The sequence below is a fragment of the Arachis hypogaea genome, chromosome 9 (genome assembly GCF_003086295.3).
Source record: "Arachis hypogaea cultivar Tifrunner chromosome 9, arahy.Tifrunner.gnm2.J5K5, whole genome shotgun sequence".
NCBI classification, from domain to species: Eukaryota; Viridiplantae; Streptophyta; class Magnoliopsida; order Fabales; family Fabaceae; genus Arachis; species Arachis hypogaea.
This window is the reverse complement of record NC_092044.1, coordinates 114,596,876-114,724,397: the sequence shown is the minus strand read 5'-3', so window position 1 is coordinate 114,724,397 and position 127,522 is coordinate 114,596,876. Positions and strand designations below refer to the sequence as shown.

General features: G+C 31.7%; 14 protein-coding genes, 1 long non-coding RNA gene, 1 other non-coding gene and 1 pseudogene across 27 annotated transcripts; 13 read left to right on the top strand and 4 right to left on the bottom strand.

Moving 5' to 3' along the window:
- The first annotated feature begins 13,980 nt into the window (after nt 1-13,980).
- Nucleotides 13,981-21,089, top strand: LOC112712204 (uncharacterized). 3 transcript variants are annotated; one of them, XM_025765026.3, is made up of 15 exons: nt 13,981-14,134; nt 14,289-14,888; nt 16,450-16,528; nt 16,885-16,966; nt 17,056-17,112; nt 17,661-17,716; nt 18,294-18,528; nt 18,826-18,909; nt 19,156-19,230; nt 19,552-19,635; nt 19,904-19,968; nt 20,045-20,255; nt 20,347-20,435; nt 20,525-20,639; nt 20,755-21,089. In XM_025765026.3, exons 2-15 carry the CDS (start codon nt 14,378-14,380, stop codon nt 20,794-20,796), a joined length of 1,785 nt encoding a protein of 594 aa, XP_025620811.1. In that variant the 5' UTR covers nt 13,981-14,134; nt 14,289-14,377; the 3' UTR covers nt 20,797-21,089. The 3 variants fall into 3 exon arrangements, with proteins under 3 accessions (XP_025620811.1, XP_025620810.1, XP_025620812.1); XM_025765025.3 differs by lacking the exon at nt 16,450-16,528; XM_025765027.3 differs by lacking the exons at nt 13,981-14,134; nt 14,289-14,888; nt 16,450-16,528 and adding an exon at nt 15,807-16,021.
- Nucleotides 21,090-21,601: 512 nt separating this feature from the next.
- LOC112712205 (monooxygenase 2-like) lies at nt 21,602-23,887 on the top strand (annotated as a pseudogene).
- A 795-nt stretch (nt 23,888-24,682) lies between these two features.
- On the top strand, nt 24,683-25,399 carry LOC112709561 (uncharacterized). The gene is made up of 2 exons (XM_025761449.2): nt 24,683-24,975; nt 25,048-25,399. The coding sequence occupies exons 1-2, from the start codon at nt 24,784-24,786 to the stop codon at nt 25,318-25,320; spliced, it is 465 nt and encodes a 154-aa protein (XP_025617234.1). The 5' UTR covers nt 24,683-24,783; the 3' UTR covers nt 25,321-25,399.
- A 119-nt stretch (nt 25,400-25,518) lies between these two features.
- LOC140175438 (uncharacterized) lies at nt 25,519-26,689 on the bottom strand. The gene is made up of 2 exons (XM_072203922.1): nt 26,168-26,689; nt 25,519-26,083 (listed from the first exon to the last, which is right to left on the bottom strand). Exons 1-2 carry the CDS (start codon nt 26,615-26,617, stop codon nt 25,745-25,747), a joined length of 789 nt encoding a protein of 262 aa, XP_072060023.1. The 5' UTR covers nt 26,618-26,689; the 3' UTR covers nt 25,519-25,744.
- Nucleotides 26,690-36,174: 9,485 nt separating this feature from the next.
- LOC112712203 (monooxygenase 2) lies at nt 36,175-39,812 on the top strand. Its single transcript, XM_025765023.3, has 6 exons — nt 36,175-36,540; nt 37,705-37,851; nt 38,126-38,182; nt 38,280-38,436; nt 38,558-38,786; nt 39,051-39,812. Exons 1-6 carry the CDS (start codon nt 36,452-36,454, stop codon nt 39,590-39,592), a joined length of 1,221 nt encoding a protein of 406 aa, XP_025620808.1. The 5' UTR covers nt 36,175-36,451; the 3' UTR covers nt 39,593-39,812.
- A 2,967-nt stretch (nt 39,813-42,779) lies between these two features.
- On the top strand, nt 42,780-45,895 carry LOC112712202 (monooxygenase 2). Its single transcript, XM_025765022.3, has 6 exons — nt 42,780-43,011; nt 43,095-43,241; nt 44,233-44,295; nt 44,381-44,546; nt 44,653-44,881; nt 45,262-45,895. The coding sequence occupies exons 1-6, from the start codon at nt 42,929-42,931 to the stop codon at nt 45,813-45,815; spliced, it is 1,242 nt and encodes a 413-aa protein (XP_025620807.1). The 5' UTR covers nt 42,780-42,928; the 3' UTR covers nt 45,816-45,895.
- Nucleotides 45,896-51,842: 5,947 nt separating this feature from the next.
- On the top strand, nt 51,843-57,489 carry LOC112712201 (monooxygenase 2). Its single transcript, XM_025765021.2, has 6 exons — nt 51,843-52,040; nt 52,113-52,259; nt 53,348-53,416; nt 53,537-53,705; nt 56,128-56,356; nt 56,437-57,489. The coding sequence occupies exons 1-6, from the start codon at nt 51,964-51,966 to the stop codon at nt 57,009-57,011; spliced, it is 1,266 nt and encodes a 421-aa protein (XP_025620806.1). The 5' UTR covers nt 51,843-51,963; the 3' UTR covers nt 57,012-57,489.
- Nucleotides 57,490-60,136: 2,647 nt separating this feature from the next.
- Nucleotides 60,137-66,930, top strand: LOC112712198 (probable ubiquitin-conjugating enzyme E2 23). Its single transcript, XM_025765019.3, has 8 exons — nt 60,137-60,397; nt 61,182-63,266; nt 63,572-63,709; nt 64,067-64,510; nt 64,841-64,907; nt 64,995-65,134; nt 65,320-65,631; nt 66,183-66,930. The coding sequence occupies exons 2-8, from the start codon at nt 61,182-61,184 to the stop codon at nt 66,432-66,434; spliced, it is 3,438 nt and encodes a 1,145-aa protein (XP_025620804.1). The 5' UTR covers nt 60,137-60,397; the 3' UTR covers nt 66,435-66,930.
- Nucleotides 66,931-69,475: 2,545 nt separating this feature from the next.
- On the top strand, nt 69,476-69,564 carry LOC112713807 (small nucleolar RNA SNORD36). The gene has a single exon (XR_003158768.1). It is a non-coding gene; the product is annotated as a small nucleolar RNA SNORD36 (small nucleolar RNA).
- Nucleotides 69,565-69,697: 133 nt separating this feature from the next.
- LOC112713101 (transcription factor ABORTED MICROSPORES) lies at nt 69,698-72,103 on the bottom strand. Its single transcript, XM_025765850.3, has 4 exons — nt 72,026-72,103; nt 71,001-71,936; nt 70,565-70,741; nt 69,698-69,963 (listed from the first exon to the last, which is right to left on the bottom strand). Exons 1-4 carry the CDS (start codon nt 72,101-72,103, stop codon nt 69,751-69,753), a joined length of 1,404 nt encoding a protein of 467 aa, XP_025621635.2. The 3' UTR covers nt 69,698-69,750.
- Nucleotides 72,104-85,661: 13,558 nt separating this feature from the next.
- LOC112712197 (uncharacterized) lies at nt 85,662-88,716 on the top strand. 4 transcript variants are annotated; one of them, XM_025765016.3, is made up of 5 exons: nt 85,666-86,029; nt 86,222-86,419; nt 86,578-86,724; nt 87,325-87,539; nt 87,643-88,716. In XM_025765016.3, exons 2-5 carry the CDS (start codon nt 86,290-86,292, stop codon nt 88,435-88,437), a joined length of 1,287 nt encoding a protein of 428 aa, XP_025620801.1. In that variant the 5' UTR covers nt 85,666-86,029; nt 86,222-86,289; the 3' UTR covers nt 88,438-88,716. The 4 variants fall into 4 exon arrangements, with proteins under 4 accessions (XP_025620803.1, XP_025620801.1, XP_025620800.1 ...); XM_025765015.3 differs by lacking the exon at nt 85,666-86,029 and adding an exon at nt 86,034-86,124; XM_025765018.3 differs by lacking the exon at nt 86,578-86,724 and having other exon boundaries at nt 85,662-86,029.
- Nucleotides 88,717-90,048: 1,332 nt separating this feature from the next.
- On the top strand, nt 90,049-92,538 carry LOC112712195 (uncharacterized). 4 transcript variants are annotated; one of them, XM_025765013.3, is made up of 7 exons: nt 90,084-90,323; nt 90,408-90,535; nt 90,627-90,787; nt 91,179-91,384; nt 91,474-91,714; nt 91,955-92,091; nt 92,182-92,538. In XM_025765013.3, the coding sequence occupies exons 3-7, from the start codon at nt 90,664-90,666 to the stop codon at nt 92,407-92,409; spliced, it is 936 nt and encodes a 311-aa protein (XP_025620798.1). In that variant the 5' UTR covers nt 90,084-90,323; nt 90,408-90,535; nt 90,627-90,663; the 3' UTR covers nt 92,410-92,538. The 4 variants fall into 4 exon arrangements, with proteins under 4 accessions (XP_025620797.1, XP_025620798.1, XP_072060022.1 ...); XM_025765014.3 differs by having other exon boundaries at nt 90,121-90,323; nt 90,408-90,512; XM_025765012.3 differs by lacking the exon at nt 90,408-90,535 and having other exon boundaries at nt 90,049-90,323.
- Nucleotides 92,539-99,766: 7,228 nt separating this feature from the next.
- On the top strand, nt 99,767-100,774 carry LOC140175240 (uncharacterized). The gene has a single exon (XM_072202197.1). It carries the CDS (start codon nt 99,767-99,769, stop codon nt 100,772-100,774), a length of 1,008 nt encoding a protein of 335 aa, XP_072058298.1.
- A 943-nt stretch (nt 100,775-101,717) lies between these two features.
- LOC112712194 (glycerate dehydrogenase) lies at nt 101,718-105,031 on the bottom strand. Its single transcript, XM_025765011.3, has 13 exons — nt 104,473-105,031; nt 104,266-104,349; nt 104,000-104,140; nt 103,683-103,804; nt 103,496-103,577; nt 103,245-103,317; nt 103,077-103,168; nt 102,906-102,980; nt 102,703-102,810; nt 102,543-102,620; nt 102,414-102,458; nt 102,107-102,221; nt 101,718-102,004 (listed from the first exon to the last, which is right to left on the bottom strand). The coding sequence occupies exons 1-13, from the start codon at nt 104,593-104,595 to the stop codon at nt 101,982-101,984; spliced, it is 1,161 nt and encodes a 386-aa protein (XP_025620796.1). The 5' UTR covers nt 104,596-105,031; the 3' UTR covers nt 101,718-101,981.
- Nucleotides 105,032-105,037: 6 nt separating this feature from the next.
- Nucleotides 105,038-107,676, bottom strand: LOC112712192 (B3 domain-containing transcription factor VRN1). 4 transcript variants are annotated; one of them, XM_025765008.2, is made up of 6 exons: nt 107,542-107,676; nt 106,279-106,845; nt 105,898-106,177; nt 105,722-105,808; nt 105,505-105,590; nt 105,038-105,415 (listed from the first exon to the last, which is right to left on the bottom strand). In XM_025765008.2, the coding sequence occupies exons 1-6, from the start codon at nt 107,611-107,613 to the stop codon at nt 105,173-105,175; spliced, it is 1,335 nt and encodes a 444-aa protein (XP_025620793.1). In that variant the 5' UTR covers nt 107,614-107,676; the 3' UTR covers nt 105,038-105,172. The 4 variants fall into 4 exon arrangements, with proteins under 4 accessions (XP_025620793.1, XP_025620795.1, XP_025620794.1 ...); XM_025765010.2 differs by having other exon boundaries at nt 105,520-105,590; XM_025765009.2 differs by having other exon boundaries at nt 105,722-105,799.
- LOC112712193 (uncharacterized) lies at nt 105,409-109,765 on the top strand. Its single transcript, XR_011866219.1, has 3 exons — nt 105,409-105,847; nt 107,512-107,743; nt 109,408-109,765. It is a non-coding gene; the product is annotated as an uncharacterized lncRNA (long non-coding RNA).
- Nucleotides 109,766-114,440: 4,675 nt separating this feature from the next.
- Nucleotides 114,441-115,858, top strand: LOC112712191 (uncharacterized). Its single transcript, XM_025765007.3, has 2 exons — nt 114,441-115,274; nt 115,368-115,858. Exons 1-2 carry the CDS (start codon nt 114,581-114,583, stop codon nt 115,406-115,408), a joined length of 735 nt encoding a protein of 244 aa, XP_025620792.1. The 5' UTR covers nt 114,441-114,580; the 3' UTR covers nt 115,409-115,858.
- The last annotated feature ends 11,664 nt before the right edge of the window (nt 115,859-127,522 follow it).

Sequence of the window (127,522 nt, the reverse complement as noted above, 5' to 3'; positions counted from 1 at the left end):
ACCAACAATAATATTTTCCAGTGTTATTGGAATTTGTTAGTATATTTTATGTACCATGATGTAAAATCGAATATCAACAAATCGAATGGTCAAATTTTAGGTGTTACAAAAAAATGTTGAGTACCATTGAAAAAACGAATAAAATTTGATGATAAATTAAGTATCGATAAATTTAATGTTAGAAGAAATTCGACAGTATAAATTTTAGCGATAATTAGTTACTGTCAAATTTTTTCGTCCGATGATAATTATCGTTGGATTCTGCGATAGATTACCTGCTTGAAAAATTATTTATTGATTGGCGAATTTTTTCGACGGTAGTATTGGCGCTACAATATTCTATTTCTTGCACTATTACTGTCGAATTATGCCCTTAGTAAATCCAATAGTAATGTCAATTTTAAAAAAAATGTTGTGACACAATATTTTTTTAATTTTTTCCTTTTATTTTTATTTTTTTAAATTTATTTTTCATATAATTACTGATCAAATTATAGATAATAGAAACTAATTATGTAATATTAAATATTAAGTGTTCAAATAAACTAAAAGTCAAATAAATCAAATACAATGAAACAGTAAAAGAAGCCCTAAACACTAAAGATTTTAGTAGTCGTCGTCGTCATTCCTGTAGTCCTACTGAGACGGCGAAGAAGACAGTGAAGTTTGTGTTCCACCAATAGCACTACTGCCACCAGCAGCGCCGTTGCCACCGGCGCACATCTGAGCCTAGTACACGGCCAAGGTGTGACAGCTCGATTGGTGGCAGAAGTGAACGATGACCTTAATGTGGAGGTGCGGAGGTTGCTGGCGAAGAACGACCGCAGCCCCGTATACGCAGTTCTTGTACAGCACTGAGACAGTCTCGCGCCAAACCGCATTGGAATCGATGATTGAAGCAGCAGAGCTACTGGCGTCCTCCCCACTTTGCTGAAATTGCTGAGTTGCGGCCTCCAGTCTCTGTGCGTAAGATTCGATCCTGTGTAACACACGTTATTATGATTAGGACGACAATTGTATAGTTAATTGAAAATTTTATATCATAAGATCAAATGTTTATTCACATAATGATTCGTAGACCACAGATCAACAAATCTCTCTTTGTTCTCCTTCAAATTGTGGGTGTATTTGAAAGTCTCCGCCAATGTTGTATTGTGATCCAACGACTTCGACTACACATGTTGTATAAAAACAATATGTTAGGATGCCTATTAATGATATGTCAAAGAATTTAACTAAGTTAATAAGAAACTTAGAGAAGTTACATACCAGCCTAGCCTTAGTATTCATGAAGATTGCTGAGCCACCGATATACTTGGACTACATGGCCGATGTCCTGTTTACTCTGTTTGTGAGACGCTGATGCCTGAAACCCTTCATCGGTCTCCCAATAAACATACAGAGCCTTCTTGATTTGTGGGTGGAGCTAGAAAATGAGGTGGTTTCACCTTTCATGTACATCATCCAGCATCTGTTGTAGCCGCCTACCCATCTGTTAGTCGTATATCTTCCTGATGAGGGCATCGTGCTCTTTGTCCCATATAAAGTTCAGCTGCACAAAGAAACTTTAAAATTAGTTAATCAAAATATGCCGTATTAAACAAAATAGAAGCTATAAACTAGTTGACGAGATTTGACTATATTAAGTTTTTACCATCCACTTCTGAAACCATCGCTTTCTAGTCTCAGAGAAATTTTCTTGTAGTTCGGCCATGGATAGTCGTACATCAGTTTGATGACATTAGTTATCTCTTGAGTATGTGTGTTGTTATTTGGCGCAAACCTATCAACAATTCATAAACAAACTAATATGACAATATAAATTAAAATTTCAGAAGTAAATAACCACAATATATAGAGATTTTTTTAGAAATTTTGGCAGAGTTTCATCTAACTGGAATGCGTCACAAACTCTATCCATCAACAATTAACTTAAATAGCATCAATTGTCAGCAATCAATGAACAACAGTCAATAATCAAGAAGCAACATCCATAAATCCACTAAATCCACTAAACTATGATCAATAATGAAGAATAAATAATCAGAATATATCAAACATTTTCAGCAGTTCAAACCTACAACCCTACATCCACTGAAAATATAATCAATAATCAAGATATATCAAATATCCAGGATATAAAAGACTTAAAGTAGTACTTGCGCCGTTCCGCCATCAGGCTAAATCGTCAACTGTATGATAGGAGGTGATGATGGGGCATCAGCTGGATGGCTTATGTGAGAGGATTCCTGCGTCGCGATGTCCATTGTTGGAGGCAGCCTCGCCGAAACAGTGGGTTGCTAAGCGAATAGAGGCGGTGTCATCGCCGTAGGCGCAGGGACGTAGTTGAGATTAGGCATCATGATAAACGGTTGTTCCAATGCACCCACAATCTATGACGTCACCGGGGTAGTCGGATTATTAGAGGGAGAGGAATCCAACAGTTCCAAGGGTACTGCCAGAAACCCTCTCTTTACCACGACCACGACCACTAGGCTGATTCGCAATACCTCTACCTGTCGTCATGTTTGCAAAGAGTATACCATTTAAAAATGTGCTAAACATATTCACAACAACATTCAAAATACTTAATCAAAATAAATGATATTAAACTTAATTAAAGAAATATATTATCTGTTGAAATCAAATAAAACAAAAAAAGTAAGCGCACATTCCAACTTCATAAACATTTAGCAATATATATTACTACATGTATAATTTTGTCCGTATGCAAATAAAAAATAATCTATAAGTCATTTAAAATGATCTCATATTTGATTTTTTTTAATTTATTGCCATTTTTACTCTTAAAACATAATAAAAATTGTGACTTATTGTTGGAGTCTTTAATCAACTTGTTGACTGTTGACTCATGCAGGAAATAATAATAATAATAATAATAATAATAATAATAATAATAATATACATTATAATGAATAATATAATATAATTAATTACATTTATTATGCATAAAATAAAGAACTACTAGAATGACAGAGAATTAATTATTTAATTATATAGATAAAATTGATTTGACCAAACATTAACCGTATAAAAGTAAGTTTAACCAAGTTCACAAATATTTAGCAATATGTCTATTTAAACAGAATAATTTGAATTATGTGAAGTATATGCATTTAAGTTTGAGCATCACCAATTTACTAAATTCAATTCCAATTCAAAATCAACAACAAAACGACAACATCACATTATTATAGCATTAGAACTCACAAAAGTCTAATAACCTAACATAATCCTATCTTAACCACGTAAATTCACTAAACAAAAAATTATTTATAACTAAATTATTATACTAATTAACAACTAAAACCTAAATTTAACAAAAACAAAAACAAAAACATAAATTTATTCACCAAAGAATGCAGATACATAACTGTACGATAGAATATTGATGATAGTCGGCGCTGTTGGTGGCGGCTGCCAGAACTGGATGGCAACAAGAGGGAGAGAGGCTATTGGAGAGGATGCGGTGGCGGGATTGACATGCGGCGGAGCTGATGGAGTGACGGAGAGGAAGAAGGTTAGAGAAAGAGTAGAAGAAAAAAAAAAAGAGAGAAAGACGAATTGAGGAGGCCACAGCGGGGGCTGATGGAGCGGTAGGAAGGGAGAGGGTTAGAGAGAAAAAGGGAGAAGAAATAGTCGAGAGAGAGAGAGAGAGAAAAAATTCAAAATGAAGGGAGAGATCGTTCGCATTTCGAATTTAGGACAAAATTACCGTCGAATTTTGCGGGTCAGCAAAACATAACGTTTTCACTAAATGAGTTTATCGACAAATTTATCCTATGATAAATCTGATACTAACTTATGTGCCTATATTTGTTTGTTTTCCTCCAATTATTACTGATGAATTTACCGTCAGAAACGTAAATTTACCGAGAATAATTTAACCCATCGAATTTGACGCCTTTATTGTCGGTAAATTCGCTGCTATTTTACGATGTTAAATTTGACAGTACTCAACGTTTTTTTTTTATAATGAAGATATACAAATTGAATTACAAAATTTTTAAATTTTATTTTTATGAAATATGAGAATCAAATTTATTTAATAATTTTACTGCTTTTTAAATTTGAGAGTTAAATTTTTCATTAAAATTTTTAAAAATTAACATCTATATTAAAAAAAACAAACACACACATCACGTTATCATCCCAGTGTATTACACACAATTTTTTTTTTTTATTTCTACAACAATCAACCTCTTATTTCTAGATATATAGATAGTTCCGAAACCCAACCTTTCACATTCATAATAAGCTATCTCTAGCTAGCTAGGTTAGTTTTCAATGTTTTCATCACTTCAACGGTTCAACCTTTATTTATTTATTTATTTTTGAATATTATTTGGGTAGCTTAGCTTGCTAGCCGGCAATGTTTTCAGTTCACACTTGCTAGATACCACTAATTAAGTTGGAATTATATTATGATGTTGCATGTATTCAAGAACAAAGAAAGTGACAATTTATGATTAACTATTAATAGTATATGAAACTGGCCACAGAAGGATTTGCACGCATTAGATCACAGCTTCACTGAAAGCTAAGTTTTGGAGCCCATTCCATGTGAGTCTTAATACATCATACATGTATTAATTAATAAGCAAAGTATGTTTTTCTTCTCATAATATTTGTGATTTTTAAAAAAAATATTTTTATAATTTAATTTTATACTTAATATTTTTTATTTATATTAAAATTATTATATATATAAATATTAACTCCATCTAAAATGTTAACAACAAAATTAAAACCGTCTAGAGATCAGATCATTTTGACACAAGTTAAAAATATTATACAAAAACAAAATTAAATAAATAAAAATATTAAGAAAAAATTGAATATAATTAAACGTTAAAAATATTTAAAAAATTACAAATATTATGAAAAAAATATATTTTATCCATAATTATATAAACTATTAATTCATTCTAGTAATGTGAGTTATTTATTTAAATTATATCGAATTAATACATATATTTATTTATTACATGAAAACGTTCTTATAATCTAACATTTAATTTACTACTAGAGAAATATATATGTATTATGTGTTTATACTAAAAATATTGTGTATTTGTATATGAATATGTATATTATTTAATTATTTTTAATATACATTATATTTAAATATCTTATTTAGTGATTGATTTTTTTTATACATATAACAAGAAATTTCTTGATATTGTAAACATTGCAAGAGTAGAAGGGATCCAAAATGGTCTAAATAATGGTCAAATTACATACTAATGATGTTGGCAATGACGATATAAGAAAAAGACGAACAACGATATATATGCTATGCTGCTTCTCTCTCACTATTTAATTTGGTCCATTTTGAATAATGCAATGATCAATTATTCTTTTAGCTCCTCAAAAGGGTGCTTTTGATTGTTCAAATTAAAAGTTGAATCTATAATATTGAATGGATTCTATTCTATATATAGGAAAGGTTATTATTGCATTGGTCAGAGAGAGATATATAAACCTGAAAACAATCATTATCAATTAAAGATGATGGCATGCATTTAAATTTAATATACGTGTGTATTTGTGTAACAATATATATAATGCAAGTGTTAATTAGCACTGTTTAATTGGGTTTTACTAGGGACGTTTCATCTAATATTTCTTAGTTCCGAAGCTTATAAAATAGTCGTGATAACTACTTATACTTTAGTATTTTTTATGGATGGATATGTGTTGAAATCATTTGTCTAAAAAATAATTGGAAATAGCATAAAAATATATAATTATTAATAATTATATATTTTAATACGTTTAAATTTTCAGACAAGAATGACTCTTTTTTTTATTTATTTTTTATTAAAATTTTAAATTTTTTAAAAATAAATAAATTTTAAATTTTAAATTTTATGATTATAAAAATTATAATATATATCATAAATTTATTATAATAAGCTATTTATCTTTATAAAAGTTTCTTATAAGAAAATACTTATTGAAGAAATTATTCATCACCATTAATTGAATAATAGTGAATGTTAGACTCTTTTACAAAGATTATTATTCACTATTACTCGTAGTTATTAAGTGTTTTTTAAGGTTGCGTGTATTTGAAAGGGAGATTGAGATTGAGATTGAAATTGAGAGATAAAGATTAAAAGATAAAAACTAAAATAAATTTTTATATTGTGTTTGGTATAAAATATACTGAGTCATGTCTCAATATTATATTTAATTTAAGACAAATATAAATATTAAGAGGTAGATTTAAAATTTAAAAAATTAAATAAATATATTTTAAAAAAAATTATTATTAAAATTTTAATTTTTATCTAAAAAGATTTTGGTTTACTGTATCTATATTTTCTGAAGATATTAAAGAAATTAAAATTTTGTATTTTAAGATTGAAATTTAATTATAATATCTAACCGCTAAATATAATATTAAATTTTTGGGTAAAGTATATTTTTTATCCCTAAAGTTTACTAAAAGTTTCAAAAATACCCCTAAGTTTTAATTTGTTTCAATTTTATCTTTAATGTTTTCGATTTGCATCAATTTTATCCTTATCTTCAAATTTTTTTGTCAAACTATGGTCAACATTATTTTTTTCCAATAACACCCCCAAACCCTATTCTCTTTCATTATCATCAAGAACAACAACTACCCAACACTCCCGCCGCCATTTGTGCCCCAATTCCGGCCACCGCAAGTGATGTATATCAAATCCTCTTTCTCTCTTCCATGAATAAGACTCCATTACAAGACCCATCATTCCACCACCGATTCCTAACTATGGCTCCAACCAACAAGAACTATGAAGCACTTGAAATCAAATCCATCAACATTTAAGAAGAAGAAGCAAAATAAAAAATTGGCAACAACAACATCAACAACAACAAAACACAACAACAGCTCCATGCAACAATACATCAAAACTCCATAACAAACAAGAGGTACATGTCCTTTCTGATTCTCAATTATTTTCTCCTCTTTGTGGGTACCGTATCTTCAAACAGGCTCTCAAAGATTTCAACAAAAAGATTTTACCTTTATCTATCTTTGTTGGAATCATGTTGGGAATCAACAACCTTCTCTTCTTATGGGGGTTTTGTATCTTTCGGTTTACAAGTGTTGAAGATAAGGTCTCATGGAAACTGTTGGAGTCAAGCCATAAATGCTCGAGCTTCTTTAGAGCTCCGATGGTGACCGAAATCCCACTAAAAAAGTCATTATAGGACAAGTTGATGAGCTGGTGTTGAGATTTGGAGAAGTTCATTGAAATGTCGCCGGAAAATGTCACTGGAGAAGAGGAGGTTGTGAGCGAGGTTGAGTAGCTGCAGGTTGGCGAAGTTGAGTCCCTAGAGGTTGGTGAGGTTGAGGAGCGGCGGAGAAAGGTGGCTGGAGAGGGAATTGTTTTGGAGGTAGACTACACGACGACGGAGGAGACCGTCGGAGAGGGAGTGAGGGATGGAGCTATTCCTGAGTGAGTTTGGGGATAATGATGAAAGAGAAGAGGGTTTGGAGGGTGTTACCGGAAAAAAATAATGTTGACCATAGTTTGACCAAAAAATTTGAAGATAAGGATAAAATTGATGCAAATCGAAAACATTAAGGATAAAATTGAAACAAATTAAAACTTAGGAGTATTTTTAAAACTTTTAATAAATTTCAGGGACAAAAAATATACTTTACCCTAAATTTTAATTCCCTAGTGTCAATCCCAAAAACAAACTCTATCTAAAAAATTGTACTGGCTCACCAATAAATTGTTGTATATAATATAACCCATAGTTTAAAATTTAAACTTCTAAGTGACTCGGCTAAAGAAGACTAAGAATTTTCAATAAATTATATATCATATTGGAGCCTAATTGGTGTAACCCATAAAAATGACCAAAAAACTATGTTTAATGTTGTTATGGGAGTTTTTAACGGACGTCACAAACGTCACAGCTGTTTTTCTTTTTGCCAAGCAAAATGTTACTTTCGTTTTATATATAAACAAATTAAAAAAATTCTTTTAATACAAAACGTGGATACCATTTTATTTTTATTTACATAAAAAATATTATTTACCCACAAAACGTAAATATCAATGCATATATCACCAAATTGTTTATAACAGAGAAAAAAATGAGGCGATTCTAGAAGTGTTTTAATTTCTAGCTAGCTGAAAATACCTAACTCAGTACTGTATGTGCTGTATTATTACTCTAGCATTGGTGGCAATCTAGTAACCATGCATATTTCCTTTACGTTCAACCCATGACGAGAATGGGAACGAGACTACTTATACTGATACTATAATAAGTAATAATTATAGTAATAATGAAATTAAATAAATAATATTGGAATATGCATGCTATACGACTGTGACAAGAAATAATCAACTCGCCCGGTGGTTTACCTATCACTAGTAGTTCCACAACAAGAATCACTTTATATATATATATATATATATATATATACTATTGACTATTGAGTTTGATAGACTAATTAACATGAAAAATTGCTATATATAAATCTCCTATAAACTTATTATTATTGTAATCTAGCTTATAGATTCCTACTTTATGGGCAATAATAATCAATATGAAATATATAACAAACATTTCTGATTCTTTGTTATACATTATCCTAACAAAACACGTGTTTTTTTGTTTTTCTTTCACGGAAATTTAAAGGAGTCTATTTTTTATGGAATAATTTTTTGTGTTTTATCGAGTAATTATATCTATTTATTCAAAAGAATTTTAATAATGTAAAAAAAAAGGGAGAAAATGAAGGGAGAAGAGAGCGAGAGAGAGAGTTTGAGAGAGAAACACAGTGAGAAAGTCGATAACGCTGGCAGCAGATATAAGAGGAAGAATGTAAGAGAATTTGTATCTGAAGACAAAGAGGGAATTAATTTGGGAGAGACGGTCAGACCCTTAAAGGTGTTCTTTAGAAATAAAGTGGTGGGTGCTAAGACGGCTAAAACTTTTACATGGGCAGAATCTCTTTCTAGATATAGCATGGCTGGGGTGATTGAAAAGCAAGGAGACTCTACACCACCACATGTAACTTTTTTGGAAAAAGCTAGGTCTTCTTTGACTGAACCATATATGGATGCAGTGGTTATTAAGGAGTTAGGAAAGCATTTCAGTTATATAGCGCTTTCCCACAAGCTGAAAGCTGTATGGCACCTCAAAGGTAGTTTTGAATTGTTAGATGTTGGGTTTGAATATTTCATGGTTAAAATTGATCTCTTCGAAGATAGGGAGAGAATGCTCTTAAGCGATCCTTGACTAATTGCGGGGTTTTATGTGGCTATAAAACCTTGATCCTAAGATTTCAGATCATGTGAGGCCTCTTTTGGATCCACCATGATCTGGATCCGCATCTCTGGACTTCCTATATGGTACTATCAAAAGGAGGCAATGATGTGCATAGCAGCGGCAGTAGGAAAGTCAATTAAAGTTGACTTAGCTACAAAATCGGTAAAGAAAGACAAGTTTGCGCATGTTTGCGTCCAAATCGATCTCGGTATGACGGTGATAAAGAGATGAAGCTTACCTTTTTTAAGTGATGAAGCTTGTCAGAATCTCACTGCACCAGTAACGCTAGCTGAGCTAAAAGAAGCTGTTTTTGGTATGAATTCCTTTAAGGCTCCAGGCTCGGATGATTTTCAAGTTTTTTTCTTTAAAGAGTATTGGGAGATTCTTAGTTTGGATATTTGGAGGCTTGTTCAGAATGCCTTCACATGTGGTTACATTGACCCTTCATTTATAGAAATTCTCATAGTGCTTATTCCCAAAGTGGAGATGCCTAATTACATGAAAGATTTCAAGCCGATTAGCCCGTGTAATGTAGTGTATAAGATTATCACCAAGGTTTTGGTAAACCGACTCCGACCTTTTTTGACAAATATCATTGGACCTCTTCAAGGCGGTTTCATCCAAGGCAGGGGCGCACCAGAAGACATCATCATTGCTCAGGAGATTCTCCATTTTATGAAGAAAATAAAATTGCACAAAGGAATGTTGTCCTTTAAAATCGATTTAGAGAAGGCTTATGATAGGATTGACTGGAGGTTCCTTGAGCATTTTCTTAGGGGTTTTGGTTTCTCCACTGCTACTATCAAACTAATCATGTCCTGTGTCCAAGCTTCTTCTCTCTCAATTCTTTGGAATGGCAGCATGTTAGATAAGTTTGTCCCTAAGAGGGATCTCCGGCAAAGAGATCATAGATCCCCTTATTTGTTTGTTATTTGTATGGAACGTTTAGCTTGTTATGTTGCTAATCAGGTTGATATGAGTATATGGGATCCTGTGACTATTTCTAAAGGGGGACCTAGAGTCTTCCATCTTATGTTTGCTGATAATTTGCTACTTTTCTGCAAAGCCAGAAAATTTCAAGTCCAAGTTGTCATTAATTCCCTCAACTTATTTTGCAAAGCTTTTGGGATGAGAATTAATTTGGATATATCCAAAGCTCTTTGTTCCAAAAATGCTTCTAATCAAAGGAAAGAGATTTTTACCAGAGTTTCTGCTATTAGATTCACCCAGGATCTTGAAAAGTATCTCGGCGTCAATCTTAATCGCACCAGGGTATCCAGAGCTTCCTTTAATAATGTCGTGGATAAAATAAGGAGTCGGCTTGCTAATTGAAAAGGGCGTCTTTTGAATAGGACCGGACGGCTCTGTTTGATTAATTTAGTAGTGGCCTCTTTACCAGTTTACCAAATGCAGGTTCCGTTCTTTCCTATCAATGTCACTAATAAGATATCTTTGTTAATGCACCGATTTCTTTGGAAGAGCCAAGTTGAAGGAAAGGTATATAAGTCTTGTCAATTGGAGGACATCAGTTACCCCGAAGAAGTTTGGTGGACTTGGAATTAGAGATCCTACTTGCGCCAATATACCAATATAGCACTGTTAGGCAAACTTGTCTGGCAGTTTTTTCAGTGTCTAGAGAAACTTTGGGTTCAAATGCTTGCTACGAAATATAAGAGCAGACGCTTGTCCTCCTATAAGAATGCTTCCTATGTTTGGACAAGTATGGTGAAGGCTTATCAAGTCCTGAAAGAGAGTTTTTCTTGGTGTATTGGTACTCTAAATGGTTCTTTTTAGTTTGATTCTTGGAGAAGAGAAGGTGTTGTTGCAAATGAGTTGCCATATGTCCAATCGCAGACACTGACTTTGCTATTGGTGACCTTTGGAGAGATGGTTGTTGGAATTTCAATGGAATTTACACTACTATACCTGATGTTTTGTCTCTAAATATAAAGTCTTACAATCCTGATGTGGAATATGGGGACATAACAGGTTGGAGATGAGATGCATCAAATTCAAAAATTTACTCTTCTAGTAGTGGTTATTTATGGCTTTGCAAGCACAAATATGGATGGGAGGAGACTGAAAAATGGCTCTGGCTTTGGAGAACTCAGGTACCGGAGAAATTTAAAATTTTTGTTTGACTTTGCCTCCATAATGTTCTTCCAACTACTGTTTTTAGACATCATCGTAGGCTTTCTTCTTCTGATTTATGCGCACGTTGCTCTCTAGCTCCAGAAATTGTTTTTTATTGTTTGCGTGATTGTCCAAAAGTTAGTGCAATTTGGCAAACTTTATAGCTTAATATTGTTCACTGTTCATCCTTTAAACAATGAATATCTGAATGAAAAAATGTCAATGCTACTCTTTTTTTCTATGGTCTTTGGTGATTTTGGAGAGATATGAATAATGATGTTTTCAATCCTATGAATTCTTGACCTTTCAATAAAGTGCTATCATTAATCTCAGCATCTAATAAGGAATTAAAGTCTTTGTTCACTAAGCTTAGCGGTGTCCATTTATCTTGCCGAGCTCATCTTGGTTTCCTCCTCCTGGGGAGACGTTTAAGGATAACAATTATGCTAATATCCATGGCGATTGTGCTGGCTTTGGCTGTATTATCTGAAACTTGGATGGTGCGTGACAAGGTGGTTGTATTGGGGTTCTTCCACTATAAATGGTTCTTAGTTGTGAGCTTTTTGCTATTTGGAGGGGATTATTTTAGCGTGGGAGGCAGGGTACAGGCAGGTTTCTTGTCAGACAGACTTTTTGGAAGCTTTTCTCCTAGTTCAAGACCATTTTACTAGCATTCAAAGTGCTGATCATGATTTGGTTTCTAAAATTAATGATATTTTGACTTGAAATTAGAGAGCTGATGTCAAGGTAATTCAGAGATAGTCAACCATGTTGCGGATGCTGTGACAAAGTTTGCAGCAGTGAATAATATCCCCCAAACTGAGTTGTTGGAGCCTTGGGATGAGCTTCGCATATTACTTACAAGAGACTTAGCTGCTGGTTTTTAGGAAGCCTTCCTCTCTCTTTTGTTTTTTTTGTTTTCTTTTCTTTCTTGTCTAGTCACAAAAAAAAAAAGAAAATCGAAAAAAATCGGTAGATGATATAGTAACAAAATAAGTTAATTTACACTATAAATAAGAATTTTCCAATTTCAAGAAGCTTTGGATATGTGCTTCTAGGTAATTTTTTTTCGTATTCTCCAACTCGACAGGTAAAAGATTAATTCACTGTAAACCTGATATTTAAGGCTGCGTTTATTTTTAGAGACATGACAAAACATGACACTGAGATGGAGACAATAGAACGGAGACACTAAAAATTATCCTTTGTGTATTGTATTTGGATACGATGGACAAGACACTAATGTAATGCCTAGTATTATATTTGGATACACATGGACAAGACTAAAATACTATATAAAATGACTAAAATAGTCCTGTGATTCCAAATTTTTTACATCAAATACAAATTAATTTAATAAAAAAATGAGAGTACATAGGAGTACAGACAGAATTTGAAAAAAAATATTTGAAGAGGCAAAAAATTTTAATAAAAAATATATTAGTATTTATATTAAAATAAAATTTATAAATATAATTATTTTATTTTTAAATTTATTATTAATATGTAGGAATACATATGGTTAAGATTAATAAAAAAATAAATCTGAGTTTGATTAATAAAAAGTTTTGTTTATGTTAATAAACCAAATTAATTTTAAATAAAAAATTAGTTTAAAAAAATCTATTTTTATTTAGAAAATTAATTTTTTTATAAAAAAACTGATTTTTTTTAAATTATATAAAATCAATTACAATTTATAAATTATTTTTTAGCATTTTAAAAGATCAATTTTACTTTTGATAATATGTATCTTTCAAAAGTTTTAAAATTAATTATTTTTGTTATTATTTTTATTACAAATCAAATAATATAATACAAGGTAAAAATGGTATTGAAGTAAAAACGATAAAAAAAAGAATTATCTACCTCAATAAAAGTTTCTACAAAAAAGAGGGAGTACCTTCAAAAGAAAAAGATAGAAAAAGAGCAGGAAGAAGAAAGTACCTCTATGAGAACAACGCAATAGGAAAAATAAGAAGGGGTAATAGTGGAATAATAAAAAATATCCATAGAAAAAAAGGAAAACAAAATTTATAAAAAAGTCCGTGTCCACTCTTCTAAATTCCGTGTCCATCATTGTCCTTCGTAAAAGAGTGGACACAAAAGTATAAAAAATTGTCTCGGAGATAATATATCTAGTGTCCATATCTTTGCTTCCAAACACTTTTTAAACAAGTGTTGTCTATGTCTCTGTGTCCTGCCTCCGAAAACATACGCTACCTAAGAGTTTGTCATTGATCATTATATTCATACATAAAGTAAAATTTGAATTTTTGATATTTAGGTAAGTGGCAAATGAGATCAACCCAAATTTGTTCTCCCTGTAAGGATATGTACTTAACTCTTTTTGTTTTTTGGACCGAAATGTAAATACGTATTTTTGAAGGGTCTGTGATCACTGATCACAATATGCTAGTAAGATGGGCTGCTCCCAAAGCCTCAATAATTTTGGGCTTTGGATTAATTTTATCCAATAGGCCCATCTCGTACACCAAAAAAAAAGAGGAAAAAAAATCGTCTAAACTATGGTTTTGGTTTGAAGGACGAGGCAGCATTTTGAGTGAGAGTGAGTGTGAGCAAAAGCATTGAGCCATTGATTTGATAGTGGTAACTGGTAAATTCTTGAAGCTGATTTTCATTTTCTAGATTCAACCGCAAACCCTAACGCCTCCTAAGTCAAAGAAAGAGCAAGGTGATTCCGATTCTGATTCTGATTCTGATTCTCTTCTTACAATCATTCACTTTTCATATTAATTTCAACGTTCAATTTTCGATTTCCGTCGCTGCATCGTTCCCGTACAATTAACGCTTCAAAACTCAAAACTAAGAGCATTTTGTAATCGCAGTGTTGGAGTTATGATGGACTTCGATGAATATGAGTACTTAGAGAAAGCAGTTGAGAATCCCGAGCTTAGGAAGGAGAAGGAAGCCACTAATGGCAGGAGTGGAGGTTTCAAATCAGAAGAGAAAGGGTATAGTAGGAGTTCCAGGCATAAGGATGATCGTGATGGTGATGATGATAATGATAATGATGTGGATCACCGCTCTAAGCATTCAAAATCTGGCGATGGTTCTCGTGGTGATTACGATAAGCACAAGGAAAGAGGCTCGTCGCATCGTCACTCCCGGTCCAGAGATGGAAACAAGGAGAAGGATGAGCATAGAAGCTCTAGGAGCAGCAGGGATGGGAAGAGAGATAAGGACAGAGATGATGAGGACAAGTATGGAAGGGAGCGAGACAGAGAACGTGACCGTGAAAGGGACAGGGAGAAAGAGAGCTCACGGCGAAGCAGAAGTCAATCCGAAAGGCGTAAGAGTGATCCTGATGACAGAGAAAGAGAGAGGAGTCGTGACAGGGAGCATAGAGACAGTGAAAGGAGCCGGGATAAGGATTACAGAGACAGGGAAAGGGCAAGGGAATCCAGGGAACGGGATAGAGAAAGCAGGTATCCTTCTGTTGTTTCAATTTTATACTTTTTGGGAGTGTTTAATTGTTTAGCTGCCTACCTAGATGGTTGGTTTGTTGGTTCTTTTAAACTTGCTACATCTATTGAGAACAGTGGATGATTATTCATATAAGACTATAGGCTGGTGCTATAGCAAAGCATTGGATATGGAAAGGATTAGATATGCTTTCCACTTGAAAGTTACTTGTTATATGACTAAACTGCCTCTGTTTTTATATATAAAAATCCTTTGGGGATGTTGATGTCTGTCATAATTGCTTTCAAAATGTGACTCCTGGATTTCTAGTCTCTATAATTGTGTCATTTTAAAATTAAATCGTTGTCAAAATTCAGCTAGTAATAGGAGTTGCAAACTTACTACAAAACCAGATATATTTGCATTCATAAATTCTGTTAAGCTTAGATGACAGGAAAGACATTATCCTCTTAGGTAGAATGGACAAATATGGCTTGACCTTACTTTGTGCTGAAATTTAATATATAGTTGAAAGAGCGGAAGGGAGCTAGGATGATTGGATTGTTTGGTTTAATGCTTTGACATCATGTTATGAATTATTTGTCCTAGAATTTTAAGTTGTTGGACAAATATACACGAAGGACTTTATATCTAACCAAGTTACCCTTGTCTTTGACTATGGCATGCTTGCCTTCCTTTGTACTGTGAAACTCATTGTAAATTTGCTTAAAAGGTTGTATTAAATTATTTTCTACGCTAGATGGAAATAGTGATTCTGTGTTCTATATAGTTAGTTTTGTTGTTATCCAGTTTTTAAGCTTCTGAATATTGAATATTAGATTCTGGGAACTCGCAGATATGGTAGAGCAGTTACAGATGGTCTTTCTGGCAATTGGGCCAGACACTGGAACCTCAGCTCTGGGTTTCAAAAGTTTCTCTCTTCTGGAGTGTATATGGAAAGAGTGCATTGCAAGCTTTTGGGGGTTTGAATGTTTGTTATAGCTGCAGTGATGCATGTTATTTATCTTCCCTTTTGAGCTTAGTTGCTTAATTGCATTTATTATGTTGCAGAAATGCTGGTGAGGGAGTAATGGGCTATGCTTAAGAGAAGCTATCTCATCTTCTGATGCCTTTGGGCAAAAACAATGTTCTGCATGTTAGTCACAGTTTTTGTAATGGGTGTAGTTGTTATTAATTCAAGAAATATCATACTTCTAGGCTATTCTATAATTAATGTCCAGGTCTTGTATATCAATTGGTTCATGGGTTCTGAGTGAATGACTTGTGCGACTCTCAGATGATAACATCTTTGACACCTACGCTTTGTTTAACGTGATAAATATGAAACCAAATTCAGTACACTTTGATTCTTGTCATTTCTATACGGCATGGATATGATGGATTTTTTGTGCTCTGTTCCATCGTGTTATTGGTGATTAGTACCTTTAATTTAGTCTCGTCACTAGGGACATCTTTTATAAAACTATAAACTATATATGAAAGTAATTTCATTCTTTATGCTTGTGTGGTTTCTCTTACCAAGTATATATAAGCTTTTAACAGGTTTCAACTTAATGCAATTAGGTCCCTCAAACCTTCGTACTGCTATCAATCCAAATTGGCGATGCTGTTTCAATATAAGATTTTGTTTTATTTGTAGAAGGTACAAATCTTGTGTCAGTAGCATTAATTACCATTTCCATTAATCTCCAGGTCTGGTTCTTTTTGAGTTAAACAAGCAAAGTGATGAATTCAAACCTGTTACCTAAGGATTTCATGTTAACTTAATCTAGTTCCCTGCAGGCCTTTGTCACGTGGAATTGGACTTTATACATTTAAGGCCAATTATCTGCTCCTTTTCAAATTTAAGGATTATGAAATTTTTGTGTTGGGAAAATATGGTTGATCCAATAGTTTGTTATCCATATGTTATTGTTTTTTTCATATCTGAATTGCTATGAAGAGATGCACATATTCGAATAACATGGGCCATAATTTTGCACTTTTCTTGTGCTGCAGAAGACATAAAGAGAAAAAGGAAGAGGCAGCAGAACCCGAGGTTGATCCTGAAAGAGATCAAAGAACTGTGTTCGCTTATCAGGTAATCCAGATATATCTGGAATGCAACCAGATGTTCTGTTTGCTGACATCATTTATTGCAAGCACTAATATGTCAAAGCATTTCCCCAGATTTCTCTGAAAGCAGATGAAAGAGATGTGTATGAGTTCTTCTCAAGGGCGGGCAAGGTCATGATACTCCATATACTTTCTTATGTAACGTTAGAGTTGCTTTCTTCTGTTAGTTTGAATGGAACCATGTAGTATAATATATAAACGTGAAGAAATACCTTCTAAATGGATTAGATTCTGTTTCCTTCTGACCTTCGAATTTAGTATATCTCTGTTTCCCTTAAAAAACAACGTTACCTGATGAAATATAGATTGTAAACGTATAGATTGTTTGTCTGTCAGTGTGACTACATCCATTCTTATTAATAACTAAATATAATTTAAAGATCATTATGAAGAGATGAATAGATTTACACTGTAGTAAATCGTGAGCTGCCAAGTAATTTAAGAAATTTCACTAAAAGTGTAACGTTCATGATTGATGTTGCACCTTCTTGCCTAACGCCAATAGTATATAGAATTCTGCAGTGATGCTTGGACAAAATTCTAACTTATAATATCTCAATTGCTATGCATTTCTACTTTCTTATTTTGGTCTTTTTGGTTTCAAGGTTCCATTTATTTTAATCTAGGTCTTCCTGACATCTCTCATTTATCAAATTCAGGTGCGAGATGTTCGGTTAATTATGGACCGCAATTCAAGACGCTCTAAGGGTGTTGGGTATGCATTACATCCCTGTGCACAGAACTAAATCATTGTTTCTCTTCTCAGTTATGCCATGTAGTTGCCATTGATGACTATCATACTTTTCCCATTTAAGAATCTTGAATGCTAACTTCTGTTTATAGTTATGGAAACTGGGGAGTAGCATGAAACAGGTGCTGTTGGCTGTTAAATAAATGAATGAAGGATGCACTATATCTTGAGAATTTGTATATCATGTTTGATTCAAGTGAATTTGTACTACTTAAAAATTGTGTGCTAGTTTTATGAACACCGAACACCACCATAGGGGTTGACAAATATACATACTGATATATTTATGATGCGAGGGAACTGTGGAATTAACAAGCATAGTTTTTGCCAAGTTTTCATTGTAATAATGGTCTTTTATCTTTTCCCCCTTTCTATATGTATCGAAATCTGTTTCTCTATGTACAGTGATTTTACAAAACTTTCACCATCTCAATTAATGGGCCATCAGTGCATTTGTAATTAAAAGTTACATTTTATAACCCTGCTTTTTCAATGGCTTTGTATGTTTATATAATTAATATTTTTTTGTTTATGTTTACAGGTATATTGAGTTCTATGATGTCATGTCTGTCCCCATGGCAATAGCACTTTCTGGCCAATTTCTTCTTGGTCAACCAGTGATGGTGAAGCCATCAGAAGCAGAAAAAAATTTGGTTCAGTCCACAACATCTGTTGCTACTGGACCTGCTGGAGTTATAGGCCCATATTCAGGGGGAGCAAGAAGGCTATATGTAGGCAATCTGCATTTCAATATGACCGAAACTGATCTTCGGACGGTGAGCACTTATTTTTCTTTTGGCCTATGTACAATTCGTCACTTCTAAATGAGTCTCTAGATTTAATAGACCGCAAGGGGTCGTCATGATATGATGCAATTCTGATTGTAGAATGAGCTAGACTCATGTACTTAGAATGTATCTAGTGTTTTTGTTTCTCTTCCCTTTCTTTGTCAATTAGTTGAACTCAGGATCTTGTTTTTCCTTCACAGTTTATTGATTTATTATTTTTGAGTCCAATCTTTCCCTTCTAATTGCCTGTGTTATTCTCTTGACTTCCTTGGTCTCATTTTTTAGGTGTTTGAAGCATTTGGTCAGGTTGAGCTTGTCCAGCTGCCTCTTGATGAAAGTGGGAACTGCAAAGGTTTTGGCTTTGTGCAGGTGATTTATCATGACTTTTTTGTCTGGTTAAATGCATTCAATTTTGGTTGCCTCTTCCTTTATGTTTTTATAACTTTTCCTTTTCTAAAATTATATGTTATAGTAATATTTGAAGAGGTTGCCCATATTCTATGCGGAAGCTTTGATTGTATTGAACTGCGGTCTGCAGGACTTGAGAGACTAGTCTTCTATAAAATTGCAATTTTTTCTAGCAGTGTCAGTTGATTGAACCATTGTTTATTGTAGTTTGCACGCCTTGAAGATGCGAGAAATGCACAGAGCTTGAATGGTCAATTGGAAATTGGTGGCAGGACAATCAAGGTACGTACTATTGTTTTGTCCTTAGATCTGAGTTTAGTGGTCCTTGTTTGACTCAAGTCAGGTTTTATATTTTGGTGAAGTTTGAGCTCATGCTTGTTTTGGAGAATGTGCATTACTAAAAATATCAAAATGAGCACTCAGCTTGTGGAATATAACTTAATTTTCAGGAAAATAGACAACTAAATATGATCTTCAGTGTCCATAAATTAATAAAAGTTGGATGCTAATGACTGGCTACAAAATGGATATTCTGTTTATGATCTTTGTGTGTAGAGGATCTAAATACAATGACCTGATTGCATTTATTTATTTATGGATTAGGTGTCCGCTATTACTGATCAATCTGGAATGCAAGAAGTTGGAGGAAATATTGGTGATCTTGATGATGATGAAGGTGGTGGCTTGGTAAGCGATATATTTTGTCTGAAGATTTGCATATAATATCTTTAAATGTTACTATGTTTCTCAGCTTTCCCATAAAAGCTGCTTCTCCATGATTGCATCGGAGCCACCACATTTAGTATAAATATAATCATATTTCGCTAGTATTTTATTGTGGATTTGTGGTTATTATTTAATTGAATGCAGTTAACAATAACCCCCACTCTTCTCGTGTCCCAAGTGCAAGTGGCACTTGTACTGGTTCTTAGCTGACCTTTATTATATTTTTCAGTCCCTGAATGCCAGTTCTCGAGCATTACTCATGCAGAAGTTGAACCGCAGTGGCACTGCACCTAGGTTTGTTTTACATTCCAATTTGGCTCGTCATATTTTGATATCACTTTAGTCTCACTTCTTTTGCTTTTGTTTGTAGCATGACTGGTTCAGCTGGTAATGCTGCTGTCAACGTCACTGGCCTTAATATGCCCGCAACAGTCGGTTCTCCCCTTTCTTCTATTCCTACGGTACCTGGATTGCCAGGTGGAGGCCTTCAAGTTCCCACACCTACCATTTCCTCTATTGATACAATTGGTGTTCCAAGTGAATGCTTACTGTTAAAGAATATGTTTGATCCCAAAGACGAGGTGGTTAAATGACCTATATTATGAAGATTTTCACCTTGCATTCTTTTTCAAAATAGTGACCTGATGATATTATTGACCTTATGTACTGCAGAAGGAACCGGATTTTGATTTGGATATTAAAGAAGATGTTGAGGCAGAATGCTCTAAGTTTGGGAAGTTAAAGCACATCTTTGTCGATAAGTGAGTATAGTAAGCTTTACGTTCCTCTATGCCTTCCATAAGACGATAAGCTGCAGCTTTTTTATCTTTTCATTTTTTATGATAAGCAGAAATAGTGCTGGTTCCGTCTACTTACGGTTCGAAAATACTCAATCCGCAATAAGTGCACAGCGTGCCCTACATGGAAGATGGTTTGCTGGGAAGATGATCACTGCAAGCTTTATGGTGCATATGACTGATTATTTTTGTTTTCTTTGTTTTGATTTTTCCAGATTTTCACAGCTTATCAGCTTTCTACCCTCTAACCAGAAATCTATTAAATCATGTGAATTGTTGGCAGGTTCCCCAGACATTTGAGGATAAATTCCCAGATAGCAGATGAATTCTCATTGGTCCATCGTTTGGTAGTTATTGCATGATGAATCATGTAACTAAGTCATGTACTTCCAACATGGCAAGTTGGAAAGCTGCTGTTTGCAAAAGCTATATATATAATGGGGTTGCTTTGATTTTAAGATCCTATTGCTGTTTTTGATAGCGGCAATGGTTTTGCAATGTTAGCTAGACACACTACTGCTGTAATTCAACTTTGGTTGATGGTGATAAATTGATAATCTCCCAGACCAAGTTTTGGGAGACAGTAATGTTCTAATTTGTTTATATTTCTTATTTAAAGTTTGCGTCCGCAATAATATTCTGTAGAGAGTGACTGTTTTAGGTTAGGTATGTCCTTAAATTATCTTTTTAACTAATACAAGTAAAAAAAAAAAAAAACAATTTTTTTTAATTATTATCTTTGTTTAGTAGTGGAGAGTAGTTAAAAAGATGTATTAAGATTTAAGAGATGTCAAACCTGGGGTGTCAGCAGTGACTCATTTTTTGGGCACGCCAATCGAAATATATTGCATGTGATAAAACAGTTTGCAAGTATCAAGTATCAAGGATGAAGAATGATTAGAGAACTGCAACGTTTCTCTTCCTTGGATCATCCCGAGTACTATGATGCTTCTCTCTATTTATGAACCTATTTATGGGAAATTTGTCGTTCTACTGATAGTACTGTATAAAATAGAAAATTCTTTTCTATAAAATTTTTTAATGGGTAACTTTAAGCGAAACCCATAAATAAATATTACGGACGAACTTAGTAGGCATTCAAATAAGAAGGGGTGCTTATGAATGGCCAATCATAAGCAACAAATGAATTATGGGACCTTGGTCCTTCAATAATATATCAGTCATCATATATTTCAAACTTCAATATGTAAGGTCCTTGCATGTGGCGTGCTCAATCCTAACATTCAGATTAGTATTCCCCACAGAAAAGCAAAAGCATGGAAACAACAAAAGTGTTAGTTGAAGAAGATATTGTGATTGTTGGTGCTGGAATTGCTGGCCTCACTACTGCATTGGGACTTCACAGGTATCTTCCATGAAAATTATTATTGTACTATATATAATCCATATGTTGATTATGTGATTTAGAGATCATAATATAAATTGTTTGGTGCAGGTTGGGTATCCCAAGTTTGGTGTTAGAAAGTTCAGATAAATTGAGAGCCACTGGTTTTGCTCTATCAATATGGAAGAATGGATGCTGTTGATGCTGCAAACACCCTCCGCTCCAAACATCCTCAACTTGAAGGGTAACTACCAACTAACTATTTATCATATCAATACTTATTCACATTGTCAATCTTGACTTATCACTTATGGTGATTTTTCGGGTTTCAATTAGTTAAATTGAATTAGAACTCGAATTTGTTTGCAGGAGTGGGACTACTTCATTGATCACAGGACCGCAGACATCAACTATTTCTTTCAAGGAGCAAGGAAAGAAGTGAGTGCGCTCTATATGCATGAATTTCACTCTATTTATGCTTTTTTTGTGTGATTATTATTCAGTCCTCTAATTTGATTTGAAAATTTTGCTATATGGGTGAAGTGAAATTCGTTGTGTTAGAAGGCACATAATGTTGGAAGCACTTGCTAGTGAGCTTTCTAGTGACACAATCAAGTATTTGTCAAAGGTTGTTGCTATTGAGGAAACTGGATTCTTTAAGATTCTCCATCTTTCTGATGGAACAACCATCAAAACTAAGGTAATTAGCATAATGTGTTACATTACATGACATGCATAACGAACAAGTTTTATCCAATGAATGCAAGTTATTAGTAAATTTTAACTTATACATACATGGATTTTTTATGTTTGCTACTGAAAAGGTTTTGATTGGTTGTGATGGAGTGAACTCTGTGGTTGCAAAGTGGTTAGGCTTCAAGGAGGCCGCTTTCACTAGAAGATGTGAAATCAGAGGATGTGCAGAGTACAAGAACAATCATGGATTCGAGCCTAAGTTCATGCAGTTCTTCGGTGATGGTTTTCGAGCTGGTGTTATTCCTACCGATGAAAAGGGTATTTATTGGTTTTTCACTTGGAATCCAACCAGTGAAGGTAATTTCTTTGTTTCAGCCCATAATTGTTCAAGTTCCCTTACTTAAAACTATGAAAACAAGCTATATTCTGTTATAAAAAGGCACTTTTGTTGATAATAGATCTTACAAATGGCTAAGCACACTAACACTTCTCCCTTTGAGGGGTGTACTGTGGAAATTGTTACCTGTTTGGACATTCATTTACAACAGTTATTAGCTGATGAGATTTAACATTATGCTTACCATTCTTGCAGATAAAGATCTAGAACATAACCCAGCTAAATTGAAGCATTTTGCATTGGACAAGCTTGAGAAAATACCAAGTGATGTAAGATCAATCATAGAAAACACCGAGGTAGATAACTTCTTTTTGTCGCGACCGAGATATAGACATCCATGGGAGCTCTTGTTCGGAAACATCAGCAAAGGGAATGTGTGTGTTGCCGGAGATGCATTCCATCCCATGATGCCAGACATTGGCCAAGGTGGTTGTTCTGCTTTGGAAGATGGTGTTGTTCTAGCAAGGTGCCTAGGTAGGTGAGGTATTTTCCAAGAAACAAGGAACTCATTTGAAAGATGATGATGAAGAGAAAAAACAATACAAGAGGATTGAGGAAGCTATGAAGAAATATTCAAATGAGAGAAGATGGAGAGGCATTGATCTCATTAGCACATCTTATATGGTTGGTTTTATTCAGCAGGGTGGTTCTAAATTGGTTGGCTTTATGAGGGACAAATTATTGGCTACATTCCTTGGTGGCTTGTTACTCAAGAAATCTGATTTTGACTGTGGGAAATTACACAACCACCAATGAACCAAGAAAAATCCTTCTATAAATCGTGATCACTTTATCCACTGAAGGTACTGACAGGTTCCATGATGATTTCTAAAAACGTATGTTAAAAAAAAGTTATTTTATCCCAACTTATGAAACCCTTCTCTTTTTTGTAAAATGATATGTACATTATAGTTGTTATGTTATTTTTACTATGACCCAAATAAATTTATAAATTGAGTATTTGAGTTGTTGTTTGCTTGTTTTACTCTTCAATAATTGAGTTAAAAAAAGTTGTTAATGCTGGAAAAAAGAAACTATGGAAACGGAAATACAACACCACTTCCTACCGATAATCAGCCATAAATGGCCAATGCTTCAATCTTGATTCTTAGTATCTCGTTACTCTCTATCTTACCGCATTTCACGAGAAAATTACACTGCAAAGTTCCTTCCCTTTGGCCCTTAAATTGTATGTATAAACTTTGAAATCTCCAAGGCCACTTTATATATAAGACAATTTTTATTCTAAACTTGTAATTTTTCTTATTATATTTATACACTGACAATCAATTATTTATTCGCATATAATATATGTTGGTATAAAATACACATTAAGAATGTACAAAATAACATATATTTATAAACAAATATATGATAACTAATTTGAGTTGGTCTAGTAATTCGATCATTAGTCCCCTTAAATAAGTGTCGAAGATTCGAATTTTGCTTTGTACATACAGTAACTCATTGACCAGTTGGTAAACCCTTAAATGGAGTTTTGATCCGCAACGAATTAGTTTTTGGCCTGAGATAAGCCTCAATGTAGTCCCTGAAGTTGCACTCGAGCCTCAAAGTAGTCCCTGAACTTAAAAGTTCCTCAGAGTCATCCCCGAACTTGCACTCCGGGACTCAAAGTTGTCCTTCCGGCAATTTCAGTACACGTGGCGCAACCGGAAAGCTTAGCTGGCAGCGTTGGTGACACGTGGGACTCACAACGGCTAGCTGATGTGGCAGAGTAAACTCTTCCGACTCAATTTGGTCCCTCAGGGTTAGTTAAAACCCTAATCCCCAAATTTGAAGGCCACATTGTTCACTCTGCTCTCTTCTCGTTGGTGCTGTGTTCTTCTCTTCTCCCTCTCTGAAACCCGCCGATTATGGCTACCACGAGCAATGCAGCTGGGAGTTCAAACAACCCACGATCATTTGGAAGCATCATGAGGAGAATGAACAGAAACAGAGAAGCTCGTTTGCCAGAATGGTGTGCCTGCGGGTCGAGACCGGTGCTCCGGTGGTCAGGGACGGATTCTAATCCAGGGAGACCGTTCCTGGGTTGCCCAAACTACAATGTAAGTGTTGTTGTTGTTGATGCTGTATTGGAGGATATAAATTTTTCTGATTGAATTTTCTTTGATGTGCAGACCGTTGGGAAGAAATGGTGTGGATTGTTTTTGTGGGTTGATAAAGTTTTGGAAGATGCCATGCCATGTGATGATAGAACAAGACATTCAGTTGATGATGAAGAATGGAAGATGAAGATGGCTTGGAAATTTGGTAAATTAGAAGCTGAATTTAGGGTTCTAAAAATGGGGGGAATTTTGATGTTTGTGTTCATGCTGCTGATTGTAATTGGTGTTCTTGTATTAAAGCTGGATAGAGAGCAGGGTCAACTGTGTCTAGCAAAAACCAAATGACATGCATGTTATATGCATTCCTTGTTCATGTAGTTGTTCCTATCCTTTTGTTTGAAAGAAATGAAAATTAAGGTGTTTGATTATATGCATACTTCTGTTCCTGGACTTCTTTTCAATAAAATAGAAATGGACAGCACTTGAACTAGTCTTAGATTTGTAACAGATGATAATATATAAAGAAAAGGCTGAGAAACTCAATTGAATAAAATCATAATTAATAATTCATATTCATATTGGTAATGTTTGATTCAAAAAAGGCATTATAAAGCCAAAACACCAGCAAAATAGATACAAAAAAATAGCCTGCTTTCCCTAAAATCCCCAACACTGGGACAATGTTTTAGGCATTGTAAACAACATCAGCAAAATAGATACAAAAAAATAGCCTGCTTTCCCTAAAATCCCCAACACTGGGACAATGTTTTTAGGCATTGTAAACAACATCAGCAAAATAGATACAAAAAAACAGCCTGCTTTCCGTAAACATAATCATTCTAATCTTCATTTTTTGTGTCTGGGGTGCCTTGAATTCAGGATTGGGCACAAATTTCATGAAATTTGTAAGCCTTGTAGCAGTTCCCTGTGTTGCACCTTGCATAGGGTTAGGTGGGGGATTCCTTGATGTATGACTACTTCCTGGTGGGGTAGCAGCAGGTGGGGTGGTTACTGGTGGATTGCTACTTCCTGAAGCTGGTTTTTCACAACCCTTGGCTAACTTTCTTTTTAAAGGGAGCTTTGGCGGCCTAACAGGTGAGGGTAGAACCTATCAGCCAAGAAATGTAACATAGTTAGTAAACTAGGTAAGGATGTGAGTATGATAAATTTAAAATCATATAAGCTCATGAACCTGTTGAGAGTCATCAGTTGCTTCCGAGGGTGGTTGACTTTGGTCAAGATTGATTTCGGTTGGGGCTTCTGGGACAGGGGCAGCAGAGTTGGCCTGACCTTCACCACCATTAGCAGCAGTGGGTTGTGCAGCGGCAGCCTCTGCAGCAGCAGCTTCTGCAGCTGCAACAGCCTCTTCGGCAGCAGCCCTCTTTGGACAGTTCCTTCTCGTGTGTTCTGCTTCACCACAACAACGACATCGACCTTTTTTATATATTCTTTTCATCTTTGTCTTTAACTTCTTACTCCCACTTGGCTCCTCATCAGCATCTTTTCTTCTTTTTTTCTTGAGTGGTCCGGGCTTGTTTCTAAATTTTGGTGCTTGTGGTCTGTTATATGGTGACTTTTTCCATAGTGCTTGACCTGGAATTGGATTGATATGAAAGGCATATGTGTTGTTATATGCTTCCATGGTCAACCACTGGTGACAGTAGTCCTCCGGTCTCTTACCAGCCCTTGCCAGTGCAGCACACGCATGCACACATGGCATCCCTAAACAACATTCACACAACAACGAAGACAACAACAGTAAGCCTACAACAAAGGTTGATAATGATAATAAGACTAAGACAATGAATTTAAAAAACAGTACCACTCAATTGCCAGAAACCACATGTGCAGAGCCTCTTTCCCAAGTCCACAACCATGTTGGTCGGCCAGCCATGTACTTCGAACTTCTCATAATCTGCGTCACCAGATCACATCGGGACCCAATTTTTTGATTCCTTCCGTATCTTTTCTAACCTGCTGCGTTGTATAGGAGGTAGAACTCCAGTGTTCGAATTCAGCTTCACCTTGTTCCTAGCTATCGATCTCATTGCATACATTCTGACTTCTTCCAAGAGTGTGATAATAGGCTTAGCAGCCAATATTTACAAAATTAATTTTTTTTAGATAGTCTGTACAAACTTAACCCAAAACCAAAAAACAAAAAACAAAAAACCTTTAATTCATTATCCATTCTTTGGATAATGTCTACGAATCACATGATTTTATCAAATCACAATAATTACACTTTAAACTACAACAACTATGACACACAAAAGAGCACACACACAAGATAAACCAACCACTCCTAACACTACTCATAGAATAGAATAATGTATATTATTATAAAATGGCATACACTAATTTTATGATTACTTTTGCATATATTGGTGTATAAAGCGGCATGCTTCCAGAAATGGAAATCAAAAAGAAAAATTCATACACTAATTTTATGATTACTTTTGCATATTTTTAGTGGTTTCTATGTTGAAACTATATACTTAAACTCACCATTTTTAGCTAAAAAACCACAATAAGAGGGATGACTTAGGAATGATACAATGCCCAACTTGATATGGAGGTTGCAAAATTCTAAACCAGATAGGTACAAGTGTAGAATTGATATAAATTGACAAGGTAATTCAAACCCTGCTATATCAAAGTTCAAAAAGTTAACCTTGGTCATTAAAGACAATCAACTATTATTATTGACCTAATTTCTAATTATTGTGGAATAAATTTGTTGGTTTAAAAAATTCGACTGAAAATTGTAAGGTGAAAATTATGAGTATTGAAAGTGCCAATCGCCACGTATTCTAGTGTTAGTGATAAATGTTTACTTAGTTTTACATAGTTAAAATGGACTCTCATGCTTTCACCAGGTTCTTTCCTAATGGAGGTGCTAGGTTTAAGTCATGCGATCATATGAGGCTAACTCATAGCTTATTATCAATTTATCAGAGTATTTTTGACATTTTTAATAGAACTCTAGAGATATTTGATAATGGAGCTGATATTATATAAGTGCTGACTATATTTGTATCACAGGAACCATTTTCAAACACTAACTAGGTGTGCTTAACTATGAGTGAAGCTATTTATTTTTGGATAAGCATGGACATTCGAAACCAAAATAATTGATGAGGAAAATAGAATCAGAAAAAAGACAAAAGGATACAATTGTGCCTATATGCCATAAATAAAATGTTTGAAAAGAAGATCATTAACAAAAACCAATGTACCTGAACCTGCAATTCTTGAGCAGAAAACTCCAACAAGACACCTAAGAGTCTCCTTTTGAATATAGACAATGCTTCCTCATGCCTTCAAGACATTCAAAAATAGTAATAACATTAGGACCTTTTTTTTCTATTAGAAAAAGTGTAGTCATTGGAAACTTTTTGGCAAAAAAAAAAGTTTCCAAAAGTCTTCTATGAAAAGCTAACCAGTATCATAATTGTGTATTCCAAGAGAAAAATAGTTAAATGAAGCACATAAAGAACAGAAGCACATTTCAGCTAAACTTCAGATAATGGCTTATCATCATTTAAAACCATTCATGAATTTTCTCTTCTACAATTTTCATCATCACTCTCACTAATCAGTCAAGTTCATAATCCATTATCAGAGTTACAAAAAATTTCAACTCCCTAAAAATCTTTACTTCTACTGTGGTCATGCAAACTCTGTTAAACAAATACATTGATCAGAATCATTCTCCTCAAACACATTAACAGTTTGGAAACTCCTCCACTGAGAGCAGTAAACCCTAACACATAGAGAACACGTTTTCATATCATCAAAACACAAGAAACACTCCTACTCTACAATTTTGCTTGGCCAAACCACTACGAAAGCCAGTAGTGATCAAACCCTAACACAGAGAAAAGAAGAGAGGCGTTCATACCCACCAATTACAATCGAAAAAAAGGCCTGAACTTTGTGAATATTAGATGAACAACAACATTAAAAAACAGAGGAACCACATTTTTTTTCCATTTTTGGCTTACCTTTTTCAGAGAAACAATGCTGCCCAACTTTGTGTATGAAGGAGAGGAAAGCAGCGATGCTCCAGAGCCAACGTCTTCCGCTGAAATCGGTCCGGTTAATGGAGGAGCACATGCGCCATTGGAGATTGACGGAGGGAGAAGAAGAAACCACACTCTGTGTTGTGTTTGTTTTGTGTGTAGAGAGGAGGGAGACAAAACGTTATGGAAACGTTGAGGGAGGGACGTAGTGAGCGTGAAACGACGTCGTTTCATGTCATTTTGGCGCCACAGCCAAAACGACGTCGTTTCTGTGAGTCCCAGGTGTCAACGACGCTGCCAGCTAAGCTTTCCGGTTGCGCCACGTGTGCTGAAATGGTCGGAAGGACCACTTTGAGTCCCGGAGTGCAAGTTCGGGGATGACTCTGAGGAACTTTTAAGTTCAGGGACTACTTTGAGGCTCGAGTACAACTTCAGGGACTACATTGAGGCTTATCTCGTTTTTGGCCTATTAGATCAGGAAATACCATAAAAAAATAAAAAGACATATATAATGATAATTTTTTGTATATACATAATATTTGAGTAAAATACTATTTTGGTCCTTAATGTTTGGGCCAAATACTAATTTAGCTCATATCGTTCCAAACGTTATATTTCAGTTTCAAAAAGTTTCAAACGATTCGAATTTAATTTTGTCCCGCGGTTAAATTTGACATGAACAATTAATGGAGTGAGTGATGCAGATATTAACAATGTTTTTAACTTTTTATTAGTTAAGTCATATTTTCTTATTTCTATGTGTTAAATAAACATAACCAAAATACTTTTGTCTTTCTTTTTGTATAAAATTAAAATTCTAATAATCAACCATTAATGCTTTAGAATTAAAGAAAAAGGGTTTACATTGATGGTCGTTGGTGTCTTAATTTTACTGATATTAAATGTTATTGACTCTTTAATAAGCTAATTATTCATATCAAATTTAACAGTATAACATTAAACTTATTTAAAATTTTTTGAAATTAAAACAGAATGTTTAAAATGTTAAAAACTAAATTAATATTTAATCCAAATATTAGAGACTAAAATAATACTTTACACTATAATATTTTTTAAAAACTTTGGTAATGTGAGATGGGTAAAGATAACAAGTTATTTAGTTTCTTAACTAACAGTTTTGATTAGAGTTGAGGGAAAAAAAATTGTTTAGAAGACCTATTCTCTTTTATAATACCTAAAGTTAAATTAGAATAGTCGAATATCTATCAATAATATCCTAGATGATTAAGACAAAACTTTAGTACCTTAATTAGAAAATCTAATAACCAAAAATAGGGAGTATTTTCTAGGTTTTACCATCTATCTCACCAGTAGAGACGCAATATGATTTGTTTACGGTATCTTCTTTGACCTAATGGATTTTTTTTTTCCTTTCGTTTTTCATCTGGCCAGGCTAATCTATTGATGAATATTATGTTCAGGATGCTTAGTTTAATTGTAGATATAGTGCTAGTTTATATTGGTTTTTTTAAGTGAAAAACTACTTGTTAAAAATTCTTAGAATCTTTAATTTTAAGATTATCTATATTAAATTATTAAAAAAGTTAAGAGAGTTGAAAGTATAGAAAAAAAGTAAAAAATATACCTAAATTTATAAACATAATTAAAAGAGTTTGATTTTTTTTATCTTTTATTATCCATAAATAAATTAAAAAATAATAATTTCTTAACATCAGTAATTTATCTTTTATTTACATGAAACATAACTATTCAATTTGAGTTGTCAGTGTTGGAAAACTCAACAAAAGTTTAAAACAAGAATCTGTCTAACAACGGAAGCATCAAAAATAATTTTCTCACAACTGATTAAATAGGCGATACCAAAGATATTCCAAGTAGCAAATATAATGACAAAAATTAAATAATCAGACACCAGAATTTTAATGTGGGAAAACCTCCAAAAGAGGGACAATCAGACATCAGAATAATGGGTACACAATCAGTCTTCCTAGTAACACTAGGACATCTCAACAATCAACAAAATACATCATCAAAATTGGTGGAATCAACATAAACCTTCCACAAAGTGGATATCTCAAATCAGGCAAAAGAGAAGGCAATACAACTAGCAAGTTATATCTTAATGTTCATCCCTACACCAGGAATAATATACGAAAATTTCATAAAAAATGAAACGAATTTACCAGATCAATTAGATCAAGATAACTTGCCATTTTCTCCCAAATTTTCTCTTCTCCCTCGACACAGTTTCCTTTTCATTCAAAGAATGAAGCTTCGTGCTTCCTGTCTCTCTCTCTCTCTCTCTTGCTTCCCGTGGCTAATAGCCACTTTATTTTCCTTTTTTGTTTTTTTTTTTAATTTTAATATGTGTGGGTCCCACTTGAGGTTGGGGACCCACCAACAAATCTTTCTCTCACTAACTCAAGTGGGGATAGACTGCTCTACCATACCCGCCTTCTCTTTGTAGGAATCAAACTTCACTGCAGGTAAACTCTTAGTCATCATATCTAAACAATTATCATCAGTATGGATCTTTTCAAGTGCATATGACTTCTTCTCAAGCGCTTGACGTATCCAATAATACCTCACCTCTATGTGTTTCGATCTGGAATGAAATGTCGAATTCTTGTTGAGATGGATAGCACTCTGACTGTCACAGAATAACACAAACTTCTCTTGATTGATGTCTAACTCTTGTAGAAATTTCTTCATCCACAAGAGTTCCTTAGAAGCTTCAACAACAACAATGTATTCTGCCTCTGTAGTAGACAAAGCAACACATTTTTGAAGTCGAGATTGTCACGACACAACTCCCTCTGCAAAAGTCATCATGTAACCATAAGTAAACTTTCTTGAATCAAGATCCCCAGCCATATCCGCATATGTGTAACCATCCAACACAGGTTGGCCACTCCCAAAACATAAACAAACTCTGGAAGTACCATTAAGATATCTGAGAATCCACTTCACTGCTTGCCAGTGTTCCTTGCCAGGATTAGAGAGAAACCGACTAACAACTCCAACAGCATGAGCAATATCCGGCCTGGTGCAAACCATAGCATACATCAAACTGCCAACTGCAGATGCATATGGAATCTTCTTCATTTCTGCTTTCTCTTTCTCACTTGTAGGACATTGCTGCGAACTCAGCTTGAAATGACTAGCGAGTGGAGTACTAACAGATTTGGAATTACTCATACTAAACCTCTCTAAAACTTTCTCAATATATTTCTACTGCGACATCCATAGTTTTCCATTCTTCCTGTCACGAGTGATATTCATGCCAAGGATTTCCTTTGCAGGACCCAAATCCTTCATAGAAAAGGATATGTTCAAGTCTTTCTTAAGACTTTCAATCTTCTTAGTGTCATGACCAACAATCAACATGTCATCAACATAAAGTAAGCGAATTATAAAATCACCATCAGAGAATTTCTTAACATACACACAATGATAAGAAAAAGTCTTACTATACCCATGACCTTCCATGAAGGAATCAAACTTCGTGTGGCCTTGGCGCTTGCTTCAGCCCATATAAGCTCTTCTTCAACTTGCATACAAGATGCTCCTTTCCTTTAACCTCGAAACCCTCTAGTTGTTCCATATAGATTTCTTTATCTATGTCACCGTGAAGGAATGCAGTCTTCACATCAAGCTTCTCAACCTCTAAATTCAAGCTAGCCGCCAATCCAAGCACAAATCGAATAGAGGACATCTTCACAACTGGAGAGAAAATCTCCTCAAAATCAATACCTTTCTTTTGCTCAAAGCTTTTCACAACCAATTGAGCTTTGTACCTTAGCCGTGAGATATTTTCATCCGCTTTCAATTTGAACACCTATTTATTCTTGAATGCTCTCTTACCCTTCGGTAACTTCACCAATTCAAAAGTGTGATTTTCATGCAAGGATTTTATTTCTTCTTGCATGGCCTTCAACCAATCTTCCTTATGCTCATCAGACATAGCTTTCTGGTAGCTCTCTGCCTTTCTAGTCTCAGTGTTCATCACATACTCATGAGGAGAGTATTTCTGAGAAGGATGACGCTCTCTAGTAGATCTTCTCAATTCAGGCTCAACTGGTGGTTCAGGTAGAACTTCAACATCTGACGAAACTTCTGCATTTGGCACCTCAAGTTGAGGTGTGAGTTCATCATGCAAATCATCACGATCATTATCAACTAGTACATCTCTCCCATCAACAGGAGGTCTAGTGGAAGGACCAGGTTCATCATTAGCAAAACGTCTAACAGTTATTGACTTATCTGTCTTCTCAAGATCTTCAATAGATTGGTCTTCAAGAAAAATCACATCTCGACTTCTAATTATCTTCTTGCTCACCGGATCCCATAATCTGTAACCAAAATCTTCGTGACCATAACCCATGAAGATACACTGCTTTGACTTTCCATCTAATTTGGACCTTTCATCTCTTGGAATGTGAATAAAAGCTCTGCAGGCGAACACTCACAAGTGACTATAGGAGACATCTTTCCCTCTCCAAACTTTCTCTGGAACATCACCATTAAGTGGAACTAAAGGAGAAAGGTTGATCAGATCTACTGCAGTCCCCATCGCTTCACCCCAAAAGGATTTAGGCAACTTTGCATGAGAGAGCATACATCTGACTCTATCATTGATAGTGCGATTCATTCTCTCTGCAACTCCATTATGTTGAGGAGTCTTAGGAACCGTCTTCTCAAGCTTGATCCCATGTCCTTTACAATACTCTTCAAACGGACCCCTGTATTCACCACCATTATCTGCTCGAACACATTTCAATTTTCTTCTTGTTTCTCTTTCAACATTTGCATGAAAGTGTTTGAAGATTTCGAGCACCTGATCTTTAGATTTCAAAACAAAAGCCCACACTTTTCGAGAATAATCTTCAATAGAAGTAACAAAATATGATGCACCACCTAGTGTCTTAGTATCTATAGTGCAAACATCAGTATGAACTAAATCTAGAACATATGATCTCCTATGAGGTCCAGAATTATGAAATGATACTCTAGCATGCTTTCCAACAAAACAATGAATGCAAGTATTTAAAGTTGTACCTTTCACTAGAAGTGAGTGCTTCTTGGTTAGGACGCTTAGTCCTTTCTCGCTCAAGTGACCAAGATGTATGTGCCACAAATCAGAAGAGGAATCATCAGCTACATTCACATCTTCTTTGCACAACTTTACTTGCAACCGGTATAGCAGTGAGACTATTGTCTTCCTTAGCAACAATAAGAGCCCCTTTGATAATCTTGCATTTTTCACTACCAAAGGAAGTGCAATACCCCCTCTTGATCCAATGCCTTCACTGAAATGTGATTGAACCGCATATCTGGCGCATGCCTAACATTCTTCAACTGCAACTTGCATCTCATGTTAGTTTCAAGCCACATATCACCCATACCAATGATATCACACATTCATTTATCTCCCAATTTGATCTTGCCAAAATTTTCAGCAGTATAAGAAGTGAAAAATTCATGCCTCAAAGTGACATGACATGAGGCACCAGAGTCCATAATCCAAGTGGAATCATCACAGACAAGATTCACATAATTTTCATCATATGTGATAAGAACATCTTCATAAACAATAGCAGCAGTTTTTTTTATCATTATCTTTACCTTTGTCTTCATTTTTTTTCCCTTGATTGTTCTCTTTTCAAGAACCTACAATACCTCTTGATATGCCCGACTTGCCACAATGGTGATAAATGAACTCTTTTCTTGGTACTTTTCTCTTGACTTGCTTCGACTCTCTGATTTGTCAGAACTGTGAGGTTTTCTACTTTGACTTCTCTCCCGTGACTCTGAAACAAGTGCTTCTGACTGAGAGGAGGCATTAGTCAAACCTCGCTCTTTTCTTCTGACTTCTTCATTCAACATGCTCTCTTTAACCATTGCTAACGTCAACTTCTCATTTGGAGCTGAGTTAGTCAGTGTCACAACCAAAACTTTCCAACTATCAGGTAAAGAGCTCAACAATAACAAGGCTTACAACTCATCATTCAAAGTGATCTTATTATTTGTTATTTGGTTCACTGTCTCCTGAAAAATGCTCAAGTGCTTTGACATTAATTTACCTACAGCATACTTCATATTGACAAACTTTCTGATCAAGAATGCTTTGTTTTGCATAGTCTTCCTCTCATATAGCCCCTTCAATTTGTTCCACATCTTCTCGGCATTCGTTTTGGTGTCAACATGTGGATACACACTAAGATCAAGCCATTGCCTAATCAAAGCAACTGCCTTCCGATTCAGCTTCTTCCATTCAGCATCGGATTTAGTACCTTTGGATTTATCTCCTTCCACATGATCATACAAGTCCTTGCTATACAACATATCTTCTATGAGGGTCTTCCAAATTGAATAATTTTGGGAATTCAATTTAACCATATTTGGTCCATGAGTATTTCCTCTATTTAATCAGCACAGAGATAAACAACCAAAACTCTAGATACCACTTTGTTGGAAAAACTCAACAAAAGGTTCAAAACAAGAATCTGTCTAACAATGGAAGCACCAAAAAAAATTTTAACACAACCTGTGCGATTAAATAGGCGATACCAAAGATACTCCAAACAGAAAATATATTGATAAAAATTAAATAATCAGACACCAGAATTTTAACGTGGAAAAACTTCCAAAAGAGGGACAAAAAACCTACGGGACCTAGTCCAGAAAAATCTTTCACTATCAGAATAATAGATACACAATTAGTCTTCTTAATAATACTAGAGCATCTCAACAATTAACAAAATATATCATCAAAATTAATGGAATCAACATAAACCTTCCACAAAGTGAATATCTTAAATCAGGCAAAAAAAAGACAATACAATTAATAAATTATATCTTAATTTTTATTTTTACACTAGAAATAACATATTAAAATTTTATAAAAAATAAAACAAATTTACCAAATCAATCAGATCAAGATAGCTTACCTTCTTCCCCCAAACTTTCTCTTATCCGTCAACACCATTTTTTCTTTTCATTCAAAGAATGAAGCTTCGTACTTCCTCTCTCTCTTTCTTCCCATGGCTAATAGCCACTTTATTTTTCTTTTTTTTGTTTTTTGTTTTTATTTTAGTATGTGTAGGTCCCACTTGAAGTTGAGGACCTACCAACAATCAGCAATGACGATTTTTTCCGCCATAAACAATTGCATGTGTACAGATGGTTTGCCTCAAGAGTGATTACTCATTAGTGATAACAATTAATAGTAAAAAAAAATAATACGGATAAACTTAGAAGGCATTAAAATAAAAAAGGGTCGTTAGTGCTTACGTATGACCAGTCATCAGCAACAAATGAATTATGGGACATTTGTCCTTCGATAATCAATGTCATAATCATAGTCGTCATCATGTATTTCCAACCACACTACTTAAGTTCCCTGCATGTGATGTGTTCAATCATAACATTCACTTTAAAGTTTAAGTATTCTCCCCAAAAGCAAAAGCATGGAAACAACAACAGTGTTAATTGAAGAAGATATTGTGATTGTTGGTGCTGGAATTGCTGGCCTAACTGCTGCCTTAGGGCTTCACAGGTATCTTCCATCAAAATAATAGACTTTTGTATTATATTTAATCCATATGATGATTATAGCTTTAATTATTTTGTTGGTCTTTATAGTTTTATCAAATTTACAATTAGTTTCATATATTTTTTTTTCCTTTCGATTGAGTTCTTATACTATTTATAATTAAGTCTTTGAAAAGAAAAAAAAATATAGAAACTTAATTGAAAATTTAATAAAACTATAGGAATCAAGAGTTAAACCATGATTATATGTGATTGTGTACTAAAAATATAAACCTTTTTTGTACATAATTAATTTTTATAATGACCTACAAACATAGTCAAAAAAGAGTTAAGTTTTTCCTAAAGGTATTGGGCTAAAAGGATGGAATCCAAAAGATCACTTTGAGGAGTTGAATTTTTCTTCGGTGGGAACTATATTGGTGGAAATGGATTGGTTAGATTTGAAGTGTAAATGTGTCATCTAGTTAAAAGAAAATTAAACTAGATGTCCCTTCACTAATGTCACATGTCATGAGCTTTAGTTTAACGTGCTGTAATCAATTTATTACCTTTTCAATTGACAAGACTTGAGGTGACAGAAACACCTAAAGATATTTTGGAAAAAGCAGTAAACCAAATATCAGATTAAAAATTATTGGACAATAGATTTCCTCTTCATCATGGTTTTATACTATAAAAGGACTTCAAGCCATCTCTTCAAATCAGGATCATCTTCTTCTTCACTTTCACTACTTTTCACTTTCACCTTCACCTTCTTCTAGATCTTTCTGACTTTTGAAGCTAACAAGCTATAAAATTCATCTTTTTCTCTGCCCAAATTTTCTTTCATTGTTCTTCATTTCATTCACCACATTCACGAGTAAAAATTGGCGTTCTGGTGTTCCACCAGAACACTTGACAACCATTAACCAACCCCTTTCTATTTTAAACAAAGCTCATTCATCCTCTTGTGACATTAGTGAAGATCTCAACACTTGTTCTCCACCTCTATTTCTCATCATTAGTTCTTGTATTGCTTATTTGCCATTAATAAAAGTGTTTTTCCTCACAAGTTTACTTACCCCGAATTTCTCATCTTAACCATTATTTTTCACTTAATCTATTTTTCACGAAACCCACCCGAATCAATATGATTTAGAGATCATATAATATAAATTGTTTGATGCAGGTTGGGTATCCCAAGTTTGGTGCTAGAATCTTCAGATAAACTGAGAGCTACTGGTTTTGCTCTAGCAGTATGGAAGAATGCATGGAAGGCCTTGGATGCTGTTGGTGTTGCAAACACCCTCCGCTCCAAACATTCTCAACTTGAAGGGTAACTACCAACTAACTATTTTCTCATATCATACTTATTCGCATTGTCAATATGTGATCTTTGAGTTAATATTCAAATTGATCCCTGAAGTTAAAATGGTCCTTTAAGCAGGGACTAATACGAATACTAAGTTAGGAAACCAAATTGAGTAAATCGATTTTGATGACCAGATTGAGACTTGAATAATGTAACTTCAGGGACCAATCTGAATATTAACTCGTGATCTTTCAGGTTTGAATTAGTTAAACTGAATAAGAAGTTAATTTGTTTGCAGGAATGTGAATACTTCATTGATCACAGGGCAACAGACATCAACTGGTTCTTTCAAGAAGTGAGTACACTATATATGCTTTTTGTTTGATTATTATTATTCAGTTCTAGTTTAATCTGAGAAGTTTTCCATATGGAATGGTTTTCAATGGATGCAGTGAAAGTCGTTGTGTTAAAAGGCACTTAATGTTGGAAGCACTTGCCAGTGAGATTCCTAATGACAGAATCAGATACTTGTCAAAGGTTGTTGCTATTGAGGAATCTGGATTCTCTAAGATACTGCATCTTTCTGATGGAACAACCATCAAAACTAAGGTAACTAAAACAATGTGTTACATTTCATGACATATACATAACAAACAAGTTTTATGCAATGAATGCTAGTAAACCTTAACTGATCCATATAAATGGATGTTTGGTGTTTGCAACTGAATAGGTTTTGATTGGTTGTGATGGAGTGAACTCTGTGGTTACAAAGTGGTTAGGATTCAAGGAGGCCGCTTTCGCCGGAAGATCTGCAATCAGGGGATATACAGAGTACAAGAACAATCATGGGTTTGAGCCTAAGTTTATGCAGTTCTTCGGATACGGTTTTCGAACTGGGGTTATTCCTACTGATGAAAAGGGTGTTTATTGGTTTTTTACTTGGAATCATACCAATCAAGGTGATTCCTTTTTTTCAGCCCAGTAGAATTGTTTTAAGCTTCCTTATTTAAACTCATAAAACAAGCTAAAATATGTTAAAAAAAAAAGTGTTGTCTTGAACATAGATTCTTGCAAACCACTATGCACACTAACACTTGTTTAAGGAATAGTCCTTGAATCTTTTTTCAAAGTTGGTTTATTGTGGAAATTGTGATTACTTTGAACATTCATTTACAATGGTTATTAGCCTATGAGATTTAATATTATAGTTACCATTCTTGCAGAGAAAGATCAAGAACATGACCCAACTAAATTGAAGCAATTTGTGTTGGACAAGCTTGAGAAAATGCCAAGTGATGTAAGATCAGTCATAGAAAACACTGAGCTACATAGCTTCTTTTCGTCGCGACTTAGATATAGACCTCCATGGGAGCTCTTGTTTGGAAACATCAGCAAAGGCAACGTTTGTGTCGCCGGAGATGCATTCCATCCCATGACTCCTGATCTTGGCCAAGGCGGTTGTTCTGCATTGGAAGATGGTGTTGTTCTTGCAAGGTGCTTAGGTGACGTATTCTCCAAGAAACAAGGAACACAGCAATTGAAAGATGAACAACAATACAAGAGGATTGAGGAAGCTTTGAAGAAATATGCAAATGAGAGAAGATGGAGAGGCATTGATCTCATTAGCACTGCTTATATGATTGGTGTTTTTCAGCAGGGTGGTTCTAAATTGGTTGCTTTTTTGAGGGACAAATTCTTGGCTACATCCCTTGCTGGTTTGTTACTCAAGAAATCTGATTTTGATTGTGGAAAATTAGACGACTAATAATGAACCCAGAGAAATCTACCGAGAGAAATCTTTGACTCGAATCCATAACTTTTATGTGAATATAGAAAGATTATGTTATTTGAGCTCTAGTTTATTGGCGCTGTTTTATCACAACTTATGAAATCATTATCTTTTTTGTAAAATAACATGGATATCATAGTTGTTATGTTGTGTTTACCATGAACCAAATAAATTTGTGAATTGAGGGTTTGTTTTACATTTAAATAGTTGTTAATCTTAACCAAAGAGAAATAAATTTGACCCAAATAAATCATATTGGTGAATAATACTATATAGAGTATTGTATATTTGAATAGTTTTTATACGTAAAAAAAATAAATAGTACTGTATACTTGCAATGGATAGTACTAGACAAAACGATTACATGAGTTGTATCTTACATTAATATTTTATATGAAAAAATTTAAAATTCAGATAAAAATCATAGGCGAAAATTTCGAAAGAAATTCATTATATTCAAAATAAATAACACTATTTTTTTTACATTGTTACACACAGAAAAACGCTTATTATTTTTTGTGTGGAAGAGAGCTGAGTGCATCTCATAATGATGGGAGAAGAGATGAGTTTTTCATTGCTATAGTGTGATTCCGATTTGTTTCATTTTTTAAATCAACAATCACAAATCGGATGGTCCGATTTGTGTTTTTGAAAATAAAAAAAATTTTAATGTTGAAATCGGACCGTCTGATTTCTATTTTAAAAAATAAAAAAATTAAAAATACAAAACGGACCATGCGATTTGTAGTTTTTTTTTATCAAACAAATCGGACCCTTCGATTTGTACTTTATTTTTTTTTTTCAAACAAATCGGACCGTCCGATTTGAATAAAACACCATATAAAAAAAACACATAATCTTCCCATAACAATGTATTACACATATATTTATACAATATAAAAAAAATTAGCCACAAAAAAATTACAATTGCATATAGTGATTTTTGAATACCGATTTTTCTATACGAAAAAATTATAGAGCTATTATCCCCAAAAATATTTTCCGGGTAAAAACTCATACTATATCATTTTTAGGTATTATTCGCACCTCTTTCGGTGAGAAAAAATACACTAACTTTTTCTTTCTCTCCCTTGGTATTTTGAAACAAAGCAATCCTGCACTATTTATAAGGATACAACAGAGGAATAGATTTTTTCAATTTTTTTAATTAAAAAAATAAAATATAATTTTTTATTTTTTAATATTTTTTATATTTTTTAGTCTCATCTATAAAATATATAGTAAAAAAATTATATTTTATTCTCTTAAATTTTAAGTAAAATAAAAAATTGAGAGAATCCATTCTACATTATCCTTTAAAAGAGTTATTGTATATCTATCTATCTATCTATTTATCTATTTATAATTTATAAAGATTAATACTAATTTTTTATACAATAAATTTTAATCATTTTATTTTTTTAATAATGTCACATCAACACTTCTAAATATATGACAATATATGAAAATTAGTCAATCAATCATCTTTAAAAAAAATTAAAAAAAATTCTTATCTATTATTATTCATTGAAACATAAATTACTAATTAAATATAATAAATTTATAAATAAAGTATTATAATAATCATAATTATTAAAAAATCAGTTATAAATATTTAAAATGCACATTATTTGACTTATTTATACATATTATATAAGACTCTTATTACTATACTATTTGGTCTATTTATAAATTATATTATATACAATTTTTATTATTATTACTTCATTTTTTAATCTTTTATATAAATTATTAAAAATTACTCTAAATAAATTTAAATTTGGCATAATATTTTTTTGTTAGATATATTTAAATATATCATAATTATAAAATTAATTTATATTTTTATATTATATTTTTTATATTTTTATTTAAATTTATTTTTTTCTAACTTTTTTCTAATTATTTGTAAATAATGAAAAAAACAAAGATGTAGAGCAATAATTTTTCTTTAAAATATTCAACGGTCAAATACTGCACCTGTGTCCACAGTAAAGCCATCATATTTTGTTTTGAACAATAATGTTTTAGGAGTCAGCAATGAGAAGAAGCTAAATGACTAGATTCAATGCATGTTGATCACAAAATCTGTCCATAATATGGCTGCACTTCAAATTTGTTTTTGCCATCTTTGGATCTCTCGCCACTCTTACTAGCTTATCCATGAATATTCAAGTGAAAGTAAAAATGCAATAAATAATTAAATAGTGAATAATATATTAACATTGCCATGTAGTTTAGAATCATAACGGTAAAGTATTCAATTGCTCCTTACGTTTTGGTCGTGTGGTTCTTAAGGTTTAAAGTGTTTTATCTAAAAAAATTTCATTTAATTTGAATGTAATTTTACCGTGAGATTAAAATTAAATAATTAACAGAATGTCATACATGACAATAGTAGTTGATAATTTGAAAAACAAGTACAAGTTCTAGAGACACAAAATCAACCGTAGATGCATCAATTCATTTATTTATCATTTTTCTTACAATTTAAATGAAATATTTTTTATAAAACTAAGAAGAATGATAAATAAACGTATTAATGCATCCACGGTTGATTTTGTGTCTTTGGAACTTGTACTTATTCTCCAGATTATCGACCTTGTTCTTATAGTGCTGTCATGTAGGACATTCCGTTAATTATTTAACTTTGACCTCATGATGGAACTAATTCATTGAAGTTAAATTAAACTTTTGTTAGATTCAAATAGAACACTTTAAATCTTAAAGACCAAAATAAAATTATATCCAAACATAAGGGACCAATTTAGTACTTTACCAGAATCATAATATTATATATATGTTATGCTACGTGTATACTAAACTTAGCTACTAAAATTAGCTATTAGTATAAAATACATGTTGAAATATAAATACACATTAAAAATAAATTAAACTACACATATATTTATACACAAATATATTAGTAGCTGATTTTAGTGACTAATTTTACTGTACAAATAGTATTTTTTGTATATATATATATAATTGGTAAGGTCACGTATATGATGACTCAAAAATATGCATAGTTTAAATAAATCACCTTGATTATTTTATAAATCACAAAAATTACATGATGCTTCAATATTTGTTTTTAGTGACAGATATACTCTGTGAGTCTTGAAGCAAATAAAAAAGAATCACGGCACCTTTAATCTTAAATAAGCACAACCGTCACCACTCACCATGTTTGACCAAAAGCACTTATAAAAACAAGTGTACCCACATATATAAATAACGATATAATAATTAGAAGCACACATCCAATAATAAGAGATAATACACACATCAAAGATTAAGGCCTATTAAGAAATGGAAACAACAACAATAGTTAAAGATATTGTGATTGTGGGTGCTGGTGTTTCTGGCCTTACAACTGCCTTAGGATTTCAAAGGTACAATATACTATACTTTTATGTATTCAAATGTGTATTTAAATTTCCAAGATTTACTTTACTAATACACATGTAATTTGCAGGTTGGGTATCCCAAGTTTGGTGTTAGAATCTTCAGATAAATTGAGAGCCACTGGTTTTGCTCTATTAACATGGAAGAATGCATGGAAGGCTTTGGAAGCTGTTGGTGTTGCACACATCCTTCGCCCCAAACATGTTCAGCTTCATGGGTAATAAACCCTATTATGAACTAAGAGTAAACAAATAATAGAATAAACACTCAAATTGATTTCACATTACATAATTTGGTTTTTAAGAAATTTTTATTCTCCAGAGAGAATTATTCTCGTTGGACAGATTATTGGTCCCTCTGTCTTTTCGTGCTTCTAATCAAATTTTGATATGCATGTTGGATAAATAAATTTTTAATAGAATAAATGACCATTTGTATCTATGAAAGATGAAAACATTGACATATGTATTCATATTAAATCGAAACTAAACTTGTATCCACGCAAGATGTTTTTTGTGTGACAAAAATACCGTCTTTGGAGGGTTGGAGTGCCACATAGGGTACTTTTGTCACACGAAGAGCATCTTGCATGGGTACAAGTTTAGTTTCGATATAATATGAGTACATATGTCAGTGTTTTCAGGGGCGGAGTTAGAGTAATTCTTAGGAGGGGGCCAACATAAAAGTATAATATTAGAAGAAAAAAAAATTAGAATTAAGTGGGGGGCTAATATAAAAATTAATGACCTTTATACATTAAAATTTTTTATTTAGGGGGGCCATTGCCCCCCTTCTCTAATACTTGCCTTCGCCCCTGAGTGTTTTCATCTTTTAATCTTTTATGGATACAAATGGTCATTTATTCATTTTTAATAAATTTTAGGGTTTAGCCAAGTTTATCATTAGTAAAAAATTTTTAAAAGTTTTTATTTAATAAATGTAAAACAAATGCATTGAAAACTTAAATTTTTTAATTTTCAATAAAAAAAATTCTTAAAGCACGAAATAAATAACCCTAAATTTTATTATAAAACAATTAGGTCTAAAGAATACACTCTAAGATGGAACGACTAATTTGTCCGATAAGAATAACTTTTTAGAGAATAAAAGTTAGTTGGAAATCAAAGTATTTGATATGAAATTCTTTGGGATTAGTTTGGTGTTTACTTGAAATTTATAATACTAATGTGTGTATTGGATTACTGCAGGAATGTGACTACTTCATTGATCACAGGGCAACAAACATCAACTGTTTCATTCAAGGGAAAGGAGTAAGTACACTCTATAATGATATATAGATTAATTTCACTATAATCACTTTTGTTCATTGAATATATTTTGTTTTATTTTATGCAGTGGAGCCTCTGAAACCAGATGCATTAAAAGGGAATTATTGTTGGAAGCACTTGCCAATGAGCTTCCAAGTGGAACCATTAGGTACTTGTCAAAGGTTGTTGCTATTGAGGAATCTGGTTTCTCTAAGATTCTCCATCTTGCTGATGGATCATCCATCAAAACCAAGGTAAGAAATTATTCATTTAACCAACCAATTTGTTATGAAAAATATATTACACAATGCAAGTTAGTAAAGTTTAACATATGATAGATAATTGTTTGTATCTTTAAAGGTATTGATTGGTTGTGATGGAGTGAACTCGGTGGTGGCAAGGTGGTTAGGCTTCAAGGCGGCGGCTTTCGTGGGGAGATCGGCGATCAGGGGATGTACAGAGTTGAAGAACAATCATGGGTTTGAGCACAAGTTCATGCAATTCTTTGGAGATGATTTTAGAGCTGGTGCTATTCCTATTGATGACAAGACCCTTTATTGGTTCTTCACTTGGACACCATCCCCCCAAGGTGATAATCTCTTTTGCATTAATCATTTTATTCAAAAAACATAAGTTCATAAGTTTGTATTCCTTATAGAATCCTGATTTTTATAAAGATTTTAAAGTTTGACTTTGATTCAATGGGACAATAAGTATTTGACTTGTCACGCAAGCATTTAACCTATCAGTGATTCTGAAAATCGGACTGAACAGGTCAATTTGATCTGATTAATAAAAAATTAGTCACTAAATTGGATTGATTTGTGGGTAAAAATCAGTGGTTAGCAAACTAGTAAAATATTAAAAAAATCGATCAAAAAATTAAAAAATTAGTTGAACCAATATGATTTTTTAATGGTTAATTTGGTTCAAAATAATAAAACACTAAAAGGTATAATATTATTTCAGGGAAAGAGATGGAAGATAACCCAGCAAAATTGAAGCAATTTGTGTTAGAGAAGCTTGAGAAGTTGCCAAGTGATATTAGAAGAGTGATAGAAAACACAGAGTTACATAGCTTTATGTCATCTCCATTGAGATATAGACATCCATGGCAGCTCTTGTTTGGAAACATCAGCAAAGGGAATGTGTGTGTTGCCGGAGATGCACTCCATCCGATGACGCCGGACCTCGGCCAAGGTGGTTGCTCTGCTTTGGAAGATGGTGTTGTTCTAGCAAGGTGCCTAGGTGAGGCATTATTATCACTCTCCAATAATGAAGAGGGAGAGGAACAAGAATATAAGAGGATTGAGGAGGCTTTGAAGAAATATGCAAATGAGAGGAGATGGAGAAGCATTGATCTTGTTACAAGTGCCTATGTTGTTGGTACTATTCAAGAGGGTGGTGGTGGTTCTAAATTGGTTTCTTTTTTTAGGGACAAGTTTTTGGCTCCATTTCTTGCTGGCTTGGTGTTGAAGAAATCTGATTTTGATTGTGGGAAACTAAAGGAGGACTACAATTGATGAAAATCAAGTGAAACAATTGTCTTTGTAAAATGGTTAATTACAAGTGAGAATAATACTATTAAGGTTCAAATGTTCAATTACTCCTTAGAAAATGTTGGGGACTAAAATTTGAAATTCATAGTTTTTCCTTTTTTTTAAATTTTAGTTTTGCATTCATTAATTACCACTAAAATAAATGTATAATATTATATTTAATAAGTATAGTTATAGATGTTAAATATATAAAAATATAGAGTGAATTTTACTCAACTGTTTTTTAATTAAAGAGTTAGTTATTTCTTATGTCATGTCAAATAGTTATTGGATAAAATAGATTATGTCATTATGTCTAATTTGTTTGGGTATTTTGATTTCGAAAATATACTGAGTTAAACTGCATTTGGTTCCTCTTAACTAAGTGGAGTTAGCATTTAGGTGATTTATTAAGTTTTAGATAACTTAGGTGGTTTATAAGAGTGTGAATCTCTTGGAATTGGTAATTGTAATCTATCTTAACTAGAGTAGGATAACTTATGTGGTTTACAAGAGTGTGAATCTTTTAGAATTGGTAATTGTAATCTATCTTAATTAAAGTATAAATTCTACCATTATTCCGATGGAGACTGGATGTAAGTCACATTACACTTCGTGGCCAAATTAGAATATATCGAAGCGTCACTCTTCTATTTCTCTATTTTCTACACTTTTTGTTCTACATATTTAGGCGAAAAAATCACAAATAATTTCCTGATTTATTATTTCACTACATAATCTGTAAAAGTGATTCCTTGATTCAATTTTCTATTTTTAACTTACTTAGTTTAGAATCTTCAAAACGTATAGTTTGCGTTAACGGTGTATTATTGTATTATAAAAATTAAAATCAAATAATATATAATTTAGATTTTGTACATTCAATTTAAAATCTATTATTTAAAATATAAACTTTTATATTCAAAGAGGATAATACTTTAAGCCTAATTCATTTATCTAATAATGCTCAAAATCCATATCAATTGGAACTAACAAGAACATATTAATTTAATAACCATTAGCATTGCATTTACATGTACCATAGATAAGCAAAATGAAGGTTCAAATAAACAATGAAAAAACCTAAACCTGCTAAGAACTAGTGAATTTAGTACCAACTTTGATTCCTTCAAAAATAGCATGCTTTTGCGAACTTAGAAATTCATAATTATAATCATAATTATTATTGTGTTTATTGATATAATATAAAAATTATTATAAAAATTATGAAATTAAAAGAAGGAAAACTTATTTATTTTAATATTCTATTCTTTTAAAATTGATTCCACTATTGATATAGAATGAGAAAGTGAAGTTGTGAATTGTTCTACAGCTGAAAACGAATAAGCAACAAAAAAAAAAAGAATTTGTATATAAGAGTAAAAAAAATTAGCAAAATCAGTAAGAGCATTACATTTTTTATTAATCGAAATCTTCATTCTATTCTTAAAAAAGTGTGAAACAGCAATAACACTGACAATTTAAAAATCAGACAAATCAAATAAAAGAGTCGTGTTCTTAAAGAGGTGAAATTTCATAATCTTTATCAATAAAACTACAAATATAAAACCATGTTAATCGTCAACAAGAGGTTAGAAGTTGAGAGATCCACCTAATACCTTGGAGAGGAGGGTGAGAGATATCTATTTATGTTATCGTATTTTTTTTTTCAACAATGTGCAAGAGACCCTCCATATTATAACGGAATAAAAATACTTCTTGATTGAATAATAGCTAAATTTTGATAAAAATAAGAATTTTTATTTTAATAAATAAATATTTTTACGAAAAATTATCGATTTAAATTTTTTTGATATATCTTGTTTATAGTGTAAACGATATGACATTGCGTATATCTCGTCTACACTGTAAACTAGATATGACACGTTAACATGACACGTGTATATCTTATTTACACTGTAAACGGGATATGTACAATGTCATCTCGTTTACACTGTAAACGAGATATGGCCCGTATGCGTCTATATATAGAAGTTGTTTATAGCTTAGTTCCGGGCTCCAATTTGACTTTATCAACATCTTTCTCCCCTCTTTTAACCCTTTCCGACTATACCTTTGACCCAAGCGATGATGGCACGCCAAGTGGAAAATGACAGAGACATAAACAAGCTGAACGAGACAACACATTACACCGGGGCGGCCGACTTCCAGGTTAGTTTCGTTATGGTTGTTAAATTTAATGATGTTGCCATTGTTAGGGTAGTCATGAAGATCTAGAACGTTGGTATATGAGTTAGGAGTCAGGTTTGTAGGCCGAATTTAGAACTCTATCCGCTTGTGCTAGGTTGGTATGACATAAATATTATTAGTTTGGAACTCTGTTATTCCTGTGCTATGTTGTTAGTAGTTATAATGTTATAGTTCGAATTTGCCTATTATCGAATATGTAATGTAGAGACATGTGTAGGCTAGAAAGTTGAAATACTGTATTCTTAAGGCTAAAATATTTTTGTTTGTCATTCTTCAGAGGCCTCGCCTCCTACTGTCCCTGCGAGTTAGCTGTACTTTACCTCCACCGGACGCCATCGTCCCGTATCTAGCTGAGGCCGGATTCGGCAACACCGTGCCCTCAGGGATTTACCTTTCACAATTCTCTGATTTCGGCACTGGTGGAGCGATGGCGTCCAGAGACGCACAAATTTCATCTCCCGTGGGGTGAGGTCACTATCATCCTGCAGGACGTGGCATACCATCTTGGCCTACGCGCACACGGTAACCCCGTCGGGGGTGCCTCCGTGACTTTGATAGGTGGTACCATACGGAGACGTGGGCGTTGGTGGAGCAGCTCCTTGGCGCCAGGACTCCCGTGGCAGCACAGCAGGCGGCGCAGAGGAAGGAGTCGTTCACGCTGAAGCTTGTATGGCTATGGTATCGTGTCCGCCAGATGCCCTAGACAGACAATCCCAAGACCCTCCGACAGTACGCCAAATGTTATATCATGTTACTGATCAGAGGGTATCTGATGACGGACAAGTCCAATAATCTGGTGCACCTTTGTTGGCTACCGTTGCTTCGGGACTTTACGGAGTGTAGAGCGTTTTTCTGGGGCTCAGCTGTGCTGGCCTGGATGTATCAGTCCTTTTCTTTGGCGGCTCAGCGGGGCATCACGGATATCGCTGGCTGCACTCCGTTGTTGATGTCCTGGATCTATCAGAGATTTTTCCAATGGTGTCACCAGATAGAGGGGTCTACCAGTATTCGCTGGTTGCGAGGTGAAAAATGTCTTTTTATGCATTTGAGTTAAATAATTTTGTCAAATCTTTTGGTATGTTACTTAACGAACCGTATATGCTCTCCTGCGATGTGTTAGGTTGGTTGGATTGCTACAGTAGAGCAGGGATCAGCATGTGGCCAGAGGGATGCCACCCATTATCATCGGAGCTTAGGGCGGTCTTGATGGCCTGAGATCTGTCCGATATAACTAGTAAGGCGTCTTGTGGGGTGACGTGGCGTCTCAAATTAGTAAGAAAGAACGACTATGACTCAGTGCTCTCAGACTCAACAATGAAAAAAGCAATTGGCAGTATATTGATGTTCCCGTCTTGCGCCACTGTTATAAGCAACACTCTACCATACTTGTCATACAGATGCATGCCGTCTACAGAGACAAATGGCTTGCAATGCTTGAAGGCCTCGACACATGACGGCAAAGTCTAAAATACTTTGTCGAACATGCATTAGTTGCGCACCATGAGGTGTCCTTCGTAGTACGGTTTGACGTGTAGGTCACATATGGTGCCGGAAAAACAGCTCTGCAGTGTCTGAAACAGTTTCGCCATCTTGTTGTACGACTCTTCCCAATTACTGTAGATCCGTGCAATTGCATTCTGCTTTGTTATCCACACCTTTCTGTATGAGGGTTTGAAGTGATAGCTTGCTTGGACCGCAGCTTGCAAGACCGGGATACTCACAAACGGGTAGGACTGAATAAAGGGTAAGATGACTTTGCAGATGAGACTGCTATCTAACTTTCGATGGTCTTGAGACATGATAGGTGCCAGACAGCTGTGTGGTCCACCAAACCTCCGAACCTCCCTAATCACAACAAAAAATTTATTCTTACACAACATCTATAACCAAAATAAAATATCATACAAAACTACTGAAATTCACAATTAAACTTGAACTTACCAGTATCCGAGATTCTGACGAAGGGTCACACAGAGGCTCCATTGACACCGACTGTCGGCTTGACGGCACTGCACATGGTACTTTAATCGGTCGGACTTGATCACCCGGTACTCAGCATTCATGCGAATACTGTAGTTCTTCATACCTTGAAGCACCGCCTCTCGGCTTCTGAACCTGTGTCTGACCCGAAACTCCACACTGCCGTCTAGGTTGTAATCCATTCCACAGGTGTCACAAATCAGGATCCTCTCATGCATGGCGTCCAGATCTAGACTGTGATAGTGACTTGGCATAGCCGATAGCGCCGGAATCGGGTGAGGTGGAGGCAGCACATGGCGTGGCACAGCCCCTGCAGGTGTCTCCGGCACAAACTCATCCCCACCGCCACTATCGGAAGACCCACTGTCCCCACTGTCTGCCACGTAATCCTCATCCGAATCCTCCTCACCCTCCTCTGCCTCATGCTCCGGAATCACGACATGAATGGGCGGTGGTGCGAGAGGTCGGTCGTCCTGCACATAGGTTTCGTGTGCGAAACCCCCACTACCACCGTGACCCACCTCGGCAGACAGCTCCATTACCTGTTCACACATGATCCTCCCATGAATGTCAATCATCAGTCGCACATGCTCGTCCTCGTGAAGTCGGAATAGTCGAAACCGAAATACTCCATTTTCCATGGGTGCCAACAACCTATACGCCACCCTTCCAATTTCCCTCGCTTGTGTCCCACCGAACTTGCTCAATATCAAACTCTTCAAATCCGACAACATTCCACACACTGAGTGTGAAACAATATCGGATCATGACATTCAAATGTCATCCCATTGTGCGCCATTTCTCATACGACAATTTGGATAAAGAAGCACAACTATGAATAGATTGTTACTGGCCATTTAACTTTGTTTTTGAGACAAAAAAAGATAGTGAAAGGACATAAAATGTGTGTAAATAATACCAAGAATTACACATCATTTCATAGATGGTGAATATTTGTCTTTTATATATATATATATATATATATATATATATATATATATATATATCGTTTACAGTGTAAACGAGAGATACACGTGTCAGTCTGACTTGTCATATCTCGTTTATACTTTAAACGAGATACATGAAAAATCATCTCGTTTATAATGTAAATGAAATGTGACAATCAAATTTAAATTCGTAAATACTCGTAAAAATATTTATTTCAATAAATATTATACTTATTATATTTAATAAAATAAAAAATTTCAAAAATAATGGTCCGTGATACTTTTCAATGTTCCTGAACACGATACACAGCACGTGTCGATTATTCACCTTACCCTGTCAAGAAAGTGAACAAACAAAAACTATAACAATAATGAGATCACTCTTCTATCTTTTTTGTCCTCTCTTTGCAGTTGTCTGAATCAACACGACGTTCAAGAGATTCATATGATGCTCCGCTCTCTGTTTCAAGTTTGGATTGGTACTAAAAAGTTTACTATTTCAACAAAACATTAAATAAAACAAATAAGAAATTAAAGTCTAAATTTACTTAATTAATAATTAATCTACTATTTTACTGACATCATGAAGAAAACTGCTACTAATAATAAGAAAATGAAATAATGGTACTATTATATATAGGCAACTACTCCTATGAAGATGCCAAAAACATCTTTTTATGATGATCTTTGTTTAAAAAGTGTAACTTATTTGTTTAGCAACACTTTAAATAAAGATAACACTTTTACTTTAAATAAAATCAAACCCTACAATCTATCATCTAATGGTCAAAATGAAATATCTTCATATGATGACAATCATAAAATCTTCATTGGAGTAGCCACCTTATATATATGCATGTGAATTCAAGGCACTATTATTATTGGTCCTACTCCTGTATTATATTATGTATATATATACGTATGTATTAAGCAAGCGCTTCATTACACATACACAAGCACCTTAGAATAGTGAAAATTTCAGATAAGATCGAATAATGGAGATGATAGTTGAGGACATTGTGATTGTAGGAGCAGGAATTGCTGGCCTTGCAACATCCTTAGGACTTCACAGGTATCATCTTCATTCTAATTAATTCAAATTAAACACTATAATAAGTTTAATTAATTGATTAATTATTATTAGGTTGGGTGTGGCAAGTTTGGTGTTAGAATCATCGGAGAAGTTGAGAGTTTATGGCTTTGGACTCACAACATGGACTAATGCTTGGAAGGCCTTGGATGCTCTCGGCATTGGAGACATCCTACGCCACCAACACCTACGTCTAACCAAGTAACCATGCACGCAATCATAAGATGATTTGATATGTTTGGTTAAATTGATTATATAATAATATCTACATTTTAAATTTTTAACTTATTTTCATATAAAATTATAAACTATTATTTTTTAACTTGGACTATTTATAACCAGTTTGACGGATTAAACGGTTTGGACTAATTTATTTTTTTTATTTTCTAAAAAATACTTGTGTATTGATTTTAATGTAAAATTATGCTTGCCTCCATATTAAAATAAAAATTATCTTACTAAATTTGGCGTCAAAATTTTATTTTATTAAATTTAATCTTATACAATAATAAACTTTTTTTTATTAAATTTTATCCAAAAAAAGATAAATATATATATAAAATCAATTTAATTAAAAAAAACATTGCGTGATACTATTCAATTACAAAATTTATTTACTTAAAGTTTATTCTTCATTTTTTAGTGAATTATTGAATAATTTTATACTACATATATATTTTGGTAATTGATTCTCAAACACAAATTGGTTCAAAAATTAGTTGAAATAATAAAATATTTTATATTTCTATCTATTTAACCAAATACTTTACTGTTATTATTATAGATCAATAATTTTTGTTTTTATATTAAATAATTGAATAATTATTAGGATATAAAATATACAATAGGGATATGCATATTTTCTTCAATAAATATAATTCATGAAAAATATGTTTCACTATTTCGAATACTCGAATAAAAATCTTTTTTATTAGAAGATAATTTATTTATCATATTGATTAATTTCAAGTTTATTACTATATGTATTTAATTTATAAAAAAATAGATTAACAATCACATTAATATTTATTAATATACTAATATTAATTATTTAATATTTTTATAATATTTAATTTTATATACTTTGATATATTTATTAATTTTTTTGTTATTTTCATGTACTATATGTTGTCTCCTATGACTTTGTTACGTTGTCCAATTTTCTTGCTTTTTCAGATGTAATTGTTTTTAAGAATTATTGATATGAACATGAATCGTTATTTTATCTACATTATTGTGATCTAGGTTTTAATTTCTTTTGTGCTAATTCTTGATCAATGGGATTGCAGGAGTGTTACGACTTCTTTGATTATGGGTCAAGAAACATCAACTACCTCTTTGAGGGGCACAGCAAAGCAGTTACGATAATAAGTTTATAGTAAACAAAATATCAAATTAAATTAAAGTAAATAAATACCATACTAATTATGTCAAGTGATACATAAAGTTTATTTTATTCTTAATTATTATGCATGCAGTTGCGGAGACATTGAAGTTCGTTGTGTTCTAAGACAGTTAATGGTGGAAGCACTTGCCAATGAGCTTCCAAGTGGAACAGTCAGATATTCCTCAAAGCTCATTGCAATAGAAGATTCTGGATTCTCCAAGATACTTCATCTTCAAGATGGAACAACCATCAAAACAAAGGTATGTTATATACGGTGTAAAATATGGATTTGGAATTTAGAATTTAATTTAGAGTTAAATTTTAAAGTGGTCTCTGAACTTACAATCGAGCTTTACGGTCGTCCCTAAAATTACAATGATCTCAATATTGTCCCTGAATTTAACAAAGGTGACTCATAGTCGTCCCTAAAACATTTTCCGGAAAATATCCTTTATCGGCGTGATGACGTGTACTGAAAGGCACCACGGTGGATAGGTGACGTGACTGATATCGTTATTTGACTCAATTTAGTCCCTGAAGTGGTTTATAACCCTAATTTCCAATTTAAATTTCATCTGTATCCACCATTAAAAGTCACTCTCTTTCTTCTTCTCTGCTCTCTGTCTTCTTCTTCTTCTCCGCCACATCTCCTTCAACCACATCTCCTTCTTCTTCTTCCACTATTAGAAGACACTATTTTGTCATCTTCTATTTCCTTCCTCCTTTTCTCACCTTTCTTCTCTCGCTCTCTCTGTAAGTACTCTAAACCCTAAACCCTTTTCTTCTTTTTCCATTTTCTAATTTTCCAAAATTTCGTAGTTTTATTTATATTTCGCCCAAGCTTCCTAGTTCACTTGGAACCCTATCATTGTTTCTGACCATGCAGCACATCTTGATCAATTAGATCATTCTGAGGAAGCTAAAATTCTGGTCTTTGAGGTCACTTCCAAGCTTGAATCTTAAAACAGAGAGCTTGCTCTTTTCTGCTGTAAAGTGCTTGAGTCACACTCCAAGCAAGGCTCACCGAAAGGTTTTGATGTTGCTTATTGTTACATGAACCAATTTTTTGTAGTTCTTCCTCTATTTACATAAAACGTAGGACTTTGGAGTATATATGGTTAGTGGTTTGTGTGCAATGGATAGGTCTCGTGAAACCGAGGATTTGGTTGAGAATTTGAGAGACAATGGGTGGAGCAATTGACCCTTCAGCTTTTGAATTGAAATCCATTATGTATGGTTATGGGAGGCTGGAGTTGTTCCATGATTTGCGGAGAGTTGTGGATCAAATGATTTGAGGTGGCTTTGAGATTTGACATTGTTTGCGCCAATATGGTTCTTTCAATTTTTGGCACTCATGGTGAGCACATGGAAATGGTTTCCTGGCTTAAGAAGATGAGAAGCTCAGGCATCTCATTCAACTCCTCAATCGACAATGACAACTTATTCAGGAGGTAATCGACAGTGAAAATGATTTCCAAACTTAAGGAGTTACTGGATTCTTATATGAGAGGTAATGGTTTCGGATTCCTCGGAGGCTAAATTGAATTTGCATGGATGACATTTGGGTTCATCTTATTTGATTATGCTAATTTGGTTGAAGAAGATATGGCAGAGAAAAAAAAGAAGGAGAGCAAAGAAGAAGAAAAAGATAGTAACTTCTAATGGTGGATACAGATGGAACTCAAATTAGGGACTAGGGTTATAAACCACTTCAGGAACTAAATTGAGTCAAATAACGATAAAAGCCACATCACCATTCACCGTGGTCTCTCTCAATACACGTCATCACGCCGTTAAGGAATATTCTCTGAAAAATGCTTCAAGGACGTCCATGAGTCACATTTGTTAAATTCAACAATATTGAGGCCATTGTATGTTTAAGGACGACCATGAGACTTATTGTAAGTTCGGGGACCACTTTGAGATTTAACTCTTAATTTTATGTGAAGTTGAGAGTTTGATAATTTTGACGTGGGCCAATTTGAGTAAACAGTTTAATTACATTTTTTTGAAAAAAATAGCTTAATTAAGTTTTTTTTTAAATAGTTTGAACAATAAATGCTTATATTAAAAATAACTTATAAATAAATTATTTTGTATTTTAATTTTTTTTGTTCTAAAATGTGTTTATTTTAAAAAAAGTGATAAAAAAAAGCTTTTTATTATGAGAGAAATAATTTTTTTAACTTCTCTATAAGTACTTAAATAACTTCTTAGAAAACTAGAATTTGATTTTGAAAATTGTACTCAATATTAATACTACTACTTTTCATGAGTCAAAAATTTCAAAAAATAACTTTTAAAGCTGTACGTGAATTTTCAATTTCACATGAAAATAACTGTACGTGAATCTTCTCTTATTTAAATTGTTATCTAATAATTTTAAAGTTTAATTTGGATGATCATTCACTCATGTGGTCAATGTAAAAAATAGTTATTTTACTTATATAACGTTAAGTAATTGAATATATGTATATATTGATTGTACATCAAGATTAAATTCTAAACATGAAGAATAACAGTTTTCAATTATCAATTTTGCATAAAAATTACATATAAATCCCCGCCATATGATTACTCATTGACTGTAAATAAAATTCAGATAAGTTTTTAATCCATCTGATATGATGTCAAGTTCATAGCAAGAATGATTGACACTTGATTTGTGAATGAGAATTGAAGGTATTGATAGGGTGCGATGGTATAAAGTCGGTGGTTGCAAAGTGGTTAGGGTTGAGGGGAACCTCTTTCACAGGCAGATATTGTGTGAGGGGTTGTGTTAATAATAATCATGGCCATGGGCTTCAACTCAGTTTCATGCATTTCTTTGGGAAAGGCTTTCGTTCTGGTTTTCTCCCCTGTGATCACAAAACCGTTTACTGGTTTTTGACTTGGACTCCAAATAACCAAGGTCAATTATATACTTTACTCTTTCTCTTTCTTCATTCCCAAATAGCAGTATGCTCATCATTTAATTAATTTAACAAACAGAATTGGAGATGGCAAAGAGCCCAAATAAAATGAAGCAATTTGTGTTGAGCAAGCTTGAGAAAGCACCAAGTGATATTAGAAGAATCATAGAAAAAACAGAAGCAGAAGATATATTCACAGCTGCATTGAAATATAGACCTCAATGGGAGCTTATAAGAGGAAACATTAGCAAAGGTAATGTTTGTGTTGCTGGAGATGCATTTCACCCAATGGCCCCTGACCTTGGCCAAGGTGGTTGCTGTTCCTTAGAAGATGCTGTTGTTTTGGCCAGGTGTGTTGCTCAGGTCTTCAACAGAAAGAATAATGATTATGATAATAATATTATTGAAGAAGAAAAAGAAAAGGATCTTTACAAAAGAGTTGAGGCTGCATTGGAGAAATATGCAAATGAGAGAAAATGGAGAAGCATTGATATTAGTGTTACATCTTTGGTGGTGGGTTTTATTCAGCAGGGTGATTTGGATTTTGTGTCCCATTTAAGGGACAAATATTTGGCTTCATTTTTAGCTCATTTGATGGTCAACAAGTCAGATTTTGACTGTGGCAGACTAAACATTGTCACCCCTTACTCTTAGCTAGTGTTTGTTCTTTGAGATTAATACTCAGTATTATATTTGGTAAAAAATTATAACTAAAATTTTAATTATGAAATACAAAATTTTAATCTTTTATGGTTAAAAAGTAAAAATATAAAAGACTAAATTTTTTTAGAATAGATATTAAAACTTTAATATTATTTCTAAAATAAAATCTTTATTTAATTTTTTAAATTTAATTCTATCTTCTTAATTTTTATATTTATTTTAAATTAAACATAATACTGAAACATAATTTAGTCTAATCTATTAAACATTAAACACAATATAAAAATTTAATTTAGTCTCGATTTCTCTTCCAAATGTAACATTAAAGAGATACATGAATAATGTGAAAAAATATGCAATTATTTTTTTATTTTTAGTATAATATAGTGGTGTGATTTTGAACTTGTTTAATCAAATTAAAAAGTGTATCTAATTTATGATATTTTAACAATGATGGTATTTAATTGAATTTAGCTGTCCATGTGTACCAATGTAAGTTTGAGTTTAATCGAAGTTATTATCATTATATTTGCTGTTCATAACATGTCTTAAATTATAAAGTAAAGTTTAATAAAGACATAAAGTTTATCTTAAAGGATGATTTTACTGGATACCCAACTTCTTTAAAAAATCGAACACGACGAAAGGGATCAATTTGTACTTATCTAAATAAGTAACTGCCTCTCTAAATCTCTCTTATTATTTGTATCTTATTTAGAAGATAAAATCTCAATAAACTTCTATAATATAAGAAAAGATAAAACTACTCCAATAAATATAATTATCTACCATACTATAAATACACTGACACTCTAAGTATGACAGATATTCTAATCTATTAAAAACTTGCTTAAAGCCTTTGTTAATTTAAACATTTGAGTCTCTTACAAGTATCACTCTCGACCTTCTCACAAAAAGTTCGAATAGACAGCACCTCGACATTAACAAATCGAACACTGCCATACAAAAAAAAATTGGACTTTACGTTCAAGTTCAAATTAACATTAATTCTTAGCATAGTTACCAATTGATCAACTATGAAATATGGTTATTGAACTTATGGCAAGATCATATAAACTGGTTAACATATTTTAGTTAAAAAATAATATCTATATTTCTACACAATTAGCTAAATAATATCTATATATCACTAACAATATTGGGATTTTTTATTCAACATTTAAAAAAAATGTCAAAATAGTGTAAAGAAACAGAAAAAGTATAAAAATTAATTTTTAATTTGTCAATTTTAGAATTTAGATTTATAATTTAATATTTAAAATTACGAATTTATAATTTAAGATTTAAATTTAAAGTAAGTAAAATAAGTTTTTTTTAAAAATTAGCTGAAATTAGTAGAAATATTTATTAATTACTTGACATTACTCATAAAATAAATTAAATGCTGTTCATCATTAAAACAAATGCTAACTGATATATATATATATATATAACGCAAAAAAAAAATGTATAATCCAATTGAGGGGATTAATTCAGGTCGTGCATGAAGTCACCCTAAATGCGTTTATATTCCTTACGTTTGCTGATAACAAACGTATAAAATTATTATGCACTATCTTAGGATGAAAGACTACTGATTTTTGAAGAATTCTCAACGATCCAAAACTTGCATAACCCCAAAAGCAGTGTTGGAGCTTAATTAAGACAATAGAGTTATAATTTTTTTAAATTTTTTATAAAAAAATTAGTAATATTTTTTTAAAAATAAAGAATAGTTCAATTTACTTAAATATTTTATTATAATTTAAAGTATCTAAATTTAATTTTTATCTTTTATTTTTATTGCATAATAGTTTTTAATTTTAAACATTAAAAATATGTTAAATTTATACTGAACTGAATGAATTTTTGTTGGCTTCACAACACATTAAAATTAAAAAATAAAATCAAATCAAATAAAAAAGATTATTTAACAAAAAAAATAAAAATAAAAAAGATCATCTAACAATCAAATTAAATAAAAAAAGTTATTTAACAAAAAAATATAAAAATAAAAAATATCTAACAAAACAAAAAATAAAAATCATTATTAAAATAAATTATTTTATGTTTTTTATCTATAAAATTATTTATTTTTATTTTATTAATAATAAATTTAAAAAAGATATATTTTTAAATTTTATTTTAATATAAACATTATTATTAAATTTTTATATTAAATATGGCCTCCAAAATTTTATTTTAAACTCTGTCTTTGTCCAAAAGCACTTTCATGATGATATAGCTGGGAAACAAAACATGTCTTTTTTTTTAAATAATATCTCTTGATTTGGTTGACTAAAAACTAACTCATTTCAAAAATTTGTTATTAATTAATAAATTATTACCTATACAAAGTAAAATTCGAATCTTTTACGCTTAAGAAATATGTTATATATCGTGGTTGGAAAGAAAAATTAAAAGGGAACATTAAAGTTATTATTATTAGCTAAAAATAAGTTGGTCAAACAAATATAAGAAAAAAAATTGATTATTTATTTTGCTAATTTATTTTTATTTTAGTTGATTCTGTTTTATTTTTTTATTCTATAAAGTACGGATATTTTGTTAATTTGTTGTGTCTTCGTATCGAACACATCTATACTCAACGATATTCGTTCAACACGCATATCTGCTGTGTCTAACCATGTTTTAATAAAAAATAAAAAATAATTATCCGAACACGCTTCGTGTCTAATCTTATTCTTAACATATATTCTTAAATAAATTTATATATAGTATATATTATTATTTATTAAAACAAAAAATATTTTAAATACTTAATATAAATAAAATAAGACGTTAAAAATAATTAAAAAATGAATTTATATTTTAATATCAATAAAATATCAAAATATCATTATGATTTATCTAAAAATTACTTTATATTTTATATATATGCGTGTCCCTATATCTTATAAGATTTTAAAATTTACCTCTCGTGTGTTCAGTATCCATGCATGATAGCTCTTATCTATTTAATATTTATCTTTAAATAAAGACATTAAGTAAATAGCACAAATCAGATAAATTTAAGCATTTAAATTAAATTATATTTTATTTAAGCATAAAAAAAATAATGAGTAATAAATTTGTACGTGCGTGTGGGAGTGTATGATAAAGTATTTAAAACGTACGGTGTTGATGGAGTCAGCTAGGTAGCTGGATATAGAAGCAGAAGCAATCGGAGAGAAGCACAATTACGGAACTACCCTTATACCTCTGATACACAAAAATACCATTTCTCTCTGCTGCGTCTTTCGTTTCGCATATTCGTCTTCTTTCTTTCTCTCTTTCTTTCTTTCTTTCTTTCTTTCGTTCGTCGTCGTCTTCATCTTCTTCATCTCATACCCCAGCTTCTTCTTCCTTCTCTCTAGGTATTGCTCTTCCAATCTTTCTCTTATCCGATACCCATAGCTATACTTTCCTTCCTTTTTTCATTCAATTTATTTTATGTATTATTGTTTCTAATTTCTGTAATTCGGATTCGTTACTGCAATTATTTCCGATTCTATTTCGGAAGGGTTAACGCCGATGCAAGCTGAAAAAATACCTCCTTTTCCCGGTTTCTTCTGAATGTCTCTTTTTCTTTTTTCCTTTTTTTTTATTGTGGATCAATTTGTTTATTTGTTTGCATCTTTTTATGTTTGAGCTGCATTAGGGTATAGAATACTGTTTTTGGCGGTAAATTTAGGTTTTTATGGGGATTACGGTGAATGAGATGCGGTCGGATTGAACAATAAATGGTTATTGATGGTGCCGTGTGAAAGCCAATTTGAATTTGCAAACTGGGTTGAGATTGGCAGCTTGACCATGTTTTTTGTTTGGATATAATAATGTTATTATGGATCCTGAATGTGCATGTTGTTTGTTTGTTTGTTATTGTGAAGATGAAGTTGGTTGGCAACTTTTTCCCTTTTGTGTGCTGTTAAATTTTGTTATGACTTTCAAGTGTAGCACTGAAGTTATTAAACCAATTTATTTAAATTAAATGCCTCTTGCACATTTACATTTGTCATTTTCTAGCTAAAGGATAGGTTCTTTTTCCCTTGCTCACAAAGTAATGGATGATGATGCTATCGAAAGAGATCTAGGGGTGGGTTAATAGTGCTTTTTATTTGTTATTTTTTGTGTCTTGACATTGATGTATCATGATTTTAGATGGGAGTTCAACAACACAAAGTGCGTTCTAGAGGCAATGAGGCTGGTGGGAATGCTTGCACCAGCAGTTCATCCAATCACGGTGATGCTATGAATGCGTCCCCAGCATCGGCTGTTAGCAATCCAAGTGTAAATAGTAGTAATACTGATGGTGATGAAGTTAATGGACCTAGTGACATTTCTGCCAAGAAAAATATTACCCCACATATTTATAGGCAAGATGTTGTTAAAGATAAAACCAATGGAGCAATTGGGATTGTAACAGAAGTTGCTGGTGATTCAGATTCAGATTCAGATAGTAGCGTTACTGATGATGAGGATGATAGTGAGGATGAGGATGATGATCTTGAGGAAAGCAATGGTGATGCTAATAATAATAATGCTAGCAAAAATTCTGATAGGAATGGCACTGATGGGCACTCCAAAACTGGTGCCCTTCTAGCTGACCAGCTGCGTGCACTCTGGATGGATGAATCTGAACCTACTCGAAACTTCAGTGATGTAGAAGTAGTTGATCGTGGATTTTTACATGGGGATTTCGTTGCCGCTGCTTCAGACCCTACTGGTCAAGTCGGTGTAGTGGTAGATGTGAATACGTCTGTGGATTTGTTGGCCCCTGATGGATCTACAATAAAAGAGATCTCATCCAAAAACTTAAAACGTATTAGGGACTTTACCATTGGTGATTATGTTGTGCTTGGTCCTTGGCTAGGCAGAATCGATGATGTTTTAGATAATGTGACTGTCCTATTTGATGATGGTTCAGTGTGTAAAGTCACCAAAGCAGATCCTTTGAATCTTAAACCAATTTCTAAGAATATGGTTGAAGATGTGCATTTCCCCTATTACCCTGGGCAACGTGTAAGGGCTAGTTCATCATCAGTTTTCAAGAATTCAAGATGGCTGTCTGGCTTGTGGAAAGCAAATCGGTTGGAAGGTACTGTCACTAAGGTTACAGTTGGGTCAGTGTTTGTTTATTGGATAGCATCTGCAGGTTATGGGGCGTATTCTTCTACTGCACCAGCTGAAGAGCAAAGTCCAAGGAACCTAAAATTGTTGTCCTGTTTTGCACATGCAAATTGGCAATTAGGTGACTGGTGTCTCTTGCCCTCATCAGCATATTCATCATCAATTTCCATGGAGAAAGGCATGTCAAAATTAGAACTTAATGATTCTGTTTACAATGAACTAGATTCTAATCCAACAGGAAGTGGATGTGATTCAGAAGATGCTGCTGTTGAGGAATCTAATGGGAATAAGGATGCTATGGACCTTGATCCAGTGAATTCTTTGGGAGGGAATGATGGAGCTGCTGTAAGTAACACATCTCGTGATAATAGCTCATGTGGTAGTTCCATCTCGGTATCTAAGGAACCGGTACATGAGACTTGGCCTCTTCATCGTAAGAAAATAAGGAAAGTTGTAATTAGGAAGGAAAAAAGGGCCCGAAAGAAAGAGGAAAGTTTTGAGAAAGCTCTTTTGATTGCCAACACAAGGACACGCGTTGATGTCGCATGGCAGGATGGCACCATAGAGCGTGGACTACATTCTACAAGCCTGATTCCTATAGATAATCCTGGTGATCATGAATTTGTTTCGGAACAATATGTGGTTGAGAAGACATCTGATGATGGTGAGGATACTTGTGAAGCTAGGCATGTTGGGGTGGTTAGAAGTGTTAACGCGAAGGAGCGGACAGCTTGTGTGAGGTGGTTAAAACCAGTTGAACGTCCAGAAGATCCTAGAGTTTTTGACAAGGAGGAAATAGTAAGTGTATATGAGCTAGAGGGCCACCCAGATTATGATTACTGCTATGGAGATGTGGTTGTTCGGCTGTCACCTGTGTCTGTCTGGATAGAGACAGATTCTGTTGGAGAGTCCACTAAGAAATTGTCCCAGAAAAATGAGGAAGTTGGGATGAAAAAGGAAACAAAAAGCCCTACAGGTTCCAGTAGTAGTAAAGCAGAAAATGCATCTGGCGGGCAAACGTGTGCAGAGTTCTCTGACCTTTCTTGGGTTGGGAATATAACGGGTCTTAACAATGGTGATATTGAAGTTACATGGGCAGATGGGATGGTGTCAACGGTATGTTTTAGTTTCTATCTAATTGCTTGATAGAAGATAATGCCGTCTTAACAATGATGCAATCACACAACACACTACACTTACAAACTCCTTGCACTTTACTTCGTGCAGTGGAAACAAGAAAAACTGGTTCCTTTGCTAAATTCTTGATGTCTAGGGCTATTGAGACTCTCATTGACTAAAATATTTTCTTGTGATTGTGCTTTAGTGTTGCTAGATATTATAACACCCGGAATCAGGGTAGGGTACCGTGACATAGAACTTTCTCTTTTCTGTCTATGTTTACATTTTCATTTTACTTTCAGGTCGGACCCCAGGCAATCTATGTTGTTGGTCGAGATGATGATGATGAATCAATTGCTGCTGGAAGTGAACTAAGTGATGCTGCAAGCTGGGAAACTGTTAATGATGATGAAATGGAAGTCGATGAGGACTCCAAAGAGGTGTGTTTCTTTTTACATCGATACTTTTGTTATTAGTAAGTCTTAAAGTTGTTTCTCATTGAGAGGACCACCCAAGAAGAAACTGTCAGCTAGTAGTTATGATTGAATCCCTCTCTGAAAGTTGCTTCTATTCAATGGTGAGAAATCTTGATACGGGAAAATTTATCTAAAGTTCTTTAACATGCAAAATTTGTCTGTTTTCCATGTTGTTCGCTCTTCTGCTTTCACATATCTTTACTGCATCTAGAGTGTAATATCATTGTCTAACGTTGATGGATGAAGTGATTGTGAACAATGACGTGCAAGTTAATACGTCATTAGCTCATGTATTTAATTATGCAAAACAATGACGTGCAGGATATCGAGAGGGAAAATTCAAGCAATGTTACTTCTGAGGCAGATGAGACTGGAGAGAACGATTCTGGAACGGCTGCAGCACTTTCTTCTGTACCCCTAGCCGCCTTACGATTTTTCACCAGATTTGCCTCAGGGATATTCTCAATGGGCCAAAGAAACTTAGATTCTGCTGACTCGCAGTCCAAAAGTGAAAGTGAACTTAGTGACGAGTCTTGTTCTCAGCAATGTCTCAACAAAGATGGGGACAATTTAAGCAATAAAAATGAAATAAATGAAGAAGCTGCTGCTCAAGAAGCAGCTGAAATATTGAAAACACTTGGGACAGAGTGTAGCCTTAGCACTGAAGATGCTCCAGCAACTTGCGACAATGATATTTGTAGTTTCAAACACTTTGACATAGCGACAGACCCTTCAGACAATTACTTTATTGGTGCAAATGGACAGGTATTGCTACCGCTTTATCTCTAATATCTCAATTACTGTTAGAGTATGGAAATTAAAGAATGAATATGCACTCTTTATTTTAAATGTCTTCCTTTGATGAGTATTGAGCAAGACACAGGTATATTAAGCCACACACTTTCCTTAAGTATCAATAAAAAGTTATATATCATATTAATATTTACTTAGGTTCTTATATTAATGTAGCAAATGATCTAACCTACTGATAACTTCATAGCACTTAAGTATGACTGTGCACCTACATTCAAATGCTTGTTTCTTTTGTTCTTTGGAATGCAACTTTGTTCATGGTATCATACAATTGTCTTTCAGAGTAATAACCGAAAATGGTTTAAGAAGGTGCAACAAGATTGGAGCATACTGCAGAATAACCTTCCAGGTTAGTGAGACTCTTAGCTGTTGCCAAGTTTCTTACTCCACTGTACACCTATTTCAGTACATGTAAACAGTTGAAATGTTTTGACAGAGGAAATCTATGTCCGAGTTTATGAGGATAGAATGGATCTTTTGAGAGCAGTTATTGTAGGGCCATACGGGACCCCATACCAAGATGGTCTCTTTTTCTTTGATTTTCACCTTCCACCAGAGTACCCTGATGTGCCACCAGTAAGCACTACAATTTTGAAAGTGAACAGCTTTTTTATTTATGATCCTCCTCACAAACAAAAACAATTGGAAGATAGTTAAACATTAGTTAGTAATTTCGTATTCATTTTGTTCAACTTTAGTGTCCAAATGGAGATATCTTAAATGTCTTTTTGTGTTTTTTGTCTGGGTCTCAAATGATGCAGTCAGCATATTATCATTCTGGTGGTTGGCGTATTAACCCTAATTTGTACGAGGAAGGGAAGGTGTGCCTGAGCCTTCTAAATACATGGACGGGCAGAGGAAATGAAGTATGGGATCCAAAATCTTCCAGTATCCTTCAAGTCCTAGTTTCACTACAAGGTTTGGTGCTCAACTCTAAGCCTTACTTCAACGAAGCTGGGTATGACAAACAGATTGGAACAGCAGAAGGAGAGAAGAATTCACTGTCATACAATGAGAATACGTTTTTACTCAACTGCAAGACTATGATGTACCTTATGCGTAAACCCCCCAAGGTATTTATTTACTATTGGCTTTGAATTTGATAGATTCCAACGTTGTTACTATGTCACTTTTAAATTAAGCACACTCAGTTTTTGCTAGGAAAAAAATAAAGTTCCCTCGCTGGAAAATTTATGTGTAGGTTGCAAAATGGCAATATGGCATTCTACATTGATTAGTTCATAGTGAAAACTCACTGGCAGTGTACAATTTTATTACATCTGTGTAATATGGAACATGATTTTCTTAGAAACAAATGTATATCAGGAGTAATAAAAAAGTAAATAGTCCAAATTACCTAATTGCAACTACAGACATTTTACTAATAATATTAATATCTTCAGAAAATTCATTTATTTATTTCAAATTGCATAGGCTGAAATGACAGATTTGCTTTGGCAATACTGTGTCAGGAAGTTTATTCCATCTCTACAATACTATATCTACTAATTCTAATAATCTTAGATTTAATGCTTTCAAGTGTTCAGTGTTGTGGCTACTGTAGTTTATTTATTTCACTTACGCAAAGTATATTTGATTGTGATCTCACTGATGAATATTCTAGGACTTTGACATGCTCATCAAAGAACATTTTAGGCAGCGCGGTCATAACATCCTCAAGGCTTGTGATGCATATATGAAGGGTTACTTGATTGGCACATTGACCAAAGATGCTTCTGTGAGTGACAAGAGTGAACAGAATTCAACTTCTGTGGGTTTCAAGTTGATGTTAGCCAAGATAGTGCCAAAGCTTTTCTCGTCATTGAGCAATGTTGGCGCGGATTGCGAAGAATTCAAGCATCTGAAAGAGTTGTAGAATACATTAGATTATGCAAAAGATGCATCACCTACTCAATCAGCAGGTTCAGGTGATTCTGCCCCAAAATTGAAACTTGAAGGTACTAACAAGTGTAAAGGCTCTCAGGTGCTGTTCTTGTTCAATCAAAACCTTTCTTTCCTCTTTTTTCTATTAAGAACAGTTTGCTTCTCAGAGGCTGAAGGAACTTAATTGGTGGGAGTTGAGCTATTTATTGTGAGGAGCAAATTACTGAAAGAGCAGACCAGATATCATTTTGATTTTGGTCTGGGGAGTGTGAGGGGTGCCAATGTTGGTCTCTAACTTGGATGTTGTTGTTGTCTACTCTTTTTTGTTATTAATTGTTTTATTTTTTATATTTGGGGAAGATGTGAGGGAACAGGGTTGGACTTTCTCAGGTATTTCAAAGCATTTAGTTGTCTTGCATTGATTGGTTAATGGTTACCTCAAATCGAATATAATGAAAAAAAAAAAAGAATACTTTCTTTTTCTTTCATATTCTTTCCCTATTACAATCAGAGTTTCTTTGTCTGTCAAGAGAACCAAATCCTATGTTGCAGGTTTTCTCTTGTTAGGGGTGATACTTTGCCATATCTCAATATAATGAAGAGGGAGGGAATGAGTTTAACTCTCTGCTATAATAGTTTTAAGAGTTTTATATTATCAACTTATCAGATTATTGTGTTAGATTTTTAAATTAATAAGTGGTTTTATTTTTATCAAATACTTTGTTTGATGTCTTAGGTGTATAGAAAGCTTATAATTGATGTTTGAGTTTGTAGTTCCTCTTAACACATGCCTCCACAATTACAGTCGTCTAAATTAATTAAAGTCACGCTACATAATTTATGGGGCTAAATTTAATTATCTACTAGTTACTAACTTGCAAGTTGCATATATTTTTATTTATTTGTTTGATAAGGTGGAACACTTGTTTTGAATTTTGTTGGAAAATTGGTAAAGGAATAAAAACATGAAGAAGCTTATGCCACAGAATGAACAAGTAAATTACAAATCGGAGTGCACCAACAATAGATTGTTTTTTTTAATAATGTTCCAACAATAATGAACTGTCATTAGAGCCCCCATTAAAGAAAACAAGAAAAGAAGTGAACAAATTTTGGGTTGCAACTGTTATTTATGTGGCCAAACACAAGGGCAAGGTATCTTGTGTATGAAGTTAATAATCATTTCAGCCAGCATTGCCCTTCCAACTTCCAAGGTGTAAAATCTTAAGTCCCTTGTGTTGGGACCATATATAATTTTATTGTATCTTTGAGTTAGTTTGAATCCCACGCGTCTATATAATAATAATAATCTTAAACACTTGATGAGGTCCATGGTATAAACTAAAATGATGATGACAAGCTTCCAATAATGTTTATAGAATTCATAACATCAACTACACATCAATAACAATTCCACATTTTAAGCTTCTTGTTCAATCACAAACATGGGAGGCACAAAATCTCTCAAGAATTGTACCTTGCTGCTTTCAATTACTCTCACTTTGCTTTGTGGTTTTCTATTGAGCTTTTCCATGGCTACTGTTTATTTTGTTGGTGACCAAGATGAATGGAATAGCCAGACAGATTATGCTTCATGGGCAGAAGGAAACAATTTTACTCTTGGTGATCTTCTAGGTACATATAAATATATATATTATTGTCTTTTATTTATGTATACTGATTTATCAAAATATTATTTATTCACAAAAAATCAGTCATTGTGTATAAATACATGTGCTATTTATCTTATTTTCAATGTATATTTTGTATTTCAACATATATTTTATACGAGTGACTGATTTTTAGTGCATATGTAATATAGTTGTAAACAGCACACAAGAAACTCTTGAATTTATCTGTAGGGTATGCTTAGTTTATTTTTTTTTATTTTTAATTTTTATTTTTAGAATGTTCTAATGAAAAAAAAAAAAAGATATAAAATTAGAAAGTAAATACAATTTTATTTTAGAATAATGAGGCTTAATTTTATTTATTTGTTTGGTGGTTAGTTTTCAAGTATGTTAAAGGGCAACATAATGTGTATGAAGTAAGTGAGGAGAGTTTCCGATCATGTGACACAAGCAATGGAGTGTTGGCAAAATATGAGAGTGGAAAAGATGAAGTTGAACTCAAAAAGGTGAAGAAATATTGGTTCATTTGCAACATTGCAGGGCACTGCCTTGGAGGCATGAGATTTGGAATTGATGTTAAACAAAGAACCAATCTTACCCACCATGCTTCAAATTTCAGTGATCATGCATTAACCCCACATAACAATATTGAACCTACTCCCTCATATAATAATAATAATAATTCTTCTATAAGTTTTGAATTATTATTATTATTATTATTATTATTAGTGTTATTGTTCAACGTTGATTTTTATTAAGAATTTAAACCTAGGCACATATTGTAGGTTTGACTTTATTTTTTGCACATTGTTTTTTTTTTCTTTCTAGTTTTGATGTACATGTTTTTCTATACTCTTTCTTCCTCAACATTATGATTGTATTTAGTATTTTAGTAAGTGTACTATTATAAAAAGGTTTGATAGATAAATAATTTATTTAATTAATATATTATTCGATTTGAGTTGGATTTTATCATCAATTTAAGAAATTCGATTCAATCTTGGATAAAATAAAATTCAATTCAATTCAACTATTGTAAGTTTGATTAATTTTTTTTGGGATTAAATTAAATTAAATTACCAGTTTAGATTATATTAGATTTGAAACTTAGCTTCATACGCGATGTAACAACCGATACCTATCCTAATATTTAAAAGAGAGAAAATATTACTTAAAAAATTTAAAAAAAAAATTGAAACGGTTTCTTAAAGTTAGGATCAAAAGAGAGATATTATCTCAACTGATCCTACAAATTCTGTTACAGATTTGAAGGCAACCTTAACGGATTACAATATAAATAATGATCTAATTTCTTGAATTCATCAAAACTCATCTATTGTGTTCTTCTTCTCTCTTTTTTTTTTTTACTTTTATATTTATTAATCATGGGTAGTGTAAACTTGAGCAGATGATGAATTAAGTGAATTGAATAATTGCTTATTGGTTATTCCATGAAGCTATTCAAATCGAGCTTTTTAAAACTGATGCTCAAATTATTAAAATCACTTTGTTATTTCGTGTGTGTCATGCTTATGGTGCTGTGAAACTATAATGTATTGATTAGTATTATTATTGTTCATGGTTAAAGTATATTAATTATAATACTAATACATTTGTGAACGAAAAATAATAATAAAAGAAAAAGAAGAAGAAAGTTTATGAGAGTATGGCATGAAATTAAGTATGAAATGGATGGGGATGATATGCGGGCATGTGATGATGATGATGATGATGATGATCCCTTCCCACAGCAACACCATTGGAATTCTCCGATGTGGGATTATTATTCTTTGTATTATTATTACTCCAAACCCTACATGATGGGTTCCTTGTAAGCTCTAGCAATGAGTCTCTCACATCTTCAGCCTCCACCATATCACTATCCTTTTTCTGTTAACAACCAAACAATAATCAATATTTTTCTTAGTTTCTTTTCCAAATTGAATCAGTACTGTATTTTTTAAATCAGTAGCTATGTTAAGAAAAAAAAAATAACAAGAATTAAACTAATATTTTTTTAACTTATGAATCGTTTAAACTGACAGAAAAAAATATTGAACGATTATTGGTATGTTTGGGTGAACTTCTAATAAAAAAAGATTTTTTTTGAGTTATCTTTTTTTAAAAGATTTTATAAAAAAGTAAAAGTAATTTTATGTTTGGGTATTTCATGCAAAAAAATCTTTTTATTTATCAATTATATTTGGGTATAATAAAATAAAAATACTTTTTGTTTATTTATTATATGAAAAATATTTTTTATAAAAAAAATCTTTTAAAAAAATATGTAAATTACAACTTTTCAAAAAAAATGCTTTTTTATTTTGTTAGTACTTTTATTTTTACTATTAAAAATTTACTAAACATGCTAATATGCTAAACAAAAAAATTTCAATAAAAAAAGATTTTTTTTATCGATATAATCACGCCCAAACAAGCATATTATATTTCACTAATTTTGTTTTGAATGATGAGTTAAATGATATCTGACCTCAACTTTGAAGACATTAGAGACAAGGCCTTTGTGGCTAGTGACAGTGGCATGTACAACATCCATGCCTAAGGTGTTGAGTGCCTCCATCAATTTCACAAATCCACCTGCTCTGTGTTCACAGAATACCTTCACAAAGTACTCCTTCCCATCTATCACTGCCACTTCCACTTGAGGCTGCACCAAAAATAATTTTCACTTTATTGTGTCGAACTCTTAAAAGAAATATATAATTATTATGGTGAAAATTCAAGTGTAGTGCAGTAAACTTCGCATAAAATTGATAACTAAAGTTGATAGCTGAGAGTTGTTAGATTTGACTAAATTTTTATCTAACAACTCTCAATTATGAACTGAATTTTCACCAATTATTATATATTAATACAGGCTTCATATAAAGACAACTGTATTTGAGTTTCGAACGTGGATACAGTACCTCCATTTGTTGGGAGTGCTGCTTGTCCATGGTAAGAGTAGTGGCATCCACTGCATCTTGCTGCATATGCTTGTGATTTGGGACAACATAGGATGCTCCGAAATGATCAAGAAACTGGTTGCTACTATCATGATGATCAACAGCAGTAGTGTCAGAATTGTTGTTATTGTCCTCAAGTTCATCTTGAAGATCCTTGACCTGCTTTTGCAAATCCTTAACAAACTCAATTGCATCGCCAAGAATGGAAGCTCTATCAAGCTTGGATATTCTTGGAACCAATGAACGAAGATTGTACAGCCTGTCATTCAGTTTCTTCCTTCTCTTTCTTTCCGCAACAAGGTTCTTTGACTGGTTCCCTTTTCCATTCCTCCTTCTGTATTTTCCATCTTCCTCTTCTTCGTTCTGATCACTGCAATCTGACATTGAATCTGACCTTCCAACACCAACAACTCCTCCTTCATTTTTGTTGTTGTTGTTATTCTCCTTTGTCCCCACTTGCTGCTCTTCTTCTTCTTCTTCCTCCATTGCTGCTGCTTTCATTGGCTGGTTATTGTTGTTTTGGTTTTCATGGAGGAATATTGAACCTTGATATTCTTCAGAAAATGCATTGTTGTTATTGTTGTTATCGTTGTTCTTATTCATTGTTCTGAACTGTTGCATGAAGTTGAGTGGAGAACTGCATAGAGTGATGGGGATTTCATCATGTGGTGAAGTTTCTGGTGCAGTTGTGAGAACAAACTGATTATTGTTGTTGTTGTTGTTGTTGTTCATCATCACTTGATTTTCATTATTATTATTATTATGATTATTATTATTATCATCTCCAACAACATTTGATTGCATGTTGAAACTTGTTGAGTTGTTTGCTGCTTCTTGCTCTACCAACACAATGCATTGTGCTGTCACAAAATCAATTACTTGATGATCTTCAGGTACCTTAATTAATTAGATACAATAAATTAGTAAACTTAGATTAAGATTGAAAATGTGAGATCAAAGAGAATACTAATTAATTAATTAATTACTTGTTTGGTTACAAACAGCTCAACTAGTCCACCTGGCACTGGAATCAAAACCTGGGTCCCAATTGTTTCCTGAACCATATATTAATAAAAAAAAATTAGTGAATTTCATTTTGGATCACAAGGATAATTAATTAATTAATTAATTAATTAAGATGATGGTGATGAAGAGATAGATTAATTAACTTGCAAGATATTTGGGGAATAGTTGACCCAATTGGGTTGGTTTGTTAATAGGGTCTGTGCATGAATCCTGTTCAATAAGTGAGATATTATTATTAATAATAAATATTTGAATTGAACAAGGTGAAACCTCAGGTGCTTAAGAGTCATTAGATAAAAATTTAGTCAAATAAGTTAAATCATCTAATGGACTCTCAATTATTAACTTCACGTGAAGTCGACTGCACCTAAATTTTCACCCTTCAATAATGAAAAATAGAGTTGATATATACATACCCAGAATCTATGATGGAAATGGAAGTAGGAAGCTGAGAAAGAAGATAACAATGGTTAGTTCTGGGATGTGAGAACATGGTATCCCTACATGGGAAAATGTGAATGTCTTCCCCAACATTATTGTTTTGATCAGTGCCACCACAACAGCATCCCAACCACTCAACAAACCTAATTAGTTGGACACAGAATTAAGAACACAACCAAATAATGTCATGAACATTTATATATATTTAATAATTAATTAACCTTTGATCTTCACTTAGTTTCCAGTATACACAGTAGTCCCAACCGTTCAATCCAACAAGAGGCCTCAGTCTCTCAATTAAGTTTTGCATCATCATCATGTTCATGTTCTTGTCACCTACACAATCAACACTTTCTCATATATATAGTTTTCATAAAGAAGACAAAAAAATCAAATATAGCATGACATATCAGGAGATCTTTTGTTTACACTTTTGAAACTTTCATATAATTAAAGAGAAACTCTTGTGGCCAGGAAGGGCGAAGTTAGACTAAACTTTAGGGGGTAAAATATTAATTTTATAATATAAAAGATATTAAATTAAATATTTTAGAAGACTAAATTAAAATTTCTATATAATTTATAAAAAATACTAGTAATTTTTAGTATTTTTTGTTATTATTTGGTCAGTATAAATTTTGAAAAAATGTGATTACAAATCATATTAATTTATGAGTATAAAATTCTGATAAATATAAGTGCAAATTATATGCTTCTTATTCTTCTTATTCTTAAGTAAGTCCTCGAGAGGACTTAATTAATTCATTATTTATGTTTTTTTTTGTTTATTTCAAGAGATATATTGATCATTTTCAATTATTCTTTTATGGTGTGTAAAATATTTGTAAATATATAATTATTAATAAAAAATAATAATATTTACTGATTATGTTGCATTGTTCATAATTACATATTCTATCCTTATTAATAAATAACTACTAATTAAAAAGAGTGAATGATGAGATATAGACCTGATGGAAGGAGATGATAGTATAAGTCCTTCTTTGAACTCCCAAATGCAAAGTGTTTAAGAATACTACTAATGATTCCTTTGACTAAGACCAAGAGAAGAGAAATTGAATAACAAACAAACAAGAAGCAGGAGAAACAAAAACTAAGATCCATACAAATTGGACACAATAGTTGATAGCAAAATTTGGAACATATCCACCCCCTTTATTATGCCAAAACTCCCTTGTTTAATTTATTTCACAAAGATCAACGAATAATGTGTGTTTTTTCTTTATTTATTTATATATATATTGTAAGCTTATGGCTTGTGTGTATGGCTGTTACTAGCTATATGGTAGGTGAAGTGTAGAGGGTGTATGAGAGAGAGGTTTAATTTAAGCCATGAAATAATTCTTTTATGCCTTATTATATATATGGAAATTAAAAAAAAAAGATATATTATAAATTAAATTAGATGAGTTGGTAATGATGGAAGGAGCATATTGCATGATCCAAGATATGGCGTATAAAACCTTAACTACCTCTTTGCTTAAGTTTTTCATTCGTTTTGGATACTATGTTCTCTCAAACAACCTCAACTACTCCAATTCCCCACTCTTGTGTTAACCACAAATGGAAATTGCAGCCTCAAAAATAATAATATAAGATGGAGTGTGTATGTGTGCACTTGATTGTGGATGATGTAACTTTAACTAGTACATTTGATTTTTTTTTTTTTTACCCTTCAAATAAAGGTGAATTATTAATTAAGTAGGTGTACCAATCGGTACTTACATTACATGCATGTGTGTTATTACTTTAATATTCTTATCTCATAGTTAGTTATTATGCTCACAATGAAAAATATAATCACTTTACCAAATTGTTTAAAATATATCCATAGTATTGTTACGAATAAATATAAAAAATTAATTTTAAATTAGTTAATATTAATTAATTTTTTATTATAAAATTATTTCTTTTAATTCTTTTTTCTTTTTTGGAAAGATTTAGGATATAGAATTAAAATTAAAAATTAAAAAAAAGAGATTTAAAATAAAAATAATTTTTAGAAATTTAATATTACTTAAAAAAGAATAATTACCCAAATTAGTCTCCAAATATTTTAAAAACGGATATTTTAGTCTCCAAAAAAAATTAATACACAAAAACATCCTCAAGGTTTTATTTCGACAAACAAATCAGTGTCCAATTTATTTTTCAGCAGAGTAATTACCCAAAACAATCCCCAAAGATTTTAGAAGTGGTCATTTTAGTCCCAAAAAAAATATACAGATCAATTCTTAACGTTTTTTTCCGTCAGACATAACAGTTTTTCGTCTATTTTTCGACATGACTCACTAAATTCTTCAAGTATTTATTAGAAAAAGAATATTAGTAAACATTATAATTAAATTAACTTTTAACGTTAAGCTAAACATATATGATTTTTAATATGGTATTTATTATGAAGTAGAAATATAGTTAATTTTTTGAGTTAATTGATAATTTGGTGACCAAGTTGAGATTTAAATAAAAATTATAGAAGAATAACTTTGATTATTATACTTAATTTCTAGCTATCACACCAAGTTAAATTATATTAAATATAAAAATATCAAATAATTTTAACTTTGGGTTTCTTATAGAATAATCTCTAATAATTTTATTGAATAATAATAATATTATTATTATTATTGATATTATTATTATTATTATTAATATTAATATTATTATTATTATTGAGTGACAATAAATATATATAATTTTTATATTTTTATGCAAAAATAATTTTATATTATAAATACATATATAAGAATCTAATGAATAAATTTATCATTATTTTTGTCTGAAAACATGCAAAAAATTATTGTGTAGTTAATAATAATAATAATAATAATAAAAAGAATTTTATTTTAATATATTTTTTTAATGTGGTGTAATTGATACTAATAAATATCACTAAATGCGCTACAATCTTATATAATATATATACAGTATATAATTAATGTTTGGACCACTCCTTAATGAAAGATATATCTAGCTTGAAATTAGTTAATACTCAACATATCAAAATAAAATGTACAAACAACAAAACATAAAACTAAACAAATCACAATATGTTTTTAAGTTAAGAGAATATGAGATTTAGTATATTTCTTTTTGTTGGATTTAAAATTGTGTACGTAGTGAGGATGGTTTAATAACATTTTTTAAAAAAATATCATATTAGAAATAAAATAGGTTTAACTTGACTTTAAAAGTTAATTTGATTATAATATCTACTAATATTCTTTTTCTAATAAATATTTGAAGAATTTAGTGAGTCATGTCAAAAAATAGACGGGAAATTATTGTGTCTGATTGAGAAAAATGTTGGGATTGATCTATATACTAAATTTTTTTAAGAATTAAAATATCCATTTTTAAAATTTTTGGGGACTGATTTAGATAATTATTCTGTTGAAAAATAAATTGGAGACTGATTTATCTGTTGGAGTGAAACTTTAAAAATGTTTTTGTGTATCATATTAATTTTTTTAAAAAATTAAAATGTTTATTTTTAAAATTTTTGGAGACTGATTTAAATAATTATATATAAAAAATTAATGTCCTAATTAAACTCGTAATGAATAAGCAATTAAGCATAAACTCTATTTTAATGAGTCCTTTCTGAGTGCCTAATATGCATAATGTTAGATTTGATTGAATGAAAAAGTTTAGAGGTTAGTATTTTATTAAAATTTAACTAGTATTTATTCAGTAAAAAAAAATAAATAATTTTATACCATTAAATAAAATTTTATACTATTAAAAATACTATAATAACTAATTAATAATTACAAATCATAAAAATTGACTGAACCTGTAATACTCCACTTGATTGAATAGTAGTATGTATAATGATTAACATTCACCCTTTTATTTTATGATAAATATAGAAAATTAAACTTCTTTATACATGTTGAATATATATATATATATATATATATATATATATATATATATATATATATATATATATATATATTGATGATCTTAAAGCCAAACCTGATAGGTAGTTGAAATTTTGTAATTGGCATGCTCACTCTAATACTTTGTGAGAATTATTATTACATGACTTACTTACACCTTATATTATAACTAAAAATAAATCACATTTAATTTAACTTCAAATGTCCTGCTTAACAGAAGTAAATGGCACTTCCCACCCGCCACTACATATAATTTCCAATTAGACTCACTATCTAGCTTGTCATTTCCTTCATACTTCTTTTTCGAAATTATAAAAATCTTAGCCCTCTAAATTAGGGTTTTTTTTTTTTAAATATTAGCCTTCTAAATTAGGGTTAGCCCCGCCCCTATTTGCCCCTGGCCTCACGCAAGTGTTATCCCTAATCCAAACTAGTTTGTTAGCAAGCAAGTAAAGTATGAACTAGAGGATGAAATTTACCAAAAATTTAACAAAACAAAGTAGAGCAACTAAAGAACACAGAGTTACAAGACAAACAAAAATAAATTAATTCGTAGTCATTTTTAATATTATTATCAACAACTAAAAAATTAAAATCAACCCACTCTTTATAACTTCTAATCGACTTATTGATAACTTATGATGTACCTACTTCTTGATTTCTAAATATTCTGTCATTTTTTTTTTAGCCACGTATTTTATTTATGAAAATTAACTCAAAAAGTAACACAAATTATTGTTATAAATTTTAAAGATTAAATTAAGTCAATTATAATTTTATAGATTAATTTAAATTCCACTTCAAATTTTACGGGAATCAATTAACTCTATACAATTTTTTAACTAATTATTGACTTCTTTTTTTTTTTATGTTGACAAATTAAAATTCTTACTACAAAATTGCGACTTTAATTTACTCTTTCTAGAAAAGTCGGAAGAAATGCCAAGTCACCATCCATCTAGTGACTTATTGACTTTGTTGCAAACATAAGGCCAAACGGAACAAACTCACCACTTTCTGATTTAATATAATATCGCTAGTGCCCATTTTTTTGGTAAAAATAATCCATCTATCTCATAAACTCATTAATTTATAATAACTAACAAATGAACGAGGACCTTTATTCGTTGATTTTTCTTATATGTATTCAACGGGACTTATTAAAGAATAAAGAAATTACACCGAAATTATTCTAAGAATATGCATACGCTTTCAGTTCATTGATTTTTTAACATTTATTTATAAGGCTAAAATTGATTTTTTATTTTTTATAAGTCAAAATTGTTATCATTTGTAAGAAATTGAACCTTATAAGAAGATAGGCTAATGGTCAACTACATGACCAACCTTACATATGTTCTACTAAATAATAAAAGCAAAATTCTTAACACGTCTTAAAGCATTAGTTAATTTTTTGTTAAATAATTTTTATGTAACTTTCAGAGAACGACTATTATCATCACTTCTATTTTATTAATGTCTTTTTTTTAATTTATGCAAATATATAATATAAAAAATATGAAATAATATTATAAAAAATATGAGTGATATTATCGTTTCTTAACTTTTATATAATAAATCTTTAAAAATTTGAAGTATTTATGTTTATCATATAATTTTTTTATATTTAATATCTTATCTAATACTCTTAGATTTTATTTGGTTGAAAGAAAAAAAATAAAAAAAGAGAAAGAAACAAAATTAAGTAAATTTTTATTTTTATATATATATTTAAATGAATAAAAAACAAAAAATTATAAAAAAATAATTTTATCTTTGTATTATAAAATATATTCAAAAAAATAATATCATAATAAAAAATAATATCATAATAAAAAAATAATATCATAATAAACTTTTTTTTTATTTGTCTCTTTAACTAAATAATAAAAAATAATTAAATAATCATTTTTTTAAATTTTTTTCCTTCTATTTTTCTCCCAAACAAACAAAGTCTTAAAGCTCTTGTAGTATTGTTAATTAAATCTAAAGAGGAAAAAGAAAAAGAAAAAGAAATCTTAGCATTAAAAAGTAAAAGCCTTGGTTATAACAAAAAAACATGATAGCAAACGGTCACCCCCTCCGTTGACATAGGCAGGGAATCTGTTAGCTTGCGGAGTTTGGCAACACACGTAATCTAAGCTGTGATAAAGAGGATCCTGCCATTGCACTTGCACGTGGATAGGGATGGCAAAAATCCCCAGCGGGGCGGATATCCGCGGGGATTTACCCGTCACGGGGCGGATATGGGGACGATTTTGTACCCGCGGGGACGGGGGACGGGGCCCCGTATATTAAACGGGGCGGGGGCGGGGATAGAGGTCCCCGCCCCGTGGAGACCCGTTTAAACTCCGTTTATGTAAAAAGACTAGAATACCCCATTTGTGTGTACTATGATTTTGTTAAGCATTTGTTATAATTATTGAATTAAGTTAAATATAATTTATATGATTATAATTAAGCATTTGTTATCATTTTCATTATCTTTGTTTGCTTTTTCTATTATAATTACTGTGATTTGGATAAACATTTGTTATAATTATTCTAAAATTTTTATTATTTTACTGATTTTGAATTTTTGGTTAAGCATTTGAGTGCTATACATGTAATTCATAATATTGAAGTAGATATTGATGTAAGTAAAATACTAAATTATATACAATACACTATTTTTTAAATTTTTTTCTAATTTTTTTCAATTTTTATTATTTTTTTATAAAAATCCGCGGATATCCGCGGAGACCCGGGTCCCCGGCGGATATGGGGCCCCCGTTACCCGTCACGGGGATGGGGCGGGGACGGGGACGAATAATGGAGGCGGGGGCGGGGGGCGGGGGGCATGTCCCCGCCCCCATGGGGACCCGTTGCCATCCCTACACGTGGATCTCTTCTAATATCCTTAATTCTTTGTCATTTTTTTTATATATTTTTATTTTTTTTAAGGTAAAAAAGCTCGACATGGAGCGAAAAAAAAAAACAAAAATTCATAACGCTAAAAATAACAATCTCTAACTATCTCTGGTATTGCCATCAATAACCATAAGATTCACTACCAATCCACTCATCGTAACTTGTAAAGAATCTGTTAATAATATCCACCACACTTAAATCTTGATTTCCACCGCTTCTGTTCCATCTTTCTCGTTGATATATCCGTCCAACTTTTATAGTGTTGCTTGAGCGTACCTAGAATAGTCCATATTCTTCCAAGAGCGAACAACTAAACACACCACACCTACCAAGTAAGCTCACCACCAATGAACAAGTGAAAAGCAGTTTCAACAGATTTATGACATAAAACACACATGTTATCATTCTGGCCAATAACACCTAATCTATACAGTTCTTCCCTTATATTCACCCTACTAACCAGTGTAAATCAAGTAAACAACTCAACCCTTGGTGGGACGAATCCTCTCCAAATAGTACTAGTGAAGTTATGGCTTGTGATATCCGCCGGAAGTACTTCTGTCTGCAATACCTGCACAAATGAATTAGTAGAATAAACATATTTTTAATCAAATTTTCAGATCACTATGTTCTCTTTCTCAGTTGTCAGTTTCGCTGATTGCAGAGCTGCATGAAGCTGGTTTACTAGTTTTAGCTCCTATTGAAATAACTCTCGTCGCCACTGAAAATTCCAAATTCACTCTAACCCATCCCAAAACCCACAATCTCCTATGACAGAACCTTGAAGATTTGAGACCGAGAAAAGTCTTGAAAAAGTAACTTGAGAACACTATAAGGTAACCAGCTATTCTCCCAGAAGCGGATTATCCTACCATCCCCTAGTTTCATAGCCAAGTCTCTGATCATCTTCTCTCTCACTTGTAGCTCCCTGATTTGTAGTTGACAAATATCCTTTCAAGGACTGCCTTTTGTACGTACAAGCTGATCACAAATTATCTCAAAAGAATTCATGTTATTACAGGAACATACAATTTTCTTCCAAAGTGGACAATCCTCTTTCTAAAATATCCACCACCACTTAAATAGGAGTGCTATATTTCGAATTACCACGTCAAAAATATTTACAATTATATATATATATATATATATATATATATTATAAATAATTATTCAGATCAGTTCTCAAAATTTTTTAAAGTAGACATTTTAATCTTAAAAAAAGTGAATATACATATTAATTTCCAACATTTTTTTTCATTAGCTAAATTAATGCCTCCCATGATTTTTTCGTTTAAGGTCATTCGAAAATTATGAGGTGACATGTTAGTATTCAATGTGTCCAATCAAGTGTCCAGTTGTCCTTTATTGACAAATTAATCCCTATTCTTGTCAGTAAGATGACGCCATTTTAGGGTAAGGTGCGAAATGCAATGTTCCAATAGAAGAGTAAAAGTCGCGACTCTTCTTCTCTACTCAACCTTACCTCGTTGTTTCATCACCTCCCACCTCATCCCCCAACATCACTATCGTGATGGATGTTACGTTATTCAATTTTGGTCTTCAACATTCGCATTTCGTTACCTTTCGCAAGGTGTCTCTCATAAATACGTCATCACAAATTCGTAACAAAGAGACACTATTAGTAAAGACGCACATTGAAAAAAGTAAAACCGTATTGTATTGAACTATTAATTTAAATATGTTTACAACTTGAACTCATTTCTCAACCTTTACAGCGCGTCCATAAACCCTTCCCCGGAAAAATTGGGGTTGCTATTGGGTCCGTCGTACTTTCTCTCGAACTTAGCAACAAAATCCATTTCCTCAACAGCTGTCACTGACATCAAGACCAACAGCGTCGACAGCCAAGGAGAGGATTCACATCCGCCGGCGATTTCTTTGAATCCAAGGGATTAGGAGAGGACACCATCGATGGCTCACCCAAAGACCAAAGTCAATTGCGCTAGAGATTAATCCTAGATTGTTGGAAATCACAGAAATAGGCAATTTGATGAGCTTCCATGCCAATTCGGGAAGAAGAAAAAACGAGGGGCTCAAAATCAGATAATTAGGATGAAACGACATCATTTTTGTGGTGAAAGAGATGGTATTGTTGATAATGAAGATGAGGCAAGTGGTGATTGGTTGGTGATGTTAGAGGAAGAGGTGAAGGAGAAGATGGCGAGTTCAAGGTACCAGCCGTGTGCTATGAGAATTTCGGTGCAGAGGTTCGGATCTTGGAGGTCAGTTATGATTTGGAAGTATACCAGTTTGTCTGCTATGTTGGCTGTTGATTTTTTTATTCTAAGCTCTTTGTTTTTGTTGTTTTGTTTCTTACCCAATCCAAATACTATATTGGTGCTACGATCAGTGATGAAATTGAAGATGTATTTTTTGTAGAACCTATGCACAATTACTCAAGAGGGGGGGTGAATTGAGTATTGCAACAACAATGAATCTTTTTGTGAAAGTTAAAGACAATATACAAAAGTGTTATTGTACTAGTATTTTTCCAAGAGCTTAACTCAATTGCTAAGCATTTATAAGGAGCTTTTACTTTCCAATAGACACCAACTCAAATAAATTGATCAAGCTTTTCACCAATCGGACTTAAGCTACTCCTTAAGTACTTACGAAGCTACTTTTCGATCACAATTTATTTGCTCAAAGGTAAAAGACAATAATATTGAAGAGATGAGTTTGGAGAGATGCAAACGCTATTTAGAGTGGTTCGGCACAATCCTTGTCCTACGTCCACTTTCTTTCTCAATCGCAATTGAGAAGTTCCACTATTGCCAAGCTTCAAGGTGCTCGCGCAAAACCTTTTACAATCCGAGTCCTTAGTTTCTAACACCTTACGGTATATGATCACCACTCGTATACTAACCCACTCCACTTAGAGATACCTTCTCTAAGATTTGCCTTGAGTACTTAGTACACCTCTTTGGTATCCTCACTGACTATAGTGTTTATAACTCTTGACTCAACCTTGGAGATCACACTCCAATTTACAAGGTGTACAAGAAAACAATTCTCAGAGAATTGTTGAGATGAAATGAGTACTCTCTAGAAGAGTGTATGATTACAAGTTTAGCACTATTGAACCAATTGATATTGCTCTCTCAAATTGTGTATTGTAACACCTTAAAAAAGTGTAGAATGAAAGAATATGAACAAGATAGTTTTCAAAAATTCAAGTCAGTGAAATAAGGCTTCAATCCATCTATTTATAGATTCCCCAAACCTTAGAAACGTTGGGGAATTAATGGGATGGAGCCTTTATGTCAAAACTAGCCGTTTTTTATGTTTTTGAATTATTTGCATCGATGCATAACACTTTGCATCGATGCAAATGTGTCTTTGACGCTGAAATTTGAATTTTCAGCTAGGTTGCATCGATGCAAACATCTTTGCATCGATGCAACAAGTCGTTGCATGCTTTGCATCGATGCAAGATGAGTGTGCATCGATGCAAACCTTAAAGAATGGCTTAAAATCACTTCAAAATACTTAGGATTGATCTCAAACTTGTTGGAGTCAATTCCTATGCTTTTGTACCTTTGAAAACAAGTTTTAAACCATTTGGCTAGCATCGAATTGCAAGATGTACATCAAAACATTTTGTGAGTGTGTGTTGAGAGATTTAGCAATTGGTTCTTAACAAGAAGTTACCTAAGTCCTAAGACACTATACTTGTCTTCAAATGTTGTGGACTTGAGTTTCTTGTTGTTGTTGTGTTACTTTCAACTCTTCATTCCTCAACGTTGAATGTTGGTTGATCTTTCAACATGCTTGTTCATTCAAGTTGTTTGTTGGTTTGTCTTTCATGTCGTTTGTTGGTTTGTCATTCATCAAAACCTACGAATACAAACTTCGCATACAAGCAACATGATTTACATTTTTTTTGCGTCTACATTCTACACCAAAACGACAACGTGTTTCACTACTCTTCAGAAAGTATTTTGTCTTTTTTATATACATAGATAATTAATAGTCACGTGTATAAGTTAACATGTCAACTCAATACTTTCTATTAATGAGTAGTCAAGCTAAAAGTTGAACTAATGACTGATTTGGTTGACGAAAAAAAAAAACTAAAAATTAATATGCATATTAATTTTTTTTAGAACTAAAATATCCACTTTTATAATCTTTAAAAACTAATTTGGATAATTATTTTTTTATTATATTAATTGTTAAAAAGTTAATTTTTATTATTTTCAGTATTTACATTCAAAATTTCTTATTAAATTATGAACTATTTATTATCTTAATTAATTATATTTTTATTATTCTTATGCATATTTAATAAATTATAGATGCGTACATTAGTACTATATACTAATGGTAATAATACAAACAATTTTGATAAAGATTTTATTAATATATATCTTAGAAGTATATTTTAAGAATGTTGTGAAAGAACTGTTTTATTAAAATTTATTTAAAAGTTAATTATATATATTTTTAATATATTAAATACATACAAAATATATAAAATAATATATATATATATATATAAATATATAATAATTAATTTTAATTATATATTAAAAATATATACGTAAATTCTTCATAACAACTTAACATACAAGTACTTTTATTACGCTTATTTAGAAGAAAAAAAAACTGTAATACCTCAAAAGGGAATCTTTCTTTCTTATAAAGAACATAAATGTTTGTTTGTTTGTAGATTTGTGGATATAGATATAAAATTAGTTATTTCAATATTAATACAGAAAACACCTATCCAGAATCTCGTAGCTCAACAAACACCTTCCCATATTTTGGTCCTTTATCCATCCATTCCTAATTCAACCATTTATTATTCAACCAAGTAAAAGTTGTCTAAAGTTTATTTTTAGCAATGTTATTTTATTTTCCTTCATTCATTAATATCAAAACTTTTTTATTGAACATAATTCAGAACCTTTTTAGTGATATTCCTTGAGTCTTAATTAAATATTTAACAGCATTTAGCATAACATTAAAAAAGAAAAAAATAAAATATTAATTTATTATTTTTAATTTTATTATATGTGAGTTTTTTTCTATTTTAATTTAAGTAATTAAAATATTATTTTATTATTTTATCAATTTATTATCTTAGACGAGTTTGATCATCAGATTAGTATTAGTAAAACGGGAATATTACAGATCATATTTTATTTCTTTAATGGTTAAAAAAATTAAGAAAATCTATTTTCTAATAAAAAATATACTTTGTTTACCAATCAGTCAATCACACATCGGTAGATTCTTTTACTAATTAAAAATATATTGAGTTGTTTAATTTATTTCACCCATGATAGATTAACAGTTTATCTAGATGGAATTAGATTCGAGAGAATAGAGTATTGCAAAAAAACAACTTGCTTCGCTGTACCGTACTAAACTACATACTAATACGAGTATTATTTAAAGTACATAATCGTTTTTAAAATTATTTTTCTGACGTGTATCATTGTATTATATTGACTCATCTAGATCAATCGACATTGAATAACATTAAAAAGATGTTAAAAAAAGAATAAATAAGAACCCCGTCAATAACTTGCAGCTAAGTAACGGCAAGAGATAGTTTGCCACAATTTTTTTTTTTGGTGTCTATTTGTCAAATTAATATAAAATAAATTTATACATATATCTAATTATATAATAATATATTAACAAAAATATTTATTTTAAATATTAACGGCATAAATGTTACAAAAACACGAGACATTAAATTATAAATATAAAATTATATTTAACAGATAAAAACTAAATAAAAATATTATATTTAAAAAATATAAAATTAATATATTTTGTATTTATTTTGAAATAATAATAAAAAATATATTTTATTTTTATTTTTTTATTATTTTTATTAATTTTTTATAATTATATATTTTTTTAATTTTTTTAATAAAAATAAAATAAATTAAATTTATATAATTTATTTTATTTTATTATTAAATAAAATACAAAAATATTAATTTTTGTATTTTTATTTTTGTATTTCGTTTTAAGTATTTTATTCTATTTATTTTTAAAATCAAATGTAGTCTTAATCTAATATTATGTAAAGCTATATCAAAATTAAATTTATTAAAAAATATTATATATATAAAATATCAATATTTCGATAATTTTAACGATTTTAATTAATATTATATTATATAAATCTTTTATAACTAAAATTAACTATTAAAATGACCGAAATACCCATATTTCAGAAACACTTAAAATTCTTCTAAAATCTAAACTTATTAACTTATTAGCTTCATCAATGACGTCAGCATTTTCGGCACAAATGCAGCTGCAAATCTTGTACTTGTAGCGCGTGACTTTCTAGAACTTTGACTATCTTTAATTTCTTAATAATACTCGCAATTAAACTTTGTACACAAAATTTCAAAAGATCCATTCACATTGATTGTTGAGTTGGGTCCTCGTTTTTAATTTTCACTTTTTCCATGGTCATACAGTTCCTAGAAACATGTTATGAGAATTCTGGTGATGCCACACACACACTTATTAACTCTTGTGGTCAAGAAACAAACGCTTCCTTAAATTAAATTGCTTTCTTGAAAACAAAAACAATTAACATCGTGGGACTGTTGTGATTTGGAATTTGTGGGTTGCTGCACCTACTTCTGTGTTCATCCTTCTTTGCTTTTAACATTTTCTTTGACTTTTCTCTAGGTTGGTGTTTCTTTTTTCTTTTTCTTTCATCATTGCTTTTTATTTTTCATTATTTTGCTTTCTTTTCTTTGTTTTCATGGGTGTTTCTTCCTGCTGTATGTGTTGCTCTCTCTAAATCTTCTTTTTAGAATGATCATGATATAATATATGATTAATTGTTTAATCTGAGTTTGTTTGTTTTGGATGAAACAGTTACTCCTTGGTTGGTTGGTGGTAACAAAGTTGAGGCAGGAAGAGACACTGTGAAATTGAAAGCGGAAATGGCCCAGAACGGAAGAGTGATGCAAAATTGTGTGTATGCTTCTAATCCCTACCATGAATGCACTGAAGCTTGTGTTCACAAGAGCAAGGACCCTAACTACAAGCCTCACAAGAACAGAAAGGGATTTGGTTAGTTATGCACGCCTTCTGTTTGATCTTTTTACTCACTCAAACTTTTATTGCTGTTTTGTTTTGTTGCTCTGTTTTGTGTTTGTTTTTAGTTTGGGAGTGCTTAGTTCCAATCTTTGAACACATGCATCTTATTTCTCTGTTTTTTTCCTTAAAAGATTATCGAAGAAGTGTTACTGATGGTGAGCTTGGAAAAAAGATGAATGAAGAAAAACGCTCTCAATCTGGTTGTCCTAAAGCATCTAATCCTTACCATGTGTGTGATGAAAATTGCAACAAAAGAAGAGTGGCAGGAGCTGATTCAGGTTCCCACTCTGATTTAAGCTTATAATAAGTAACCTACCATTTAGTATCAAATTTCACCATTTTAGTCCCAATAATATTTAACCAGTTATACAGTAAGTGAATTTCTTCACCCCTCTAAGAATTTTACTATTGCAAAGGCTTTCTCACACTATTTGATTTGAAGAATAAGATTCATCTCAAGGGGGAACCTGAGAAATGTTTCCGGTGACTGCAAAAGTATCCCAGGAATTCAACTTTTTAGTTAAAGATTGACAATGATATCTAGAATCATTTGATTCAATTGCTTGTGTACAAATGGTATAGACTGTCTTGCATACTGATTTAATTTTGTTTGACCATTTCATGGTAATGGATTTATATTATTTGACAAATCATTCTGCCGTCCACCTCATAGATGCAATGATACCTGTCCTGTATATTTGTCTTGCATGTTTGTCCATGCATATAAATTGGTTAATGAAAGTGTTAAGCCTTATCGTTTCTGCTTATTTAATTTGTTTGGCTCGGTAGAAAATGTGGTGATGATGTAGATTAATGATATGGCTAGATAAATTTCACACTATGAGTATATGCCTGACCAGAATACTTTAAAATTTCAGTTGCCAATTCCTTAAGCTTTGGCAGGAAGAAGCATGGATCAAAACCAGAACTTCCTGTTCTTGACAGTGTTCCACCCTCGAAAATTGGGGCTATTTATCTCTCTGATGCTTCATCACCCCTATCAAGCTATTCTGACTCTGGAAGGAAAAAGATGGAAACAAAAAACAGTGAGATAGTACCAGCTTCCGGAGAAATACACGTCGCAGATATCATGGTAATTCCTTATTTCCTCACATATTTCAACAGACAATACTTTATTTTTTTTTAAAAAGTTTGGCTTATTTTACTTGTCTCTTCCATTTTTTTTCTTCTGTCAGCCTGTTAATCACAAAGTCCAACCGAAGGATGATGCTGAGGAATTTGCCGACCCAAGACAGACAAAGAAAGAAGTGGACAAAAATGGTTCAAACAAAGTTGTTCCAGTCACCTCTGTTGATGATACCGGGGGTCTTACTGCCTCAGCTGCTGCCATGGACTTTGCTTTTTCTGCTACACACAATGGTAATGAAGATAGTGATGGAGATGACACCGAGTCTGTGGTATCTGAGTCCCGTGTTCCAGTTGGGAAGTACCATGTCAAAGAGAGCTTTGCTCCCATCCTGCTTTCCATCTTTGAGAAGTATGGAGACATTGGAGAAACCTGCCACTTGGAATCAGTTGTGATGAGATCATATTACATTGAGTGTGTGTGTTTTCTTGTCCAAGAGTTGCAATCTGCATCAATTATGCAATTAACAAAGTCCAAAGTCAAAGAGTTGATGGCTATTCTCAAGGATGTAGAATCTGCCCAACTTCGCGTTGCCTGGTTGCGTAGCATACTCAATGAAATTGCTGAGAACATTGAACACATCAACGAGCATCGCGCAGTGGAGGCAGAGAAGGCCAAATCGAATCACGAAGTGGAATTGCTGAGGAAAGAGTTGGAGTCAGAAATGGCAACTTTGGCTCAGAAAGAGCAAGAGGTAACTGATCTTAAAACAAGAGTTGAGGAGATGAGAGGGCGTTTGAGTGAGCTTGAGCTGAAGTCTTCTGATCTGGACAAGAACATGTCATCTATCAAGTCCAAGGTTGATAATTTGGATATCAAATCCTTGCTAGATCAACTATTGTAAATGCAAGAACTAAGAAATTTGGTCTTTGAAGTGCACATTTAGTATTGAATTGATGGTTAACAGGGTAGGATATGTTACTGAATAAACTAGCTTGGAGGTTACATTTTCTAGCCAAGATAGTATTAAGTAGTATGAAGAACAATGAATGCATATAATGCATATTAACACACTTTACACATGCACCCTCACAATTGTACTTTCAATTATTTATTTATTGTTTATATATCTAATAATTCCCAGTCCTTACATCCCAACAAAATTGGGTTGATGGCATGGCAATCATCAGGGAATTTTGTTTGATGGGAGCAAAGGGGCTATTCCCTGCTTTCTGTGTTCTTTGATTGATGATGGTCATATTTTGAAGTTAAATTGTGTCAAATTGTCAATTTTAATTATAAACCATGACACGGGTATTCAAATTTTAATTATTCCGGACTTAAGTGTGTGAATTAGCCAATAAGGGCTTGTATTCAATTATGACAGTAATATATATAATAAATCCTTGAATAGGTTTTCAACTAGTGTGGATGGATGTAAGATGTGATAGTAAAGATTGTTGATGTTTGGTGTTTAATCTTTCAGTCTTGGTAGTGAAAAATTACTTGATATTTTACATTATATATAAAAAAATTAAACTAAATTTTAAGATAAACTTTACACAAAAAAGAAAAAAAAAAGTTTATATTGTAAAATAAAGCAAAATGATTTGTTTTACAATATAAACTTTGTTCTAAGCTCATCCGGATGAGTTTATTTTAAAAGATATTTTACAAGAACGAACTTTATTTTCTATTTCATCACAAATAGAATCTTATGACTTGTTTCATTAAAGAATGATAAATTCTGAAACACATTTAGACGAGTTTACTTTAAAAGATATTTTTTAAATTATTTTTTTATCGAATGAAATTTAATCTACTCTCTTAGAGATGACGGTATAGGTTAAATAATAAAAATTTCAATTTATAACGCTATTATTTAATCTGTTAAGTCAGCACAAAACTAAAGAACAATATTTTATATTAAAAAAAACTTATTTAACACTAAAAGAAATTTTTTTTTTCATGAAACATGGTGTCACGTTTGTTTGGATGAGTTTTTAAATTTTTTTTTTAAATTTATTTTTTAAAAAATATTTTATATAAAAATAAAAGTAATTTTATATTTGGATATCTCATGCAAAAAAAATTTTTATTTATCAATTATGTTTGGGTATAACAATATAAAAATATTTTTTATTTATTTATTACATAAAAGAGATTTTAAAAAAAAATTTTAAAAAAAGATGTAAATTATAATTTTTCAAAAAAATATTTTTTTATTTATCTAGTACTTTTACTTTTACTATTAAAAATTTATCAAATACATTAAAAAAAATCTTTTTTATTAAAATAATAACGCCCAAATAAACTAAGGATTATCGAATTAATCACTAGATCAATTTAAATAAATTAAAAACAAAATTATACATATAATAGATTCTAATATAATTATACTGCAGCGATTATAGTAATTATGTAAATATTATTAAAATTAAGTTATTAAATATCATAAAAGTCATCTTAGCATAGTTTTATATATATATATATATATATATATATATATATATATATATATAAAAGTCACTTTTTTTTTTCAATTTTATCAATAATTTATAAAATATTACATTACCGTAGCATAATCATATTTTCATACTTCATTACCACAAACCCTAAAAAGTAAGAAAGAAAAAAAAGGGGGGAAATCATCAAATTAGATACCGTTTGGCGTTAGCTGTGAGATTGGAGCTTCAATTTGGTGAATACTAAATACTGAAATCCAAATTTGATTCCAATTCGCTTCGTGCTTGTTGCGAAGCCCTACTGTCAGATCGCTACTGCCACCAGGTTCGTCTCTTTCACCTCTTCCTCTTCTCCAGTTACGTTTTTTCCATCGATTCGCTTAGCTTCTCTAAATCTTTTATTGCGCAGGAAAATCGATTTCCCCAACTTTTTCAGCAATTTCTTTAATCCTCTTGATTTTCGATTTACGTCAGCTGCAATAATTCTGTTCTCAATTCCATCTAAGTTCTGAAGGCGCGATTTGTTTAGGGTTTAGGGTTTGGTGCTATTTCTTGTGGAATGATAATTTCTTTTTTACATGCCGAAAACTTCAATAAGATATTTGTTTGTTTGTTTTAATTGATGCAGGAACAGGTTTTTAGGGATTAAGAATATTCTGCAGAAGATGTCTGAGGAACGAGCAGTTCATCCCGATTGTCGGAATGCTAGCAATCCTTATCATGAATGTAGTGATTACTGCTTTAGAATCATAGCCGAAGCAAAAATCAGGATGCAACAAAAGGAAGCTGGTTTGTTTCTCTTCAATCAGTGTCTATTCTGTTTATTTCATTTGACGATTTGCTTCAATGAATCATGCTCTTTAACTTTCTCAAGCAATTGAATCTTACTTTCTTGTTATTGTTTAGTGCTAGCTTTGTTTGTGTTCTTGAATAATAACCACTGTTAATCATTAAGGTCACTGTTAATCTCTCCCGGAAAAATTGTGTTTGATCATATGCCACCAGTAAAAGGAAGGAAGCTTAAGTAGATAGGACTATCATGCTGAACAATGTTTCATTTCAATTTTAAACTTATAAGTCAAAGAGCAAAGAATATTAAACTTTTTTTCTACTTTTTCAAATGAATAGATTGGTGTAGTTTGTCTGTCTGTGTTCACCGTTTGTTTCCTTTGTCTATCAGAAGTTGCACAAGCTAGCGGTGGAAGTCGTGGTAAGCAAGCTGTCCAGGAAGAGTTATATCCGGATGAGGAAACACATTATGAAAGGCCCGCTCTTGAAAATTCTGATAGTGAACCTGACATGCCTGCTCCAGAGGAAACAACGGATGGGGGCTTTGCAAATCTCTCTGGGAGACAGAAAAAGTGGATGGAGTTGAGAGCCAAGATGGTAATGTGATCAGAAATTTTTTTGTTTTAAGACCTAGTTTCTTTTCAAACCTTTCAAGAAGTCTCCGGCTTGTTTTATTTCCCTTGCAGCAAGAAGCTAAAAAGCGAAATCAGATCGAAATAGCTGCTGAAAAAAAGAGGATGGAAGCTCCAACCGAATCTAGGGGTGTTTCGAAACAGAAGTGGCTTGAGGATAGGAAGAAAAAGATTGGAAAACTCCTTGATGCAAATGGATTGGATATGACAAAGGCATATATGCTTGACACCCAAGAGAGTGCAGAAGGGAAATACAAGAAATGGGAGAAAGATCCTGCTCCTTTTGGTTGGGATGGTATGCTGAATACTTATCCAAGATTTTCTACTCTTTTTTATTATATTTATTTTCGGCTATTGTCAAGTCAGTGTTATAAAAAAGTCGCTAAAAAGAAATGGAATTTTCAAAAACTGGTACACTGCTGTAGTGTAGCTTATTTCCTTTATGTTTGTGTGTGTATTGTACTTCTCTCTTTCCTTTGTTCTTTCTTTTTTTTTTCTTTCTATCAATTGAAGCTAACATGCTGTTTTTGTTCAGTTTTTAACCAGAAGACGCTATACAATGCATACAAAAAGCGGACCAAGAAAATTGATGTGGATTTAGAAGAGTACAATAGAATGAAAGAAGCTGATCCGGAGTTCTACCGCGAAGCCTCAAGTCTCCAGTATGGAAAGGTATACTACGAAAAAAATACTAGCATATTTTTGCTTTCAAGATCTTGTCTGTGTTGTGTATCTCCTGACAAGTCTCTCCTTACATTGTAGGCACCAAAAATCTCAGAGGACAAGATCGACAAGATGGTACAGGAGCTAAAGGATAGGGAAGAGAAGCGCAAGTCATTTAGTAGGAGAAGACGGTTTCATGAAGAGAAAGATATTGACTCGATCAATGATCGTAATGAGCACTTCAACAAGAAGATTGAACGAGCCTTTGGTAAATACACACTGGAGATTAAAAATAATCTTGAACGAGGAACCGCATTGCCTGACTAAGGTACCTGCCTATGTTGTCATGTGCGTTTTCTGGAACTGATCCTTGATCTTGTAATATTGTGGACTAGTGTTTTGCGATTCACATATGGAACAATGTGAAGTCAAATATAGCTTTCCAAATTATGGTTTTGGCCTTTGTCTTCCTCTTTCTTACTCAATTGTAAGATCGTTCTGGATCCTAAAATGTCTTGCGTATATGTATATCTTGGTGCCTTCCTCTAATCCTTTCCCCTAAGAGCAACTCCAATGCTAAGAAATAGAGTTCCTCTTCTGACATATGGGGACTCAATTACCATTGGAGTGAAAAGGAAAAGAGGGCTCTTCACGGGGATCAAAGTTGAGAGTCCCTCTAAGCAGGGACTTGCAACAACCAATAAAATCATGCCATGTGGTAAGTTAATAAAAAAAATAAAAAATATATTAAATACTTATATATCTATTTAATTAATTATTTATATTAATTATTTAATAATTAGTTATATTAAATTATAATTAATATAAATAATTATGTTAAATCAATATCAAATATTATTTATATTGTTATACTAAATCATAATTAATTAAATTTAGTTTACATAAAAAATAAATTTAATTTTTATATATTATAAAATAATTTTTAGTTGAATTATTTATTTTTATTTATAAAATTTAAAATACTAATCAAATTTAAGTTATTTATTTTAATATTTTATAATATTGAATTATTTTGAATTTATAAATTTAAATAATATTATTAAAAAATAATAATTATTATATTAATTTTAATTACTTAATTAATTAATTAGGTGGGACCACAATAGCGATTAAAGTTAATTCCTTCTAATGGAGAAGAGAGAGATTCATCGAGTTCCTATTGGCTATGACGCAAAATCTGATGTGGAGTCACTTTTTATGACAAGTGGGCCATAAATAGGGACTGAGATGAGTTTTCTACTGGAGATGGTCTAATGAACAATTATTGGTTTTGCTGTAGTGGGAGGCCGGGTGCAAATGTTTAATCTAATAATCATTCCCAACCACATTCATGAAATCATTCACAAATTTCAAACCGTTGTTACGGCTTAAAACCTTGTTAGTCCCGAAGCAAGCCACATCTTTTCCAAAAAAACGAAGGAAGCAAAAGCATTTTCTCCATAAGCCAATTGAAACACAAGAAACTAATAAAATGCATGAATCTCACATGGGCCATCAATTATCAAGGCAACAAAAGGTTCCCCTGATGCTTTTTAACTGCTCGACAAGAAAATGAAAAGTTTAAACTTGTACGAACACCCACAAATATAGGGAAATTGAAACTTGTCCAAACTCCTCATTAATATAAAAGTAATAATAATAATTTATTCAAACCATTATTGAAATATGAACAATTGGATCCTTAAAGATTGTTTGTCACTTTTTCACCCATGATGCATGGAGCCACCCATCTTAGTATTCTCCTAAAGCATCGTCAAGATAAAATTCCTTGCGAATTCGGTCTTGTGTCCATCCCATTGTTGTTTTTGCTATATTGTCCAATAACTCCAATGCAAAATCAAAGAAACTTTCAATGTTGAGATCATTGAAAAATATTGAAACTAACCACGCAAAAACAGGATTTTTTTAAATAAATAAAATAATTATTTTCTGGAAAACAAATTTTGAACTTTAATTTTCCAAATGCGATTTTTTTTTTTTTACATTTAGGGCAAGTTCGTCGCACCTCCAGCGAATTCTACAATTTATATAGAGTTCGCTGCGCTTCCGGCGAACTTTAGGTTAAGTTTGACAAAATATAAGCATCCTTGTTGGAGGACGGAGCTCAAAACCACAATTTCATTCTCCACTTTTGTTCTCATTCTTGACATTTTTTTCTCTACAATGTCAATGAATCTATTGTTATCCATTCATTATGATGGTGAAATAGTGTATGATGAAGAATGTTCTATCGTTTTTAGGTATGGGCAACCGATAATTACGTATATGACACAGGAAGTCAACAGTCTAACAACGTTGAAGAATCTGATATTGCATTCGGATAGCAACAGACGAAAAGAGTGAAAAAAATTACTACAGATATCGGAACGAAGTAGATGACAATTTATTTTATAAAAGGTATGTCACAGTTGGCTTGACTCTGTTGTTAGTATGTTTATTAGACCACGGTTTTGAGAAATATTTCTATTGTTTGGAATTAGGTATCGGTAACATGATGACGAGGATGTACGTCTTATAAGATCGTGGCACAACTGATGGACAAATGTTCATCTGTTGGAATTATTCGTGTTCCTCGTTGAGTTGGGTGGACGAGGATCATCTGCAGATATTGTCGATGATAGTCCGTTATGTGGAGTGTTAGGCAAAATATTAGGGCGATGGTCAATCTAAATATGCCACGTGAAGGTAGTTAAGAGGGGTCTAACGTTGAAGTTGGTAATACTGACATGATGGAAGATAATGTTAAAAGTCATGAGGATTCTGCTATCAGAGATCTAATGATGGATCAGTATAAAGTTAGCCCCGATGACGAAGACGATGCTGATGATGAACCAACAGAAATTCCTGATGATGGTGACGAGGAAGAAGAAATGAACTACTATGGTGACGCACAAATTGCTTTGACACAGCCTGCCATTTCTCGACCATATGACCGGCCGGATCACTTCTCCAGGTTGAATCTTGATGATATGACTTCGGATTGGTCGTTTACCCAAGGAGGCTCCGAAGAAAATCCAAGCAATGAGTTCGAAGTTGGACAACAATTTCAGAACAAGGAAGAAGTCATATTGGCAGTTAAGAGGTACAACATTAAGAGAGATGCAGAATATAAAATAGTAGAGAGTGACCAGTTGAGATATAATGTACAGTGTATCCAATTTGGGTCCGGTTGTTCTTGGAGCATACTCATATCATATCGCCGAAAACAAGAAAAATGGGAGGTTAGGAGATACACTGGTCCTCATACTTGCATGTAAACATCAATGGGGCAAGACCATCGTAGGTTGGATTTAAAGGTGATTGCTCAACACATTTTCACAATGGTCAAAGTAATCAGTATCAAGGTTCTACAAGGAGGTGTGGAGAATCACTTTGGTTACAAGTCGTCCTATAGAAAGGTTTGGCTTGCAAAACAGAGAGTCATTGCTAGAATATATGGCGATTGAGAGGAGTCATACAACGAGCTTCCTCGTTGGTTATTCGCTATGCAGATGTACTTGTCCATCGATCTTGAGTCTCAGTTGGTAGGCCATGTCCTGCAGGGTGATAGTCATCTCCCCGCATGGTAGATGAAACGTGTGGGACTCAGGTCTCCACCTCTCTATCAACGCCAACGCCAATGGACAATCGTGCTCGAACTCCACCATATAGGCCACATGCTCAAACCCGGCTTGCTTGAGATATGACCTAATTTGCTCAGGTGGGCGTCTCATCAAATTTCGTCTAGTGTACAAGATCCGAGGTGCCTACCAAACAGAAAAATATTTAAAAAAAGGAGGGTCAATACATAAAATAACAAATTCGCTGTTTATTACAATATAATAAACAAAAGTGATAAAATTGTATCACTCGATCAAGTTTGTCAGCAATGTGCTCAGCTTGATCCAATCTGTAAAGCGTATCCTCGTAACTCAATAACTGCTGCTTCATCTAACCACACTATAGTAAAATAAAATAACATATATTGAACTCAGTTCCTTTCACATCAACTAAATTTTTAAAAGACATATTTAAACCAACTAATTGTCTACCTTACATCTTAATCAGATTATAAACTTACTAATTAAAATGTAAGCTAACTAACATGAGACCGTCAACTAACTCTATAAATATACTAATCAATAAATAACTGAAAACTAAATTTTACTAATCATGTTTCCTTCTAATATAATCTAACTAATTATTTCACTAATTATCATCTAATTCCCAACTTAAACTAATTATTCTGACTAAACTAATTAACAATTAACTAATAACTTATACTAATTGACGTGTTATAAACAGTAAACAACAACTGCACTTGAAAATAATAACATAAAAGATCTAACTAACATGTTATATACTTTAAGTAACATGTAAATAGTAACCAGTAACTCTAAATAATATGTAAACACTGAATAGTAATTCTAATTAACAGATAAATAGTAATTCTGTAACTCTAACTAATAACACTAAACAGTAACTCTAACTAACATAAAAGTAATAACTCTAACTAACATAATATATATTGACTTGAAACTCGCGATGTAGTGGATAACGAACTTCATAGGCGTCGAAAGACAGAAAACCTCGCACAGAAGAATTTGAATATCATAAGCAAAGGAAGAACAAAGTGGATTTGGAGAAGAAATTTGGAAGGAATACGACAAATGAAAATGGCCCCACGGTTATATAGTGTGTCAAACTCAACCTAAAGTTCACCGGGAGTGTGACGAACTTTATAAAAAATTATAGAGTTTGCCGAGAGTGCGACAAATTTACCCGAAATGCATAAAAAAAATATTTAAAAAATTAAAATAAAAAATTGTTTTCCAATTTTTTTTAATTTTATTTTAGACAAAAATCCCGCAAAAACATATCTTTTTTAAGATGTAAAAACATGCATGAAAGTTATGGCATTCATACTAAGAGGGCACAGGATTCGGTGGTCCAGGAACCTTTGGACCACTTAGTGGTCCAAGTAGAAAACATGTTTTTAGAGTTTTTTTATCAATTGCTACGTAGTCCTTGAACTAATTTTAATTACAAATCAATCCCATATATTTTATTTAATTATAAAAATAATTTTTTATTTTATAAATTATTATTTTATCAATTATCTATTATATTTATTAACAATCAAATACAAAAATAACAACCAATTATATCCTCCATTCATCCTAATAATTCCAATTGATTAAATAATTAACTTTGATCTCGTTACGTTCGTCCATGGCTTCTAAATCGTGTTTCCTTGAAATTCAATCGATTGGTTTTTCAAAACAATCGATTGAATGATAACTCAATCGATTGGTTTACACTATATCACAAAACAATCGATTGAAAGTTGTAAGGTAGAATGATAAAAAGCTTATACCAATCGATTGTTTATACTTTCTAATCGAATGAATGTCTCAAAACAATCAATTGTTGTTGTTACTCAATCGATTGAATTCACGAAAACAACATGGATTTGTCAAATACAATCGATTGGAAAGTGATAACATCGAAGTTTTAGCCAAATTCAATCGATTGGTAATGTAATCCAATCGATTGGAAGGTGATGAAGTTGAATGTTTTGCCAATTTCAATCGATTGGTAATGGTACCAATGGATTGAAATGAAACTGTACACTGAAAATTTATAAATTCACCTTTGCTTCGCATGCTGCAACTAATGCATGTTACATACAAGAAACTAAAAAGCACATAAAATAAAAACAGACAATTAATTACATGATTGTTCTATTTTAAATTTAATCTGTTTGTCCTTTGGTTTTGCGCCACTGAAAGAAAACAATCCATGTTTAAATCAAGCAGGACCAAGATTCTCAACATCCATAATGCCTAATGAAATAAATTATAATACATGGATCACAATAAAATAGCAATAGTCCAAATAAAGTAGTATCAAATGAGTAGTAGCAGAATAAAAGAAAGAACCAAAATCAACATTAACAAAAATATAAATTTGATAATAAAAATAAAAAATTATAAAAAATATTTTATGGTTAATCTTATGTACTCCTTATGTACTTTTGTTATAATTAATTATCATCAATATTAAACTAATAAAAAAATAATCTAAATAACAAGCTCATCCTTTCTCTTCTTTCAGTATTTTGTTTTGGACATCTTCCTTAAGAATGAATTGAATAATCAAGAGTTTCAAACCATATAATAAAACAAAATTGACATAATAAAACAAAAATTGAACTTGCAAGTAACCAACAACGTAATCAAAGAAGGAATCAAAGCAAGGCTGATGAATTCCTCCTCATACAAGTTCATACCATATAGATATTCCTGCTACTACCCATTTGATACTACTTTATTTGGATTATTGCTATTTTATTGTGATCATGCATTATAATTTATTTCATTAGGTATTATGAATGTTGAGCATCTTGGTCCTGCGTTTGATTTAAACATGGATTATTTTCTTGATTGTATTTTAGTGGCGCAAAATCAGAGGACAAACATATTAAATTTAAAATAGAACAATCATGTAATTAATTGTCTGTTTTTATTTTATGTGCTTTTTAGTTTCTTGTATGTAACATGCATTAGTTGAAGCATGCGAAGCAAAGGTGAATTTATAAATTTTCAGTGTACAGTTTCATTTCAATCGATTGGGTACCATTACCAATCGATTGAAATTGGCAAAACATTCAACTTCATCACCTTCCAATCGATTGTATTACATTACCAATCGATTGAATTTGGCTAAAACTTCAATGTCATCACTTTCCAATCGATTGTATTTGGCAAATCCATGTTGTTTTCGTGAATTCAATCGATTGAGTAACAACAACAATCGATTGTTTTGAGGTATTCATTCGATTGGAAAGTATAAACAATCGATTGGTATAAGCTTTTTACCATTCTACCTTACAACTTTCAATCGATTGTTTTGTGATATAGTGTAAACCAATCGATTGAGTTATCATTCAATCGATTGTTTTGAAAAACCAATCGATTGAATTTCAAGGAAACACGATTTGGAAGCCATGGACGAACGTAACGAGATCAAAGTTAATTATTTAATCAATTAGAATTATTAGGATGAATGGAGGATATAATTGGTTGTTATTTTTGTATTTGATTGTTAATAAATATAATAGATAATTGATAAAATAATAATTTATAAAATAAAAACTATTTTTATAATTAAATAAAATATATGGGGTTGATTTGTAATTAAAATTAGTTCAAAGACTACGTAACAATTGATAAAAAAACTCTAAAAACATGTTTTCTACTTGGACCACTAAGTGGTCCAAAGGTTCCTGGACCACCGAATCCTGTGCCTACTAAGAGCTTCAGGCATTCAGCATGCATCTCCAAATACTGAATGATCATAGATATAATTTTGCTCGAGATTTTCTATTAAACTAGTTAGTGAAATGCAGTTAGGATAGGTGCAAAGTAGTTAGAGCTAAGCTCAACTCTCTCTCTCTTCTTTTTCTTTCTGCAATTCGGGTCACAAGTTCAACGAAGTTCAACATGCTGCGGTGAGCGTTCATGTGACTCGTTTACGATCTTCTTCTTCTTCTTCTCTTCTCTCCTCTCGTACTCATTCCAATCATTTTGATGAGAGCGTGGCTGATTCATTCCAAGATTCATCTCAGTGAAGTACCAGCTCCGATCAACGAGATCTCGAGGGAAGAAGGTTACTGATTTCGATGGATCACGATAAAGAAACTCCGATTGTGGCGAATTCAAGCTTCTCAGCTTCCGATCTTCAAAACCTAGCTCGTGTTCTTGCGCAGATCTCTATCCTCCAATCTCAAATCCCTCGCTCGCCGGTAAGCTCTATTACTGATCCTTCGAGCCCTTATTTCTTGCATCCTGAAGAGAATCCAGGCATATCCATCATCAATGTTGTGTTAACTACTCGAAACTATGATTCTTGGTCAAGAGCTATGACACTTGCATTAAAATGCAAGAACAAATTTTGCTTTGTTGATGGTAGCCTTCCGAAACCACAAGAATCTGATCCCAATTTCATGGCTTGGGAAAAATGTAACGCTCTTGTAGTATCATGGTTTATCTCATCGATCAGTGAGGAAATTTTACAGAGTGTGATATGGCATGATAATGCTGCTGATATTTGGCGCGATCTTAAGCATAGATATTATGAGGGTGATGTGTTTAGAGTGGCTGATCTTGAAGAACAAATGTTCTCTATCAAACAAGGAGAGTTGAGTATCACCTCCTATTTCGCGAGACTGAAATCGATATGGCAAGAACTTGACAGTCTTAGGCCAATTCCAGATTGCAATTGTGGTGAATCTTGCTCATGTGGACTTGGCATTGTTAGAAATTACAAGAAGGATAGTTACCTGGTGCGCTTCCTGAGAGGATTAAATGATCAATATTCTGTTACAAGATCTCAAATCATGTTAATGGAACCATTACCAACACTGAATGATGCCTTTGCACTTCTCACTCAACAAGAGCAACAATTTGGAAACCTTGATATCCTAGAAGCCAATGCTGTTTTAGCTGCTCAAACTAGTGGTAATGCCACCATTGGTTCTCAAAGTTTTACTGTTCGTGGAAGAGGAAGCCGTGGCAGAGGTGGCAGGACTGGCAGACCACCTACTCGGATCTGCTCTTTTTGTCACAAGAGTGGGCACCTTGTTGACACATGTTATAGAAAACATGGGCTGCCGCCTCATCTCAAATAACTAAGAATCTGGGTTGTGAATGCTCGTTCGCTGACAAGGGTTGTGAGATACAGGATTTGAATACATGGAAGACGATTGGCACAGCTAAGGAGCAAGGAGGTTCGTATACACTCATCATTCACAGCTTCCACACACCACTAATGACAAGTTTAATCACTAGACAACACTTAGCTAGAACATCAAATGCATCACACATAAGCGGCAATAGCAGTAGCACTAACACTAGTTAGTGATAGCCTATGGCACATTAGACTAGGTCACATTCCATTAGATAAACTCAGATTAGTCCATACCAGCTATCCATTCATTGAATGTAAAAAATTAACAAAGCCTTGTGATGTTTTCCATTTTTCCAAACAGAAGAAACTACCATTTCATGTAAGTTCTACAATTTCTAATGAAATTTTTGATTTGGTGCATTTTGACATATGGGGTCCAATCTCTATTCCATCCACAAGTGGTTTTCATTAGCCATTTTCATGAATCATTAGCTCGAAACTTGAAGATACTTTCAGTGATGCATCCTTCACTTTGAATATCACACCATCGGATGTCTTCGGAACAATCTTTTTTCAATGGCAACGAAGGCGTTTTTTTTTTTTCTCAAATCAAATGATAAAAGGGAGAAGAAATTTGTAGCCAATTATTAGTGATTTATAGTTTGTATGATGCCTTATGTAGCAAATGTATTTGCACGGATGTCATTTGCATATAATATTTGGAGAACGCTATATTGATATACACTTTTTTTTGGAAAGGATAATCTCACTCATCTTTGATAATGTCACATTTTTTCCCCTTACAAGGTGACATTAATTTTTTATCCCCTTATTTAATGTTAGATTTGCAGTGCGGAGGTCATCATTGATGTGTACAAGTTAATTTTCAATCTTGTATGGTCAGTTTTATCTGTGTCTCGATTTTTCATGGTCAGATTTGGTACTTTACTCAATCCTCATGTATGTAAGTTCATTTATGCTTATTTAGCATTTCAAATGCATTACAAGTACTTGATGCTAAGTTGCTAATATGAACATGATAGTATGTAATTATTCATACATTGCCATCAGCACTCTACATATCAAATCTTCTCAGGTATTTCACCCTTCCATGCCACAAGAGCCTAACTCAACACACAAAAATTGATCTTTTTTTCTGCAATTGAAGGCCCCCCATAGGAGAAAAAAACACGAGCATGTAGACATGCCTATAGCTTTGAAACTGGCAAACCTGCATTTCAGAAAGAAAAATACGAAGTCCATTATTTAAGAGAGATTAGAACAATAATTATTGGCCCTTAAGTATGTAAGATAATACTATCATATGTGTTACCAAGAGCTTTTGCATTAACAATGCTTGGGCATGCAGCTGGTGGTGGAGTATTCTCATTCAGAAACGGTTCCACTCTATTGGCATCAAACCAAATTGGGTACCCTTTGATCTTACCCTGCAAATTTATAATCAATGAGTATCACATCGAAAATGTTATGGCAAACCAAGTTAAATGTGGTGCATGATGCACTAAGATAATCTAATAATACAGATCTAAAAAACAGGTTATATCAATAATTTCTGTTAGATCATAGCATCATTAGTGATCATTGAAATAAATTCAAGATGATAGTGTGACATGAGATACCAGAACATTTAGAGCAGCTAGTGTGGCCATTCCCTCACGAGTCCACTGCAAAATTCAGATCAACAATTTCATTGCTAAAGTACATAATCAAACCAAAACCATAAAAATGTACCTTTTAGCATAATGTACCTTAGAAGCAGAAGCAATGTGAGGTACCACAATAGCATTCTTCATCTCTGAGAGCCCAGGTTTCATGTAAGGCTCATCCTAAGAAAAGATTAGAATTAACTAATTAAAATGGTAATTTAACAAGAATGTGATTATTTATAATTAGGTAAGGTTCACTCACCTCAAACACGTCGAGTCCTACGCGAAACATTGGATTCTCCCTCAAATGGTCAACAAGTGCAGCTTCATCAATAACAGGCCCTCTACTGCAGTTTATTAGTATTGCTTCCTGAAATAAGGATATCATATCATCACTCACTAACAAGAATTAGCATCTCTTAATGCCACAAATAATCAAGATTTTACTACAAAGTTAACTTGTACCTTCTTCATCTTGGAGAGTCTCTCCTTGTTAACCAGATGATAAGTGGTTTTATCCAAGACAGGATGAAGACTAATCTACAAAAGCATCCATAAGAAAAAGAAAATACCATATTATTTGGACCAATCAAATTGAAGCATGTTCTAGTTTAGCTAGTGTATTTAAGTTCTTACTATATCTGCCTGCTGAAGGACCTCATCCATGGATGATGCCCTTTTCCAAGTCACCGGTTTCTCGCCATTCGCTTTCAAGAATTCACCATAAGCTACAATAATAGGATGCAAACAGAACCATCAGTTGATAATATGTATACTGGGGAGGGTGAGTGGATAGGAGCATGCCTGTAACAAACTTTTCGAGTCGAGTTGACTGGTAGAGATCGAAGTAAATCAGGTTCATCTTGAATCCTTCAACCTGATACAGTGCCAAAACATGAGTAACCATAATATGCATATATTATCATCAGGCATCACCATCAACATAATTAGAGTTTTGGTTGTGAAACCTAACACACTGTGCTGATCATAATCATTACAAGTATTGAAGACTGAAGAACACTCAATGAGATTTACTGAAAAATTTTAGACATTACCATCATTCTTGCATAAGCCGATCCAATACGGCCAGCTCCAATAACACCAACTGTTTGTCCTTTCAGCAGATTTCCAACAAAACTGCATCAGAAACAAAGCTAAGCTAAGCATCTATTTTCAACCATCAAATGGAGTATTTTGCACATTATTATCAGCATTAAGAAAGCAATTATTGTCATATCATACAGATGAGGGAGCCATCCATCATATAATCCTGCCCTCATGAACTCATCAGCCTCAACTATCCTTCTAGCAGCTGCTAAAGTCAATGAAGCTGCCAGCTCTGCCGTTGTCTCAGTCAGAACTCCCTACCAATTAAGCAATCAAGGCTTATGTTACATTCCAATAATGTCTATATCCTCCGAAATTAGACAATATTACACATGACACCCTTTTGTGATTTAACAAATCAAGGGTGTTGTGTATAATATTGTCTAAATGGCAAGTTTTCGATAAGAAAAGTACATGAATATGAAGCAGAAAGAGGAAAAGGTGGAGCTTACAGGAGTGTTTCCAACAGCAACACCATACTTGGTAGCAACGTTGACATCAACGTTGTTATAACCAACTGCCATGTTACTGAAAGCTTTGCCTCCAGCTCTGCTCAAAGCTTTGAACAACTCTTCTCCCCAGTCTTCAGTCAACTGAATGAAAACATATATATAATATGAAAACACCATCACCATACCCAAACAAAAGAATATGAAACAATAATCACAAAACAAAAGCTTAGCTTGTAATCAATCTCCTTGTAAGTTATGATAATCACCTGACCAATAACTCCATCACACTTATCACCAATTAGTTGAATAATGTCTTCAACTGAGAGAATTGTTTTCTTCTGTGTACATATCTATGAGAGAACCAACAATAAAGAAATTAAGACTCTCTTTGATTTACATAAGAATAAAACACATGCTAAGATGAGAAAGAAGCTAAGCGAAGCAAAGCAAAGAAAGTTGATGATGATTATTACTTCAACACGACAATCTTGCTGGATAAGGAGATTGATCCAACGAGTTCCGGGCATTGGTTTTGTGCTAACAACTCTGTATTTCCCATTTGGGTTCCATACCTCAATTGAAACTGGCTTTGCCATTGAAACAGTTGAGCTTCAAAGTTGAAAAATGGAAACACACTACACTGAAATTTGAGTTAGCTTCTTTACTATAATGTTGCACTTTGATAATCTGGTATGAAAGGCTGCACAGTACTAATGTGTTCCTGACCAATAAGATTGGTCCACGTGGTTGGCTCATTTAGCTGATAAGAGTGATGAGTGGACATAGGATTTGGTACCCTTTTAGATAACATGAGTTGGTGTAAGGAAGAGGTGAGTTGAAGCTATGTGAGTGTTCTTGAGCCTCACAATGCCAAATAGCAAAGGATAACATTCATAATCATCCCATTTTTTCAATAAGACAAAATTATCCTTTTAGCTTGTGGCTTATGCTCAAACAGTTGGCCATGTCTTAAGCACTCTTTTGTAATATCCCATCATTCAAATTATTGTTAGGAGAATGTGATATATTTGGTTGATATGAGTTTAAGCTCCAAGATTCAATTCATTATTCTTAAACAGAGATCAGTGTCTATTTACAAGATAAAAATAAATTTAAAAAAATAAAAGAAAACGGAAAATAAAGAAATAAGATTTGTACACTAAGTATTACTGACTAGTAATTAGAATTCAGTTGAACATCAAATACAAAGTTCTCCCTATCTATCAGCTGAAAGGTGCATTCATCTGCTTCCTTAAGATTACAATCCTTAACAAATTTGGGCCATCCCGAGGATAATCTGGCATAGCAATGATGTGGATAATAGTCTAGCTTAATCTCCCATATTCTGTTCCCAATCTGCAGTGTCAAAGCTTTTGCCTTTTGTAGATATTTTTTGGCAAAGCCATAAGGTATGTGCTGCATTATTCACCAAATTCAACAGAGTCAGCATGACACAGCAGCTATAATAGTAATTAAGCACAAGATGTTACTCTAATTCATCCTACCGCAGTACTTTTCACCTGACTTTGCTTTAAGGTGATAGTGAACTGATCTTCAGTCCATTTGCTGGCACGTCCGCGACGTTTGTAATCTGAAACAACAACAATTAGACCGGTTTACATGACAGTAAGTACACTTGACAATGAAAAATTTATGTAACATAAAGTCCATAGTAAAAATTGGGAAAGAGTGAAGGATTAAGCAGAATAATAAAGACATTACTTTTTGAGTATTCTTTTGAAGTTCCTTCATGGCCCCTTTCAGCAAAACTGTTTCTAACATTGGTTTGGTTGCTTTGGTCTGCTCCATCTCCATAAGCATGCAACGGAAAAGCATAACAAGTATAAGGTAATACAATTTCATATAATATCAAAGAAATTCTATTGTTATTCTGCTACCTTGAGCTGGAATATTGGTTGATTCTTGCGTGGCACGGTAGATAATAACTCTAAATGAAAGTCCTTCGGAATTTCTAGTTTTCTCAAAAACACAAACATCATTTAGTTTCAGGTTGTTGTCCCTTACAAATTGCTTCCAACCCGTAGTAAGCATTATCTGTCCATTACTATCATGCTTCGAGATCTTAGCATGCCATGGTCTACTCTCATCGGTAACCCAGAGACTGAGAAACTCATTCTCCTTTCTTTCTTCTTCTGTTACATAATCTTCTGCTCTGAACTGCCATTAAAAATTATACTCTCTTTAGCACAAAATTCTCAATTGTAGAAACAAGTTGATACAAAGATGAGAAACCATATTATGTAAATTGTTATGGTTACCAGAAGATAGTTATTGATGTACGCTGGTCTCATTCTGCGATAGAACCAAGGATTCAGAGAACTGAAGGCCCAGGCTCTCTCCAAAGCACTACTACTTTCAGCATGTTTTGGTGCCTCCACGTTGTTAGAAGCCTCAGATTTTGAGAAGATTCTCCTTCCATCTCTGTCTCTTGGCCTTGCATTATGAGAACATGCATTGAATCTAGCTTCTTCTTCTGTGTTGGTTCTTCTCTTCTTAGGAGAATTTCGCAACGGAGAGTTTGGCCTTTTAGAGTTACCACTCCCTTCAGCTTCAAGAGTTCCATTCAACAAAGGATACTCCCTTTCCAAGCCACTCCGACCGAGTATTATAACATTGAACCGTGACTTCCCTTCATACTTGAACATCAAAACCTGCTCCTTTTCCAAAGAATAAAACTCTGCAAATTTCTTCCAACCTTGAACAAAGCAAACATCAGCATCACGCTTTTCCCAGTCCATCTTCCATTCGGAACCATTAGGAAGCACAAGTAATACCGGGCTTGATATTCCTTGCCAATGTTCACTTACAAAACTTCTGCGAATCCTCTGTTACAAGCTTATTGTCAATATAGTCTTTCATAAGCATTCAACAATACTAACATAGAAATGTTATTTGAACATTGACGCCATAATGACATTACTCATACTAATTACATGGTGATAGGGAAACCAAAACACCCTTGGTATCCAAATTCAAAGTAACAAAGAAAGTTTAAAATACAAAAACAAATAATTAAATGAGCTTGAATATGATCCATGCATAAATTAAACAAAAATCTTATATGTACACAAAGAATAGCCAGCAAATCCAACACCATACATAAATACATGTATGTATACATGTGTTGTTTAACTATGCCTATTTTGTAGGATAGCTGGCATGATTGCACAAAATATGATCATGATTCATGAATTGAAAAAAGAACAAGCCTTGATTTTATCCTTACTATTCATTCATATGATTCATACAATTATAACATGAATCATTCTAGTATGACTATGTTACAATGACTATGGTAACTATGGTGTTTCAAAAACGCTTTGTGTTGCTTAAAGAAAAGGTTACCAAAATCTAAAAAAAAAAATGTAAGTTTAATTTTAACAATACTCGCATAGTCACCATAACCACCATAGCATAGTCATACTAGAATCAACTATATCATATATCATAATACTACACATACAATTATACAATCATAAATAATAATGCAGAGATATAAGAGAAGAAGAAGACTGGAGTACCAATTCACCATTTTGAAGGCTGGTTTCATTAACAATCTGGAAAAAGTGAATGGGGCCTGGTGGAGATGACATTGCTTGATGAAGCAGCTGGTTCTTAACTCTTGAGTGCCTTAAGGATAATGTGATTATGATCAAAGTGCAAAACCAATGCGTTATAAATATGGAAACTTTGGAAGTTCTTAATTACGGCGAAGTAATTGCGGTAAGATTCCGCAATTCTGAAACCCTTGAATTCTTGAAAGTAGAGGTAAACGAAACGAAATGCTTATGATCAAGTTACAAAGAGTCAAAGAGTCACAAAGTGTCTACAATTTTGACCAACCTAGCCCATCAAAAACTGGATAATTAACTATTTATTATTTATTTGTAGGATGATTACTAAAATTTTAAAAAGAAAATTGATTTTTATCTAGATAAATATGAAAATAAATAATTTCAAGATAAGTTTTAAGTTTTAACTGCTCCTATATTTTCTCTCTTCGTTAACTGGTTTTCTTTTCTCTCTATTTTTTTTGGTGACTTTTTTCTCTATTTATTTATTCAGGTGGATTAGAGATGGGACAAAAAAATTCCTGTGAAATAATTATATTTATATAAATTGATTTAATATTATTTCTGTTTCAAATTATTATTAGCAACGGTATTTTATGATACCAAAATGTAGGACTTGTGGCTCTTATTAGTCTCTTCACTAAGATTTAGTTTAGATAAACAGTTTAACTAAATTTTTTTAAAAAAATAATTTAAATAATAAATATTTATATTAAAAGTAATTTATAAGTAAATTATTTTAGATTTAATTTTTAAATTTTAAAAGTATTTATTCTAAAAAAAGATAAAAAAGTTTTATTATAAAAAAAATATTTTTTAAAATTTTTTTATAAACACTTAAATAACTTTTTAAAAAATTATAATTTAATTTTAAAAATTATATCAGACATTAATATTACTATTTTTTATAAATTAAAAAATAAAAAAAATAACTTCTAAAATTTACCTAACGAGCTCAAATACCAAAATGGGGATTTGTTACATCCCTTATTAAATCAACATTCAATAGTTGAAATTTAAATATAAGTTTAATTATTTTTAAAGATAATTTAAGATCAATCGTTATATATCATATATTGTCATGATTAAATAAGTTATTATCATATTATACACATTTTTATCATGATTAAAATTATAATTTTTTTAATTTTTTAAGATAGATATCAATATCAATTTGTTAAAAATTATGATTAATTTAAAATTATATTACAATAATTAAAAATTAAAATTATTGATAATTAACATAATTATGTATTAAATACTGATTTAATGTATAATTATAAAAAAATTATTGACAATTAACATAATTATGTATTAAATACAAATTTGATATATAATGATTGACAATTAACGTAATAATGTAGAAAATAAAACATAGCAAATTAGCAACTAAAATTGAATTTGTTAACTAATTAAAGCTAGGTAAACAATGTTTGACAATTATTTTACCATTTAATGATTATTATTATTATTATTATCAATTGATATCAATATAAATGGGTCACCTTTAATATAACAATTTGTTACTAATAAAATTATTGCATAATGAATGATAATTAGAATTGTAACAATATAATTAAGCATTATTCATTAAATACTAATTATAATATAATTATAATAAGGACCACTTCGATAAAGACATTAAAATGTCTTTTTTTAAGACGTCTACATGTGTCATGATATTATTTGACATCTTTATTAAACCGGTTAATAATTTATTTTTTAATAAACCAACACAAAATCGGTTTATTATAGCAACAATAATAAACCCAATTGTCCGCATTATAATTATTAGACTCGATTTGATCCGATCAGGTGGTTTGGACATGTGAGAAGAAGACCGATAGAACATCTAGTCAAGAGGATGGATGAGATGAAAGATGGACAAAGGGCGAAAAGTAGAAGAAGACTTAAGAAGACCACCCAGGAGGTGGTCAAACGAGATCTACATGTAAACGGTCTCTCTGTAGACATGATACATGACAGAGCACAATGGCGTCGTTTGATTCATGTAGCCGACCCCACTTAGTGGGATAAGGCTTTGTTGTTGTTGTTGTTGTAAACCGAATCATGTTTAAATTTTTTTGACAAAAAGACAAATATTTTTCTGATTTTTGTTTGAAAAAAAATGATCCAGTGGGTTATGTGAATTGATCGGTTCTACTGGATATGATAACAATTGGGTTTATTGTTATTGTTTTAAAAAAATTGGTTTTATTCTAATTTGTCAAGAAATTTAAAAATAACAGATTCATTAATATGTCCAATAATAACGCGACACATAAGTTTTTTTACAAAAAAACATTTTACGCGTCTTTATAGGAATATTCTTCAATTTAGGAGAGAGAATAATTCTTTCATTTAAAAGAAAAAAAAAAGAGTTTATACAAAAATTGACACCTTGTATTTATTTTTTTTTACCAAAGATAGAAGACTCCAACCTGCAACCTCTTAATTGAGTATGGAGAGACACCTTGTATTTATTAGTTGAAAAAAAAATCCAATTTTAATATCTACTTAATATACTAAAACTGGTTTTCCCCCAGCTAATAAGGGTGACGTGTCAATCTCTCGTGAGTCCGTTTTTCCTCCAAAACGAATGAAATTTTTCTTCTATTCTAAATAATTTTATAAAAAATACCTTTATTATAATTATATTATTATATTATAATTAATATTTAATGAATAATATATAATTATACTAATTTAGGAATATATCTTTATTATAATTATATCAAATTAATATTTAATGTACTATTAAACTACTTATCAATTATAATGCGTAATTATTGTACATAATAAAAAATTGCCCTAATAATAAGTAATTTACATATTTATTTTTGTTTTACTAAAATCTATAAATATTATTTTTCTGTGGTACATGAATCTAAATATGAGAGTCAACTCATAATTTTATATTTACTATTTTTTTACTACTTTATAAAATAAGAATGTATTATTCGTTTTTTATTGAAGTTGATCCTTTTAAGGTACAATTTATAATTTTTTATAATATTTTTCATATACTCATTCTATTATATTATTCTTTTAATAATTTATTAATTGTTGTTACTCTAAGTTATGCTTATCGTGTAATGTTCCAGTTCGATTGTCTTTTATCACAATCGTTTACAATGCATCACATCCATGAAATATCTTATCGAGTTGTCTTCACTTATTCAGGTTCCAACTACATAGATGTAAGCGTTTAAAGAAGGGGCAATAATCTCTACTTTACCGAAGGATGGTTGGATCTACCCACCTATTATGACAAACCTAATGGAATGTGGTTAAAGTTAGCTTTCTTGGGAGGAGCTCGATTTTTGATTGAGGAATTGCATCCACGGAACTTTATAGGGCAAGTTCAAGTTTCATCCTCTCCATGCTTTTTACGTCTGCCCGAAAATCTTCGAAGTGGAGCACATAATAAGATTGAATTATCTCAATTTAAGTTCAGTTTTGTTAAATTTGTGACAATCTCGGATATGCAATTTCAACGATTGGTAATATATTTAAATTTTCTTATTTTAAGTTGTTCATTATTAGAATAATTTTATAACATATTGTGATTTTTTTCAGAAATTACCGGCTTTCTTTTACATACATGCAATGCCATTGAGAGGAATAAGGGTTGGTTTGGTTTCTCGGTGTGGCAATTCTATACCTTGCAGCATTGCATGGATAGCGGATGATGAAACTTATTTAAAAAGAGGATGGTTTGAATTTACACGAATTCTAAATGTTGATATTTACGATGTTATTTCAGTTGGTTATCGTTACGAGAATGACTATATACTATACATGGCTAAGAACTAAAATAGATTCAATATTGTTTAAGTAATTTGATTTTAATATTAGTATTTGATTAAATTATAATTAGAAAATTTTAAATTATTGCCTCAATTTATATATTATGAGTATTTTTCATGGATGTACTATTTTTAAATAATTTAATAATTAATAAAATGAGGTGGTGTCAGATATATTATTTAAGTTTATTTTTATCCTTTATTTCTTTATTTGTATTTTCATTATATTTGACAAAAAATTTTTTACCTAAACATATAGTTTTTGTTGACCTAAACACAATTTAGTTGCCAATAAAAATCGATTTTATCTATAAAAAATAATGAAACATGTATCTTTGATATTATATTAATATAGTAAGTAGACATTATGATATAATAATATCTTTAATTGTATTATAATTAGCTCATAAATAATGTATAATTATATTATTTTATAAAATTTTTTTCATTATAATTATATTAAATTAATATTTAATTATGATAAAATATGTTAATTATAATTATATCATAAAATTATAATAATTATGATAGTTATGTTATATATTTTAATCATTTATGTAAGTAAATAAACTAAAAAACAATCAAATCAAATCATGACGGTAAATAAATAATATAGAATAATATTATACATTTAATTGCATTATAATTAGCTCATGAATAATGTATGATTATATTAATTTAGAAAAATATTTTTATTATAATTATATTAAATTAATATTTAATATATTATTTAAATCTATTTTTATATAACAATAATATTATATATATTTATATATCACTTTTTTAAACTCATTCTTACAAATATTGGCATATAATTAATATAGATAACATATATACTTAATAAATATCTTTATTAAATTAATTATAACGATTAATACAAGATAATCTCATAAGTATAACCTAATTATAGCAAGAATTTTCATAAAAATAATTGACTACTAATTTGAATATAATTGATATAGTTAAATTGATAAAACCAATAAGATTGAACATGTAGCAATTATAGCAATTATTATATCAATTATAATAATAATTCACGTGATTTCATATACAATAATTTTTGAATTATAATTGTCACATAATTATACTTAAATATTATTTAATTTTAGATGTTTTATAGGTAATAAACTAATAATAATTATCACATGAATTATCATCATTACTCATCAATAATAATAATAATAATAATAATAATAATAATAATAATAATAATTTTGAATTGATATAATTGATATAATTGATATAGTTTTAATTCTCATTCATATGTAATAATTTTATTAGTATGTATTCACAGTTTTAATCAATATATAATAATATATATGGATATAAAATTAATTAGTTAACAAATTGAATTTAATTTATAAATTTTTATTTTCTACTCAAATTTTTAATCATTAGTGATTTTATTTTTTATATTTACAGTAAATGTTAACTATAAAAAAATTAGTTTTGATTGTTTCCTATTTTATTTATTTACAGTCATAATTAAATTTGATATAATTATAGTAATATAAAGCTACTTCATATATAGCAATAATATTATAAAAAATATTATTGCTCGATTGTAGGATAAAAAATAATCATATAAATTGAATTTTAATTAATATATTTTATTTTCTGCTCATATTTTTTCATTAATTATTTTACTTTTTATATTTACAGTAATATTGAATGTAAAAAAGAAAAAAAATAATATTGAATGTTATCTATTTTATTTATTTAGATTCATAATCAAATTTGATATAATTATAGTAAGTATCTAGGATTAATAATAACATGACAGTATAATTTTAAGTTGTATAATATAATAAAAAAAAGTAGCAATTTATGTATGCTTCCTATATAGCAATAATATTATATATATTTATATATCTCCTCTTGTAGCTCTTTCCTAAAAATATTGGCATATAATTAATGTCGATAACATATATATTGAGTAAGTATCTCCATTAAAAATATTTGTTAACTATTACCGTGTATAATTAGTGTGTGTATATATATATAAGGATTAATAGTGAATTGTTACAATTATTTATCATCTAGAATATTCGTACCTTAGACATAAAACTTCTTCTGTTTATTATTTTTCATACTTAAAGGATACTAACTACGATTCTATCAACAGTATTACCTATGATAGATTATGTAATAAAAAAGTTTAAAAAATAAAAGCAAGAATTATAAGGTTATGAAAAGTCTCATCCAAATTTGACAAGAACAACATGACTTACATAGAAATGGTTCTTATGGATGATAATGTATGTTGATTATTTTTCATGATTCTTTCAAGTGATGTTAGGTCCATTTTATAAATATTTTTTGTTTATATTTTAAGTTTATTTGATAAATAAATCCTTGCACGAATTAAAGACAGTGCAATTTTATAGATTTATAAGTGCGTGCTAATAGCCTTTATTTAATTTGTTTTAGAGTGTGATAATAGCCAATATGTTTGTTGGTAGATTTAACTATTACTATATTATTTATAATCATATTCAGTATATATGTCTGATTTATTGAAGAAAGTAAATTATTAAAATCGATTAATAACTATTTTAGAGTTAATCCAATTAATACTAAATTAAAAAAAAGAAACAATGCATAACATATTAATTGTTTATTAATCAAATTATTATAATTTAAATTAATTTTAAAAAATAATTTAAAATTATAATTTCAATCTTATCACGTGCATGACACAGGTAATTACACTTGTATTAAATAAAAAATAGATTTAAGATAATATTCTTAGCTACTATTTAAATTAAAAAAATATTAAAATATAATTAAAATCAATTAACATCAATTATAATTATTTAACATATTTATTTATATATTTATGGTAAGATATTACATTTTAATTGTCTTAATTATTCTAGCAGCTACATACATGTACATTCTATCATTCTTCACTCACTCAATAATACACCTGTATACTCTTGCCATGGGCAACGATGATCTGGAAACGGTGCTGTCAATCCCACTGAAGAAGACTGATCTGGTGGAGCACTGGAGCTGTACCTTGGGTTACGTAAGTTGGTAGCCTCAAAAATACTCGGAGAGCAATGCACAAAAAGTTGAAAGCGTTTTGGAAACCTTAAACAAATGCAGCAGGGACAAGGTGGAGCGTAGAGGGGACCTCTCCCTTCCGATGCATCCACTACTTCAAATGCCTTTCCATGGTTGAGCCACTCTTCTCCTCTCTCTCCTCCGACACCGACCCCATCATCTTTGTCTGGTACGACGCCTTGAACCCTGAGCATGAGAATGGGGTCTCCTCACAGCGCAACGGCATCCAATTGGAGAAGGCCGCTGTTCTCTTCAACCTTGGAGCCATCTGCAGCCAGATTGCTGCCTCTTGCGACCGTACCACCGCCCTTGGCTGTCACCTTGCAATGGAAGCCTTCAAAGTTGCCGGCAATTTCTTCTTCCAACTCTGGAAGGTTTTTGCCAAGGACGTGGTCTCCGCCACCCTCGATTTGACTCTCCTCTTCGCGGAGTTTCTGCACGTCCTCTTCGCCGCTCAGGCTTCCGAGCTCGAATTAAAGCAACAACTCAACAACAACGAAGCCAGTTACGCTCTCCAACAACACCGCTGTTCTCAGCATAACATCCATTTGGAGAAGGCCTCTGTTCTCTTCAACCTGGGAGCCCTCTGCACCCACATTGCTCTCTCCTGCGATCTCACCACCATCCAAGGCCATCGCCTTGCCATGGACGCCTTAATTGATGCTTCAAATTGGTTCTATCTGCTGAGGTTTGAGTCTAAGAAGGCATCTGGCACGATTGACTTGTCAGAATCATACGCCATTGCGATAGCAAATTGGATTCTCGGCTTCACATTGAACTTTCCTCCTCATCCCCAATCTATATGTATAATCATCTACCTTTTCAGTTGATCTTTTCTTGGTACAATTGATTGATGTCAATCTTTATTTGTTAAATTGTTTGATTGAGATGATGCAGGCTTCAGCTTATGTTCCGTCGACATTCGGGCTTTTAGCTGAGAATCTTGTTCAATCCTCGACACCTCAATATCTTGAGTATCTTAAGTCGAAGATGAAAACCTGCCATGTTGAAACGGGTGCGAGTGATGTAACTGAACAATTTCTTTTAGGGTATTGTAAGTCTCACGCCCTGCTTCAAGAGGTGTGTCAACCACTATGCTTGGACCTTCTCTCTGAGGCTAGCCCTGTCAATATTAAGGATGGAAATCTTGTGGCCAATGCAACCTTAGAGGCACCGCATTTGGCATTGGAGAACATGACCTTGCAGGAGACACCACAATAACATTACCTTAGAGAAAAAACTAAACAAGATTTAGGAATGAACTTGTTTTCTTTTTTAAATTGGATGTTGGAACTTTGTTTGTTGATGCTAGAATACTTTTTGTGAAATATCATGCTCGTGATTTTGTTTGTTGATGTATGAATAGATTCCTTCTTATTTATCACCAATTTATAGTGATTTGTATGCCACTTTCTCTTATTCTCTCAGGAAATATTCTGCATCAATCTTATATTGAAGATGATTTGCGTGGCATTTTCTCCAGGGAAGACAAAAAATAATAGAAACTAATCAAACTGACATAAGGTGTTAATGAACAACAAAGGACACAATAAACCTGAGAAAAAGAATAACAAATATAATAACAATAGCTGAACAATCATGAAGTAGAGAGGTTATTATAGACAAAGGCTAACTTCCTAATCTGGCATGGGATAAGATTAAAAATGTTTATATACAAAAAAAGAACACATGATTTTGGATTTAGAAAATTAGGTGCACTGGAAAAAAAAAGGCAGTTTAATAATATTGAATTGAAAAAATAAGATAATTTGTACTATAACAATTTTGGAAACAATTTTATTTCTGCCACATTACTACTTATTGATTTAACTACATATTCTCTGTTTTTTAAAGCATTTTGGATAATGTGTACACCTATCTTTTTATCAAAGTTGGCAGTTGGAACTTGGAAGCTTATCTAACTCACTTGATCCATAAAGAAGAGCAACACCACCACCTGTGCAGAACATAATATGTAGTTATGTGATTATGTCAGGTCCCTATTAGGATGTGAAACTCAGTATACAATTGCAAGTGCTAATAACTTACCAGGTACTATGCCCTACTATACGGCTGCCTTGGTTGCATATTAGCTTCATTGGATGCACATTCTAAAAAGAATAAAACCCAAAATAGCCCTGACAATTACCTCAAAAGACAACGAGACCTTTAACAAAAAAAACCCAATCCGACCCTGACAATTACTTTGAAAGGACAACGAGGCTCCTGTGCCAAAAAAAATCCAGGTTGTTTTTTTTATACAGGGCTAATCAGTCCCAAAAAAAAATATCAGGGGTCAGATTTGGTGTGTTTTTTCTTGGGGTATCGATGTCCTTTCGAGGTAATTGTCAGGGGCCGGATGGAGTATTTACTCTTTTAAAAAATTGTTACTCTAAATTTTTTTAGTCAATCAGTGAATACAATATAGACAATCTCTAAAAGTAAATTTGTTTTGTTAACTCCTTTCTTAGTAAAACTAAAATATTTGTGAGTTGAAAAAAATTTCTAGGTACAGTCATCTATATGTATAAACAATAAAAAAAGAATTGTCACATGCAAATACTAATTCTAGTTCCCTTCATGACATACGTTTTATTCAAAATTACTATCACAAATTACAAATCACTAAGAAGGAACAATTTTTGGGTCAAATAACATTGCAGAAGTGAAGAATATGATACCCCATTATTTGAAAAGTTTAGAAAGCACAAAACGCACAAAGCACCAAAGAAGCCAGTTTTTGAAAAGAAAAAATGAGAGGTGAGAATTAGCTAATACAAAAAATGTGATGGAGATGGAGAGTGAAGATGTACCCGAGGAACTTAACCTTGGTTCTTTCCTTTCACAACCTGCATATTTCAGCATCAATCAATAATCATGCCATCAAGAAACTATAAAGCTATAAATCAAAAGTTACAAATTTTGGCATGTTCAAGGTTTCTACTTTCAAATGCAAAGGGATTTTTCTCTTTAAACATACTTCGGTATGTAAAAATCTCAATCCACATGCCTAAATTTAGTTTATTGTTGTAGGAAACAGAAACAAAACATACAAAAGCAAGATGGGGCATTCTATTTCATTATATATCCTCCAAATATTAAAATACTGCATGGAACAAACACAAGATACATGCATGAGTTGTTAAGAATAATTACATCATACCTAATCAAGAATCATCACTATATTATTTGTTTATTTTTACCCTCGGATATAAAAGAGCATAAATCAATCAACAAAATTCAATCACAATTTCAAAAGGAGAGGGCATGCCTTAAACTTCGCACGCCAAAGTTAGAAAGGAAGGCACCGTGCAAAGGCCGAAGAGGATTCTGAGGAGTAATGATTTGAATAATGTAGTTGAAAAGAGAGGCGAAAATAGCTGTAACTGATTAGAATTCTTCTTCTTCTTCTCGAAGAAAAAAAGGTAGTATTAGAGGAACATTTTTCTATATTTGCAGCAAATTTGAATGTAATACGAAGATATTTAGATGTCATTCTGATAAATTCTGCATAATTCAAAACTATTCTTCTTCCTTCTTCTCATCTTCTTTTTCTTCATTTTCTTATTTCATATTCTCATAATTTTTCTTAGAAAGAAAAAATAAAAAAAAATACATAATGTTGCAAAATTAATAGAAAGAAAAAGAAAAAAAAATTGCAACAACAACAACAATAGTAAAAAATATATTTTGAAAACCAAAAATACATAATGTAACTATTTGGAAAAAGATATTTTGATGTGTCTTTTTTTTATAAATTTCAAAGTTTAATTTATAGATATTTTAAAACATGAATTATGTTTGTACTAAAGTGAAGGTAAACGACTATTATAAAGATGATAATTTTGTTTAACCGAGTTATATACGTAGATAATGCATATATATTCAAATGAGTTAATATTTATATTGATCTCTGAACTCGTATGAAAATTTTAATTTAGTTTTTGAAGTTTTAGTTGCCTCTCTTTAGTCTCAAAATTTTGCAAAAGCAACTCATATTAGTCGGTTACAATCGATTTATAACGAACTAGGGATCTATTATATGTAGCCTTTGTTCATTGTTTATTTATTTATATTTTTCTATAAAAGGAATTATGGTAGTTGTCACTAATATTATTACATTAGTGATTGTGATTAATCCCTTTACTACCGCATCAGTTTTCAGAAAAAGAAAAAAAATGGACACAGGCAAGTGATGAAATGTGATGAGTCATTCCTATTATTAACAACATGATTAATGGACAATATAAGCTAGCACTACCGCATCACATGTTTCACATTATTTTGTTTTATTGTGTTATGAAATGAAGATAATGAAATCAATAATAAGGGTCGATCTGCTCCAAAAAGAAAAATGTACAAAATTTCATGAGATATAATTAGTGGATGCCGCTGCTATTGGCATTAAGAAAAGGTTATTTCTTGTCTCGTTTAGCATTTTCAAATAATGCTCTTATTAATTTGTACCTCAATGATCCACAAAAGTTGGTGATAATTTAGCATCACATGGATTAATCTGGATTCCAATTTGGAAAATGGACACAAGAATATATCTTTTGGAAACAAGTCATAAAATTCCATTTTGTGATGAAATAGAAAATAAAGTTCTTTCATGTAAAATATCTTTTAAAATAAACTCATTCGGATCAGCCCAACCATCTTTCATTCAAAGAAAAAATATCACATTCAAAGAGTTGGAAACCCAGCCATCTTTCATTCAACATTCAAGATAAAATATCACATACAAAGAGTTCGAAATACAAATGGCTAATGCTGTAACAAGTTCAAATCAAAAGTTCTACTAATTAAGCATGATGGGCAGCAAAAACATGAACCTTAAAGACCAAATCTTGCATATTAACAAGTTCAAAGACACAAACATCTCCAGGCTTCAACTCATTCTCTTGTGCAAACAAGTTCCATCCAGCAGAAAAGAAGCGATTTGAATAGGTTTTGTTACAACTAAGCATCCTCACAGGCCACGATCTATCCCTATACTCAAGCTTCACATTCTTCACTCCATTATCCACATAACCTTCCAAAACTGGTATGCACTGCATCATCAATACATCATTTAAAATTTCTGTAAATCCTTTTAATTTTATCAAATTTGTAAGGTGAAAACTCGAATGCAATCAACTTCACGTGAAGTTAATAGTTAAGAGCTGTTAAACAATTTGACTAATTTGATTAAATTTTTATCTCAGGGCTCTTAGTTATCAACTTCACCTGACTTCACGTGAAATTGACTACACATGAATTTTTACCAATTTTTAATTCATAATTTTTATTTTAAATAAGCCTTTTCAATTGTCTTTTTTAAATATTTTAAAAATACACAAGTTTTTTTTTTTTTAAAAAAAAAAGATGTTTTATGTTTTATATAAGATAGACTATAAACTTTTATCTACCATTAGAACTTAGGAAGCATGGATGAAACAGGCGATACAATAAATATATAAAAAATAATGTTAAAATTAATTAAAAAAATTTATTGATAAAATTTGTGCACATACACATGTTTAAAAAAAAATCAAAGAATATATAGACTTGGACATAAATCCCATGGACTTATGTATCCAATTTGGTTAAAATTTGATGAATCTATAAGTTTAGGACATAGATACAACATACATTGGATGTAATATATTTTAGGAATAAGAATAAATTTAGATGATTTTTAACATTACCAGTAGGTATTGTGTGATATGAGGAGCCTTTAGGAGCACCGTGAAAAAAGGGTTGTTAGATACGAATTTGATAGCTTCTTCTCGTGCTCTTGGTTCCCTTGGCCAATTCAATGACAAAGAAGTAGTCACATTCTTCTCACCTGTTATTCAATGCAAATGAAACAAACTAAGTCGAGAATTGTATACAAAACTCTTGATTTCTTTGTTTCCTTACCTCTCATGGTTTCTTTGTTCTTCTTGTATGGATGGATTTCCTTCGCAATCTGAACTGAAACATCATCATCATCATTTCCATAAGAAGAATAGTCTATTTCTAAAGCACTGTCATCAATGATAATGACATCAAATTGGGAAGAAGTAGTTCCTTCATATTTAAACAGAACCAAGCATCCGTGATCCAGAGAGTAATTTTGAGTAAATTCTTCCCAACCCTTTTCAAACCAAACTTGATCATTCTTTTTTTTCAAACACACCTTCCACCTTGTTCCATCTGGAGGCTTTAAGAACACTGGATTGGACAAACCACTTCCATGTTTCAGTGCAAAATTGTCGGGTATTTTCTGTCAAGAATATCATCAACTATTAAGTAGGATATCACAAAAATATGCATATACAAGGAAATTAAATAGACTTACAAGACTTTTAAGATTAGTTTTGAGTATAATCTTGAAGAAGAGAATAGGCATGACACCATTCCCTTGGTGAAAATGACAAGACATGGGAACCAAGTACAGTAGTAGTTTGAACTTGAAGTGTAGTGTTACAACTTACAAGAACAACAATAATGAAGGTGGTAGTGAGAGAAGGCAAAGAAGCTCTTATTAATTATTTCATTTATGATCCTACTCCAAAATCGAGTAATGCTTACCTTCTGGCATGGGAAATATAACAAATAGCAAAGCAAAAATTTGTTAATTTTATTTAAATAATTTGATAAGTTTAATTAAATTATTATTTTACAACCACCAATAAATAACAAATAATAATAGAGATTAAGCTGATAAATCGAACTTAATATTTAGCTAAGGTAGCGTTTGTTTGTAGAGACACGACAGAACAGGACACTAACAGGACACTGAGACAAATACAATAGGACAAAGACATTAAAATTATGTTTTGTGTATCGTATTTGGATAAGATGGATAGGACACTAATGTAATGTCCAGTATTATGTTTGGATACACATGGATAAGACTAAAATATTATATAAAATGACTAAAATAGCCATGTGATTCCAAATTTTGTAGGAGTACAGATAATGGGAACTTGAAAAAAATATTTGAAGCAGTCAAAAATTTTAATAAAAAATTATATAATAATATTTATATTAAAATAAAATTTATAAATATAATTATTTTTTTAAATTTATTATTAATATGTAGGAATACATATGGTTAATATTAATAAAAAAAGAATCTGAGTTTGATTAATAAAAAATTTCATTTAAGTTAATAAGCCAAATTAATTTTAAATACAAAATCAGTTTTAAAAAAAAAATCCATTTTTAAATGAAAAAAAATTAATTTTTGCACATAAAAATCTATTTTTATTTAGAAAATTAATTTTTTATCTAAAATTTTATTTTTCTTTTCAAAAAATTAATTTTTCTTTAAATTATATAAAATCAATTACAATTTATAAATTATTTTTTAGCATTTTAAAATATCAATTTTACCTTTATAATATTTATCTTTTAAAAATCTCCAGACTAATTGTTTTTGTTATTATTTTTATTACAAATCAAATAATATAATATAAGGTTAAAATGATGTTGAAGTAAGAATGATAAGAAAAAAGAAATTATCCAGTCTAATAAAAATTTTTATAAAAATGAGAGAGTACCTGAGAAAAAAAGAGAAAGAAAAAACACGTAGAGATAGAAAAAGAGTATGGAGTAAAAAAAATACTTTCTGACGCAAAATAGGAAAAATAAGAAGGGGTAACAGTGGAATAATAAAAAATTAGCACCATGGACAAAAAAGAAAAAAATTCATAAAAACAGTCCGTGTCCCTCTTCCAAATCCCGTGTCTATCATTGTCCTTCGTAAAAGAGTGAACACAAAAGTATAAAAAACTGTTCCAGAGACAATATGTTCAGTATCCAAACGCTAAGTTCTGGGATAATAGTATATGTTAAGTTATTAATCAAATTTTTCTAAAGCCCGTGTTTCTAGTAGTGCATCCTTACTCTTAATATTATTACTTGTTTTCCCTCAGAAAATTCTCCAATATTAATCTGCCTTAGATTACATATGTCTTTCTTTAGAATATTATATTAAGATTATGAAGGGAGAAAATGTTTATGAAAAATATATAAATAAAATTCTAAAAATATTTGTTATATGTTTATTTAAATTAAAAGTTCAAAATTTTTTACTCATACTAATTTTAACATAAGGCTTATAATATGTTAATTAAATCATATTAATATTAATCAATTAACGTATAATATACATGAATTAAATAAGTTATTAAAATATTTGAATTTTTATTAATTTATATCACAAATTTATATTTTTGTATTCGTACATTTTATCCTTTTGCATAATAATCATTACTTTAGTCACAAAAAAAATAATAATCATTACTTTTGAAAATATCATTGTTCAATTGCAGTCACAAATTGTGTATCCGTTTTAGTGGATTGTAGTATTAAAAAAATAATTACCTAAATTAGTTCACAAAAATTTAAAAAATAAACATTTCAATTTTTAAAAAAATTAATACACAAAAGTATTTTAAAGATTTTATTCTAACAAATAAATTAGTTTTCAATTTATTTGTTGGTAAAATAATTATTCAAATCAATCACAAAAAAATTTAAAAACAGATATTTTAATTTCTAAAGAATTTAATATATAGATCAATCTCTAATATTTTTTTATTAGACATAACATTTTTATTTGTGTAAAAAAATAAAATTATTATTATTATTAATTATAAAATAATAGTGTACCATAATTTTTTATATTTTTTGAAAAAAATAATAATAAATTTATTCATTAGATTTTTATATATGTATTTATAATATAAGAAAAATTTACATAAAAAAATAATATATATATATATATAGTTACTCAATAATAATAATAATAGTAATAATAATAATAATATTAATAATAATAATATTTAATAAAATTATTAGAGATTATTCTACCAAAAATTTAAGGTTGAAATTATTTAATATTTTTGTATTTAATATAATTAAAAATATCTTATTTTAAAAAATATGTTTGTATTAAAAAGAAAATATTTTAGTTTGGATTTCAAAGAAATATTATTGATCTTGTTTGTTTGTAATGAAAATAGTTATTAATATGTTAGTGTCATCGTCTACATGCACTAAACTAAACTAATAATAATAATAAAGGTTGACATATAGTAAAAGTAAAATAGACGAAAGATTATATTTGACAAAGAAAAATATTAAAAATTGATCTGTATATTAATTTTTTTGGAACTAAAATATTCACTTTTATAAGTTTTGTCTACCAAAAAATAGACTGGAGATTAATTTTTCTATTAAAATAAAACCTTAGAATTTATCTATGTATTAATTTTTAGACACTAATTTAAGTAATTTCTCAAAAAAAAAAATCCTTGACGTAATATAACCATATTAGTATTAAATTTGTTTTTTTTTCCACTTCCTATTGAGTTCTCTTTATCCTTTTTTCTGAAATATTCATTCATTATTTTATATTTTATTTTATGAAACACTCTATGGATACATAACTATCAAAAGTTAAGTTGATAAAGCTTAGGAATTCTTTGATATTAAAACTGCATTAGTAGTGTTGAACGAAGAGTAATAAAAACTAACATATATCACATATAATATATAGTGATTAGTAATTTTGACCGGTATTTAACCGGTATAAATATTAAATTATTTTTATAAAAATAATTTTTATTAGTTTATATGTATAATTTTTTATATATTTATAGTATAAAATATTTTATACAATTGCATATTTTATATGACTAGATGCATGCATGTATAAAATAATTTTAGACTGACAGTGTATCAAAATTAAATTCTAAATTTAATAAACATATATATAAAGAGAAAGTCCAAGTACAACACTTTTATCAAAATCTTGTTAACATTTAAATAACTAATTGATGACTACAAATCATAAAATTTGTTGATCCTAACACTCCTCTATATATAAATTATATTAACTCGTCTATAAAATCTAATAAATATAAAAATAAATTATGTATTCTATGGGTAAAGAAATATAGATATAAACTATTAATAGTCAAATATTAATCCAAAATGATACCATTACTTAAGGTTTTTCTAGCGTTCCTTATACAAGCTAAGGTTTTCATATATTTCAAAATATATCAGAACCAAAAGGGAAGCCAAATGAAAATGCATGGAAAGTGAGATGTTATCTTGGAAGTTGAGATCAAACTAAGTCTGCCGCTTTTTGAAAACATGAACCCTAAACTGCAAAGGGTGCATGTTGATGAGTTCAAAGACACAAACATCTCCAGGAAGCAATTCACTCTCCTGTGCAAACAAGGACCAGCCACCACCAAAGTACCGATAATTTGACGACTTGCTACAACGCCTCAGTTTCACTTCCCACGATTTCTCCCCAATTTTCAGCTCCACATTCTTCTCCTCCTCATCAATAATGTACTCTTCAAAGTTTGGCACAGCCTTCAACAACAACAATAATAATATATACTTTAACCTTTTTAAACATCATAAAGATAATATATATTTACATATATATAGAGATGTATCTCATATTTGTTAGTTTAATCGTACCGCTTTGTAGTGTGCTAGATGGACATGGGTTATGAACATTGTGAAGAAAGGATTATCAGACACGAAGTTCATAGCTACTTCCTGTGCTCTTTCTTGCTTTGGCCAATTCAATGATGAACAACTTGATCTTCTTTCAGCAACCTTCTTCTTCTCATCTGCTAATAATTAATTAAATAATAGAAATGGAAAATGAAATAATCCTATCTATATATATATATACATACCTTTCATTCTTTTATTACAAGGTTGAGGAACCAACACTAGCATGCTGCGTTTGTGTTTACAAGGCTTCAAAATCTCAATGGAGTCATCATCATTGTGCATGAGATCAAGTTTGATGTTCTTTTCATCATCACAAGCAGTAGTAGTAGTAGTAGTGTTTAACTTTAACCCTGGATAGAGTATTTCAGAGGCAGATTTGTCAAAGATGTGAACATCAAGTTGTGAATTTCCATGATAGGTGAAAAGAATCAAGTGGCCATGATCTAAGGAGTAGTTTTCAGTGAATTTGTTCCAACCCTTTTGGAACCAAACCTCCTCATCATCTTTTCTAGTCCAATTCACTTCCCATTTGGTGCCATCTGGAGGCTTCAAAAACAATGGATTCGACAAACCACCTCCATATCTCCTTGTAAATTTACTTGATATTTTCTGTAATTAATTAAAGATGCTCAAAATATATATAATATGTAACGAAGATAAATAATGCTTAATTAATTACCAGAGTCTGAAGATCAGTTTTGTTGAAGATAATGGCTGAGAAATGGACAGGGATTATAGCCTTGCCACGCCACTGAGAAGAAGACGACATGGAGACAGGTGATGAGACTTGACTTTTCAGTACCAAGAACAAAGAAACTAGAAAGTGTATCTAAGTAGTGAAATTAATGGTTGCTAAGACTAGTATATCTATATCTATTTATTTATGATGCTTAGTTACTACTCAAGTATCATGATTACATCTCCAAATGGTTGAATTCCCATTTCCCAAGGACTATATAGCAGGCAAACTCAGTTACAGACGCTATTTAATGTCAATTTTCTTTTGCTTCTAAATGAATAATGCAGCTAGCGCTACCACTTCTTAAAAGAATAATAACCAAGGGTTATTGACTTATTGTTAAGGCTAATTCTTTTTATCAATGGAGACCTAGCTTGTGTTATGTACAGTTATAAAGTTATAGCGTATTTTGTATGCATATAGTGATATAGAAATGATTTTTTTTTTTAAATTAGAATTTGTAAATTACAGGTTCAGCTTTGTTAGCAATACAAAATTTAGGGTTCAATTTGTGATGCAGTGAAAGTAATGAATAAATTAGAGATTTAATTTTATTTGGGATACAAAACTTAAAGGTCTGATTTGTATAATTAAACACAAATTTAATGTTTAGATTTTTATTTTTTTTCATAAATCTGACCTTTAAATTTGTACTCTTTACATAAAATAATCAAATCTCCATATTACTTAAAAACACCATTAGAAGACCAACACAAAAAATAAGAAGCTTATTGTTTAAAGTAGCTAATAGCTATATTGTGATTTAAGGACATATTTAAAATCGATAAGGCTAAAAAGATAAAAAAAAAAATTAAAAATTTTTTATTTAATATTTATGAATGATAAATAAAATAAATTTTTGCTATTTATGATAGTTCTATTTTATTATCAAATATTTTCGTTTAAAACAATAATGCAAACAAAAAGATACAATCCAAATTTACTTTATTTAATATTTATTAATTATTAAAAAATTAATAAATATTAAATAAAATAAATTTTAATGACTTTTTGTTATTTTTTTAATTATTAAATATTTTTATATTTAAAAATGAAATTTGCCAATTTGTGCCTTAACGGAGATGCCATGAATACCGTAAAAAAATGTTTGACAAAAAAAATTTAAAGATATATTTTTTATATTTTTAATACATTAAATATATTAAAATTTATTTTTTATATTATAAAACAAATTTGTCACCAAAAAAAATATTATAAAACAAATTTACAAGTAAAATATATATAAAAACGGATATAAACATTATTCTAAAAACAAGAGAGAAAGAACATTTTATTATAAAATAAATAATATAATAGAATTAATAATCAAAATAAATCTTAAAAATTCTCAAAAAAAAAATAAATTAATCAAATTCGTCTCCGAAAAATAATTAATTTAGCCATGTTCATCCTTTCATTAGTTACATACACTATTGTTAATGGCTTGCTAACCTAAATCGTGAAATGACAGCACAGCTTACTAAACAACGTCGTTTTACCCTTAAAACAGTATGAGATTCTTCTTCATTTTCACTCTCTGTTTTCCTAACCCATGACCTACCATCACAAAGACGAAGAAAATCACCATATCATCTGCAACCATTAGAGTAGTCATAGAGCATTGTTAGTATGTCCGTTCTAGAGCTTAGAATGTACTTAGATCAACAACACAACAAGCGCTCTCAAACTTCTATTAACCTTGTTCTCGCTTTTATGAAACTTTCCAATCTGATAAACCAAAGATTTTCATGGATGCTTGGTCAAACACTACAATAGATCGTGAAATTAATGATGC

Excerpts from the sequence above, each read along its gene's own strand:
- LOC112712204 (XM_025765025.3), top strand. The coding sequence starts at position 14,299 with ATGATGGACTTCGATGAATATGAGTACTTAGAGAAAGCAGTTGAGAAT. Across the intron at positions 18,529-18,825 it reads CCGAAACTGATCTTCGGACG|GTGTTTGAAGCATTTGGTCA; the intron begins GTGAGCACTTAT and ends CTCATTTTTTAG. Across the intron at positions 19,969-20,044 it reads CGCAGTGGCACTGCACCTAG|CATGACTGGTTCAGCTGGTA; the intron begins GTTTGTTTTACA and ends TTTTGTTTGTAG.
- LOC112712198 (XM_025765019.3), top strand. The coding sequence starts at position 61,182 with ATGGGAGTTCAACAACACAAAGTGCGTTCTAGAGGCAATGAGGCTGGT. Across the intron at positions 63,710-64,066 it reads TCGATGAGGACTCCAAAGAG|GATATCGAGAGGGAAAATTC; the intron begins GTGTGTTTCTTT and ends AATGACGTGCAG. Across the intron at positions 64,511-64,840 it reads TTATTGGTGCAAATGGACAG|AGTAATAACCGAAAATGGTT; the intron begins GTATTGCTACCG and ends ATTGTCTTTCAG.
- LOC112712195 (XM_025765012.3), top strand. The coding sequence starts at position 90,664 with ATGTCTGAGGAACGAGCAGTTCATCCCGATTGTCGGAATGCTAGCAAT. Across the intron at positions 91,385-91,473 it reads TGGAGTTGAGAGCCAAGATG|CAAGAAGCTAAAAAGCGAAA; the intron begins GTAATGTGATCA and ends TTTCCCTTGCAG. Across the intron at positions 92,092-92,181 it reads CAAGTCTCCAGTATGGAAAG|GCACCAAAAATCTCAGAGGA; the intron begins GTATACTACGAA and ends CTTACATTGTAG.
- LOC112712194 (XM_025765011.3), bottom strand. The coding sequence starts at position 104,595 with ATGGCAAAGCCAGTTTCAATTGAGGTATGGAACCCAAATGGGAAATAC. Across the intron at positions 102,621-102,702 it reads TAGGACTCGACGTGTTTGAG|GATGAGCCTTACATGAAACC; the intron begins GTGAGTGAACCT and ends ATCTTTTCTTAG. Across the intron at positions 102,005-102,106 it reads TGTTAATGCAAAAGCTCTTG|GTTTGCCAGTTTCAAAGCTA; the intron begins GTAACACATATG and ends TCTGAAATGCAG.
- LOC112712203 (XM_025765023.3), top strand. The coding sequence starts at position 36,452 with ATGGAAACAACAACAGTGTTAATTGAAGAAGATATTGTGATTGTTGGT. Across the intron at positions 36,541-37,704 it reads GCTGCCTTAGGGCTTCACAG|GTTGGGTATCCCAAGTTTGG; the intron begins GTATCTTCCATC and ends TGTTTGATGCAG. Across the intron at positions 38,437-38,557 it reads GAACAACCATCAAAACTAAG|GTTTTGATTGGTTGTGATGG; the intron begins GTAACTAAAACA and ends GCAACTGAATAG.
- LOC112712201 (XM_025765021.2), top strand. The coding sequence starts at position 51,964 with ATGGAGATGATAGTTGAGGACATTGTGATTGTAGGAGCAGGAATTGCT. Across the intron at positions 53,706-56,127 it reads GAACAACCATCAAAACAAAG|GTATTGATAGGGTGCGATGG; the intron begins GTATGTTATATA and ends TGAGAATTGAAG. Across the intron at positions 56,357-56,436 it reads TTGGACTCCAAATAACCAAG|AATTGGAGATGGCAAAGAGC; the intron begins GTCAATTATATA and ends TTTAACAAACAG.
- LOC112709561 (XM_025761449.2), top strand. The coding sequence starts at position 24,784 with ATGGCTACCACGAGCAATGCAGCTGGGAGTTCAAACAACCCACGATCA. Across the intron at positions 24,976-25,047 it reads TGGGTTGCCCAAACTACAAT|ACCGTTGGGAAGAAATGGTG; the intron begins GTAAGTGTTGTT and ends TTTGATGTGCAG.
- LOC140175438 (XM_072203922.1), bottom strand. The coding sequence starts at position 26,617 with ATGGAAGCATATAACAACACATATGCCTTTCATATCAATCCAATTCCA. Across the intron at positions 26,084-26,167 it reads CAACTGATGACTCTCAACAG|GTTCTACCCTCACCTGTTAG; the intron begins GTTCATGAGCTT and ends CTTGGCTGATAG.
- LOC112713101 (XM_025765850.3), bottom strand. The coding sequence starts at position 72,103 with ATGGTTCAGGAAACAATTGGGACCCAGGTTTTGATTCCAGTGCCAGGT. Across the intron at positions 71,937-72,025 it reads AGCTGTTTGTAACCAAACAA|GTACCTGAAGATCATCAAGT; the intron begins GTAATTAATTAA and ends TAATTAATTAAG. Across the intron at positions 69,964-70,564 it reads CTAATGTCTTCAAAGTTGAG|AAAAAGGATAGTGATATGGT; the intron begins GTCAGATATCAT and ends GGTTGTTAACAG.
- LOC112712191 (XM_025765007.3), top strand. The coding sequence starts at position 114,581 with ATGGTTGAGCCACTCTTCTCCTCTCTCTCCTCCGACACCGACCCCATC. Across the intron at positions 115,275-115,367 it reads TCCTCATCCCCAATCTATAT|GCTTCAGCTTATGTTCCGTC; the intron begins GTATAATCATCT and ends GAGATGATGCAG.
- LOC140175240 (XM_072202197.1), top strand. The coding sequence starts at position 99,767 with ATGGATCACGATAAAGAAACTCCGATTGTGGCGAATTCAAGCTTCTCA.
- LOC112712197 (XM_025765015.3), top strand. Across the intron at positions 86,420-86,577 it reads CAAGAACAGAAAGGGATTTG|ATTATCGAAGAAGTGTTACT; the intron begins GTTAGTTATGCA and ends TTTCCTTAAAAG. Across the intron at positions 87,540-87,642 it reads TACACGTCGCAGATATCATG|CCTGTTAATCACAAAGTCCA; the intron begins GTAATTCCTTAT and ends TTCTTCTGTCAG.
- LOC112712192 (XM_025765008.2), bottom strand. The coding sequence starts at position 107,613 with ATGTCATCTCCACCAGGCCCCATTCACTTTTTCCAGATTGTTAATGAA. Across the intron at positions 106,846-107,541 it reads GCCTTCAAAATGGTGAATTG|AGGATTCGCAGAAGTTTTGT; the intron begins GTACTCCAGTCT and ends AGCTTGTAACAG. Across the intron at positions 105,416-105,504 it reads GTCAGGTGAAAAGTACTGCG|CACATACCTTATGGCTTTGC; the intron begins GTAGGATGAATT and ends TGAATAATGCAG.
- LOC112712202 (XM_025765022.3), top strand. The coding sequence starts at position 42,929 with ATGGAAACAACAACAATAGTTAAAGATATTGTGATTGTGGGTGCTGGT. Across the intron at positions 43,242-44,232 it reads AAACATGTTCAGCTTCATGG|GAATGTGACTACTTCATTGA; the intron begins GTAATAAACCCT and ends GGATTACTGCAG. Across the intron at positions 44,547-44,652 it reads GATCATCCATCAAAACCAAG|GTATTGATTGGTTGTGATGG; the intron begins GTAAGAAATTAT and ends GTATCTTTAAAG.